This window comes from Nesoenas mayeri, assembly GCF_963082525.1.
Source record: "Nesoenas mayeri genome assembly, chromosome: 19".
Lineage (NCBI taxonomy): Eukaryota > Metazoa > Chordata > Aves > Columbiformes > Columbidae > Nesoenas > Nesoenas mayeri.
The window spans coordinates 9271062-9387761 of record NC_137568.1 but is presented as its reverse complement, the minus strand read 5'-3'; the positions used below and the strand labels follow the sequence as shown (position 1 = coordinate 9387761).

Here is a 116700-nt window from a genome sequence, read left to right as displayed (position 1 = left end):
GGCTTTCCCGGGAGTCCCAGCCATGTCCCATCAGCACCTCCCAGCATCACTCCAGGGCTTTCTCCAGAGCCCCAGCATCACCACGGGGTACCCCAGCCTGATGTCCCCAGCATCACCCCAGGGTGTCACAGCATCGCTGTGGGGTTCTCTGATCCTGCCACCTCGGGATGCTCTTAGCTGGGACAGTGGCACAGTGGCCACCTCTGCACCCACCACACTGAGGTTTTGAGACCTAATGAAGCTCCCTCCACAAAGAGCCACAAAACAAGGGTGGCCACCCCAGCGCTGGCACAGCCCGGAGGCTTTGGCTGCTTCCTGCCCACCCCACACCAGCTGGCGCCATGTGTGGGTGCTCGTTTGGGGTCCGGCAGAGCTTGGCTGAGGAGGGACAGTGTCACCTTCCCCCCGCTGCAGGGATCAGCCCCTGAGCCTTCCCTATGTGGCCAGGGGGGACACAGGATGGCTGAGGCCACTGGGTCAGCTCCTCCTCCCCACCTGCAGCGCCGCCAGCAGAGGAAACCCACTCTGGTTTTGACAAGCAGTTTTCAACCGGATCAGTCCCATGGTCCAGCTGGATCTGTCCCACAGCATCACGCATGTGGCACCAGCTGTTTCTGCAGCAACTCGCCCTGGACTGCGACCCGGTGGCAACATGTGGTTCTTCGCACAGCTCTGAGAGACTCGCAGCCCCAACCAAGTCCAGCCATGTGAGGCTGGGACCCACCTGTCTGTGCCAACAACCTGGAGATGAACCCTGGCCTGGGTTGCTTTGACAGCTCCCAGCACTGCTGAGACAACAGCCCCAGCGCTGCCCTGTGCCCAGGAGCCTGGGCACATCTCGGGCAGAGCTGTCCTTAACCAGGGCCAAGGGGCTGGCAAGGGATGGAGTGGGAAGGAGGTCCCTGTGCCAGGCATGGGTGTCACTGAGGGGCTGAGCTGGGGAGAACCGGTGGGGCTGGAAGACTGGGCACAGTCCAGCTCAGCCTGTGTGCTGCCTGTGCGCTGCCTGTGCGCTGCCTGTGCTCTGCCTGTGCTCTGCCTGTGTGCTGCCTGTGCTCTGCCTGTGCTCTGCCTGTGCTCTGCCTGTGTGCTGCCTGTGCTCTGCCTGTGCTCTGCCTGTGCGCTGCCTGTGCTCTGCCTGTACGCTGCCTGTGCTCTGCCTGTGCGCTGCCTGCACCGCTGCCTGTGCTCTGCCTGTGCGCTGCCTGTGCGCTGCCTGTGCTCTGCCTGTGTGCTGCCTGTGCTCTGCCTGTGTGCTGCCCGTGTGCTGCCTGTACGCTGCCTGTGCTCTGCCTGTGCGCTGCCTGCACCGCTGCCTGTGTGCTGCCTGTGCGCTGCCTGTGCTCTGCCTGTGCTCTGCCTGTGCGCTGCCTGTGCTCTGCCTGTGCTTTGCCTGTGTGCTGCCTGTGCTCTGCCTGTGCGCTGCCTGTGCTCTGCCTGTGTGCTGCCTGTGCTCTGCCTGTATGCTGCCTGTGTGCTGCCTGTACGCTGCCTGTGCTCTGCCTGTGCGCTGCCTGCACCGCTGCCTGTGTGCTGCCTGTGCGCTGCCTGTGCTCTGCCTGTGCGCTGCCTGTGCGCTGCCTGTGCTCTGCCTGTGCTCTGCCTGTGCGCTGCCTGTGCGCTGCCTGTGCGCTGCCTACACTGCTGCCTGTGCGCTGTTTGCACCGCTGCCTGTGCACTGCCTGCACCACTGTCTGCACCACTGCCTGCACTACTGTCTGCACTGGCTGGATCGGGCAGCGATGTCGTCTCCAGGGCTCTCCAGACTCATGCAACAAGTGCTTTCTGGGTGCAAGTGAGATTGAAGCCTGTGGTGATTTTTAGGAGATTGGTCAATGCCCAAGGAAATCTGTAATGCTGGTCTGCTGGTAAAACACGGCTGAGAATGTGACCGCATCATTATTGGGGGTGATTATACAATCGCCAGCAACCCCCCACCCACCGGTGACCTCTGATTTTATGGCTCAAGGCAGAAGGAGAAAGCTTCCCCCTGCAGAAGACGCCTCCTTCTTCACCCTCTGCAACTACAATTAAATTATAGATGGCAAGCTAAGTTATTCAGCACCCCTATTAAAGATGCATGGGCCTGCCTGCTCTTGGAGTGTGTTGGAGGAGGAACAGCATCGAGAAGGCAAACGCTGCTTTCCCGAGGATCCCGCATTGTGCTGATGAATAGCGGTGAACATGCTCCGTCAGTTCGGAACACGAGGGCCGGCAGAAAACCCTGAGCTGCGGGAACTGCTGCACTTTGTTTGCAGCAATTTTGCTCTGGTTTTAATGCATATGTCTGGTCCCTGGCTGCCTCGCTGAGCAGGTATCTCCGGGCTATTTTCGCCCATTATCCCCTGTGATTGAAGCAGATGTGATCTCTGCAGCAGGCACTGAAACTGGGGGTGGGAAGGGAGAGCCCAATACAGCAGCGGCGAGCGGGGTTTGTGCTGTGCAAACCACTCGGGTCTCTGCTGGGTGTCACAGCCGGACCAGGGGAGTGCAGTGGGAACAGCCTCACACCTTGGGTGTCTCCACCAGGAGACAAGGAGGCTGTAGCTGCTTGAGGTTAGAATCACGGAATTGTTTTGGTTGGAAAAGACCCTCAAGATCATCGGAGGGCCCTTCCCAGCTCCCCTAGTGCCCCCCTGCCATGAGCAGGGACATCTGCACCAGCTCAGGTTGCTCAGAGCCCCGTCCAGCCTGGCCTGGGATGTCTCCAGGGATGGTTCATCCACCAACTCCCTGGGCAACCTGGGCCAGGCTCTCACCACCCTCAGGGCCAACAGTTCCTTCCTCATGTCCAGCCTGAATCTCCCTCCTTTAGTTTAAAACCATCAGCCCTTGTCCTATCCCAACAGGCCTGCTCACAAGTCTGTCCCCATCTTTCTTATCAGCCCCTTTTAAGTCCAGAAAGGCCACAATAAGGTCTCCTTGGAGCTTCTCCAGCTGAACACCCCAGCTCTCTCAGCCTTAGTGCAGCTGATTCCCTGTACCGGTGCTGCAAATCTCCATTATTGATAGGGCTGTTCCTCATGACTAATGACAGTGTAATGAGTACATTCGCGCCGCAAAATACAACGTGCCTGCCGTCAGGCAAATGCATAATGGAGACATTGGTGAGTGCAGCTCGTGTTATCCAAACACGAGCTGACTTGTGGAGGAAGAGCAGCACAGGTTGCTCTGCTCATCTGCCTCTCGGTGTTATTCATGTAGGTCACGTCCATTTGTAAAGCTGCGGGGGCTCCCTGGCCCCGCCGTGCTGGTGAGGAGCGTGTGTGGCTCCCAGCGCTGGGTGGCTGTGCGGGAGGGGACGATGTGCGGGGCAGGAGCTGCCCAGCTGCAATGGACCAGCCACCCCGGGCAGGGACCTGCAGCAGCTGGCTGTGCTGGAGCAAGTGAATTCACAGGATCACACAATCATTTTGCTTGGAAAAGACACTCAGGATCATGGAGTCCAACCATAACCCACCCCTGGCACTGCCCCGTGTCCTGAGAACCTCATGTCCGTCTGCCCAACCCTCCAGGGATGGTGACTCCAGCACTGCCCTGGGCAGCCTGTTCCAATGCCCAACAGCCCTTTGGGGAAGAAATTGTTCCCAGATCCAACCTCAACCTCCTCTGGCACAACTTGAGGCCGTTTCCTCTGGTCCTGGCGCTTGTTCCTGGGGAGCAGAGCCTGACCCCCCTGGCTCCAAGCTCCTTTCAGGCAGTTCAGAGATCAGAAGGTCTCCCCTCAGCTCCTGTTCTCCAGCTGAACCCCCCAGGTCCCTCAGCCGCTCCCATCACACTTGTGCTCCAGCCCCTCACCAGCTCCGTTCCCTTCTCTCCACTCGCTCCAGCACCTCAAGGCCTTTCTTGGCGTGAGGGGCCCAAATTGCCCCCAGGATTCACGGTTTGGCCTCCTCAGTGGGACAGTCGCTGCCCTGGGCCTGCTGGCCACACTAGTGCTGGTACCAGCCAGGATACTGGTGGCCTCTTGGCCACCTGGACACACAATTCAGCCTGTGCCCATGAAATTTGGGCTGGTTTTGATAAAGTGATGCTGCTTCCTACTGAAAAGAAAGCTGGGCAGGATGGGCCATCTCCACAGGCTCTGCTCCCGTTTTCAGAGCTGCCAGGTGACAGAGCTGGGGCTCGAGCCCCTGCCTGGCTGTCACAAACCCTGGGGCTCAGCAGCCTTTGCTCTCACCGTGCCAGCTCCTCCGGGCTGTGCAGAACCAGCTGGTGCAGGAGGAGCACACGGGGCTTTGGTCCTTACAGCCCAGAACAGCCACACTGAAACACGACGTGCGATCCCCCATGGTATGTGGATTCTCCTTCTGCCTGTAATGACAGGTCTGGTGGGATCTGGTGGGGATGGAATGCTTTCCAAGACTTTGTCAAATGCCGAAGCACAAATTTTTACGCTAACGCAATAAACAAACTTATTTCTTGTTGGCAAAAATGTGTTGATTGTAATGGTTCCTATATTGATTAATAAAGATGTATTTGAGCCTAGTTAGAATGAAGTTCATGGTCCAAAACCGCCATTACTTTTGCAGCGAGTGAACACTTTGCTGGCACGGGGGATCTGCATCTCCAGCCCGGAGCTGGTGCTGACACGAATCTGCAGGGCTGCTCAGCTCTCACAGGCTCCTCTGCTGTTTCCACCCCTGCACAAGCACAAACGTTGTGTCTGTCCCACATTCCAGGGTTTGCTCCTGCCTTCCAAACCACAGCCACTGCTGCTGCAGAGCTTGTGAAACCTGCCCGAGCGCTCATCGCCCACAGCATTGAGTCTGGACGGCAAAGAGACAGAGAACGGAATGACTTGATTCCTTTGCTCCAGACTCCGTTAATAACAGCAGAGATCTTTCAGTCAGAAGGAATGTGACTTGCTTAGTGCTTGGTGGACAGCGGATGTGCACAGATACTGTTTGAGCCGATCCAAAAGGATCCACTCCTATTGTGCTACGAGCAGTAAATATTTTTAGTGGTGTATAAGGAATAAAATCCAATCACACCTTTAAATTGCCATCCCCTGTTGCCTACCAGAACAGCTGATACTATCAAGACAGGTATGGCCCTGTCTAGCTGACACTGCCTTTAAATCACCATCTTCGTTCACTAAAATGTCTGTGAGCCCTCACACTAAGGAATGCCACATTTGCTACCATTTGAATTTGTGACAGAATTCTCACAGCCCTTCAATGCCCGCAAAAGCAATATTTCCTGCACTCGCATCACTTCACAGGCTGGCTGCCTACACTGATCTTTGAACAAACAGTATCTGCAGAGCGGTTTGTTTGAACAGCAGATACAATACTGGGTGCTCATTCTCAGACAAAATATGTATTTCATGCCAATCTGGAGCCTGGTTGAAAAATGAGGCCAATGACGAGGAGTTCGAGTGTGTCTGGCTGGAAACATCCAGGCATGTTCAGAAACGAGTGGAAACCAGGCTCCTCAAGAGAGCTGTAAATTGGACACCGCAACTGAAGCAGCCCCGACGTCCCTGTATTCCTCTGAGAGCACTGAGTTAAAAGTTGGACTCACAAGAGCTTCCCCGTTAAACGCCTGAGTTGGAGCTGAGAGCTTTTTCCTTCATCAGGACCAGACAAATTAAAATGAACACAGCAGACTGAATTTAAACAACAAGTTATTCATTAAATAAGAGACAGAAGAGTGAAGAGAAGAGAGAGACCATGTGAAAGCTAACAGAACAAACGATTTATAACAAACTCAGTGGAGAGAAAAGAGCATTTCCAGGGCTGGCCGGGGAAGCAGCAGCCCAGCAGCTCCGGCACCGGCTGTCAGCCCGAGCTGGGGTATTTCCAGATAAGGATGGCACCGTCTGTGCTCACGCTCACAATGTGCTTGTTCGCGGGGCAGATCTTGAGGCGGGTGATGCTGCCGCTGTGGCCCACTCCCACGTGAGTCACCGCACCCTCCTTATAGTCCCACAGCTTCACCAGATGGTCGTCACCACCTGCGTCAGGCACAGAGGAAGAACAAACGATTACACCGAGTTCTGCTGCTTTTTGTTCCCCGCTCCCAGGCAGGGGAACGCTTTGGTGTTCCTAGGAAGAGCAGGATATGTTTTCTTGGGCATTATGGCAAAAACTGCTTCTGTTCTACTGGGGTCAGTGTCCAGTGAAGGGCTCAGGACCTTCACCAGCAGATCCCAGTGAGCTACAGCAGCATCTTCCCAGTCCGAACTACAGCCTGAACCACAGTATTTTTCTTCGGTGATTCATGTTCTTTTCCCCTTTAGCTGACCCCTTTTTTCAGCTTTTTCGCACTGTACTGAGATCCTTGGTTCACTGCCTTGCTTTTCCTGGTCTTAATACGACCTCCTTTCTCCAGCTCCAACCACGCACTCACCTGTGACAAAGTACGCCCCGTCTGACGTGATGTCCATCCCGTTGATGGAACTCGACAGAGAGCCTTGCACTTCTCTGATTGCGGAGCCATCGACCACTTCCCAGTACACAATCTAGAGAGCAGAGCAGAGCGGGGCGCTCAGCTGGCCGTGAGCAGCACACGGGTTTCAGCACCGCCCTGGGACACAACCTTCTGTGCAGGGACAGCAGTTTCACCACAGAACCAGCGCCAGACTGTGTGTTGTGCACTGCAAACAGAGTTCCTGCAGCTTTGCTCACCTTTCTGTCTGTTCCACTGGTGATTAGCTGGTACTCTCCGGGATGGTAACACACGCATTTGAACAATGTGTTGCCTAGGATCATTTGTTTTCTTACGTAACGCCTGCAAAACACCCCAAAATGAGACAGAGCAACAGCGTCAAAACCCAAACTTTGCCTGCCTGGAATGTCTCTGCCTGTGCTGTACATCAGATCTCTCTCCTTGGATATTCTCAGGCACTGCTCTGAGTTCAGGGTTCCATGAAGCCCATTAGGCTATCAGTTCTGTTTCCATCACAGCTGCCCTGTAGGACTCTTGATCTGCTGTCATATGAAATGAAATGTTTAAACCCAGAATGCTTTCCAGGTGCTGTTCCCTATGCCAAGGTGTCCTTGGCCTTACCCCAGTGCAGAAAGTCTGCAGATCCGCAAGAGCTCGACTCGAGTAACAAAGTTCTGGAAAACAGAGCTAGTGGGAAACTTGGGAACTCACCCGCTCCACCTTGGCCAAGCAGGATCCCACACAAGAAAACAACTGCAGACAAAGGTTTGTCTGAGCTTTTCCGAAAAGTTTCTCGAATTGGAGGTTCTACATTCCCCCTGACTTGATTGTTCCTTCTAGAATTTTTTATCTCTTACTGTTCTTTTTCCCCTCCTCCTCACTATGTGCTGTCCCAAACCGGGCACAGTGACCCTACAGATATTACCAGCACTCTAAGTGCCTTCGCAATACTAATCTGTCGCCTTACACAAGATCCCAGATGATGCACGTTCCGTCCAGGCTGGCTGTAACACCCTCTTTGTCGTTCTTATTAATCTTGATGCAGGACACGGCACCTCTGTGCTCCTTCAGAACTTCCCGCAGCTTCTGGGTTTTCTCACCAATATTCCAGATCCTCACCTGAAAATCAGCAACACACATCTGCTCTGGTACCAGCTGGTCCTGCCGGAGCTCAGGAGGAGCTTTCCTGAACTCTGCCTTTCTCTGCCAACACGTACAGCAGCTCAGTCCCAACCGTCCCCATTGGCCTGTGGGTTATTGGTGCAGCTGACCTGTGAAGCTGAACTGAGTTCTCCACAGTGTAATCCACTTGCTTCAGGAATTCGTGACCATCAACCCCAGACCTTGGTTTTGCCAAGTGCCCGCTCTCCCATGCTTCATTTTACACAGCTCTTGATCAGGAAAAACCACCCAGTCCATGATCTATTGCCAGCGGTGCTTTAAAGATCAAAGCACAAAGCTGCTGCAATGGAATAGAAAGGAGCCACCTGCTATTTGTCCTACATAGAATGCCAGGAAGTAAATACAAAACAGCTCTTTAAAGCTTTGATGTGAAACACGTGCCTGAAAGCATCTATTTTCCCTGTGCTGGTAACAGCAAAAATCTTTCTGCTTTGAGGACTTGATCCTTCACACCTTGCACGTCCTGTCCCACTAGTGCCAAACATTGCAATGTCTGTTCACCTCGACATTCCACTAAGGCCAAATCTCAGTGAAAATTCAGACATTTAGACACAGGCATCAAAGGCAGAGAAGAGCTGACCTTCCACGCTTTCGAGGCTGATGCCGAGTTCCTGAAGGGATCTGGATGTCCAGTTGCCACTTGCTCAAAGCTCAGAGCATCCAGATCCCTTCAGCAACCCTGAAGTCACAGCTTCCTGAGGATTGATTCTGACAGAACCATTAGCATCGCAGAGCGGCTTTTTTGTGTTCCGAACGAGTACTGCAGGTGCGCCCCTGCAGTTCTCCTTTCTGCTTAACCAACCTTTAGCTGTAATTCTGTCTCAGCTGCCTTTTTAATCTAGAGATCAACTACCTAGAGCCCGGGCCCTTCTGTGTGTGTTGATACAGAATCCAGATCCTTGTCTTTGCATCCTCTGGCCCTGATCACCCAGGGTACTTAACTGCTCTTTTATTAGTGAAGGGCTGGAATTGCTTATCACCCCTGACGTCTCCGTGCAGCGAGACGAGGCAGCGCTGCCCTTATTGCTCTACAGCAGATTGTGTGGCCAGAAAAGAAGTTAATTGAACTGCACAGGTATGATGCCTACAACATGCTTTCTGATGTTTACTCTTATTTGTATCGGAATGTTTCCATAAGTGTATTAGGAACTGAGTTCTTATTAGAGCCTTTTATTAACACCATCACCTAAAGTAGATGGTACCATCCCAGAAAATTAGGAAGTTACCTCATAGAACCTCTGGAGACATAAAGTGAACTTTGTGCCACTAAATGAACTCATACAGGTCAATTTGGACAAGACTAGGACGTCCAAAGCAACGACAGAAAGGAACTCTGTGCTAGAGCATAGTTACACGGAGGCTTGCAAACAATGGCTAATGCAGATAAGCCAAATATAGGGGAGAGACAAATGAACAAAAGGGATTAAGAGCGTATTCTGCATTAGAAGGATTTCCAAAACTACGGTGCCAGAAGAAATCGGGGCATTGTTTTACATGATGCCCTCTGAGAGCAAGAGATTTGCACACCTCAAAAGCTGATATCTTTGAACTCAGTCCTTGGCTCAAGCGGCAGCTCAGAACAGCTCCCGTTCTGACTGAGCAGTTCCAGACAATTTGCAGGCCCTGTGATGAGCACACGAAGCTGCTCCAGGTTTTTAAGCACAAATTACCTGCCCGTCACCTCCTCCGCTAATGATCTGTTTGCAGTCGCTGGTCGCAGCAATTGCCGTCACTCCCAGGTTATGGGCATTGTTGATCTCATACATTGGCTGTCCCGTAGCTGGCACGAAGGCGCGGATTTTCCCGTCATTCCAAGCTGATGAACAGAAAGAAACAGACTGCCCGGGCGCACAGACTTTCCTCACATTGTTGTCGCTCTTTCCTTTCCAAACGAACCCGTTTTTGTAATTAAGTTCCCGCATTAGGCCCACGCTGTTAGATCACCAGCATACCCGTGAAAACCACTGTACTGCAGACGAGTCCGCAGAGCTACGGTCCCAAACACACTATTGAAATTTAATTGCTTTTGGATTCTGGCTATGGACAAAGTGGTTTGGTAACCATGGGGAGGCTGAACGGCTGCTCTAGGACTGCAGGAGTCCCTGTGTCAGCAACTTGCACATGGCAATGGACGGCGGCTTTATGCAAACGTGCTCTACATACATCACAGGTGAAGCTGCTGCACACAACAAGGTTGATATTTTAGAATTAGGTAATTTAAATAAGACTGAACCGCATTCTGGATTGCTGGAATTCACTGATCCAAAGCCAGGTCTCCAGCCCTTGCCTTCTACCCTCACCGCAACTGCAGCACCAGGACAGCGGGGCTGCCAGCAAAGTTCATCGGACCAGCTGCAAGCAAAGAGGCCTTTGGGTCACACCATGAACTCAATTTAAATGCTTTCCCAATTTAACCTTCTCTTCGTTTTAACATACTGATGTTTATTAAGTTGAGCAACCACGGCTCTGGACTGACCATTACCTGAAATGATGACCATGCCGTCCCTCGTCACCTCGACCGCGTGGCAGGTGACGTTGGGGACGGTGATTCGCAGCCGCTCCCAGCGTTCCGGCGTGTACCACACTCGAATGTCGTTTGTGGAGCAGGTAACAAACAAGTCTGAATGTCCCCTGGAGAGTTCAGAGAGGAGAGGTAATGAGGAGGGGCACACAGAAACGCTCCTTGCTTTGTCACAGCTTAAATCGTCCTCCAAAGCTTGGCTTTGCTAACCTGCAGCTGGGATCTGCCCCACAGGGATCCCCATGGCTAAGACAAAGGCCTTTTTTGGAGGATCACCTTTCTCACATGAAATTCCCCTGGTTTGGGTTCTCTTCAAAGACTCATTTTAAGGAACAGTTGAAGGGAAACTAAAAGAACTCTTTCTGCTGAAGTTGTGACATTTATTTCCCATATTCAGTCTCTAATTCATGTGTTATATAGAATAGACACAAAAGTGTGTGTAAAAGTGCTGACCGCCCAGATTTAACATCAGGGACTAAGAGCAGCCTCACATTGTAAAGATGTCATTTTTTATCTTGCTTACTGGATGATTCCCATTCAACAGCACTGAAGGCAATAGAAACGATGGCAAAAGTCTGTTCATAATATACTTGTTATAAATGTCGGAATAAAACAAGACCTGCAGCATTTCAAAAGCCATGGGACACAGTGCTTTGAAATAAGCTCTAAGCCACACATCCTAGGGATACAACAGAAAGTGACATCTAGAAAGGTACTGCGAGCTTTTGTTCAACAGCACCATCAATGCCCAGAAAGACGAACCAGGATAGAGAAAACCGGCACAACAAAAGTGTGGCCTCTTGCACGGGTGCTTTATCAACCAGGATAACGTCAGCAAGTGAAGGATTCTGAACTAAGCCAGAACAGAGAAATTTAGCCCGTATTTCCCAATCAGCAATAGGCTTTGTTCAAGAGCAGGTAACAGATAAGAAGTTTAAACATCTACGCAAGGATGTAGTCCTGTAGTCCTTACAGTCAGCACTAATGGCTGTGACACAGGTGTGTCAATCAGTGGTATCGGCATCAGATCACCCTAAAGCTCCACCTGATTTTCTCATTAAATGAGAAGATGTGGTTTTGAGGCTGGCGGCAGGCAGGGAGGAGCGCTTCCTGCACCCTGCACTCACTGCACCTCGGTGACATCTGATCCTTTGTGCTGTGTCGAGAAGCAAAGCAATAAAAATATGCCAAAAACGTTCATTGGATCAAAATCCCATTTTCTATCTGGAGAGATGATCCATTGTGGGTTTAAAAAAAATAAAATAAAGTGTCACGATGCTACTACCCAGGAATGGAACATTTGCTGTGTGTTCACAAGACAAATGCAGAGCGACCCTGGGACGAAAGGGGGAGGCTGCCATCCCTGCCGGTGCCCAAACATCAGTAATTCAGGTCTTTTTACTTATCATCCTTTCTGTAGATCAGTGATTTTTCCAGTTCTCCAACTGAACTGCTGCCTTCTGCTTTGAAGCAGCTGCTCACCGTCACCCCGGCGTTTTTTGGGCAGGTGACAGCATCGCCTGTATCAATCATCCCGTACAGATGGTACCAGGCTCTGGGTTCCTGTGGTAAAAGCTGTGCACACAGGCACCCTGACCTCAGCGGCAGCTCCTCAGGCTTCTGCACCAGCCAAATACAGCCCAGCCCGTTATACTCACGCAGGAAAAACAATGTCATTGACGGCTTTGGTGTGACAGACGGCGACCAACTCCTCTTTAAATGTAGTGTAGGCACTGCGATACATCTGGCATTTATTTGTCCCTATAAAGAACTGGTCGTCCCGACCTCTACACGTCAGGGAAGTGACACCACCTTCAACTTGCATTCTCCTGTGCAAAGAAAGCAGAGGTTTGGCCTGACATTGACCTCGAGGAACTTTCATTTTCCAGCTTCTAGAGAATTTGACTTTCGCTGTTTCCCCAAAAAGCTCCGCACTAGGCTGTGATATCAAGATGCAAGAGCATGGTCAGGACTAACATTTCATTCCCAGTCACGTTTACTACTTCCCATGATCTTGCCCATCCCACCTGCTGCTCTGCCAGGGCTGGCACAGGCAGCGCTTTGGAGACTTGATTTTCTGGACCAGGGCCTAAGGTAACAACAGCTTTGTTGATATTCTTGCCCAAGTGCACTTCAATATCCCACTTTCAAGGATATTTCCAGACAGTTTAGACCTTCTGCGAATAGTTTCAGTTGTACAAAGCTAAGCTTGCAGAACTGTACACTTGAATGGGATATTCAAGCAATGCCAAACGAGTAGGTGTGAGCCCAATTTTCAAATCACGTATGGGGAAATGACGCCTGCAGCTTTCTATTTGGTATGCAGAAAAAAGCCTTGCAAATACTCCAGCACTTCCAGACATGTGCCTATAAAATTAGCAGAGCCCTCCTTTACAATCCCATGTCCCCCAACAAAGCCTTTTGGAGATGGCAACTACTACTCTTTCTCACCCAGCGTAAATAAGCATCGTTCTATTGACTTCAACAAATCTGTCTGGCTTTGCGTCAATTTAGGATCTGACTCCTACTGCTCCAAAGGAAACAACAGTCATTTACAAGGAAGGATCAGAGGGCACTTCCGTGTAAATGCACGCAGTGATTTTCAGTTTGCTCCAACCTCGTGACGCTGGAACCATCCTGTGTATTGTGTCTGCAGGACTGAAAAACTGAGATTGACTTGGATTATGCCTTTCCATAGAAATGATTGGTTCTTATACCGTGACCCTTTTGGAGGAATTGTCACCTCTCCCCTCCTGATTCTTCCATCTACAAACTCACTTCTTTACTTGGAAGTCTGAGCCTGTACAGAGAGCTACAGCCCCTTCTCCGGTGCCGACTATTAAACCTCCTGTCTTCAGCAAAAGCAAAGCTGTGACTCCCTAGGAGAAAACAGGATTAAAACACAATCGGATGGGAGCAGAGGCTCCTTGCTGCTGCAGCCACGCTGAACAGCACAACGGAGTCTCTACTGGGCTCCCGACGGCGGTGCTTATCTCACTCCAATATGGCTTTGTCAGTATTTTGTCACTGACCTGGGCTAAAGAGTGGCTCTCTAGAGGGGGAAGGGAGAAAAGAGTTATTAATTGCAGGACAACAAAATCAACAAAAACCACCCAAAAAAATGAAAACAGTCCTCAGCCTTCCACAAAATACAAGTGTAAGAAGAGTCAGATCTGCTTCCCTTCTGCTACCTGTGAAGAAGTATTACTGCTCCCTATACAACAGATTAACTCTTGAAAATCACCAAGAAACTCCAAGATAGGCTGCCAGAGGAGTGAAATGACTTCTGTGGGCTTAAATCCTGATATTCTAACTTGGGAAAATAGCCCTACGAGCTTGGGGGAACTTCTGCACGAGTGAAATGGAAAGGACAAAACAATGAACTAAAGGAGCTTTATGCCACCAAACTGGAATTGAAAACGAAGTTCCCGTCCCAGAGGCGCCTGCAGAACCTGTGGCCGGTGGCTGTTCCGCCCAGACAGACCCGCAGGGACGGGCAGGAGCTGTTGGACTGACACCGTAAGTCACAGTCCAGACTCGAGCAGCATTTGCCGCTCCCAGGTTCATAAGCACTATTGCCAGCCCTTGGGATCCCAACAGCAGGTTCGCAATGTTCAGATTGTTTTTCTTTTAAGCCCGAGCCATTATGTGAAACCAACAATTTCTGTTTGGTGGTGGCTCTTCTGGGATAAACAATGCCCAGCTCCAGCATTTAGTGTTGTGAAAGCACCAAGAAGTCATTTCTCAAAGAGCAACGAAGAGGCGACTCAGAGTAATTCTGTATTTATTTCCCAGGAAGAAACCCCTGTTGTGGGCTTGACTTGTGACTGGGGAACACACACAGATGTCGCTGGTTAGGATTCAAAGTTTGACATCTAAGCAGCACTCCCAGCCTTCCTGTGCTTCTCAAGTATTAATCTTACCTAAGCCCAGGAAATGTTCAGCATTTAACACTTTCAGAGGGTTTAGAAAAACGAAAGCCACAAAGTGTTGGTCTTCTGCGCGGAAAGGACTGAAGGTCTAAGGAAGGAGAGAGAAGAAGCGAAGAAAGAAGAGAAAACAAAATGGACATCTGAGCTGTTTAGACCCAGAAAGGACGTTGCAAAAGCCACAGGCGAGGTCTGATGAATCTGGGAAAATTACTTTGCTTCGATTATCCACGCAAATAGAAGAAATCGGTTGTTTTTAAAGGCTTGCTTATACGTTTTAAAGGAAAAAACCTCAAATCACCGTCAGCGTAACTGTGCATTCCAGCGCTGGCAATGCAGGCAGCCTCACACCCACCTACGCACAAGCAAATAAAGGGATTCTTTTTCATTAGAAAGACGTTCCACAAGCAGAGCGGTTTCTGAGCAATGCTTCTGGAAACTTCCTCCGAGGTGCTGGCAGTGTTTGGCGAGTCCCCTGTTATCACGGGCCCATCACCTGGCTGTTGAGCTCCTGGTGTGCGGTTTTGCCTGTAAAATCTTCCACCTCAGATGCCCTTTGGGTTCAGTGTTATGGCAGGTGGCAGCATTACAAATCCAACCTATAACTATGGAGTTTATCTGATTACAGCTCCTTGCTAATAAATTAAAGCTTTGGCGGCGCTGCCAACACTGCTCTGATTGTTCCAAGCTGTTCTCTTCAGTTCTTCAATTGGAGAGGGAAGCAGGTGTTATTAAGATAGAAAAAAACCCCAAACACCCCAAACCTTAGAACGGCCAGGATTCATTGCCAGGCTCTCAAAATCATCAGAGTTCCACTTCAACCTTAATTTGACAATTGTGCTTCTTTCTTGTCCAGCCTGTTCTTTGATTTACCATTAGTAAACAGCTTTATAAGCTTTAAAAGCTGCACTTGTTATTCATAGAGTCAAGTAGTCCACATTAATGATGCGATGAATACTCTATTTCATACCCTGCCAGTCCTCTTGTAGGTGAAATGCAGAGTCTAACGTAGGAGGTTAAAAATATCACCATTCATTATTGACTTCTTACCCAAAGAAACCAGCGCTTTCAAGTACAACTATAAATAAAAACACCATCAAAACTGCAGCCTGCCCGGTCCCTTCCTGCAGGGATTCCTGCTCTTTGTCCCACTCGGATCTCTTGCAAAGTTCTTGAGCGCTCTGTGAACTCTTCCAGTGCATCTCCTGTCAATATTTATTTCTTTTTACATCCAGGTAGATGGAAAACAAGTAGCTTCATCATAACAAACTATTTTGCCACTCCTCTTCAAAACAGAAACAAAGAAATCCTCAGATCGTGTTTATACAATAAACACATTCTTATGTATCTAAAGGCAAAGTTCCTTTAAGGTTGCCCCAACTTGTTTTCAATAGGATCTCCTCCTCACCCCGCAGTATCTAAAACCTTTACAGATGTTCTCGGTGTGGGGCGGCTGTGGATTCCAGGTTTGCAGTTTCATGCTTTGTCACCGGATCGTAATTCCCCGGTGAACATGGTTTGCAGAGGTTTGTTCACAAACACAGACAGAATTGCAATGCGTGGCTCCAGAGGGGAGAAGTTTTGGTACAAGTGCTAATGCAAGGGACATTTTCAAGAAAGATACACAAGATGTCTTGGTTAGCAACGGGATGGACTAAATTGTGTGGAAACAAGGATGCAAATAGTTTTGTTTTGATAAATGCTGTGGTTTCGACTTGAAAAAACATCTGCAAAATACCTCTTTCGGCACTGGAGGTGAGGCTACAACTGGAAATTTCTGCCACAAAGCACGAGATCCTACATGTGTTCAGCGAGCACTGGTTGACAGTCTAGTGACAAGGTATGATTTGTGTGCAGAGATGTACAGTGGGTGGGCGGAAAGGGAATCACAGCACGGAGCTGGGAAAGAGAGCTGCAAAGCATGAGAGGGGATCAGTGGCCGAGGCACTGACAGTAACTGCAGAGAAAAGCACACCAGCATCTTCCCAGTGACGGCAACAACACGGGTTTGCCCTGGTGAATTCCCCACCTCGGGCACAAGGGAAGCGCATTGGGAAGAGCGAGGGAAGAGAGCAAGAGGAGAAGGGGTGACGGGGCTGCGCGCGTCTGACCAAAAAGCCTGTGAACAGCAATGCCTGTTTGAAGCGGGAGGGGAAAGGAGGAGACTGGGAGGACTCCTCGCTATTTCCATCCAATGTGAATGTCTCCTTTTCTCTCCCGGCTCCCCCAACGACCAGTGCCACATCCTAAGAAGCTGCCACGACGTTACACGAATAAACCCAAGTTGAAGCCAGATCAGCACCTACCAGCTCAGGGCTTGTCCACAAGGCTGGCAGGTGGCTGTGATGAGACCCACTTCTGGATCTTCCCTTCTCCTCAACACCTTGTCAGCTGAAGCTCATGATGCTCCAAGGGTCTCTGCCACAAACTGCGGTTCCTATGGATTTGCCTTACGATAAAACCCCTCACAGTACGGACTGGACTGTGGTCTGGCTTTGAGCCTTGGCTTTTTCTTTTGGACCCCCAAACGGCACAGCATCTTGCTCGTGACCCTGCGTGACGGCTTCTTTAGCAGTGCTCTCAGAAGCGTATTTTTGGTGAAGTTTTGTTTCAAGTGCATTTGGCACCTTTCCCTCAGCCCTGAGGACAAGGGAGTTCAGGCCCTCGGGTGGCTTCAACCAGGGGCTCTGGGCGAGGTGCACGTGCTGCGAGATGGAGAAGGACTCAAAGCACGCAGGCATTGAAAGGGGAGGTGACAGTCACCAAGGCCTTGGCCTAAGAGACAGCACAGAGCAGCCACGGGTCCTGCGTGGACGCAAAGCCCTGCAGGGGGGCAGCCGGACAAGGGGCTCAACCCTGGCCAGTGCAGGTGTCCCCACACGGGGACACACCTGCAGCGAACTTAACATTGCCAGCAGGAAAACAAAACACATCCATTCGTGTCCTTTAAGATGTACACAGAAAAAAACTACTTGCATTCCTACAATATAAGTGGGAAAAACAAGTAATAACTTCTCCACCCTTCTGGAATAGATAAACATTGAACTGTATTTCAAAGGATTCAGTGGGTCCAAGTTATCCCAGAGACATGGGCCTGCATTTGTAACGCAATAAATATTTCAGCTGGAACGGGCACGTACATGGTTTGGATGCACCTGTCCAAGCAAAGTTCAGGAGGTTGAGAGAAACAAGCCCAGAGGAGCTTTTTCTTTGGGGCTGACTGCTGAACTGCTCTTACAGCCCCTGTGGGGCTTGTGCTGCTCTCAGAGCAGATCTGCTGCCCCTGCTGCTCGCTGCTGGGCATGTTGCTAACATAGTCGCAAAACACATCCCAGCTTGGGCAAGGTATAAACCGAGAAGCTACAAGAAGCCTTTTATAGCACCAAATAACGAGAAATCAACAACAAGTGTACTAGCTGGTGCCAATTGTTTTATCATTACAGCTCCCTGCATGCAGAATTCTTGTACAACCACAGGTCAAAAGATCCTTATTCAGGAGATAACTCCTGTTTGAGGATGCTCATACCCACGAGTCCCAATTAAAGAAAAAAAACCTAAGTTAATAAAACCCTTGGGGTTATGAAGTCAAGAACTCAGAAGTTAAAAAGCAACAGAATCAATGTACCCTGTGCAACCTTGTTTTGTCCAAATTGTACATATGCATTACAATAAACTCTTGAATTATATTATTTATACTGCCTTTTTCAGTAAGATCTCTGCCTCATCAGTGGCAGAATCAGAACTGCAAAAAGACGAAGGGAAGCGGGGGAATGGGATGGGGAACAAACACAAAAAGAAAAGTTCAGTCCAGACAATTTAACACATTTGTGAGATCTGACTATAGGACCTTACAGCAGTAAGTGCGGGAAAGCCTCTCAAATAAGCGCTTCTACCAGCCTTCCCAGAAATGTCCTCTGTCTCACTCCAGCTCGTATCTTCTTAAAAGAAGCAAAAAAGTCAGGAACTACTCCATTTTTATTACTGCTTTTCACTTTCTATGACGTTTACTAGATTAATTGTACAAGAGTTTGTGGGATGACACACGAGATTCAAGTAAAACCCAAATTCTGAGCCAAATGAAGCTCAACAAAGCCGGGACAGCGGTTTCAGCCTTCAGCATCAAGACCGAGACACAAGGAACTGACAGCGCAGGAAAAGGGTTAGTCTGAGAATCTGCTTTGTGATGCTTCTCCCACAGGTTGCTCTACTTTCAGTCACTAACAAAGAGCAGGAGAAGGACAGAATTGGAGTCACAGAGCTGCTACTCACCATGCTAAACTTCTTCTTCTGGGGCCCACAGGCAGTCACCACCTTGCTGCTTGTATTCATTTTCAGGACATCTCCACTCGTTGTGCCAAGATAAAAATCATCATCATCATCTGTAATCTATAAGAAAGCATAAAAATAAAAAGGGATCACGGTCTGGATACTGAGACCCGTGTCCCACGCCTGACACTGGGCTGCATCAACAGCTTTAGTTCAGTGGATTGCCAAGATTTCACCTGGGGGAATCCAGCCAATGTTCCTGTTCCATCACACGCACAGATCCAGAACACTGCTGAACGCCAGACATTTTCTAACCAAATCTAGATCATAGTTTGAAGCATAAAAATCTGGGTGCTGGAGCCCGTGACCGTAATACGTGCTGCTTCTCTTCAGGAGCATCCAGAACACTCTTTCCCAGAGGCCATGGGAGATCATCTGCCATGGCCAATGCTGAGGAACTTCACTGCCGTCACGCGCTTGGGACCAAAATTTCTAGCATTATTAGAGAAACTCGTGGTTTTTCTCTAGTCTGCACAGAGTTTCTTAGTTTAGCAAAGTCATCGTGGCTGAAACGTACCTGAACACACACGGCGATTCTTTTCAGCTGCCCCATGTAGCATTCAGATGGATGGATTTTTTTAGTTGCTGTATCGAGTTCCCACACTCGAATGGTGAAACTATAAGAACAAATAGAGTGGGATCAATTCCATATATGCAGAAACCTCCACGTTTTTTCAGTACTACAAGAAGTAAAAAGCCTTCACAAGGCTCCATTATTCTGATCTTTTAATAAGGAGAAAAAGAACAATATCAGAGAAGTCTCTTATGGAAACTTTTTCCAGGTAAATCAAAAATCTTAAGGGTTCAGCAAAAACATATGTGAGGATATGTGAGGACACTTTCAACTCTTTTCTAGTGCAATTTAATTGACGATGTCAGAGATGATGTAATATCTTTAAGCAGAGTCACCCTTACATTTAACAAAGTGCTAAAATTGCAAAGACGAGCACTCATAAGTGCAAGTGCAGCCAAGAGCATCCAAAGCCGTCCCTGACGTACAGGGAGGTGCAGGCCCTCAACACGTTTAAACGTCAGCCTGGATATATGGGCGCTGCTGCAAATCCTTGCAAAACGTGACATTTTGTACAACTTTTGTTACAAGCCAGTGACCAACTGTACATCACATCTGGTGAGGACAGGAGATCATCCAACGACTGGCAAGACATCATTGTTTCAACATTAATTAACCATTGTTCAGGGGCACTCATTGACTGCTTTTCTTGTGTAAACACTGGCAACTAAATATTTTAAACACTGCATGGGGAATGCTGAGTACAAAATCCTGCTATCAGGAGCAGAAGTGACGCATGTGGGTCCCTGTGTGCTGCTCTGAAAACATATTGTTACATGGAGAACAAGCAGAAATGCCTTAAAGGTACAAGCTGACGGATATTCATGAGTCCATTCAGAGTATAAAGAAACAACACAAGCACACAGTTGCTTAAGTTTCCTTGTAGTTAAATAAAGACTCTTTGTAAAAGGAAATAGGGCCAGGGGTTCTCTCGCTCTGTTCGTTCCTCTCAATAAACCCTTACTTTCCAGCAGTGACAAACATCTCGTCTCTGCAGCTGGAGCACATGATGACGTTGGCATTGCCGGCGCTGCGCGGCGAGGCCGGGCTCCCGCACACAGCCTCTCTCTTACTGACGTCCCACACCGTCACCCTGCAGGAGAAGAAAGCCTTGAAACAGCTTTGCTTTTTGACATTACTTGAAAGTCAATTACTGAAAAACAAAAGCAAGACAAAATCTATTGTCCTGCAGTCTGTTCCTACCAGGACACACAACAGAAGTAACTTTGTAGAGATTCTACCCAAGAAAAAGCTGACCATCAAAGTGTGGAATTGCAGTTTACATCTCCTGCTCCTGAAGCAAGGCTACATGGATTTATCAGATTCCTTCTGTGGAGCACGACTCAAATCATATAGAATCACAGAACAGTTTGGGTTGGAGGGATCTTCCCAGCTTCCCAGTGCCCCCCTGCCATGAGCAGGGACATCTTCACCAGCTCAGGTTGCTCAGAGCCCTGTCCAGCCTGGCCTGGGATGTCTCCAGGGATGGTTCATCCACCACCTCTCTGGCCAACCTGGGACAGGCTCTCACCACCCTCACTGGAAAAACGTCTCAGGCCGCTCATAGAATCTGATTCTTGTCAAAAATCTTGTGCCAAGAAGTGGAAATCCTTACCTGCCGTCGTCCTGGCCTCCCAGGGACACAAGATAAATGCCTCTGGGCGAGAACGAGAGTCCCTCAACTTTGCCCTCATGCAGCGAGAGCCGAGCAAGTAACTCCTGCTTTGGGAAATCCCAGAGGATGATGTCTGCCTGTGGGGCAAAGCAGAAGAGGGGGACGGCAGAGCATGAGATGTAACACGCAGGATCAGGGAGAACAACGTTCTCTGGCAGGAAAGTTGTTAGAAGGAGCCCAGCCCAAGCTTCTCTGCAGCCCTGGGCACCACTGACACAAAGAGGCTTCAGACTGGGTGCTGTAAGAAGCATTATTCCAGTTGAGCACTTCAGTAGCTCTGCTTCATTTTAGCACCTAAATTTACCCTGAGACACTGAGTATTTGACTTAGATTGTAAAATACTGAAAATACTAAAACCTGATTCCTTCCAAGTGTCTTGGGGTCTTTCAAATAGGCAAAAAATAAAACATAAAGAACTTCAGAGGTCTAAAAATGCAGGTAGGTACCTGTCAAGGGCTTTTGAAAGTCCTAAGCAGCTCTGGAACTCAGGTCTCACTTGAAATAGAACAGCATTTATTAATTAATAAGATTTAGGCTGCCACACGCCCACAACACTTTGGATAGGAAGGACTGGAACTAAAAATCCCTCAATCCTAGAGAGACTGCTTAATGTTTTACAAAAACATAAAGGCATATCCAGCAATGGAGTAACTACAATTTCCCATTCCCTTCAACATCTTCCCATTGCAGATATTTGTTTTCCAACAAAAAACCACTGGCAAGCCAACTCCAATTTCTTTGGTCAATACTAAGCGGTTAAAATCAGAGCATTATCCACCTTGAATCCAATGCAGGTGACTTGTCCTGAAGCGACGTACATCCCATCCCCGGACACGACAACGCAGGACACGTTATCGGTGTGGCCATGCAAGAAACTCTGTTTCTTAGTGTCCAGGTGCTGAATCACCACAGTACAGCCCAGGGGGTACAGGATGTGCTCCGTGTCGGGGTGGCAGATGAGGCCACAGGGAACATGTCCTGCAAGAGAAACGGTTGAAAGATCCGCTGGCTGCCAGCAGTTCAGGGGCTGCAGAAATCACCGGCTCCCCACGGTTTACCTCACAAGGCGAGGTGGCGGGGGGTGGGTGGAAGGAAAAGAACCTTCCAGTTCTCCCCAAAGCTGTTCAGCAGAACAACCCCGTGCTGAAGAGCAGGGTCACCCTGACAAGGTTTGGACCACGCTGTGGCTCCTGCAGCTCTGTGGATTCACACGGCGCAGAGGCCCCAGCGCTCCAGCACACAGGGCTCTGAGGACACCGCACCCAGCCCTGGTTGCCATGACCTCAAAAGAGCGGCAAGGCCGCGCATTCCCTTGGCGCCCAGCCCCATCCCCAGTGCCCACAACAGTGTCTGTGCAACCTGAGCTGGTTTCATGTGGAAATGAAACTCTTCTCATTCTGGGAAGCTGCGTAATTAGAAAACAAACAAAAAAACCCTGCAATTCAGTCAAACTTTTCCTGTTCTTCACTTGGCATCGGTCCCTGGCAGCGCTGCCCCTGCGGCGCCGGGCACGGGGAGGGGGCGAGGGCGGCGGGAGCGCCCAGGACCCCCCTGCTCACCCCACGGTGCCCCACGCCGGCCCCACGGTGCCCCCCGCCCGGCCCGCGGTACCGTTGAAGCCGATGGCCGCCTGCAGCTCCAGCGCCCCCACCGCCCCGTCTCCCTTGGCCGTCGCCATCGCCAACGGGCCCGGACGCGCGCCAGCGCAACGGCGCCTGCGCACCAGCCCTGCGCGCCCCGGCCACCAGGGGGCGCTGTTGGGCGGCGGGCGTCCCCCGGCGCCAGGCGGGAGGTCCCGGCGCGTGTCCGCGCGGCCGAGGCGGGAACGCGCGGAGCGGCCGCGCGCGTGGGTGCCGCTGCAGCCCGGGGCGGGCGGGACGCGGATGAGCGAGCTCTGCGCGTCCCCTCACGCGTCCCCTGCGCGGTTTCAGGATTGTGTTTCGTTCTCCAAGAGTTCTGAACTGGATGCGAAGCGGGGGGGCGGTAGCTGGGCTGGCACCTGTGGGGCTGCACTCCAGAGTGGATGAGGCCCGGGAGGCCGCCCATCCCCCTGGGTGAAATGGGTGCGCTCAGCTCGCTCTCTGAAATGCCTGCACACCAAGGCACAGCGTGGGGAGCAAGCAGGAGGAGGCAGAAACCTGTGTTCAGACAGGAGATCATGACCTGGTGGCAGTCAGAGGGACACGGTGGGACAGCTCACACGGCGGGACTGGGCTCATGGATGGCTCCTCAGGAAAGACAGGCCAGCCAGTGCTGGTGGAGTTGCTCCTCATGTGAGAGAGCAACTACATACATTGAGTGTTGTCCAGGCACGGATGAGGAGCGAGCTGAGCGTCTATGGGCGAAAGTTAAGGGGCAGGCTGGCAAGGGGGATACTGGTGTGGGGGTCTGTTACAGGCCACCAGATCAGGGTGAGGAGGTTGGCGAGGCCTCCTGCCCTCGTCCTCCTGCAGTCGCTGGCAGCTGGCACTGAGGCAGCGACAGCTCCTGCTCGGAATAGCTCGAGCAGTGGAATATATGAAAGAGAAAACCACAAGTGCACAGTCTATTTGGACATGGGAGACATTTTCCTCCTGCAGCCAGAATGATGCCTCTACATCAGTGACCGTCCTGCGAGGGCTGCCTTTGCTGGCCGAGCTGCACCTGCACTCTCCTGTTTGGGTTTTCAAACGGCACTCGGGGCGTTGGTCAAAGCTCGTGTGTATTCACTGCTCACAGTCTCACATCAGCCCTTTGTGGCGAATATAGATCTTCAGTTTAATACAAAATGACACAGTTGGGGGTTCTTGTTGGGTGCAGGTGTCTAAATACCAGATTGGTCTTTGCTAGTTGCGGATGAGCAATTTGACCCGTGAACAAGGAATCTTTTGCCCTGTGCTGGATGGTGATCAGCAAGTGATCCCAGGGGACTCCTGGTATTCTGCAGAGGCTACAAAATTCTGCATATGACCTGAAGTGTGTTGCTGGGCTTGGGACCACGGGGAAGCAGGGACTGAGAGTGTTTCTGCTGAGCTTTATACGGCTGCAGACCCTGCCCAAGGACGTCTAGGAGCCACAGGGCTGCCCTAGCCCCAGGGTTTGGGGATGGGCACTGCAGCTGAGCTCTCCCATGGGGACAGAGCCCAGGCGAGGCTGGGGTACGGGCAGGGGCTGCCCGTGGGGTCCCTGGCCCCCGCCCCTCAGCCACAGCCACCGTGCCCCACGCTGGGGACACGGAGCACAAAGATGGTCCCAGGAGCCCTGTGCCCCCGGTGGGCATCACCCCCAAAACGGGGACAGCACTGCCGAGCACAACCACCCCCAGCACAAACCCATCCGCTGCAACAGGTGATGCCGTGCACGCAGATGGATGGCTGGCAGCAGCTGCTCAGAGCCAACAGAGAAAGCACTAAGAACCAGCTTTCTTTGGGATGTGAGGTTCACTCTCAGAGGAATCATGGCAGCCCTGCTTTCTGTGTTGGGGTCTCCCTTTCAGCTATGGAGCAACTTCAGTTCTCGGTGCAAAAGGATCTTGCAATGGCTGTGTAGATAGCAGCACCGTTTCTGAAGCATCAGAGGAGATGTCAGAGCCATCAGGCTGAGGGACGGGAATCCCAGCACGAGATTGCCCGTGTTTCAAAAGGGAGGCAGCCGTGCCAGCTGCAGAACCTCTCTCACAGCTCCGTCCCCATCAAAGAGCTGTCTCTAGAGCAGTTTGTGCTGCTTACAGGCAAGATCAGCCTTTGCATTTGAACCACCTTCTTGCACAGGTGACAGGAAACATACTCTGGTTTATGTCTTTATAGCTGCAAAGCCTGGGACAGTGTTCATGAGGGAGCAAGCGATGAGCACATTTCCCGGTCAGCAGCCGCTGGCTCACGCCAACGGTCAAGAGAGGCAGAAGAAATCCCTTCAGAACAGCTCCCTCTCAAAGACATCCTTCTGCTTGATGAACCGCAGGGAAAGGCATCCTAAACCAGGCACTTTGACCTTGTTTTCAGCCCAGGTTCCCAGGTGCTGGTGCACTCGTGAGCCAGTCACTGCACATCTGCCACCAAGGGGAATCGCATCCAAGGCCAACTGTGCCACGGGGAAAGGAAAGGGTGGAACGTCGGGAGAGTTTGATTTAGTGCACAACACGGATAAAGCCATTCTCTCTGCAGTTAAAACTGAGGGTATTTAATTCAGCGAAATGAGATTTCATTCCCCATGACCTGTCCAATTGTATTTTGAATCTGGGCACGGGCTGCAGTGACCTGCCACAACATTTGAGGTGTCACCAGCTGCATTGTAGGTGGTAAAGTGGGAAAGGCAGGAGGGAGCCTCAGCATCTCCCATCCCGTGGACAACTTCATCACAAAGGACCAGGGCGGCGCCCGCTGGCTCCTGAGACGGCTGTTGCCGGGCAACAGAGACACTATATTGTCCCCTGTCACCTGTGTCCCTCGCCCATTTGGTCACTGGCCGTGGTGGGATCACTTGCCGTGGTGGGATCACTGTGGTGGTGGACTCATTTGGCAGTTGGATCGCTTTTGGTGGTTGGATCGCTATTGGTGGTTGAACCACTTCTGGTGGTGGGATCGCTATTGGTGATTGAACCACTTTTGTTGGTGGGATCGCTATTGGTGGTTGAACCGCTTCTGGTGGTTGAACCGCTTTCGGTGGTTTGATCACTTTCGGAACTTGGATCTGTTTGGCAATTGGATCACTTTCATCACTTGGATCGCTTTTGGCACTTGGATCAGTTTGGTGACTGGATCACTTTCTGTGGCAAGAAGGAGGAGGAGAAAGGCTGCTGGCTGCCCATCCCTCCAAGATCATCTCCGGACAGAGCAGCTCCCATCTTCCCACATCCAGTTCAGTGTTTTCCGTCAGAGCAGCAGCAATGGCCACACGCGGACTGCTGGAGTTGCTGAAAGCCGCCATCGGCACACCCCATTTGGCGGCTGTCGACTTGGTGGCGCTGCACAACTTGCTTGAGGCCATAATCGGGCAGCTGGGCCAGCTGCAGCTGTCTGTCCTGGAGCCAGGGCAGAGCCCGACCCCCGGCCTGGCAAAGGACCAGGACAGCGAGGACCAGCCTGGCCAGGAGAAGGAGGAGGACGGAGCCCTGGGCACAGGGCAGCAGCTCTGGAAACCAGAGGAGCAGCTGGTTGAGAAGGACACGCTGGAGGGGACCGGGAGCAACGCCGAGGTCTCCTCCATGGCCAAGGAGGCCATGCCAAAAACAACCGGAGAGGAGAGAGCCGTCTCCAAGGTAGATGCTCTTGCTGGTCCCTGGGTGCTCCCCCACGAGACGCCCCCTCCTCCGGGCTCCGCGCTGCCGTCGTGCCGCCCTCAGCCCAAGGGCTGGGTTAAGCCCGAGCTCCCGCAGCAGAGCACAGCGGGGTCCAGGTCCCCAGGGACCCTCCCCTGGGCTCACCCCCCACCCGCTCTCCCAGAAAAGGCCTTCGCTCCAGGACCTGTGGCAGGAGATGAATAAGTTTAAGGAGGCGCAGTCCGGCCTGGCACAGGACATGCGGGAGATGAAGGAGGCGCATTCCGGCCTGGCAGAAGACATGCAGGAGATGAAGGAGGCGCATTCTGGCCTGGCAGAAGACATGCAGGAGATGAAGGAGGCGCATGTCGGCCTGGCACAGGACATGCAGGAGATGAAGGAGGCGCATTCCGGCCTGGCACAGGACATGCAGGAGATGAAGGAGGCGCATGTCGGCCTGGCACAGGACGTGCGGGAGATGAAGGAGGCGCATGTCGGCCTGGCACAGGACGTGCGGGAGATGAAGGAGGCGCATGTCGGCCTGGCACAGGACATGCAGGAGATGAAGGAGGCGCATGTCGGCCTGGCACAGGACATGCATGCCCTGCAGGAGGCGCATTCCGGCCTCGCGGAGGACATGCAGGAGATCCAGGAGAAACTTGGACTGGTGAGCGTCCCCTGGTTCCGGGGGAGGGAGCTGGGCCCTCGTCCCTCCCTGCTCCTGCTGCCCTGTCACACTGTGCCCCTGCCCCACGGCCATGGGTGTCAGCAGCGTGAAGGGCAGCAGGAGGGAAGAGTGGGAAGGGTGTCCCAGGGGTTGCTAAGGCAATTTTGAACTAGAGAGCCCTCAAAACAGAACCATGGGAGGGGGAGGAGGGGAGATAAAGCTCTGCCCGTGCAATTCAGCCGCGGCCCCCGGGCACAGCCCTGCCCAGCGTCCCTCTGCCTCGTGCCCCAGCTCGCTCGGGGATACTCTTTAAATCTCGCTCCCACATCTGAACGAGTGTCCCTCTCCTCGCCCAGCTCCAGGGGAAGCCCCAGGACGCTGCCGGGCTGCGCAGGGACAGGAGGCGGCTGCGTCCCCCGCTCCCTCGGGGACACCAGCCCTCCTGCCTTGGGGCACAGCCTGTGGGTTGGGGTGCTGGGCAGTGATGCTGGGGGTCCCATTCCTGGGGGTCCCATCCCTCTTGTTCCATGGCCAGGCTGACCCCGTGATCCCTTTGCATTTGGGCTCTCGGGTTCAACACAAGTTTGGCCCCATGAGATGGTGGTTTGGGGACAGGGACTGGGGACATGGCGGAGGGTTCTGGGGTCTGTCCTCACGGCTGCCCAGCTGCCAGTAAACCTGCTGCCCTTTGCCTCTTCTTCCCAGGAGGGCAGTGGGGGCCAGTCTGCCCCCGCTGAGCCCACCCAGGTGCCCATGGACAGCCAGGCCAGGAGGAGCTCAGCACTGGGGCCGAAGGGACGTGGGACACAGCCTGGGATGGAGACCAGCAAGGGGCCTGCAGGGTTTGGCTCCCCCGGGATGCAAGCAGGGACACAGGGGGAACCAGCGACCCCTGCGAAGTTGTCAGGCGCTCCCTCTGATCACATGAGGTCTATTGATGCCAGCGCCACCACCCCGGGGACACAGCCAGGATCCCCGGGCACCCAGGCCACCACCCACCTGGGGACACAGCCAAGGGCCCCTGATGCCCAGGCCAGCACCTCGGGGATGCAGGCAGGATCCCCTGGGACCCACACCACCACCCCTGGGGTGCAGGCTGGGTCCTCCAGCTCCAAAGCCACCATCCCAGGGGATGCCCAAGAGCCGGCCAAGCCCTGGGGCTCCACCAGCACCTCAAGCTACGAGTCAGAGATGCGGGAGGTTCTGGCACAGATTGGGCAGCTCGGCCAGCTCTGCGCTGGTCTGAAGGAGCAGGTGGAGCAGCTCAAATCTACAAAAGCAGAAAGCGCAGATCTTGAGAACGTGCGCCGGCTCTTCCCGAAGGGAGGTGAGAGCACGGCGGGGCTGGCGGGGGTTGTTTGGTGTGGGGTCACCCTGTGCCAGGGGCTCGTCATGCTCAGAGCCTGGCCCCAAGGGTGAGAACCCCTCACCGACAGCACATCCCCTTGCACCATGTCCCTCTAGGCCGGGAGAGCATCACCAGCATCCTGGCCGACCTCAAGTGCCAGATGTCCTTCCTGCAGGACATGGCCAGGGCTCTCCACGGGGAGGAGGAGAAGGTGAGCCGGCAGCAGTCCCCGAGGGGCTGCGGGGATGCTATTTTGACCAGGGAGGGGGCAGCCGAAGGGTCCCCATGCCAGAAAGACACAGGGGGCTGTGCCCTCACTGCCCCCACTGCCGTTCCCAGATCAGCAAGGTGGAGGATGCTCCCAGAAAGACGAGGGGGTCTGGAGCCGACAGAAAAGCGGACGGCAGCGGCCAGATGACCCAACAGCCGCGGTAAAAGGATGGAAGAGGGTTTCCTACCTGCAGGGCTGCGAGGGAGCCTGGGGTCTGGGAGCATCCCAGTTTAGGGGCCGAGGGACACCCCCAGAAAGGCTAAGCCGCCCCATCTCGCTGGCCAGGCCCAAGGGACAGAAGGTCAAGGCCGAGCGGAAGGAGTTGGGGAAGCAGCAGGAGCCGACCCAGGCCGAGCTGGAGCAGTTTGCGGCTGAGAACGTGAAGAAGTTGGTGATGGAGGCAGCACAGCAGGTGCAGGCAGAGGTGAGGCCCGGGGCAGCGCTCCCAGCCCCCGCTGGCTCGGGGGGAGTCCTGGCGGGGTCCCGGCCACGTCCCCTGGCTGGACGGGGCCACGGAGCCTCCACGGCACCTGGGCTTGTGGGCGGCATCCAGCCCGGCTCAGAGCTGATTCCTCCTCCCCTGGAAGCAGGTGGACGAGCCGAGGGCGACGGCGCGGAGCGGGAGACACGAGCACGCAGGGTGCCCCATCTGCAACACGGACGCCGGGGTGCTGCTGGGGAAGATCCTCCAGCGCTGTGAGAAGCTCGAGGAGCAGGTGGAGTCCCTGGCCCAGAAGGGGGGCGGCAAGGTGGAGAGTTATCGGAAATGGAGGAGACAGGTAAGGAGATGCGGTGTAGGGGGCTTGAGCTGCCAGGACCCCCCAGGCATTTCTGCTTTGCTGTAACGTGGGGGAGCCCCTCACTGCCCCCCTAATTGGCTTGTGAGAGTCAGCAGCACAGAAGGGAATTAAAGCCTTGGAGCAAATGTCCAAATGTCCTACTTGCACTGAGAGCCTGTGGCCACCAGCCAAAATACCCTGGGTCTGTCCCCACGGGGCAGCCACCCCCTTGCTCAGCACCACCTTGTCCTCTTAGTCCCTGCAGCAGGACGAACAGCTCAGGTGCCTCCAGGCCAGCATCATGCAGCTCCAAAAGGACTGTGAGAAGTTGAGCTCGGCCCTTGCAAAGCTCCAGCAGGATCACCAGCAGGAGCAGGATGACATCAAGGTGGGTGGCTGTAACCCACAGGCAGAGCCCAGGCTGGGACCCCAAGGGGTCTGTCCCCCTGCCACCCTGCTTGCAGCCCTGCACAGCTTCCCAATGCCTTTCCTGGAGGTTTCTGACGGGGTGGGGAGGCAGGGGGTGCTCGGCTGGCCGGGGGGCAGCTCCGACCCTGCCGTGGCATCACGGGCTGCTGTCTGCCTTGGAAGGCTCTGTCCCAGGCCCTGGGGAGGCTGGAGAAGAAGAAAGCAGACAAGGAGCAGCTGCTGGTGCTGGGAATTGATGAGGTACAGGCTCAAGGGGCCCTGGTGCCAACCAAGGGTGTCCCGGGCAGGGTGACAAACACCCCTTGTCCCTTGGGTGCCAGCTGGCAGAACCAGCCAGGGGGAGGGAGGATTTCCAGCCCGGCTGCGGGTCCCTTGCCAGGTCCCTCTGTGAGCCCGAGTCCCTTCGGCTGTGGGACCAACCCCACGGGGGTGATGGAGTGAACAGGGCCACATAGCCACTTCTCCCTCTCCCGTTGTCCCTGCATCCTGTCCCCACCGCTCTCCTGCCTTTCCCCGTTGCTAGAAAGCAGACAAAGCCGCCCTGGCTGACAAAGTCAGTCGCAGCCAGCTTGAGGCGTGCGAGGAGCGGCTGAACGAGAGGATGGAGGAGGTGACGAGCCAGGTGACGAGCCAGGTGACGGGCCAGGAGAAGGGCTGGCACCAGTTCCAGCAAGAGCTCCAGAGACAGATGGACTGCAAGGTGAGGGCTCGTCCCCTCCACGCAGAACTGGCACCTTGGGGGCCTGGCAGCCTAAGGCAGCATCCTTGCGAGGGTCCCCCCTCCCGGCTGTGCCCCCGGGGACCGCCATGTCCCATCCTGGGGTAGATGGCTGAGGGTGTCACCCGTCCACAGCTGGACCGCCGGGAGCTGGGGGCGTTCCGGCAGCAGCAGGAGGAGCGGTGGGAGAGCCTCAGGGAGCAGCTCCAGGAGAAGGCGCTGCAGCCAGAGCGTGACGATGCCGCTGGGATTAGGAAGTGAGTGCGATGGGGACAGTGGTGGCTTTGGCAGTGCTGGCCCCGTTCCTGCTGGCTGTCCCAGCTCGTGCCAGTGTGGTACCCTGGCGTGGGAGCCATGTGGGCAGCGCCCCTGGGGATGCTGAGCAAGCGGCTGTGCCTTGTGCTCCTGCCAGCTGCAGCTTCCCAGCGATAGAGGCGGCACAATGAGGGGGCACGTGTGGGAGGAGCCCTCCTGAACCAATCTTGGGGGGTGGGTGCAGAGGCTTTTTGTGGCAGGTGTGCAGGTGGGGCTGTGCCCCCCAGGAGCTCCCCAGCCCTTTTCTCCCTGTTCCAGGCAGCTGCTGCCTGATCTCCATTGCCTGTCCTGCGACCGGCCCCTCAAAATGCTGGCACCTGGACCGTGAGTAACTGCCCCCCGAACAGGGAGCACCCCCTGACCCCTCCCTGGCGTCGAGTGACACATGGGGTGCCACCTGCCGGGCACTGAGCACCCCCATGTCCTGTCCCACAGGGAGCGGACGGGCGAGTGCAGATACCCCACTGTTCAGCGGAGTTGCGGGGGCCCACACACCCTCACGCCCCCGCGCTTCCAGCCCCAACCGCCCAGCACCCCACGGCCATCCCAACCCAGCGCCCGCAGCCGCAACAAGGTAGGGATGACGGAGGTGGGGAGGGGGATGCTGAGCCTGTGGGGAGATCTGTGCCTCAGTTTCCCCGGGGAGAGCTGGCTGGGGGAGGGTTGCTGAGGGGTGCGGAACGGGGCCCCGTGTTTGGGTCACACGCTCTCCCCTTCCCAGAAGGCCGTGATGCAGCTGTCGGGCCAGGACGGCACTGATGGGAAACAGCAGGATGAGCAGCTCTCCATGATGGGGGCTTCTCAGCTGCCCACAACACCAACGGCCACCCCAGACACCTCGACCTCCAGGAGCCGGCCAAGTATGGCCCTGTCAGGGCACCGGGGGGCAGAGGACACCCTGCTGTCTGGGGGGACGGGTCTGTGCCCACAGCTGGGCAGGGTGGGACAGGGGTCTGGGGTCTGGGCTGGGCTGTGGGGGCAGCACTGGCTGCTGGGGCAGCCGGTCCCTGTGGTGGAGCTGGAGGGAGCTGGGGGGACATGAGGGGTGGTGCTGGGCGGTGTGGGACAACAGCCTGTGTGCTTCAGGGTGGGGGCAGGACCCTGTTTGTGTGTGTCTGTGGCTGACCCTGCCCCTCGCCCCCAGGAACCATCTCCTCGCTGCTGTTAGCTGTGCTGAAGAAGCAACCAGTCCCGTCTCCCAGACGCTTCACCCTGGCACCGAATCAGCTGCCGCCCATCCAGCCCCCTGCAGGGAATCAACCTCCTGACAGCCGGGCAGGACGGGGGTCCCGGCCCCAGTCCCACCGCCCCGGGCGCTGAGCTGGCAGCGGCTGCAATAAATGGCGATGGGCAACCAAGCACCGGTGTGGTCTGAGTGGGGGTCCCTGGGGCAGGATGGCAGAAAGCCCCACTGTGTTTGCTTTTTCAGGAGAAAATTAAGTGCTAAAAAGGTGCTTTGGGGGTGCCTAGGTGGATCCAGTGGTATCCAGGGCCCCCCCAGAGGGACCACCGGGTGCAAACCAGTGGGCACCAGGGCAGAGCCAGCAAAGGCCCATCCTGCACCCCAGGTGGGGCTGAGGTGTCCATGGGCTTCAGAAACACCCCTGGTACTAACTGGGGGGACGGGGCGAGGGGGGAACCAGGGGGCTGTGCAAGAAGCCGGGCTGGCTGTCGGCAGCCGGAGGAGGGGAGCGCTTTGCTCTGGGTCGGGGGATCTAGAACTGGGGGGACGCAGCAGCTTCGCGCCCCCCCCGGGGTGCCCACGGTGCCATGTCGCAGCACTTTGCAGTCGCAGGAAAGCACCGGGCAGTTCTGGCTGGTGGGCGCTCTGGTCATGCCCACACCCCCCGGCTGACAGACGGGGCCCTCGTTTAATGAAATGCCTCGGACCACAGAAGCTTCTAGAGCACTGACCGTATACGGGTCCAGCTCGGATTCCCTTGGGCTTTAAAAGGAGCCTGTGGGAGCTCCTGGCAGTTTGTGTGCGGGGCTGTGGGGCAGAGCGTTGTCCTCAAACAATAGGGAACAGAGAACATTCAAATCACTTCCCCCACTAATTTACTCGCATGTGTACAGACGCATCTGAAGGGGGAGCAAGGTGTAACGGAACCGGTTCTCATTTTATACTTACCTTCCCAAACAAATTCTTTTGATACCAAATATAAATATACAAACTAAAATACTGAGCTCAGACACGCAAATCAAATACCAAGTTCAAATATGCGAACAGATCACAGTTACCCTAATTCAAGACAATATCTCGATGTGTGCGTCGCACCTTTGAACCGCTCACTGCTCAGCAGGTGGAGGCACCGCTGGGTCTCTGACAAAACAGGTCAGTGTGGCTGGAGCCCCATCGGCACCCGCCCCCCCCGCCGCTGCAAGCTGGGCCGGGCAAGGCTTTTATCAGTGCCCCTCTGGGGTCACCCCAAAACCAGGATTCTTCATCCGGTGCACATACAAAAGAGCCGAATTTAGTACACCGAGACGAGACACAGCCTGTCGCAGAGCTGCGCAAGTCTGGATGCTGGATAAAGCCAGCGTGCTAGAAAGAAAAGTAACAGCTACTGCACACAAAGTTTTATCACCACATTAATGTAGTAAAGAACTAAATTACTCGTGGTCTTCTGTATTATCACAAAGTGCACATTTTGAGTCAACAGATTCTCATGATTTAACAGTTTGTGAACTTATCATACCATATAACAGGCAAAGACTTATTTAAACTATAATATGCTTAAACAGATACCTACAAAGAAAACAGGTTAATGAGGAAAACATCTTCGTGTTGTTTAAAGTGCCAGATGGACCTGGCAGCCCCTCCCCAGCTCCTACTGGTTTATAATGAGCGAGGGGTGACGTCTGCCTGAAAACAATTTCCCTGATGAAAGTCAGGGCTTAACAGACAGGAAGATTTCTGCCCCAGTCATACACCCTTTTGCACCAAGGCGGGCGTTTCAGCTTCAGTAGCTCACAGAAACTCTTGTATGTTAAGCCAGAGACTGACAGAGGGAGCATCAAGGGTCAAATGTCCTGTGGAAGGAGCCGAAAGTTACCACCCTCTGTAGGGTTTTCCCCACCTGGCCCATGAACACCTCCGCTTTATTTTGGGCAATGGACCTTGTTCAAATGCCTCGTTCTGGGGAAAAAATAAAATGAGTCGATTTAAAAAGAGTTGTTGTTTTTTAGTGAATGACAGACCTCAGTGCCACACAGGGAACCACGGGCAGTACAGTGACCAGACATCCCTGAGGACGTACCTCAGTCTCAGTGTCTTTCCATCCGGTGGTTTGGGAGAGAAGGAGCAGCCTCAGGCCCTGAGCTCTGAGACCGTGGGACGTGGATGGGGGGAGTGCAGGAACACCTACCCAAGGCAGCAGAGACCACAGGGCACGGGGGCTGGTTTTTAGCAGAGGAAAAATGGGGAAAAATGAGAGGAAGGGAAAGAAATCTGAGTTTGTTTAGATTTCCTTCAGTGCGGAAGGGTCCTGGCGCTGGACGCAGTGGTCAGGCCCCCTCGCTGGTGAGTGGGCATCACCCGCTTCGGTTGCCAAGGAGCCGTTAGCCGAGCGTAATCCAGCTGCTCCTGGCAAACGTTCCGCACCAACTGGGCACCAGCAGCTGGTGGCCACAGGCAGGACCGAGGCGAGGAAGGTCCTGGGAAAGCAGAGGGAAGAGGCACCCAGGGGCTCATCCCCTGCCCGGCTGCCGCTCCCGGGCTCGCAGAGCAGTTCCTGGGTGACCCGCTCGAGCAGCGGTGCCAGGAGGGCCTGGGCTTCCTGGGCCCTGCTGGTGGCTGAAGCGATGGCCGCCAAAGATGAGGAGGACCTGCCAGCCTATTTCCTCAAGCAGTACAGGCAGAACCTCCTGCCCTTGCTCAGGTGAGGGGCTCCTCCACCCACCTCCATGCCCTCCATCCTCTTCTCCTGTTTCCTCCATCCCTCCTTCCCCCACGGCGGCAAACTCCCCGATCTCCAGCACTTCAGCCTCCTCTCCTCCCTCCCTTCCCCACCCTGTTCGTCCCTGTGCCCCCCTTGCTCTGTCAGAGGGTTCCCTGCTGGGGGTGCCATGCTGCCAGACGGGATCTGAGATGGTGCTGGGTTGCTCTGGCCCGTCGTCCCACCCTGGACACAGCCCAGCACCCTGCCCAGGCACCAGACCCAACGTGTGACCTGGATGGAAACTTCTGTGGCAGGAAACACAGGCTGACAGAGGAGGGCTCCCTGTCTCCATTTATTCGCCTCCAGGAGAAGAGGAAAGAGGCCGAGCAGGTGCAAAAGGCTCTGGAGGAGAAGCGAGAGGTGAGAAAGATGGGAGGGTGTCGTGGTTGAGACGGACAAACGACATGGACCAAGTTCTTTCAAGATGAAAGTAATAGATGCCATTTATTGCTACAAGTGCATTTTTATACAATTCTACCAGTTCATGTGTCTTTTCACTATTGGTTACAAGTTACAGCACTAATATCTCATTGGTTAATTTTTCTATCATCCATGTTATTCTTCTATCCCCTCCTCTCTCACGGGTACATCTCTCCTCTCTCCGGATACTCCTTTACTCCCATCCTTCTCAAGGGTAAATCTTAATATCTCAAGGCTGATCTCTACTCTCATATTTTCTGTCAAGGATTCCACAGACCCGCTGCAGTTTCCCACAGGGGGGTGCTGGGGCATGGTGGGGGTTGGGTGGTTTTTTGGGGGGCAGCAACGGGCAGGTGAGTGGCTCCAGGTGCGGGCGGCCACGTCACGCCCGCTCTGGTGCTGCCAGGCCTTCAAGGAGAAGATGGCCAACATAGCCCGCCGGTGGAGGGAACTCCATGCCAAGGAGGACCAGCTGAAAACCTACATGGAGAAATCTATGAGGAGGTTAAAGGTACGCCTGCTCCTGATCAGCTCCTCTGGCGTGACCCTAAGCCACAGCGCCACCCTCTCCCCTTCCCTGGGAGACAGTCTTGGGCCAGCACTTGTGTCCAAGCCTCCCTTGAGCCTGGAGCGGTGAGGAACAGGACTGGCCGGGCATGGGGGTTTGTACTACAGATGCGGAAAGCCCTGATAGCGTTTGGGCAGCAGAGAGCTTGTCCAGTACCAGTGTGATCTCCTGAGGGCCCCAAACATCCCCCAAGAAGGATCTCAGCCTGTCCCCACTGTTGGCACGCAGGTGACTCCCAAGGGCAGATCCTCGTAGGTCTGAAAATTAGAGTTCTGCCCCAGGTGCCTGTCTCCAAGAGCAAAGGGTCAGTGCAAGAGGGGTGGCCGTGTGTCATGGGGGAGTAATTTAGGGTTCTGCTTACTGCAGAACAACGCTTAGATTTCTCAAAGAGAAGTGCGACTTGAAAGAGTTCGGTGGCAGGTTCACTCTGTTATTTACTGCCTGGGGGAAATATGTCAAGCCAAATGCTGCTGACCTTCTCTCCAGGAGCCTGTACCCTGATAACCGTTCACTGCGGAGTCTGTGTCTTGAGCTCCAGAGGTGAACTTTGAGGCGAGGCCGTATCCGTCACAGTGCAAACTCTCAGGATTCTTCTCTCCCTGATAACAGTTTGCTTCAGAGTCTGCATTTTGGAGCTCTGGAAGCAAAGTTTCAGGGCGGGCCTGTACCACACCATGTTAAACAGGGAGTGAGGATGTTCCCAGGGGTGCTGCAGCACTGGTCTGTCCCCTGTCAATGTATCTGCTCCCAGTGCTGCTGGCTGACCCAGCTCCATCTTCCCTTGCCTTCCTTTCCTTCTCTGTGTGTGTATTGGTGGGGGAAACATCACTAGGAAGATGATAAGCTGCGAGTCCAGGCTCTGAAGAAAGCCATGAGAGAAAGAGACCAGAGAACACAAAAGGAGATGGAGCTTTTGACGGCTAAGAAGAAACTCGAAGCTCTGAAAAAGGAACACCAGAAGCTGAGCAACCAAGTGCAGAAGTACTCCATCTTCAAAAAATACCTGGAGGATGTGGTGAAGATCTCACCACAGGTGAGTCTGGACATGAGAGAGACAGATCGTGGCCTCAGGGAGGGCTTTATGTGGATGTTAAACCTGGAGGAGATAAGGCAAGTCCAGGGAAATCATGACACTTGGTCAAACCCAGAGACCTCAGGTGGGATGGGAGGAGGTTCCCTGCAAGCAAGGTGAGCCAAGGGGACTGGAGTGAGGGGAGGAAAACCAGAGAAGGAGATGAAGGCTTGAGAAAACCAAAGAAAAAGTGTTAGAAGGGGGAAAGGCACAGAGTTGAGGGGAATGGGGACCCCTTTGTGTCACTGTTTCATGTGACATGGATGGTTTGGGAGAAGTGCAAAGCTGCCCAAGAATGGGAGCCCAGGCAGCTGTCAGAAAAGCTGTGCCCTCTCTCAAGGGTGTCCGGGCGTCCCTCCCTGCATCGCTCACACTCCTGCGCTCCGGCTGCCCCACTCCCATGGCTGGGTGACTTGGCACTGGCAGCTGCAGTTGTGCTTTGTTTCCTATCAGAGCACTTCTCACCTGGGGAGTGGTACAACATCTCCCCTTGCTGCTGGCAGTGGCAGCTCTGGGACCGGCACAATGGGGTGTCATCAAACAGGGAATGTGGCTGCTCACAAAGCAGCTGGGGCAACAGGCTCCTCAAGAGGGGAAGACCTTTCAGCTGGGGGAGGTGTTGTCCCTGGTCAGGACAGGGTGCCAAACAGCATGAGACTTGCAGTCATGAGGGGAGGGCAGGGGGATAACTAAACCCAAGATCCTTGTGCTGCAGTTTGAGGACATCCAGGACATCCTTTCCCGCTACAAGCTGTTGGTGAGGATGCGCAAGGACCTGCAGCAGTCTCAAGAGAAGGACAAGGAAATGATTAAGCAAACCAAGGTGCTCCTGGATCGGTACGAGGCAGAGAAAGCAGCTGAGACCCTGCAGTACCAAAATGAGCTGGAGCAGCTCCAACAACGTTTTGCGCAGGCTCAAAGTGATGTCCGCTTCTGGGTGAGGAACTGCGGGATGGGCAGGGGAAGATCTCCCAAGGCCTGGCTGCGTTAAGCCACAGGGTCATGGCAAGGCACAGTGGCAGACTTTGTAATTGGAGGCGATGCCTCATTTCATCCCTGCAGGGGGCTGCAGAAGGACAAATGACAGACAGGTCTGGAGCAGGTTATGTCAGGGGTTAAAACAAGGCCCTCACAAAACTGCCGGGATCTTTCCCTTCTTGTTTGAACTCACAGTCAAAAGAGATCTGCTACCCAGGCTATGGGGAGGTTTGCCTTGGCACAAAACCCAAGCATGCTCCATCACATGCCTGTTGGGTTTGTGTAGCCTGGTCAGACTCATTTCCATTCACCATTCCTTGCAGCATCATCCCTGTAATGGGGCTTCAGTGTGGAACATCTCGTGGTCTCCACTGTTCATGGCTCGGGCCTCAGAGTGAAGCTGGTTTTGCTGATTTTTTATTTGTTTTCATCCTTTGCACAGCATCTGCACGCCAGGGCTCAGCCCTTCTCCTCCCTCCTTACCAGTCCAAAAATGACCAAACTGGTGGTCATCTGGGCTGTAACAAGGCACATCAATGTCTAGAAATGCCCGCAGCCCCACTGGCCTCTGTTCCCTTTGCATCACTCTGAGGAGGCCTTGCCAAATTCCCTTCCTGGAGACTCCCAGCTGCAGGAGTCGAGTCCCACCAGGCAAAGCTGGAAAGCGCCTGGTCCGGGCGGATGGTGGTGGGATGTGCTGCCCCCAGGGTGTCAACCACCTCCAGCACAGCCCTGGGCAAGGGCAGGTTCTTCCTAGCAAAACAAAGGAGTGTGGAAGCCAAGGTCTCCAGCACTGAAGCAGCATCTTTGCTGGGACATATCACCATGCTGTGTGTCTCTCCTCCTTCTTTCTCCTTCTCCTTCTCCTTCTCCTTCTCCTTCTCCTTCTCCTTCTCCTTCTCCTTCTCCTCCCCTCCTCAGACTGCTCGCTGGGCCGACATGCAGAACAGGAATGCCAAGAATGCCCTGATGCTGACGACTATGAAGATGGCCATCCACAACCTCTTCCAGTGCGTGAACACGCAGCTGAAAGCAAAAGTGCATGTGCCGGAGGATGACAGCCTCAGACAGCTGGACATGGTAGAGCCAAGCCAGAACCCCCTCCCTGCCCAGAAAGAGCAGCAGTAATGACCCTCAGCTGCCCAAAGGGAGGGGAAAGCCCAGAGAAATCAAGGTGCCCAACAGACACTTTCTGTTCCACCTGGGCTGTCTCTTGGGCACGGGGAATGGGCGGAGGACACCAGGCAAACCTGTCTCGTCCCAGGAGGCAGAGCAGGGGGTGGGTGCCTGTTGGGAGCTGGGCAGGCTGGGGCAGGGGGTGCAGATCCACCCATGGCTACAGTCTGGCTTCATTCACCCCTCTGACTCACCTGTGAAAGCCCATTCTGGTGGTGCAGATCCAGCAGGGCAATTGCCTTTATCCTCCCGCTCACTTTGGTTGGCGAAATTCGCACTCCAGAAGGGCCAATGGGCTCCTCTCTGCCTCCTGTTCCCACCCCTGCTCTGACCTCTACCATTTCTCTTCCCTACCTTAGATTCAGCAGTCTATCCTAGACCTCAAAGACATCGCTATGGAGGTTGAAACGAAGGACATGGAGAGCCACCGGCGAGCAGCTAAGCACAAGCATTAAGGGCAAGAGGAGGACAGAGAGCCCTATGGATGTTGTGTTACGTCTGTGAAGTTTCAAAACCTTTCTAGCTCTTTTGTCCTGCCCAGCTGATGAGTCCCTTTCATACTATTAAAATAACCAAAGATTTTGAAGTGTCTCTCTGTTTCCTGGGAGGGTTGGAAGCATCAGAGCATCTTCACCCCAGAGGCCATGGAGTGCCTTTTCTGGTAGGTGGGATTCTGGTTGCAGGAGACAATATCCCAGCAAAGCAGGCAAAATAGGGAGAGCAGGCCAGGACAGGAGTAGAGTTTCAAATCAGGATTAGTACTGGTGTTCACATTCGGACCTTCCACCCAGACTAAGCTCTGAGATGTTTAAGAGGGACGTCACAGCAGGGTGGGGGATGGTGCTTTGGAAGAGCTTCAGAGATCTTCCACCACCACACCCAGCACATCTACAGATGTGGATTTTGCTGCACAGCCATGCGCTGCGTACTGAAACTCACCTTCCCCCTCAAGATGTTGGGAAAGTGTGGAGAATGGATATAGGTGAAGGATGAACCACTCAGGTGGTTACACCAAGCATTTGGCTGTTCATGGTGAGTGCTGACCTGACGAATGCAGAACAAGAGGCCTAAAAATGGCTCTGGAGTCCCACTGTGGAGTTCAGGCTGGGCTCAGAGTCTGTTAGGGAGGACATTCGAATGGACCAAAGACCCAATGACATAAGCTTACAGATTTGTGCATCAAAGAGACCATTGATCACATACCTGCTCCCTTCTCTCCAGTGGTTTTTCCTGTCCTGAGCCCAGAGAAGTGGATTCAGCTAATGCATCCTCCAGGAAAGTCTGAGTGCAGTTGGTCTGTGTTTATAATGCCTAGAGGCTGCTCAGGCACCTGATCCCTTTGAGAGTGAGGAAGACACGGATTAATCCCCTCCCTTCCCCAAATCTGCGCTTCCGTGAGCGACAAGGAAAAGAGATGTACTGCAGGGCTGGTGCTGCTGCTCGTTGGGGCAGCAGAGGAAGGGGGAGCTCAGGGTGGGAGCACTGGATGCAGAGTCAGCTGAGGACATTCCCTCTGTGTCTTTGCTGTCACTTTCTCTACAGGCTCAAATTGATAGGAATAAAGTCAATTAGAAACACGGTACTTTGGTTCAGGTCTCAGCAAGAACTCATCCCGGAAACCCAATTTCCCTCGAGCCTCTTGAGCTCAGCCCCATGTTGGGCCACTGAAGCTCAGTGAGTTACCACCCATCAGCAGAAAAATGACCCTGTGCAGTGTGATGCTCGTGCAGAAGAAAACAATAGCGAAAACCTTTGTTGCAGAGGCAAGGGCAGTAATTGTTTCTCAGCTGTGGAAGCGGAGCTCATTTCTTTCTGAAACCTTGACATGTAAGTGCAGTGTGGGCCACGACATGTCTCGTGTTCTTCTGAATAGATCCCCGGCGCAGTGGGAGATGAGTGACAGTTTGCAGTTCAGCTGGCAAGGAAAAGTAAAAGCTGATGCAACTTTCTGCAGCCACCATGTGCCTACACTTTAATGATTACATTGAATTCAGTCTGTAAAGCGGGGATAATAACTGCCAGGGAGGGGCAGAGTGGGCTGCTCCTCAAGGGAAGGCGCTAAGGTGCCAGCAAAGCAGGCAGGAGGATGTCCCCACCGATGGGATGCAGCCCCATGGTACACGAGCAAGAGCAGAGAGGTTCAGCTGATCTCTCTAGTGACCAGTGACAGAGCCCAGGGAACGGCAGAAGATGGAAGGTCAGGTTGGACATGAGGAAAAGGTTCTTCACCCAGAGGTGCTGGACACTGAACAGGCTCCCCAGGGAGGGGTCACGGCCCCAAGAGTGAAAATATTCAAGAAGCGACTGGACAACGTCCTCAGACACGTGGCGTGAATTCTGGAGTTGTCCTGTGCAGGGACAGGAGCTGGACTCAGTGACCCCTGTGGGTCCCTTCCAACTCAGGGCATTCTATGGTTCTATGATTCTCTGTTTCTATGGCTGCGTCCAGTGATTTCCACGCTGATTTCTCAAGGGACCGGCCTCATGAGGAGCATGTCACCTCCTTGGGGACAGCAGCTCTCTGTGCCAGGGCTGGATCTGAAAGCCTTCGCTCCCCAGCCAGCAGCATCCTCAGATGCCTTCCTTGCTGTTCTGTCAGACTCAACGCACAGCAGCAGCAAAGAGAAACCAAACAAGCAGGAGAGAGCGAACTTTGCTGTGGCCCTCAGGGGTCCCAGAGGTTGGTAAATGTCTCATAGAAGCACCGGTGATGAAACCAAGAGCTGCTGCCTGTGCTGGAAAAGTCAACTCATGACTCATCCAGCAGAAAAAATGTGCGTTTGTGCCCTTGCATCTCGTCTCAGCACTGACATATTCAAAGGGACCGGGAGCGTTTATACCCGTCCTGAGAGGTGACTCAGCTGCCCCTGCTCCTTCCACCCACAGCTGCCCCTCATTTTGATGCATCTCACTGGTGGCAGCTGGTGGGAGCTGATGGGAGCTACTGGGAGAGGAGCAGCTCTTCCCAGTCCCTGAGGAAGACAGGGGCTGCAGCTCTGAGCCTGACGCTCGGTGGGTGAAGGCCTGAGGACATGGCTGTCTTCAGGCTGGGCTTATGGAGAGGACAGACCGATGGCTCAGGTTTCCTGAAGTCCTTTGGACACTGAGCACTGGCCATTTTGGAGACTTGCCTCTTATCTGGATGCCTGAGCTGAGCTCTTGAGGAACCTTCAGCATGGGACAGAAAGACAATGAGATGCATTGGTCCAACCAGGCAGGAGCTGTGCTGGTCCTGAAGTCCTGCTCCAGAGACGGGACTAGCACAGTTGCCAGGGTTTCCCGGACCATCCACCATGCACCCTTCTCCTGCCTGCTGGAGCCATCCTGCTGGCCCAGGGTCCCAGCACCAGCAGAGGAGAGGGCAGGACCTGCTGCTGAGCACGGGGTGCTGAGCACCGCAAAGGTGCAGCTCCTACCAGCTCTATTCGCTTTCTTGGGCAAAGAGAAACCGTATGACTCATGATGCCACTGGATATGGAGAAAAAGACTGAAATTACCTAATCAGGCACCGGGGTTTCAGTTCTGTGATGCTGTGTATAATAATTGGTTTCTGTTAATAGCCTGCCTTCTCCTTGGGGAGTTGCAGAGTTTGAATTTGTTTGCGTGATGTTTTTTGGGCTTGGACGAGGGGTTTTTTGCAAGATTTCTTCTTCTTGGCACAGAGAAGAGATGATTAAAGCATTGGCTAAATCTGCAGCCTGTTTTGCCTGTTGTTGATGGAAAATCCCCAGCACATTGAGAGGTTGTTATTGGTTTAGTCTGGACGCTGTCAGCGTTTCCCGTGAGCAGCCTGCTCTGCCATGGGTGCGGACACAAGGCAGCAAGGCCGGTGCTCGCTGCTGCGCGCTGCCCTGCCCAGCACCGACCGTGGGATTCCCACTGCAGGGGCTTGTGCCCAGAGCAGCCCGAGGGACAGGGACGCGCTCTGCCCCGGCACGGCGGGCACTGCAGCTCCAGATCCTGTAGGATGGTCCCACCTGCAGACCTGCCAGTTCCGCTCTTGGGCACGTTGCAAGGAGGCCCGGGGACAACCCTGGGCCAGCACCGACCGCTGCCTTCTGCAGTGACTTGAGGAGACATGGCTGGCTTGTTCACACCATGATCAGCACTTATCCAGGGCTCAGCATGCCAAGAACTATCGGCTGCCAGATGGCAGAGACACAGAAGTCATTAAACTCAAATTAGAGCATTGTTTTTGTACATGCAGCTTCCAGACACCTGATCCAAGGGAGGATGGGGGTGCCAGAGCTGCCTGGTCCCTCTCAGCAGTGGCTGGCGTGGCAGCATGTTGCATCTGAGAGCGACTGCAAGTTTCCCTGGTCCTGCACAGCCAACGAGACCCAGCAGAGCACAAACTCCATCCTACTTCTCTGCTCTTAGCCCATTTCCCTCCTCTTTGTCTTCTCCAGCACGTCCACCACAAGGTGCTTCTCCTATGTTCCCACCCTAAGGACAGGAAACACCAAAACCCACCAGACCCAGCAGTTTGCAGGCCTGGCTGTCCTGCTGCTCCACCTGAGAGCACCTGGGGTGGGACACAGGTGGGGGAGAGTCAAGGAGGCAAGATAAGAGATGGTACAGTCCCCTTCAGTGCCCCTTTAAGCAAAGTGCTACATGTAGAAGACACTGGATGTTCCACAACTCCTCTATAAACGGCAGCGTTGAGGCTTGGTGAGGACAGAAGGCTGCCATCAGTGAACAAATACATCAAGATTTCAGGGCTTCAAGCATTAAGGGAGATTAACCCAGGGAGGCAGTTTCTTGCCTTTCTGAAGATTTTTCAGCCGGGCCCAAAAGAGAAACATCAGTTCAAGAGCCAGAATGGAAGGGCTGGATATCTCGCTGCTCTGTGCTCTTGCAATGCCAGGGAACCCCAAAGGATCTTGTTTCTGTTCCGCGTCACCCGCCCTGCTGTGACACAGCCTGAGACATCTCTCTGCAAAGGTCAGAGGTGCAGAAACCATCCACGGACCAAGCTTCCAACAGACATTTATTTGTTTGGGTTGAAATCAATGTACATGAACAGTGTCGCTCCTGTGTGCTGCGCACCTTTGCCATCAGTTCAAACAGGGGCCAAATAGCATCGTATGAGCAGGACAGCAGCCTGACTCCTTCTGCACAACCAGCCACACAAACACAGCCAGGAAACAGAACAGAACAGCCAGGACGTGCCCATCTCCCCTGGCCATCCCCCCTGCCTGCCCAAGCACTAGAGAGAAGGAGACTTAGACCTTATCACTCTCTACCTGAAAGGAGGTTGTAGCATGGAGGGTGTTGGTCTCTTCTCCCAAGTAACAAGTGACGGGATGAGAGGAAACGGCCTCAAGTTGCATCAGGGGAGGTTGAGGTTGGATCTGGGGAACAATTTCTTCCCCAAAGGGCTGTAGGGCATTGGAACAGGCTGCCCAGGGCAGTGCTGGAGTCGCCATCCCTGGAGGGTTGGACAGACGGACATGAGGTTCTCAGGACATGGGGCAGTGCCAGGGTGGGTTATGGTTGGGCCCAATGATCTTGAGGGTTTCTTCCAACTAAAATGATTCCATGATTCCAAGTCTGGCTCTTAGGGCTTTGTGGGGTGGAGGTAGGGATGAATTAGAGGAGCAGGTTTTGAAACATGGGCCCTTCCTTGCCTTTGGCTCCCTCTCAGTCCAACCATATAAACTATTTCAGTCGAGCATCCCTCCCAAGGCCCTGGGGAAGGCAGGGACAGTGAGGGGGGGGCTTGTAGATCTCAAGCCTTTGGTCTCTGTGAATCGAAGCAAACACCTGCACTGCACCATGTGTGTGGCTGCAGACACCAGGCACAGGAGACACCGGACAGTTTCTGGAAGAGCAAGGAGTGAGTGGCCCTCCAGGATGGATGGTACTGATGACAGCGTGTCACCCCTGCGTGGACAACAGCCTCAACTGTGTACTGCACCTCACCCCGTTACACAGGGTGGGCAAAGCAGAGAGGAGCTTTATTTGCCTCTGTGATCTACAGGGTGCCTCCAGCCCACACTGAAGCCTCTCCCAAGCACGGAGAGCACCAGGAACCGGCAGGTGGTCGTTGTAGGATGCTGTAGGACATTAACAATAAGCAGCACAAATTCGGCTTCAGATTGAGACCATTGAAGTCAACTCAGAGCTGACGAGAACCAAAGCATGGTCTGTTTTGCTAGAGATGACCCTTTGAGCCCTGCACCCTGGTCTGTGAGCGCAGAGGGACTGGTTTAGTTTGTGGACCTTTCTGGCTGCTGGTAAGAGCCACATGGGAGGAGATTGCTCAGGAGGGATGAGTGAAAACCCCTTTGCAAAGGTTAGAGAACAGGTTCCCACACATTGGGTTGCTGTGCTGGTAAAGAAATGCAGGAGGGACTTGGATCTGCTTATGATATGGCACTAGGAAGGATCCCACCTGCATTGTGTTTTATAAGGATGAATGTGCTATTAGGTACAGTGGAAAGAGTCAAATGGGTTGTGACCATCTCACTGACATGTGCATGTTGGACAGTGACCCGGGCAGGAACACCATCTTAAGACCCCACAGCAACTGCAGCAACTGAGCTGGAGGAGTCAGGGTTTTGGCCAGAAGGCAGCCAGAGCTCTTGAGCAGCCACCCAGATGGGAGACCACCCCAGGCCACCAGTGAAGCTGTAGCAGCCTACAGGGCAGAAGATATGAGAGGGCTTCACACCCAGCGAGAGAGTCCCTGTCCTGTCGTGGTGGCCTGGCTGTGCCACCTCGGCACGCTCAGAAGGGACAACAGGAACCGAGACAGTGGGTGACGTCAGGGTGCCATGAGTCTTTGCACAGGACTTTATCTCCAGCTCATGGCACCAAGCCCAGCAGCACTGGCTGAGGCACTGCAGGGCAGCACCGAGTGCCCTCTTGGCAGTGAGAGTGTCTCTCACCCGCTGTCTCCAGCTTCCCCTGCCACTTTTTGAGTCTCCTGTTCAGTTTTCATTTCCTTCTGCATGTTATCTTGTTCTTCTGAATTTTTTTCCTTTTCTCTTTTGGTCTAATTTCCTCCTTTGTCTTGGAGCTGAAAACTAAACCCAGTGAGGTGAGGACAGCAGCTCGTCTGTCTGTAGTAAACCACACCAGGTCTGTGTTCAGGTGGCAACTTCACAAGCATTAGCCCTTCACTCAGCCGGCTCTGGGCACTGCCCTGCACGCCTTGCTCAGCTCCCCCAGTGCCACAGAGCACCTCGCAATAAAACTGATGCAAACACAGCGAAACCCAGACCAGAGACATTCCCCACCAAGAATCCTCTGGAATTATCCCACAGAGACTCACAAGGTGGTACAAGGCTAAGGATGAGACATCGTCTGTGGCCTCAGCATGTCTTGGATGGTGGAGCACAATGTTCTCCAAACATCAGCTCCCTGTGCTTTTTTTATTACTCTGTCCAGGTGAAGGACCGCACTGCTCCTCTTTGTCACGGACTCGCTTGCTGCTGCTGCACACACCTCTTCCAAGCTGAGCTCAGGTGGAATTCGGTGTTCGTTGATGTCATGGGGGAGATGACTGTTGATGTGGCACAAGGACACATGCCATCATTCAAGCTCGCACCAGCCTTCTTGGGAAGTCTCTTTGACGGTGGTGCTGCAGTGGGAAGCATGAACAATGACGGGAAGTTGAACCTCTCGGAGAAGAGCAGATCGTGGACTCTGGCTGGAGACCTGGGAGGAAAGGCAAGAGATAGGAAACCATGGGTTGCAACCAAGGGATCGCCTTGAGACCTCCCTCCTGCAATGGCTGGAGAGCCAGCCCTGCTTTATGGAGCGCCCAATGCCAATGAGACTAACTCGTGTCTGTCAGGCCGCCTGCCACAGTGGAAGTCTCCAGTAATATTACAGATGAGATGTATCTTCCCACAGAGATTACAACCCACCAGACCTCCATTACCATCATCTTCCTCTTCCGCAGTGCTTGTCGCACGTGCTGTCAGCCGGGACCTGGCGCTCGGGTCTGGCCGTGCTCATCACCTGCTGGGTGAAGCCCAGGCATGGAGGAAGGTGGCAGCTCAGTGGCAGGGTGGTTTCACCTCCTTGCCAGCTGCCCTATGATGAGCCGTGAGGTCTGGACTCACATTTGTGGTGCTGGAAAGCAGAATTTCCCTTCAACTGTATGGAAGCACATCCTTATAGACATAACTTACTCTCAACTGGGACTTGCTTCACCTGTGTCACCACACTCTGGCAGGATTGAGCTCTTCTCACAAGGTCAATCTTTGCTACCTCCCACACCAAGCTGCTTAGGCCTTGCTTGACTTGTCTACACCCCACAGACACCCACTTTGGCATGTGGGCATAAGCTTGGGCCAAGCAGAGCTGGTCCAGTGAGGATCCATCCATCCATCCACCTCTGTGAGCCCGGTCACTTCAGCCTCCACCTGGGACAACGTGGGTGTTAGTGGGGAGATCCACACTGGCAAGAAGCACCTCTCTATGGGTCTGCTGCTCCCTGAGACTTCTACAAAGTGACAACCTTTAGAATGAGTTTATGTCCTGAACCACTGGCAAACGGACGGGGATGTCTGATTGCCCAGAGGATAGTCCTGTACAACTGACACTGCCTGGGTCAAACCCTGTTTTAAAAGTAACCACTTTATGGTTGGGCATCTGAGGCTGCAGCAGGTGCCAGTGATTTAACTGCAACCTGCTGAAGAGGAGCAGGCAGGAGAAGGCGTGTGAGGAGGCACATGAAGACCCTCAAGGACAGAAAGGCCGGATGCTTTCTTAGGTTTTCAGAGAAGATATTACACGAAGACAAAGTCATCGGTGGTGTAACTCCATGAGTACCAGGTGTGCACAGCAGTGGTGCCTTTGACCAACAGCTCCCTCCTGTACGTGCCTGCACCAGATGTCTTGGTCCCTGGGGGATGCTGCTCGCAGTGTGCCTGGCCCCGCTCCTCCCTGCTCCACCCAACTCCAGCCCCTCGTCCTCCTCCCTGCTGCCGTTTCCCGCCCAGCCCCGCTCCCAGGACCCAGCGCTGCTCCAGCATGCAGGGCTGCAGCCTGGTGGTCCCTCGCGCCCCACGCCTGCAGCACCAGGAGCTGTGCATGTCCCAGGCGCTGATGCTCACACACCGTGCACCGGCACTTGGCCGCTCCAGCACAGCGAGGAAGCCCCTCTTGCCCAGCCCAGCTTCCCAGGACATGCACCCTACCATGGTCATGTCCTGTGCAGAGGAGCTGGGCTGGCCTACATGATGGAGCAGGTGAAGCCACAGCACTCCTTGAGCAAGGTGAGGCCTGTCTTGGTCATGTAAGGTGCAGAGGTTTGCTGCCCCCTGGAAGTCATTTTCTTCTCTTTGACAGGAGCTACGGAAAGAGGAATCGGTGTCTGCCTGGTGACAAGAGCACAAGCCCATCACTCGTACTTAGAGCTCCTTTCAGGGATAAGATGCTGACCCTTCTTGGACCAACAGCTGGGCAGGAGCTCCTGCATCCAGGAGGCACCTCACCACGTACAGACACAGGGACCCTGGGCTGGAAACGCCTCCCACTGCACTGGCAGGTGTTTCTCCAGCAATGACGGAGGCACAGGAAGGGGGTAGCCACCAGAGGTCATGGATGGATACCACAACTTGTGACCTTAGCTAATGGTGTGATGAAATGTAAGGAGCTGGTTGGACAGGGTCAGATGAAGTACATCAGCCATAAAAGGACACCTACCCGTCCCCATTCTCATAGGACTTGATGGCTGGGAAATACCGATTTGGGATATTTTCACAACGTTATCTCAAGAACCAGCACCCTCCAGCTGCTATTTCCCCACACCTGCCTCCAGCAGCAGATGGCCTGCAGGTAAGCTAGTCCCATGTAGAGCAATGAAATCTTGAAGAGTGCTTAGGGAAGGGGAGAAAGTGCCAGGGAGGCTGATTACAAGGAATAAAACTCATCAGCAACTTACTTGCTTTCTGGAGGTAGCTTTTGGAGAGCTTACTTTGCAGGAACTCTGCCATTTCCTTGTCTTCTTCCCTTTCCCTGTGATAAAGAGATCTGTTAGCGCTCAGGAAAGGAGCGGCGAGACATCCAGGACCGTCTGGCAAGGCATGATACAGATCTGAGGACACCCAGCACTGTCCTCAGCACAAGGGATGAACTGAAGGCGGCTACCTGAGCCTCTCAAACTCCACATCGTCCACCAGGAAATCCCGCGTTTCCACCAGCTTGTGTATCTGCTGCACCAGCTCCTCTTCCCTCTGCTTCTCCTCGTTGGACTTCTCATTCTCTGCAGCACAGGGAACATGTTTCACACATCAACAGGGGCCATCCCTCCCATGCCAAGGCCAAGCTTACTCTGTTTCTGCTCAATCCAGATGTGAGAGTGGAGGTAACAGCCAGTAATCCACATACAGGCTGCTAAATAAGCAACAGCCCCATCCCCAGTCTCCCTGACTGGAAGGAAACAGGTTTGCTGTCATCAAACTTTGAATATTTCACTTCTCCCCAGGATTTTCATGGTGCTGAGCTCTGCCAGATGCACCTGCGAGCTTTGCAGAGCAGAGGAAGAGCCCCTCGATGAGGTGACCACTCTGGTGCGAGACAACCATGAGTACCCTGGGGTCTTCACCCTGCTCTGCTGAAGGGGCTGGGTACCAGATCTCAACAGGTCCGAACTGTCAGACAGATGTCACCCCTCAGCCCGGCCGTGCTGAACCTTGCTGTCCCAGGCCAGCACAGCCCACCCGTCAGCTCAGCCTTGAGCTGCGTCGTGCTCCAGAGAGACCTCCGAGCCAGGTCCTCCACGCGGTGAGAAACCAGCCGGGACCTCAGGTGTACCGGGAATTATCAACAACACCCAGGAGCCTTGGAAACACCTCACACCACCATACGTATCCCATGCACACAGAGACACAAAACCCAATACCATCCACTGGTTTCAAATCCTTATTCCCTGCTGAACATGGTCGCAAGGATCTCAAGCTCTACCTCTGACCTTCCAAACCACTGTCAGCCACATTCCCATCCCAGGGACAAGCATGACCACAAGTTTCTGACAGGTTATTTTGAATGCCCTTGGTTGCCACTTGAAGCTCCAGAAGGACCCACCCTGAGCACGGTGGGACTCGCTTGTGCCACATATCTTTGGGCAGTGAGTGAGTGAGTGAAGACCTGGAAAACTCTCACATCACTACAAAGTCATGTCCTATATAAAATGGTACATAAGGGTAAGCGGGACACATGAAGATGATCGAGACAGGGCTGAGAAGTGTTAAATATAAATGGAAAGCTGCCTTAGGAGGAGACTGTGACTGTCTGTGCTACAGCCATTTAACACTGTTTCTGAATTCAGCAGCCAGCTCCAAAATCAATCCAGCACAGGGTGGATCAATCTCCTGTCTTCCTCAAGCCAAATAAAAATGCAGCAAAATTCATAGTACGGAGCAAACCCTGTAGGCTGGATCGCGGCAGTTACCTAAACTATGTATTGATTTGTAGTTTAAAGTCTGCTACATATTGATCGGAGGTGCTGCTGCACGGTCTGAGTAGGAAGAACTTCTCATAATCACCATGTTGTTAGAAACATCCACAGCAAGCAAAGGTTTCTCCTGCAATTGCGGTCTCGTACAAGGCCTGAGCTCAAGCTTCTTGGTAGAGAAAGCTGATCTGGACTGAGCCCTGGACCACAGCTGCTGCTTTTCTACCATGAAGAGGCAATGCAAAGCCATCTGGCCATGGGCACTGTCTCCATGCAGCAGCTCCCACCTGCCTGGTGGGAACAGGAGCACGTCACAGTGTCATTTGAATGCCACACAAGTTGGAAACATCAGGCTGCACGCACACACAACAGCTATTTGGAGTTAATTAACAATCTGCATTCCTGAGTTGGAGCATGTCAGAGTCAACGTACCCACACGGCACCTTTTTTTCCGACTTGCTGATGTCAGAGTCCATCCTGACCACGGCACCTCTCTGAACTGGTAAAGGCGCCTTGGTCTGGTGAGGTTTCAAGCCACAGCTCTGGCTGAGCTCTGAGTAAGCACTGACACGTTTCAATTTTTATCCAAACTACAGTTCAATGCCCATTTTTACAGATTATCTGCCGTGACAGTCTCACAAGACCAGCAATTTGCAGGGTTTTTCCAGTACAATCTGATTCGAGCCAAGTTCTAAGAAGACCTTTCTGCTAACTGCAGCAGCAGGGTGCAGCTCTCCAAACCTCTCCAAAGCCTTACCTGGAAGGGCTATGAGTTTTTGAAGCTCTTTTTTCAGCCGGCTGATTTCTTTGCAAAGCTGAATGTCGTCCATCCTGTAGAGACACAAATGACAGCACTGAGGGAAAGACTGGGAGAGGAAAGGTTCAGAACCTCCAGAGCAACACTGCAAGGCGATGTGCTCGGTGTCTGCAGCGGGGAGCACAGATTTACCCGCCCGTCCATGGGAAAACTGCAGCCGCTTCATCTCAGAGCTTCTGTTGGCACTACATGGACTGTGTTACCGGTTGTTGGCAAAGCAGAAGTTTCATTGCTCTAATGACAGTGAAGCCTTGTTAGAACCTGGCACATCCACCATGCAGCAGCATCTGTGTTTCTTCTTCTCCCTCAAAATAATCCCCAAACAGCAAAATCCGAAAACAAATGGAAGTTGCTGCCACAGGAAAAGATCTGACATTTTTACGCTGACTTTCTACAGAAATAAAAAAGGTAGAAAAGCGAAACACAACAGAGGGGGAAAATGTGCAAACTTTGCAGGTGTCCACTGAGAAACAAGGTCATTTTCACAGGAGAAAAGGTGCCTGCCGAAGCTGCAGGCAACAAAGTCATCTCTGGATCGAACCACACAAGAGCAGCAAGATACCAATGGGGACACTCTCAGCTCCGGGGTCAGAGGCGGCTGCTGATGGTGCAGATGGGGACGCGCAGCCCGGTCTGTGCTGGAGGCAGCTGGATGGTCTCTCAGAAGCACCACAGACACTCAGCCCCTCCATGGGTGTCCCAGCTCCAGCGCTGCTCGCTGCTCACTAGGGCTGACAGGGAAGACGTAACCCAGTTTATTGATTGATTTATTTCAAAAATGCACATGCCTATGGCCTCTCTAAAGCCCTGCTTAGACAAGACTGAGGTACGACAGTGTGTGGCTATGATGAGCATTGGTGCTTCAGTGTGAAGAGCTTTACGCACTGACCTGTGGTGAGGGAAACCCCCCGAGCAGACAGAACTCATGGCTGAGCCCTCTCTCCAGCACGAATCCAGCCACCCCTGCGGATCTCCCGTGGGCAGGTGACACCACAGCAGACAAGTCACATCTCCAGTGACCCCCAGAGCTGCCTCTGCTCCGCAGGCCGTGCTCCCCACCTCTCAACCGCCCCCATCAGCAGCCTCTGGCTTTGGACACCTCCTTGCTTTGCCCTTTACAGTTCAACCTGGAAGAGCACAGGTGCAATTTCTAGCAAGCTCCACGGCCGTAAGTGATGAGAAACCCTAATACACCATCTGTGTCTACAGATAAAACATGACTGACTCATCAGCGGGCACCACCTCCAACAGATGTGCCTCCGGTTCCTTTTGAAGTGTGCGTTACTAAAAGCCCTGTCTGCATCTTCAATAATCCTGCTGGCCCCTCCACTGACTCACGCTGTCCACCCCTTCTGGGATGAGTCATATTTGCTGGAGCTACTCGAAGATGCAGCTTCATCAGCTGCACCGAGGACACCAGAAATATTAATAAGGGAAAGGAAAATAAACAGACTGACAAAGAGGAACCCTGTGAGAAATTACTGTAGGATGAGAAGACTTCCTCTTGGCTCTGCCAGGTTTTTGCTCCATCTGACAGTGTCTTCTGTTGTTTGCAGACCACTCTGGGCAGGTCTGCTGATGCAGATCTGGGAGCTGCATGCGGAGAACAGGGAGGTCTGTTTGTCCTTTTATTGCAGTTCATGGTCCTGTGGTGAGTGAGCCCTGAGCTGCTACAAAGAGCATCAGTGGGGGGGTCGGCGTGGGACACGTGGGCAACAGGGCAATTGCTAGTGATACGCTTCTTAAAATTAAAATAAGCAGTCCAATGATAACTGAAATATTCAAATTAAATTGGAATTTAATTGAAGCTGATAGTGAGAATAATAAATGGCCAATCATAAACATTTTCATTTCAACAAATCTTGGGAGAGATGGCAAAGACAAGCACCCAGAAGGCTGTTGCTGGGGCTGAGATGACTTCTACCACCAGTAATAAAGCTTATTTCAGCATCAGGCAGAGCTGCGCTCCCCTGTGTGGCCCCAGGAGCAGATCAGAGCACTGAGCTGTAGGTGTGGAGCTGAATGTCTCAAAGGAATTTCAGACCTTTCTTTTTTCCCTATAAAAAGACAAATATTGCGAGCTTCATTGTTTTCCAGAGCACAGACATCTCAGAAACATTGGAATGTTTTAGTTGGACATTTCCAACGAGAAGAAAACACTGATCGCTGTCGCCTGACCAGACGGGTCACTCCTCCATTTGGTAAGACATCAACATCCATCTCCCCGAGCCTCATAGTCCAACCATCCTAAATATCACATTATTTTCCTAATTGGGGAAAAAAAGGCCATTACAACCCCGGATCCCCATCCTTTTCAACCCTGTCCCACAGAACCCATGTCTCAGATCTCTCTTCTCCAGCTGTGATGCTCACAGAAGCCCTGAGCCTTCCCTGCCCTGCCGAGCTGATGCTCCTGCTGCTGCGCCCCACAGAATCACAGAATGGTTTGGATTGCAAGGGACCCTCAAAGCTCAGCCCCTGCCATGAGCAGGGACATCTGCACCAGCTCAGGTTGTTCAGAGCCCCGTCCAGCCTGGCCTGGGATGTCTCCAGGGATGGTTCATCCACCACCTCTCTGGCCAACCTGGGCCAGGCTCTCACCACCCTCAGGGACAACAGTTCCTTCCTCACGTCCAGCCTGAATCTCCCTCCTTTAGTTTAAAACCATCACCCCTTGTGCTATCCCAACAGGCCCTGCCCAAAAGTCTGTCCCCATCTTTCTTATTGGCCCCTTTTAAGTACAGAAAGGAACTTGATGCCCGAGGTCCCCATAGCTCCTCCAAACCACTCAGATATGTAACCCTGGCATTTCCAAACTTCCAAATGATCGCTTTTGCAGCCATGCCCACCCCGGTATGCGGTTTCTGTAGATAATTTCCTTTTGTTTTCCAAGTGCAAGCCAAGGAAGAAAACAAATAAAGAAAAAAAAATAAGAAAAAGCAAGAGATGTTGAGTTTTGACAGCACCTGTGAGATTTAGGTACTGGTTGCCATGGAAAGCATTTAAGAACTACACTGTTTATGACTTCCAAAAATCCTTTTCAACAATTTATTCAGGGTGAACTCTGCCTCAAAGAAGGTGTGGCTCCAAACCTGAGCCTCTAAACCACAGTCCAGCTCCCAGCTGGTGCCATGAGGGCGACAAGGCTGGTGAGGGGCTGGAGCACAAGTGTGACGGGAACGGCTGAGGGACCTGGGGGGTTCAGCTGGAGAACAGGAGCTGAGGGGAGACCTTCTGATCTCTGAACTGCCTGAAAGGAGCTTGGAGCCAGGGGGGGTCGGGCTCTGCTCCCAAGCAGCAGTGACACTTCAGGTCACAGCATCAGCGGCAGGTTGGTAACAGGGACCTGTTCAAGGCCAGAGCGGTGGGAGAGGCTGCGCTTCCAGGTGGAGAACAAGGTGGAAAGTGGCCTCAGCTCTGCCCATCCCTGGGACGATCTGTGTTTGATCAGGCAAGCGGAGATGCTGGGGGGACTGTGGGAAGGGGGGACAGTTCAGGGGTGGACAGGTACTCACATGTACCGCAGCTCGGACTCCCTCCTCACCAGGATCTCCCTGATCCTCTCGATTTTGAAGAGTTCTCCTTCGATGTCATCAATGGTGGTGGTTGAATCAGCCATGGAAACAATCTCATCCTCTGCAGGTGAAACAGGAGCCACGTTAGCCAGTGGGAGATGTCAAATGGGTGCTGGGGACAACAGGGACCATGGGGCTGTCATGGGGACCTCCTACAAACACCAGACCATAAAAATCAGAGAATCATAGAACAGTTTGGGTTGGAGGACCTTCCCAGTTCTCCCAGTGCCCCCCTGCCATGAGCAGGGACATCTTCACCAGCTCAGGTTGCTCAGAGCCCCATCCAGCCTGGACTGGGATGTCTCCAGGGATGGTTCATCCACCACCTCTCTGGCCAACCTGGGACAGTATTTTACAGCATAACCACTAAGCACATGCACAGTTTTAAATTCATTTCCAGACTTCTTGCTGCTCTGCTGGGTGCTGCGAGAAGACACAGCCCAACAGACACACAGAAAGTCACCCATGTGCAAGGGCATTGAGCTGCCAGCGACTGTTTTGCCTCTGTTTCTGCTTTCTGTGAGTCCGGGCGCTGGAACAGCTCTGCTCATCGCTGCCTCAGCACCAGAGCCAGCCCGTCTTGCTGAGCGCAGCTCCCAACACCCATGCAATATGCATGAAGTGTCTGCAGGAGAGGCCCTGGGAGGCCAGCGGGACACCTCGCCTGAACTCGCAGCTCTCTGAGCCTTTGGAACACGCAGCATTTCGCCTGCTTGTGCGTCTCTGCAGCACACCCTGCTCACATCAGTGCTGTGCTGGGTTCTGCGCTGCTGAGAAAGCCCCAAATTTCCAGGGTTCTCCCCTTTGCTGAACAGCAGAAGCTAAAAACTGCTGGAAGGAAGGACAGGAACGTCTCTCTCTTTTCCAGAGCCATGTAACCTTCAGGCATCTCTAGCACAGAGACATGAGCCTGTGTGTGCATCCTCCTGCCGTACCTGCCAGGAACAAATGCCGGGCTGACATAGCACAGACCTGAGTCATGGAGGTGAAGTTCCTACAGCTGCTGCCCTTCCAGCACAAACTGGATCCTTCCCCGTCCTTCCCAGTGCACTGGAGGGAGAAGCCCCCATGGTACCCAGCAGACCAGCTGGGCATCCTCATCCTCATCCTCCGGTGTGCTGAGCATCACGTCTATAACCCACTTGGGGAAACTGAGGCAGGGAAAGGGGATATCTCCTGCTCAGGGCAAGAAGCAAGAGCCTCACAGCAAAATACATGAAAAGAAGAGCTGTAACTGATATTTTAGAAGCGCGCAGTGGCCAACCCAGGGACGGATGAGGACCCAGCAACCTTGATCCATCGCACTGACCACCAGCTCCATCCCCAAACCCTGACCGATTTACACACAGATGTCCATGTGATCTCCCATGGGTTTGCAGTATCACACCAATTTACACGAGGATGATGTGCACGGAGCCTGCCAGCCCGCACAGCCCACAGCAGCTCCCATCCCTTTACCGGGAGCTGAGGTTTTGCCCCCGGGTCCAGCTCTCAGACACATTATCGAGCTCGTTATCAGCGACACGCAGCAGCACATTTATCACCCCTGGGCTCACCTGCTCTGTGGTGATGTACACTCAGCACAGGCTGGGGAGAGGGGGCTTAGGAGCTACCGCAAAGCCACGCTATGAGAAAACATGAAAAATCACGAGCATCGTGGCAAATTTTCCTTCCTTTGAATCTTCCAAGGGCACATCTCTGCCTTCCCACAGCCCTGGGGCTGTCCCCATGCAGTGAGAGGGGAAAGCACAGCTGGGGAACACCAGCTCCGGGAGCAGGATTTGCTGGCAACTGGAGATGTTGGAGCTGGAACGTATGTCCTGGGGATCCCAAAGGTGGCCCAGGCCAGTGCGGATGGGGACAGGGCAGGAACACACCAGCACTAAGGCACAAGGGAAACCACTCTGCACCCTCTGGTCCTCTACCCATCACATAACCTGCTGAGACATCATTTCCAGAGAAAGGCACATTACCAGCATAAAATTCGGAGGCCCCTCCATCCGCTGATCCACTTTCATAGATTCTTTATCACTATGCTGTATTCATAGTAAGAGAAGAGCATTACAAAAAATATAACCCCCAGCTTAATCCCTGGATTAGGATCGTACTGTTAGCATGAAGTCCCTATTAGTCTCCTGTCTTTTACTAATTTCTTTATTTCCAACTTGAATGTGGATGGATGTATTAGTTTCACCTATGCTGAAGTTCATATTCATGAGTATATTTGTTTCGACGTGTTCTTGGCATCATGAAGTTAACAGCAATTTAAATATTCTGCATAACAGGGGCTCTAAAATTTCATAGTAGTGGACATGCTAGCATTGAACTTAAACATGTGTGGAATGTTATTAAAAGCTTTCCACACAAAAGCCGCCATTTTCTGTTGAGATCCTAGCAGCTGGATATCGAGATTGCTAACAGTTGGAGTGATGATCTTGAAGGTCTTTTCCAGCTAAAATGATTCTAGGGTTCTAAGGTTTATTAGCAAAAGTATGAGTGGTTTGGGTTAGTGTGACTGGTTTGGATAACAGTTTTATGCTGTTTCTGGCTTAGAAGCTCCTGAGGACAACTTGGTGATTATCTCCCTCTCCCCGCAGCCACGTCCAGCCAATGCCAGCATGCTGAATCCTCCATCATTCCCCATTATAAACTATCAGGATGCTCCCAGGAGCCAGGGCCTGCTCAGGACAGACTGACGGATCCAGAGGCTGGACAAAGCGTGGGGCTGGATGCGCTGCCCTCCCTCAGCTCTTGCTCATTGGCTTTACTACAAATTTGCACAGAACCCCTCCCTGAGCCTTGTTTCTACGGGCCTGACAGGGGTTGCTAGGGGACCGGACTGTGGTTGCTACAGGACCAGGATGCGGTTGCTAGGGGACCAGAGCATGGTTGCTAGGGGACCGGGATGCTGAGGTCTGTTGTCCCAAGCATCCCACTGCTCTGCCACCCCAGAGCTCCTCTAGCCCCAGGTATTTTACTGCACTCACACCCAGCATTGCTGGCAGCTGGGGACAGGCAGGACCTGCCCGCAGGTGACAGCAGGCGCACAGGTAACAACACACATGAAGGTACAGCCGGTGCGTGGTTGCAGCAGCTGCTCCCCAGGGTTCGGCTGTACTTCAGTGCAGCTCTAGACCCCTCAGGAAAAAGCTGCATTGCTCCAAGTGTCACTTCTGTGACCAGGCTGAAGTGACAAGGCTGATTATTTTACAGATGCGCCAATAAACAAAGATATGAGCTCACCGCAGCTTTCATTAGCTGGACAATGCTAATCACAGGGGTGGGTTTGGGGGATGGGGACTGTCACTCCTGGCCTGGGTGAGTGAATTACCCAGAATATCTTTGATCGCTGGTGGCAGGAGTGTTTGGCTGAGGTTACCAGCCAGCTGCTTCCCAGTGGGTGAGTGCAAAGGTTTGAAACAGATGCTGGCATCGTTGCTTCTCCCTCCTCATGCCAGAAACTCATTAGCAGAAGCCACCTCAGACAGGAGAGGTGAATCTTTGCCTGTGTACACCAAGAGAGGAGGTGGCGGTGCTGGGTTCCTCTCCCCTGTCTGCGGCAGGAGGCTGGGATTGATTTCAGCCCACAAGAGCGAGAAAGCTCCTGGCTCAACTGTGGGTGGGTTCCCATCAGAGATGGGGAATCCAGCATGGCTGGGACCACCCTGCTCAGATAGAGGCTTCCCTTATGCACCCTCCTCCTTGGGCACAGTCACAGAGTCCCAGGCTGGTGTGGGCTGAAGGGACCTCTGCAGATCCCCCAGTGCAACCCCTGCTCACGCAGGGTCACAGAGCAGATCACACAGGTGGGGCCAGGGAGTTTGAATGTCTCAGAGAAGGAGACTCCACACCCGCTCTGGGCAGCCTGGGCCAGGCTCTGGCACCTCCCAGCAAACAAGTTTCTGCTCATGTTCAGATGGAGCCTCCTGTGTTTCAGTTTGTGCCCGTTGCCCCTCACCCTGGCGTTGGGCACCACTGAACAGAGTCTGATCCATCCTCTGACACCCACCCTGAGATACTGATCCCATTGATCAGATCCCTCTCAGCTTCTCTTCTCCAGCTCAACAGCCCCAGCTCTCTCAGCCTCTCCTCACAAGAAAGATGCTCCAGACCCCTCAGCATCTTCGTAGCCCAGCGCTGGACTCTCCCCAGTAATTCCTTGTCCTTCTTAAACTGGGGTGCCCAGAACTGGACACACAACTTCAGATGTGGCCTCACCAGAGCAGAGGGGGAGGAACAATCTCCCTGACCTGTGTGTATGACACTTCCAGCAGCCTTTGACTGCAGGTCAGGAGCATCCTGTGAGGTGGGGACAGCGCCAGGTCTGCAGCACGCAGCAGAGTGATGGCTGCAGGACCGGAGCTGGAAGCTCCTCAGCTGTGGCTTCAGGGTGGTGGGGTCAGGGTCACTGTGCACCCCTCAGGCAAGGTACAGCCTCAGCCATGCCAGGGATCTGCTCGCCACAGCAGTCAGGCCTGGACAAGAAGCTCTAAGAGGACAGTTGTCCCTGGAGCTGCTTGACTCAGGGCAGAAACAGAGGGAGGGCAGGCCCGGGCTGGTGCTCCTGCAAAATGAAGCCCAAGACCCCTGGGAGGGAGCAGCTGGACAAGGGGGCCCAGAGCTAAGCCTCTGCACCAAAATCAGACACTACACTTCTCAAGAAACCAGGTGACTAATTTGCAGCTGAGAGGATAAGATGGACTTGCCGATGGAGACTCCTTCCATCTGCCAGCATCTGCCCAGGCCCACAGCCCATCATGCCGAGACCTGAACATCTGAGTGAGGGCAAGGGCAGCAGCATGGGATGGATGAGGAGAGGCTGAGAGAAGGAGGCTGAAGGGTTGTTCAGATGCCGAAGCAGGGATCAGAGAGATTGTGGGATCTCCATCTTTGGTCCAAGATACCTCCTGAACAAGGTTGTGAGCAACCTGATTTAACTACTAAGCCTGTCTTGAGCAAGGAGTTGGACTTGATATCTCCAGAGGTCCCTCCTGATCCAAATTCCTCTGTGATTCTATGTAATGAGATCAGTCTGACTGACTGGGCTGTGCATGGATCTTCCCTGCTAGCTCAGGAGATGCTTTCTCCAGGCAGATACAGGTGACACAGAGTTCCCAAACCCCAGCACTCACAGATGTGGGCCAGATCACAGCTTCCCTGAGACAGCGGTGAAACCAAAGGGCGCTGTGCACCCACAAACCTGCACGATGGCAGCGACACCATACAGCAGCGCAAATGGCAAGTGCAGACTCTCGGAGTTCACAACGGATTAAAACCCAGCACGTCCTGCAAAAGATTTCCCTGGAGGTGGTTTTGCCAAAGCTGAGATGGGTTTCTTACACCCTTCCTAAGTGCTTGGCACCAGCGGGGGCCTAGGGAAGGAATGTAAACGTTATTAAAGCTCTGGTCAAGCTCAGAGTCCTGAGTCTCCCTTCCAGGATGGAGAGGGATGACGCCCATGTGAAACCACACTGCCACCGGGTCCCTTTGCTCCCGCAGCTGCGCACACACTAGCAGAGCCAGACACAGAAACCAGCCCAAGCAAAAGGACCCCTGACTGGCACCATTTCAACCCAGCAAACTAAGGAAGGGCAGAAAGCTTCAGTTTAAACTTAGCAATGCTTTAATCACCACACATGGCCCAGGGGAAGCGAGTATCGTTAATGAGGAGTGTAATAGCCAGAGACTTCCACTCCATACGGCTTTGGCGAAAACATTTAGACAGCCAGCAGCAAGCCTGAGATGAGTCACGGCAGCAACCAGCATGGGGTTGAGTTCCAAGTGATTTAGTTCATGATTGAAAGTGGGCAATTGATTGAGAGCTCCCTGGGGATGGAGTCGGAGCTCTTTCCTTGGGCTCCATCCCAAGAGGCCTATTTAACTCAGACACGTGCTGTTCTCTGCCATGGAAAGCAGCACGGGCAGGGGCACTGAGCCCGTCAAAATCAGCCCTTGCTCCACAAGCTCCATAAGTGACAGTAACCGGCTACCTGACTGTGGGGCAACCTTGTCAGTGGTGACATGGTCCCCACCACCTGGCAGGAGGGACACAAGCCTCCAGGACCGCCAACATACGGCCAAGCACGCTGGTCCCTGAGGACAGCATTGTGCTCAGATGGGAAAATCACAGCTACTGGCAGCCTGCAAACCAAGGTAGGTACCATTTCCCTGCAAACCATGACACCGTTTCCCTGCCAGTGCCCCAGCTGCCCCTCCAGTAAACCAGGGACAAACGTGCAGCCTTTGCCCGTCGCAGCCAGGGGGATCACTCTGGCTGTGTTTGTGCAGCCCCCCGCACAGCCAGCACCACTAGGACTACGTTAGACAGATCGAAAAAGGACCAGAGTTGACAGGTGAGGTAGCCGAGGATGATTTACGGGGTATGAGCAGGGGTGTAGCCCCTGTGTGCCACCTGCTGCTGTGTGCGCTCCCCGGGGTCACCTGAGCTCGCGCAGGGCAGGAGGCTGCATGTGCTCAGCACTGTGCAGGGTTGCCCTGAGATTTCCTTGGTGGTAGCAAACAGCAGAGCAGCGTTCGGAAAACAGACACCGACTGTTGCCACGTTCTCGCCCATCCTGAGGGTCCCCCAGGATTCGGGAATATACAGAACTGCATTGAATCAGCAAACACAGCAGGCACCACAATCCCGGTCACAGGCGTGTGAGGAGGGGTGGCAAGGCCATACCCAGCACCCCGAGCCCAGTGAGTGTTTGACCTGTCCCTGGAGCACCCTGATGTCACCCGGCAGCTGGGAGCAGAGGATCCAGGCGATGGACGTGCCCAGACCAACCTCAAGGACAGGGTCACTCTTCCCAGGCAGGGAAGCCGGGGGAAGGATACATGTTGCTGTATTGGAAGGCACAAAGGAGAAGGACTAAAACTTTGGGCAGCTCACCAGGGAGCTGAGCAGCGTTGCAGGCAGCACCCCACACAGTAGTACCAAGCGGGATGCTTGTGTTTGCTCCATCCTTCCTTCCCTGCCTTTCCAGCTGCCTGTCCCTGCCCTGCTGGGGGCCAGGGGCTCAGGGGGAGCAGAAAGGGCTGAGGAAGGGGAGAGGTCATAGGGATGTCACGGCAGAGGGGCTGCAGGACCTTTCCCTCCTCAGGGTGCTGCCCACAGCCCAGCATTGGGCCCCCTCCACCCCACAGCTGGGGACTCTGCCCTGGACAATCCCTCTGGTCGTGTCCCCCTCCTCTGTCCCCCACCCTGTTTCGTGCTGGAGGAACTGGTCAGTGAGGGGAAAAGGCAGCCAAGGACAGGGTGGGCACCTCGGTCTCCGGGTCACAGCCATGACCACAGCCAGGTATGACAGCACCGCGGCCCCGCGTCTCTCTGGGCAGCACCAGCCTCCATCCCTCCTTCCACCGGTTCGTTCCCTCCAGCCATCCCTCCTCACAGCCGCTCCCTTCCCTCCGTCCTTTCTCTCCTCCATCCACCCCTCCTCTCCTTCCATTCACTCCTCTCCTCCATCCAGCCCTTCCCTCCCTCCCTCCATCCCCTCCCGTTCATCTCTCCCCTCCATCCACCCCTTCCTTCCCCTCCCCGCCCGACTCCCGGTGTCCGCGGCGCGGGGGCTCCGGCGATGCCGGTACCGGGAGCACCCCCTGGGCTCCGCTTGGTGGATGAAGGTGCCCGGGGAGTCCCGGAACCACCGCTAATCGGGGAGAAGTGGCGGGGGGGGCGGGGAAAGTTTGGGTCCAGCGGTGCCGCTGCCCGTCCCGGTCCCGCCGCGCTCACCTGGCCCCGCGCCGGCGGGCGGCCAGCGAGTGGACTCCAGCGATCCGTATCGGGGAGGGGTCCGGGTGTCCTCCATGCTGCAGGGCGCTCCCGCCGCTCCCGCCGCTCCCGCCGCTCCCGCCGCTCCCGCCGCTCCCGCCGCTCCCGCCGCTCCCGCCGCTCCCGCCGCTCCCGCCGCTCCTCGCCCTCTGCCGGCCGCCGCTCGGAGAACACGGGGCCGGACACGGTCACTGGAAGCTCCTTAAAGCCACAGCCCGAGCAGGGAACAGCGAACAGCAGATCTCGCCGAGGCACGTTCAGCAGATTCAGAGTCAAAAAGCGCTTCCAGGGCGATGTTCGAAGGGCTTTCGCCGCCCGCTCAACCAGGCGCATCCTCATGGCAGGAGGGAGCTGAGCGTTTGAATTTGTCACTTGCTGAGAAAGGATCGTGGTCCCTATTCCTGCAGAGGGATGTGCGTCAGAGTAAATGGTTTGGAAGTTTATTTTCCTTAGGTTTTATCAAAAAAACAGGTTCACATTTCACAGAATCACAGAATCATTAGGGTTGAAGGGACCTCTGCAGATCCCCCAGTGCAACCCCTGCTCATGCAGGGTCACAGAGCAGATCACACAGGTGGGTCCAGGGGGTTTGAATGTCTCAAAGAAGGAGACTCCACACCCGCTCTGGGCAGCCTGGGCCAGGCTCTGGCACCTCCCAGCAAACAAGTTTCTGTTCGTGTTCAGATGGAGCCTCCTGTGTTTCAGTCTGTGCCCGTTGCCCCTCACCCTGGCGTTGGGCACCGCTGAACAGAGTCTGGTCCATCCTCTGACACTCACCCTGGAGATATTTATCACCATTTATAAGATCCAACAGCTTCTCTTCTCCAGGCTGAACAGCCCCAGCTCTCTCAGTTTCTCCAGTCATGCTTTGACTACTGTAGTTCAGCATGTGATTGTGCTTCCTGGCTCAAAATTCCTTTTACTAACAAAAACCCACAAGTTAACACAAGCCTACTATTTTCAGTGTTGTAACTACCTCCGGAGTTCTGATCTTTCAACCTGATTAGAGGCAGAAATGTTCTCAAAGTTTCAAAAATGAAGCCACGTTACCAACAACTTCCCTCGCTGCTGCACTGGTGAGGCCGAGCTAAGGTAACTCTGTTTTCTATTCCTTGATTTCTTCAGGCAAGATTTCTAAATATTGAAGGTGAAGTAAAGGTTAATTTTAAAATTGCCTCACACTCACCTCTACATTTGCATTTACAGCTTTATGGTCTCGACACACTCAATTTAAACTAAAAAATGGCCCTTGGCCAGGAAAGTCATTAATATTACACCAAAAACAGGCCACGGGGAGAAAAAAATGCATCTCTTCCCAGAGAAATGCAGAGTTTAAATTAGCAGAGATTCCTTTACATTGGCTCCCTCTTGAGAAATACAGCAATAGTGATGGGAGTCAGGATATTTCAAGACAGACTTTTTTTCCCCTGCTTTAGCACTGCTTAGTGCTCATGCCGGTAACGGTCAGGACCTGCCTAATACTTTTAAGAAGTCTATATGGGTCTCATATTGTAAAGGTACAGAATTTTGGTATCATGCTGTCATAATTCAGCGAAGAGCTCAAACCAGACTGGTAATGCCTTGTGTGGACTCTGAAGATGAACAAAACAAGTGACACTTTTACCCACGGCACCCAAGACAGGACGGACCGTGCCCTGGAGGCATCACACCCACCACGGAACAACAGGCAATTCAGGAGCTCTTGCTTTTAGTATTTAGAACATGCAGAATAACCCCACAGCTCTCAAAACCATCACTGCCCCCTTGTGAAACCACAGCTAAACGGACTCACCTTCAATGGACCATATCTATGATTTTGGGAAACAACTCTACAAAAATACAAAGAAGCTCTCGGTGAATTAATCTGGGCAGATTTCACTCGGTCCACAAAGAAACGTGCTGTGGTTTCTTGCCGAATTATAGAAATCTTTGGAGAACACTGGAAAGGATCTTACTATGCTGATCAGATCCACGACAAAAATAAGTGTTTAGAGATCAGCGCCTACTGAGTTTTACCCAATTCTGTATTCTGAACGTGCTACACTATTTAAGTCAGACGCAGATGTGAGGTGCACATTGAGAAGAGCTGAAAGAAACACCTGCAATATCCCACCATAAAATAACTGACAGAAAGCCAGATAAGGCATCTGATGCAACGAGTGACTCAGATTCCAGTTCAGCTGCATCAGCCGTGTATTGAACCTACCTGCAGGGCCTGGGAGTTGTTTCCTGATAAGCAAAGAGGCCTTTGTCATTTTTCGGCAAATGATGTCCCATCTAATAAAACCGATTTACTTAGATCCTTTGAAACCTCTTGCAAAGTATGCACACATGGAGACATGTGAAATTTAAAATCCAAGAGCTACAAAGACCTTCACTGTGCAGAACACGTTCCTCAGCGCTAACTATGGTTTGCCTCCCGAGCTCTATTAAATCAAATTGTATTTAGAGGACACAGCTTGACTTAAGACCCTGGACTGAAGTGTTTCTACATAGAAGCCTCTGAAATTTGCTTGGAGTTCACCATAAAGAAGGCAAACAGTAAAATCTTCTGTGATTTTATAATAATGTTTAACCTTACAATTGTCGCTTAAGTATAAAAACTTACGGAAACAGAACTTTTGACATCAATTTATTGGAAAACGGTTGCAAAGTAGTGCAAAAATAACCACTGATGTGGCTGGGAGTACATCATGAGAAACTCTTTTCCCCACAGGCAGTTTGGTTCTTCTCACTTACATCTCGTTCCCAATGGCATTCAATTCCTTCGCGTGTTCTGACTTCTGCGAGAACAATAAAGCCGCGCAGTCTCACATACGACAACATAAATGCACCTCCCGCCTCACCCGTTCAGTATGCAGGGTCTGTGACCATCAGAGAACTTGAGTCACTGATGCTGTAGGGTTACACCGTTCCCAGAGGAAAATGATTTAACCAAATCAGTGCAATTTCTTCAGCACATGAGCTCTCTGCCACGTCCGCTTCCACAGCAGTTCGTAATTCAGAATATATTTCAAACTGTATAAATATGATTCTCCCTCAAATCAGCACCAAATGTATTTATTGGATTAATAACTTGAACACCCCCCCATTTTTATGCAAGATTATTACACTGAAGTTAAGCTTTGGGCCATACCTTAAATCCTCCCTGTTCTTAGCGGCAGTGGCTGAGCCACCCAAAACCAACCCCGGAGGCTGTCACCTCTCCCTCCCGGTCACAGGACGGATCACACACACACATTTGAAGGCTCCTCTTTGCAAAACTGGAACTACAACAGCTGATTTGGTGCTGAAGCAGATAAAAAGAGCAGATAAGACCCATTTAATTGGCTTCAAATGAGGGCAGTCACTTCCAGCTAAAGAAGCAACCGCATTTTAAACCATTTCGGCTGTTCCTGCAGCGTTCACTTCACAAAAGCACGAACGGCTCCAGGATGTGCTGCTTGCAGTTCTGTTACTCAAGACTCAAGTCTCTATTAACAAGTGATTAGAGCTCCTGAGGTATTGTATGATAATAAGGCTGGGATAAATTCTTGACAATAAAATTGTTCTCAACTTGAGTTTGAATTCCTGGGAGAAAGTAACATCTTAATAAAAAGCCCCAGCTATTCTTGGCATGAGGACAATTCTATAGATAGAGTCATTCTAGTAGAGTATTCTGCACGGCGCAGTGATTTGTGCCAGGAAAACAGTGAGCTAATTGCCCTGAAAGCATCTGATATACAGATAATCTGGAATCGATGCATACAGAGAAAAAAATTACCTTAAACGGCATTTCTCTGTCTTGTCTCCAACCGCTTGCTACCGAGCCCAGAATGCAGCAGGGTGACAGACTGCAACGCCACTTACATATGACATATTAAATATGCATTTCAATAAATATTCTGCTTTTTGCAGCTGTCGCATGGCTTCTATGAAATTAGGAAGGTGTTATTAAAATCTATCCCTCTGCAAATGAGTGATGTCGGCACTTGACCGAGGAAGCACCTAACAAACCACCAGCAGATTTTGATGGCAGCTGAAAGGACTGCGAGGCTCGAAGCTTCTCCGCCCGCCCTGTTTGAGGTCTGACACATCCTTTAATGAGATCAGACCGCTAATTCTTCACTTGTAAGCAAAATCTTACCTACTGCAGAGGTGTTGAAATCTGAGTGCTTTTGAGGTTAAGGCAAGGTAGATAAGGCAGCTCCAGGATCCTCCAGGATCAGGATGTGGAGTTAGTTCTAAATAGGAACTGTGAGAAGAGGGCTGCCCAGCGAGGATCAGTCTGATCAACTCAGCCCATGCCAAGTTCCTTCCGGGTGAATATTGCCCTACGTCACTCCAAGCAGGAGGGCAGGCTGTGTCCTGGTCACCCCAGGCACACAACAGGCTGCTCTGCTGAATCTGGGCAGCCAGCAGCACCGGCTGGTTTCTTCCAATAGATGCCAGTGCAGAAGCCTATTTAAATCCCAAAACACAAAAAGACAATCTGCAGCAAAACCTGATTTTACAAATCAAAGCAAAAGTGAATAAACCATTTTTTTAATTCACATCCCCTATTCAGAGAAAGGAGTTCACAGACACAGCACCTGGAAAACGTTTTGTGTGCTGTTAGCATTACAATATTTTTCATTCGGTTGTGTACAGGTCGCAGCTTTCGCTCACTGTTTCCACAGCATCAGCTCTGGTGAGCAAGAATTCAATCTAGGTTTGCTTTTTCACTAAAAACTTAGCTACATTCATTTCAGCAAATGTATATCTGAAATACCTTGTGATGATTTTGGAAACAAAATCATTAAGTTAAAAAGGAAAAGTTACTGCAAGAGTGCTATAAATTAAGAAAATAAAAAGATCTATAAAATTTTTTTACATAAAAATCTGTCCTGTCAGATATACACCATATATATTCAGCACTTTAGAATTAATGGTCATTTCCGGGCATCATCATCCGACCACATGACCATTCCAACCCCTGCATCCAAGTACAGATCACTTGATCCCATGCTGTTGTGACCAATTCCTAGTAAAACTTTCATCCTTCATCGCTTTTACCAGCCAGTCCCTCTCGTTCTCCTCATCAGAGTCGCTCATATCACTGGAATCCGCAGCCAGGAGACGAGAATAATTAATTTTTTTCTGCCGTGGCAATTTAGATTGGACAATTAAGAACAAGAAGAGCCACAGCACCAGGCACACGCAGCACGCCCTGTACAGAACTGCCAGGCTGAAGTATTTCACAACGAATCCCCCCACGGAACTGCCCAAACTCGCTCCTCCGCCATAGCAGAGGCCCTGGAGAGCAGCGCGCAGGGACCTCTCCATACCAGGAGTGGCCACGTCATCCACCCTCATGTTAACCACCCACCACAAAGCACCACTACTGAAGGCGGATAAAACCTGGATGAGAAGAACAGACCACGCAGCCCACAGGAAGGAGTAGCACAGAAGCTGCACTGCCAGGAGGCTCAGGCTGACTGCAACAATATTGCTGCTCGAGAAAGTCCTCAGCAACTTCCCTTTGAAGACATAAAGCAACATTTCGGCAAGTAGCCCAACAGCCACAGAGAGCCCCATGTACAGCTCGCTGCTGCCTTGGTCCTGCATCTGCCAGAAGAGAAAGTTGTGCACGGCAGAGCCAGCCGCGCCGGCCAGGAAGACGGTGATGGCGTACAGGATCGCTTGGCCGTCGCTCCACAGCAGGGCCAGGGCTTTGGCAGTTTTGTTAACGTGGTCATTCTTCTTGGGAACGTGGATGGGAAAAAAGACAGTGACAAGCAAGGAGAGCGTTATCAGGAGCGCATAGCCATAGAAGTGGACAGCGAGGCGGGCGACTGCACTGCTGAGGAAGCAATTCAGTTGATCCACAAATACGGCGATGCTGCAGGCGCCTGCAGATGCACCCACGTAACTCCAAATCCACAGCTTGCCGTACCTGTCGGTCGCGTCAACGAAGTCGAGATATTCATAGAGACTCTCATCCACTGTCCGTTCGAGAGAAGTAGCCAACAGCTCCCAAAGCACAACGGCACCCAGCACCATAAGAAAAATCTGATGCTCTCTGTCCTGAAAGATGTTCTGCATGGCCTCGAAGCTGACATCCTGAGCATCTTTCTGGTGGTCTGAAAGGCTTCCAGACACATAAGCATCTCCAGCAGTTGGAAGAGTTGTTTTAAACACAGAAAGCTCATTATTTTTAGTAGTATAAAGGCTTTCTTCAGCATTATCAACAAGATCTATTGCAGAAGAACCCTGGCTGCTTGTTTCCCTCTTGAGTCCATGAGAGGGAGGTCTGTAGGAACCCAGCATTTCTGGTTCTCGTGTCCCCTGGTTAACTGCTTTCACAGCTGTCCAGCCGGAGGGACCATCGGAGAAGTCATTTGCCTTTGTACCAACCCCACTGCCTTTCTTCTCAAGTGTATCTATCAGGCCAGACAACCCCTGGAAGGCCGAACTGGTTAGCGCTGGCCTTACGCTCGTTGTCAAAGCATCAGCAGTTGTCTTCACCGCTTCTCCGGACGCAGCTTTCACGTTGGGAACAGCACTCACGCTCAGAGCGCGGTAGCTGCTCGTGGCTGGACTGGGCACCGCGGTGGCGGCCGCCGGGTCACCCGGCTGCTGGCTGGCGTTACAGTACCGGTCCCCCGGGTGCCCCGCGTCCCCGCAGGCGGGCGGGATGAGGGTGAGCAGCAGGCTGGCCCCCGCCGAGCCCAGCAGGGAGCCGGCGATCAGGAGGCGCCTTCTCCTGCGGCCCTTGGGCCAGCGGGGGCAGAGGGGCGCCCAGAGCGCTGCCGCCAGGTGCTTGGCTCCGGCCACCAGCCCCACGAGCGGGGCGGGCAGCCCCAGGTGCCGCAGGTACAGCGTGAGGAACGGGGCCGCGCAGGCCCGGCCCGCGCCCTGCAGCAGGCGGAACAGGCCGGACAGCGCCAGGGCCCGCCCGACGTCCCACTGCTCGCCCATGGCGCCGCCGCATGCTCCTCGGGAGGCGGCCACGTACCTCCGGGGATCCTCCCACCCCTCCGGGCCGCGGGGACCGTACCTGCACGGCTCGGGGCTCCGCCCGCCCGGCCTGCACCTGCCGCACCGCCGGGCCGCGCCGTTGCCAGGAGACGGCGGGCGGGGGGGACAGCGCCGCCTGCCGGCCGGGAGGGGAACAGCCGCGGCCGCCCCGTTCCCGCGCTGCGGGCTCCTCAGGGCGGCCGCCTCAGCCCCGGCCCCTTCAGCCTCCTCGGCCCCACCAACCCCGGCCCCTTCAGCCTCCTCGGCCCCACCAACCCCGGCCCCTTCAGCCCCGACCCCTTCAGCCCCCTCAGTCCCAGCCCCTTCAGCCCCCTCAGCCTCATCTATCCCGGCCTCTTCAGCCCCCAGCCACATGCAAACATAAAAAACCCAAAACCAACCAAAACACACCCACCCACACACAAAGCACAAAACGTCCAAACAACCAAAAAAATCTGACAATTTCTGCCTTTTTTTTTTTTTTTCCCTATTTTTGTTTTAATTGGCATTAAAAGGACTGCACCTTCTGATGCAGAGCATCTCTGGCGCCTGTACAAATAACTTACAATCCATCTACATCATGTACAACTGTACAGAGGGAACTCTGGACTCCGCAGACCACGCTCCGACCCAGCGCAGTCTCTTGGCTGTGTGTTTGCCTTGTGTGCCGGGGGACACGCCAAGGGACGTGCCAGGGACATGTCAGGGGACACAACCCCCCAGGGAAGCCCCAAGCAGGCAGAGGTGTGAGGAGCTGCTGGTCACCCAGTGTCACCCTACGCAGCGGCTCACAGAGGAAACCAACTGGTGCAAGTCGGCGTTTAGTGACTTGTTTCTGAGCATCCTGGCAAACTTCAGCCTCCTTCAGGGCCCAAATGTTTGCTGCCCAAGTCTGGCATTGAAGGCATCAATGATTTGTTGTTTGTGAGCAAATGGAGGTGAAAAACAGCATGGAAGAACTGAACGATGTTGCCGCTTTGTGACTCCTGTGGGGTGATGTTAAAGCTCAAGGACTGTGCTTGGCTCAGCCAAGAGCAAAAGGCTATGCCAGAATTTCCAGGCAGCCTCCTTAGGAAAGGGTTGCGTTGCTGTTGCCCAACGTGATCTTTCAACTGTTGATGCTGGTATGGGACGAAATATTTCTTTGGAACCTGGAGGCCTTAAACACTGTTAAATAACCTATCACCCACCGACAGCCCTAGAGCCGCTGTGCCCCAGTAGTGTAATGCAGTGGCTGGTCTGGACTGCATGGTACGTTCACAGGGAGAGTGAATGAACCTTGAGCTTGGGAACAGAAAGCAAAAGTGCCACCTGTGCCAGGTGACAGTGTGGGACAAGAGCAGGAATACAGCAGCCCGTGCTGGTTGGAAAAGAGGGAGACCCTGGAAATCTGAGAGTTGAACCAGACTGCTGTGGGCTGAAGGGACCTCTGCAGATCCCCCAGTGCAGCCCCTGCTCACGCAGGGTCACAGGGCAGATCACACAGGTGGGTCCGGGGGGTTTGAATGTCTCAGAGAAGGAGACTCCACACCCGCTCTGGGCAGCCTGGGCCAGGCTCTGGCACCTCCCAGCAAACAAGTTTCTCCTCCTGTTCAGATGGAACCTCCTGTGTTTCAGTCTGTGCCCATTGCTCCTCACCCTGGCGTTGGGCACCGCTGAACAGAGTCTGGTCCATCCTCTGACACCCACCCTGGAGATATTTATCACCATTTATAAGATCCAACAGCTTCTCTTCTTCAGGCTGAACAGCCCCAGCTCTCTCAGCCTTTCCTCATAAGAAAGATGCTCCAGACCCCTCAGCATCTTTGTAGCTTTCCCTGAACTCCCTCCAGTAATTCCTTATCCTAAAGCCTTGTGCATGTGGCAAGATATGCAAAGATTTCCATGGGGCCTGAGCAGCCAGGAGGAGCCACAAGCTCAGGGCAGTTCTGCAGAAGGGACACTCCTCCACAGTACCCCAGACTGAAACACCTGGAGGTGGCCTCCTTGTCCCAGGTGTGGGGGTTAAACAGGGGTGACTCTCCAGAGGTTGCAGCTCCCCAGGGCTGGGCAGAGCTGGCACGGACAGGACAGAGAGGTGGATTTGTCCCCAGCCGTCTGGGCTAGCACAAGGGTCTGGCAGTGCCACCGCAGCTGGGTCAGCATCCCCCTGTAGCAGAGAGCTGGCTCCAGGGACTCCCCATCGGTGACAGCCAGAGATGACTGGGTACAGCTGCTATGCACATAGACAGAGCTAAAGGACACTTTCTTTTGGCTCCTGATCCTGAGTAAAGGCAACCCAGGTAACAAGTTATCTGGGAGCTGAGAGAATAAAAAAAAAGTGATAGTGTCGTAGAAGGAATGCCCCCAGATCCTCTCCAATGTGAATTTAGGGAAGACTCCCCAGAGACACCCCAGATCACATTCAGTCAATAAATACACACTGTGTTTCTTCCATTCTTTCAGTCAGCCACAAGCTGGGATGAAACCAGGGACCTTCTACGTGATCATCCTTAACACCAGGTTAGTCTGAGCCTGGCTGGAGGCAGGAGCTGTGCGGCTGCTGCTCACCTGGCCCATCTGCAAACAGGGGAGGGTTTCTACACTGTGGTGGCAGCAGAGGCGAGGAACAGAGAAGTCTTGCAGGCATCCTGCCCAACCACCATTCCCAGGAGCACCACTCTGCTCTTCTGCATCTCTTACCTCCACAGCACAGACCAAAGCAGGGCTGCAAGGAGGAGATCCACCTATCCTGGGCTTGTAGGTGTTTGCTCGCAGGACATACAGCTGGAGGAGCACAACCAGTGCTTGTGAGGCTCCAAACCAGACGCAAAGAGGTTGCAGGGTGAAACAACAGTGAAATCCCAGGTAAGCTCAAATGCACGACTCAGATGTCAACGAGCTGTTGTGCAGCCTCCGTTGTCCACTCAAAGGTTTCTTCTTCAAACAGATCTACAGCATTCAGAGCTGAGCATACCCCACATCACTGCCCAGGCAGCCCGAGCTGTTTTTGCCCTGTTGATCATCACCAAATACTGCACTGGATTTCCTGTGTCCCTGTTTCCCACCATTCGTCATTACTTTGTGTGGTCTCTTCGAAACAACAGTGAGTTTTCACCCGTGTAAAACAATGTGCTCTCCCAGCTGTGGTCAGGCTTACAATGAGGTTTCCCAACTCAGCCAGGGGAATAATTGCTGGTTTGCCCAAAAAACATCACCCTGTGTCAGAATTAAGAGTTTGTTGTGCAGAACCCTGCCAGACTCTGAGACATCACCATAACAAATGATACCGGTAGCGGCTGCTCTGTGATCCACAAGCACAGCAAGCACCATCACCACAGCTGTGTTTTCCTCAGTCTTCCTGAAATTAAGACACTGAAAGGTTTTCCCTGACTCGTGCAAAAGGCTGAAACTCAGATCTCCAGCAACACTACATCCCTTGGCAGGAGCTGTTGCTGTGTTCATCACTGGCATTCAGCAGGGCACGGCTGTCCTCCCTGAGCCCTATCAGCCTCTGCCCTTGCAGCTTTTTACGCCATTACCATTGTAAAATCACTGTTGCCAGCTTTTAGTGTGTTTTCTTTTTCCATCTCCTCTGCGATGACCCAGTGTCACATCTCTCACACCAGCTTTTTCTTGTTTTCTTCATTGTATGACACCTGCAAATGTGTTGATGGGCAACAGCAGAGACTTGGGCATGTATTTCACAAACCCCACATCTTCTGTTTCATGCACACTGAATTTCATTGTCCTTGTCTTTTGTAAACAGTAGCTGGGCTCTAGGCAAGGAGACACTTCCACGCTGCAAAAGCACAAGAATATGTTTAGTGCCTGTGCAAATCTGCCCTTGAGGTCCCGAGTTTGATCTTAAACTAAACATCAGCTCTCTGCACTGACTGCTGAGGAGAGCAGTTATACTGAGATGTGCAGCTGTTTTTGTGCTTTTTCAACCAGTTTTGGCTGGAAAGATGAGCTGATGTGTATTAGTGCTTGACCACAAACCCAGTGTCCTAAGCCTGGCTCAGTTTGATTCTCACAAATTCACAATTCACATATGTTCAATGCAGACCACAAACCACCTGTCTGTTTGCTTCCAACACATCGTATGCCACTGCAACTACTACAAGCACACTGATCCCTGCTATTTTCACAGGGCTGAATTCCTTCTCTCTGCCTTCATATGCTTGAGATACCATGGTGAGGGACGCAGTCAGTGATAAAGCATCAGCTCTGTGATGTAATTAAGGAGATCGAAGGTCTCAGTTTGTCCCTGGAGGTACTTATCCTCCTGCTGTCCTAACGACAGCACCTTACTCAAAATGGAAGAACCATTTTGGTTTTCACACCATCAACCAAACCCACGAAGGCAGGAGAGCACCGCTCTGCTCTGCTTTCCCTGGAAATGCAAAGTATTTGCCCATGGGTTTTTTGTCACATCTGAGGGTCAGGACTAGGACTCCCTGGGAAACAGCTCAGCACTGTGCTGGTTTTGGCTGCGAGAGAGTTAATTTCTTCGTCATAGCTAGTATGGGGCTACGTTTTGGATTTGTGCTGAAAACAGTGTTGATAGCACAGAGAGTTTTTAATTACTGCTGAGCAGCGCTTAGGCAGCGTCAAGGCCTTTTCTGCTCCTCATACCGACAAATGGGTTGGGAGTGCACGAGAAATTGGGAGGGGGCACAGATGCAACAGCTGACCTCAAGTGACCCAAACAATGTCCCATATCATATGACATCATGCTCAGTATATATTTTGGGGAGAAGAAGGAAGAAGGGGATGTTTGGAGTGATGGTGTTTGTCTTCCTACGCCACCATCACACGTGACAGAGCCCTGCTGTCCTGGGGATGGCTGAACCCCTGCTTGCGATGGGAAGCAGTGAATGGATCCCTTGGTTTGCTTTGCTTGCACATGTGGCTTTTGCTTTACCTGTTAAACTGCCTTTATCTCAACCCACGTGTTTTCTTCATTTTACCCTTCCGATTCTCTCCCCCATCCCACCACGGGGAGCAATCGAGCGGCTGTGTGGTACTTGGTTGCTGTTCGGGGTTAAACCACAACAGCCACCTCGCAGCCCTTCCAGGGAGGGATGCAAGGTCACCGGCAAGAAGCACAGAGCCCGGCACATGTGACATTCTCACCTGATCACGTTCCTGTAGGTTCTTCTGCTGTCCTTGTCCAGACACACCGTGAAGGGCCTCTGCTCTGTGCTCCTGATCTGGATATTGCGTGTTTTCAACCTGTTTGCCACAGCCTGGAGTGAGAGAGGAGGAAGAGCCCAGTGAAACTGTGTCTCACTTCCCTTTCCTGGGCTCCGCGGTGCTGGGTGGTGTGTGCATAGTGGGTGTGAAAGGGATAGATGATGACATTTCCCTCTTTTTTTAATCTCAGATGTGACACAAGGTGACATCTTTAAGGAGGGAATTGTCTGTCTTGTCCTTTTTCTATAATCACAACCTGGTCAAATTTTGCAAGGGCAAACGTTCCAAACTGGCAATGCTTGCACAGGTTGCAAGGTTTAGGATGTCTGATGTGGGGCATGGTCTGTTCTTCAAGGTCGTGGTGTATCTTGGTGGGCAGCATGGCCTGAAATACCTTGTTTTTCCAAAATCCAGGTGAAAATAAGCAAAAGTGTGCTGGCTAGCTAAAAATACCAGCTGAGAGCCTGGGGGCTCCAGGACCCAAATGACCAAGGTACAGTAATACTTAATGCTACCCAAACTGCAGTGACACATTTGCACGGGGCAGCGTGTCCTCTGGGGTCTACTTGAACTCTCATATAAAACATAAAGCACAGGAGCCCAAATTTTCAGTCCCATTTCTTTTGTATCCTTCTTTCTGAGTTGGTAAGTAGTTTCATTGAAGTTCCTGCTTCTTGTTTATGCTTCATTAAAATATTTCTCCAATCACCTCTATTCTCATGGCCTCTGTGGGGATCAACACGTGGGGCCTGGGGAGGTGTGGAGCTAACAGAGTTGTTGATCGCAAAATTATAGCCCCTCCCCAGCACCCAGGTGGAGCCACAATGGCCAGGGCAAAGCCTTATTTCTCCAGTTCATCCCTGGGCTCACAGAACCATCCCAGCAGCAGCTCAGTCCTTCATGGTCTCCTGAGATAGGATTCAATGTGTCATTGAGCAGCAAGTTGGTGTTTGGGGCTTTGGCTCAAAAATCTAGACTAGAAGTAATTGCAAAACACCCCAAGCAGGGTGGCCCCAGAACTTTCTTCTCCCCACAGTATTTCCCCTTTCACTGTTGTTAAGAGATTTCCACGCACCAGGGCTGTGAGCACCCACGGCTACTTACTGAGAATGATCGTCCTGACAAGTTGTTGATCTTAATGATTTCCGTGATGTTCACATTCAGACACACCAAGTCTGCAACAGAAGCACCGCGTTAGCCATAGGCCATGGCAGGATCTCAGCTCAGCTTCATGTGGGTACACTGCCAGGTCCCACACTTGGGGGCACAGCCAGAGCTCCATGAGGTGGGCAGAAGAGGACTCTAGCAAGCTCCACGGGGTAAGGGTTTGCGTGGGATCATGTCAGCGTGGAAACCTCAGAGGCGATGCTAAGGGCAAGGCGAAAGAGGAAGGCTGCAGCAAGAGGAAGGTGCTGCCAAGCCTAGATTATGGTTAAGCTGAATCCCGCCTTGCAGGCAGCCCCAGGCACGTCATTCACAAGAAAACACACAACCACAGCCTGTGGTAACACCCATAAATGCACGTCACTGATTCACCTCCACAGCCCAGGCACAATTGGCATTAAGGACTGTGGCCAGATTTACTCTATCGAGCACCAGAAAACTTATCAAACCCTCTTCCAAGCAGGAGGAACTCACCTTCAGCCTCATCGGCAGGGATGGCTTTCATCACCAGGCCTGTGGAGCGCAGGGACATTGCCAGCTCCTTTGCCCGCTCACTCACCACGACCTGCAGGAAAGGCTCTGTTAATTCACCCTGCAGAAAGGTTGGACATGGAGAGGTTTGGGGCAGTTTTTCACAAAAGCTGGATTAGTTGCCAGGCTTTTAAAGTTCACCATGACCTCTCTGGCCTCTCCTGGAGTGCAGTTCCAGAGGAAAGGAGGGCCAGTGCATTCCTTTTGGGAGATCTGTGTTATGCTAGGGATCCCTGTGAGCAGAGACATTGCAGGCTGCCAAGAGCCTCCTTTACTTACCTTTCTGTACGTTACTGTGAGATCTATGCCAGGGCCATCCAGGGTCGTTTTCTTCTTGGTTGTGCTTAACTCTGCAAGGAGGGAACAGGGTAGGACTGAGATTCACCCATCCTGCCTGTCTGTGGTCAGCAGGGAGGGGTCCTCTCATGGGACAAGCCATTCCCTCTGTCATGCAGCAGTCGTGGTCTGGCACATCAGCCCTCCTCTCCTCGCCTATGGGAGCTGAGGCTCTGTGAACTTAACAGGTCCAGTGAGATGCATGCATTTGAGGGTCTGTCCACAACCACAATGGCAAACATGCGTTGTATCGACAGCGGGGTGCACTGATGGAAGGGCTGGCTGTGACCTCTGTAACGGTCCAGCCTTCAAGCACCCTTGTCCCATCACTGGCAGCTTAAGGAAGCCAAATACCTAACAGGGAAACCACCTGGGAAAGGAATGGCTGTAAAGCCCAGCGTGTTTCCTTGACAAAAATATGATGTTGGTTCAACTCCAGGGAGTCATGGAGCCAAACAAAGGCACAGTCTACAAAACCTGGTTGAGACCAGGAACCAGTGACCACAAGGTCTCTCATCTAGCCTGGTGTCATGTGCCCGAGAGGGAGATGGAGATATTTAGGGAGGCCTTCAGCTCATCAGGAACAAGGCACAGTGCCCCATGGCATGGCCTTGTTGGCTGCAGGCTGAGGGACAGGACGAGTGGGAGCTGGGGACAGAGGACCCTGTGCAGGATGGCAGCCCCTGTTGCAGGGACACTGTGGGGACACACACACACCTCTGGGGGAGATGCTCTCCTGCACCTGGGTGCACAGCTCCGTGAGGAACACGTCCTCGGCCGGCTCCTGTGTTGGGTCATTGAAGAAAATCTGAAAGAGAGGAAAAAATCTTGAATCACCCTGTGACGTCACACTGGGCTGGTGACATCAAAAGGTTCTCCAGAGCACCCAGCTGTGACACCATCAAAGGGCACCTATGACCTCCTCATGGCAGCCAGGAGGCCCATGGGATGGGGAGAACTGCTGTTGCTTTGCTCCCTGCAGCCCAGGAGCACGGCTGGTCCTGCAGGAGGGCACAGCACCCGGCCAGCAGAGCCACGGGCAGTGTCCCCTGTCATGGGGTGTCACTGCAGGCTCACAGATCAGTCTGCTCCCAGCCACTCACCCAGAGACAGCTCAGGGCATGGGCAGCAGCATCCCAGGCTTGACTGCAGATGCTGGCTTAGCTTCAAGGTTTCTCTCTGATACACCTAAATCAACTGGTCACTTCAGACTTAGTTTTATTTCCATGGGCTTGTTTTGGGCGAAATATAAAGATGAGGTCCTGGAGAACCTCTCCTAACCACTCCTAGCCCTACATCCAGCTCCTGTAGGATCTGACCCTCACTTCCAGGAAAACCCTCTGCAACCAAAGAGGAACAACACGGTTCTTAGCCAAAAAAGCCAAACAGGTTTGGTGTTTCCAGATGAAGTGGCATCACAGCCTGTGTGACAGCAGGATAGGTTAGGTGCCTCTATCTGAAAACCACATCTGGACTCAGTTCCTCTTCCCCTGCTTGAGTCACCCACTCTCTCACTTGCTTTTGATGTCTGTCTGGGAGGAGAAATGAGTGAAATAAAAACTCACCAAAAAACCCAAATTCCCAGTCAGACAAGCTGAGGACTAGGTGCTCCAAGTGTTTATGAGCTACATGTTACTAGTTCAAGCCCTGGTGATGCTCTACCACTAATTAACAAAGTTTTCCCAGCTCTTTGCAAGCCACACGACAGTTTGCTCAGTGGCTGCTCCTTTGCTGCAATGAGTTACCACAGTGGCCACGGGTAGATTAAGAGGAGAGATGTGCATCAGTGCCACTCTGAGCTTTGAAGGGAGAGAACTGCCAGAGAAGCGGATGAGGGGGTTGATGTTACATGACCAAATACAGCAGTTCTTTGCTTTTGTATCAAGTGCCAGGTCTCACTCTGATACCATTTCAGAGAAAAGCTCTCAGGAAATAAATAAAATGGTGCTTCAGGAAGCCCTGCAAAGCCCCTGCAAGGTACAGGGTCGTTTTGCAAAGCCACTCAGTAAACTCCTGTTTGCTCACAGCATCCAAAGCAGCAGGAGGTGCCAGAGCTCCTGCGAAACCTGAGACCAGCAGAGCAGGAAATATGTGTCCTTATGGGGTAATTCCAAAGTTCATTTTGCTGACCTGTGTCATGATGAAATCTAGAATCACAGAATGGTTTGGGTTGAAGGGCCCTCCCCAGCTCCCCCAGTGCCCCCCCTGCCATGAGCAGGGACATCTTCACCAGCTCAGGTTGCTCAGAGCCCCGTCCAGCCTGGCCTGGGATGTCTCCAGGGATGGTTCATCCACCACCTCTCTGGCCAACCTGGGCCAGGCTCTCACCACCCTCAGGGCCAACAATTCCTTCCTCATGTCCAGCCTGAATCTCCCTCCTTTAGTTTAAACCATCACCCCTTGTCCTATCACCACAGGCCCAGCTACATAGTCTGTCCCCATCTTTCCTATTGGCCCCTTTAAGTATGGAAAGGCTGCACTAAGGTCTCCCCGGAGCTTCTCTTCTCCAGCTGAACCCCCCAGCTCTCTCAGCCTGTCCTCCAGCAGAGCTGTTCCACCCTCGGGTCATTTCTGGGGCTCCTCTGGCCCCTCTCCAGCAGGTCTGTGCCTTCCTGGATCACTGATGCTGGCTGAGCTGTGCTACAGGGGTCACTGGATCCAGGAGACTGGCAAAGAGGGGGTGGCTGTGGGGCACAGAGATCCCGGCTCAGATCTGCTGAAAGCCCCCAGACCCTGTTGATTTTATGCAGCTCTGCAGACCCTTGCAGGGCCGTGTCATGGCACAAGAGACGTGGCACGAACCTTCACAGCGTAGACCTGGAAGCAGACGGGCTGGATGCCCATGCGGACGTAGTACGCGATCACATCAGTGATGAACAGATCAGTCACAAGATGTTTGCTTGGAGAGGAAGGCTGGGGGGCAAATCACATTATGATCAGCCACAGTCACTTCTCAAAAACACGGCCACTAACCCTCACGCCTTTCCAGATAAATAATGAGCAATGAGCTGTTGCTCAGGGCAGTGCTGAGCTGCTCTGCCACAACTAGTCAAAGTGAATGGCAGAAGTGAAGGCTTGCACCCACCTACCAGCCTTTTCTGTACCTTATTGATGGTGGCTCAAACTGCCGGGAAATAAGAGCTCAGGGTATTTCAGCAAATGCTTCATTTACATTTTCGCTCTTGAAATCTGCCATTTCCTGTCCCTTGGCCAAAAAAACCCATTGCAGAAAATGGGTCTTGTGGGCTGGGGCAGCGTCAGCCACAAGCACCTTCCTGGCTGTGGGCCCCAGGGTGGGTTTGCAGGGAGAAAGCCCCTGTCTGGGTCACGGAGGAGCCTTGCAGGGCATGAGCTTATGCTCAGGTACCACAGATGCGTTTGGGAAACGGGCCAGGTGGGGAGGTGGACGTTTTCTCTCGTACCATGGTGGCCAGCTTGGGAATCATGTGGCACAGCGTGTTGATGTTGCTCTCATACCACGGGTCAGCCCTGCCCAGGTACGCGGCCACCTCACAGAGCTCCTCTTGGCCGGTGGCAGCTTGGTCCTGAGGGAGAAACACACAGCTCAGAGTGCGATCATGGCTGAAAATACCAGGAGCCATAGAGCAGGCAGAGGGAGCTGGGGTGCAAATGCCCCGTGAGCAGCTCCTCTGTCCCTCTCCTTTCCCTGTGTGGTCCAGAGAAGGTGGCAAAACATTTCTTGCAACATTCACTTAGCAGGTGCTCAAGAACAGGTGAAGAATGAAAAGAAATACCCATTTTCCTACTGTCACGTTTGTCAGGACGCACAGCCAGCTCTGGGCCAGCTTAAAATATTGTGAGAAGTGTGACTGTTTATTTATCGCTGTCTCTAGGACGCCAAAGAGGAAGAGATTTGCCCAAGATAAACTGCAAGGTAGTGACTTGCAGAACTAAAACTGGGCCCATGACCAAGCAAGGCAAAGGTCTCAGTAAGGGGTGACCAGTTTCCCTAAGCATTTGGGAGGTAAGAAAAGCATTAATCCTTTGCTAAAGCTCCCTTGATCCTCCTACAGCTGGGGCATAGCAGCAAAACTGAACACCAGTTCTAGGCTGTGGGTTATCATCTGTCAGGGTGGCTGAAGCAACGCGAACATCTCTGGAGCTGACAGATCCCCAAAGTCAGCCTGCAAACTGAGCCCAGCTGCCCTGTCTCGGCCCCCATCCTCCTTGTTCTAGGAACAAGGAACTAACCACTGTGAGCTTCTGTAAAGCTCCCGGCTCTGTCTCTGAAATCACTGTCAGCCCCTTGCAGCTGGCGGCAGCACCCAGAGATGACAAATCCAGACTCACCACAGTGGCCAAGGTGTTCGTCTGCTCAGTCACGACCGGGATGTAGTAGAACTGCAGGTTCAACCTGGGAGTCAGGAAAACTCGCCGTGTTTCTCGTTTCCTTGAAATGGAAAAATAAATAGTTGTGTCACAAGGGGAAGGTGGAGAAAAATGGCTCTTGGCCAAGACTGGGCAATGCTAGGAGTCACGGCTGCTCTGCAACAGCAGATCATGCTCTCCTCGCATGCCTCCTTTGCCCAGTGTGACAGGATGGCATTAATGTCGCCGGGTTCCCAAATGCATCAAGGGGAGCTGATGGGGTACGGGGTGTCCACAGACAGGTTCCCAGCTGGGACTAGTGGTCCCCTCTGCACCAGCTCTGCTCCCCAAGCTGCTGCTTGCACCACAACCCCCCCCACGTTGGTGTCCTGGCCCGTGTGAGCTGCTGGGAAAGCTGGAAAACAGCTTTTCTTTAGGATTTTTCCCTTTTACATAAGAAAACTTCTTGCCTCATCTATTGTTCATTTAACCCATTCCATGGACAGAAGAGGAAAACTCCCTGTGTGCAGCATTTGGGCCAAAAGAGCCAAACGCTGCCATGCAGCTGGTGAAGTCAGACACATTTGGGTGCAAAACACCTACATCCCATAGAATCACAGAATCATTTTGGTTGGAAGAGACCAACAGTTAACCCACCCCTGGCACTGCCCCATGTCCCTGAGAACCTCGTCTCCACATCTGTTAAACCCCTCCAGGGATGGTGACTCCAGCACTGCCCTGGGCAGCCTGTTCCAATGCCCAACAGCCCTTTGGGGAAGAAATTGTTCCAAGATCCAACCTCAACCTCCCCTGGTACAACTTGAGGCCGTTTCCTCTGCTCCTGGTGCTTGTTCCTGGGGAGCAGAGCCCGACCCCCCCTGGCTCCAAGCTCCTTTCAGGCAGTTCAGAGATCAGAAGGTCTCCCCTCAGCTCCTGTTCTCCAGCTGAACCCCCCAGGTCCCTCAGCCGCTCCCATCACACTTGTGCTCCAGCCCCTCACCAGCTCCGTTCCCTTCTCTCCACTCGCTCCAGCACCTCAAGGGTTTTCCTATAGTGAGCCTCATCCTGTCTCAGGTGACACTGGAACCCAACCCCATCCCCAGCCGTCTCAGCCCCTTCAAGAGGCTGAAGAGCAAAGCCCCCGCTCTGTCCTCCCTGTCCCCAAGCCCCCGGAGCCAAACCAGCTGTGGGTACCTCAGGGAGCGGTAGGCTTGGGCCAGGCGCCCCAGGATCCGATCGTCCCCCAGCAGCACGATGCGGGCAGTGTGCAGCCTCTGCGGGGGGGCTGCAGGCTCCGGGGGGGTCCCCGGTCTCCTCTGTGGCCTCACCGGGGACTTTGCCCCAGGACCGTTGCAGCCAGCCTGCAGGAAAGCCACGCTCTCCAGTGGCGATGGCTTTTTTTTGATGCCACCCTTCCTCTGCAGCCGGGATTGCTCCGTCTCAGTGCCAAAAGGGGCAAACGGCTCCTCGGCTGCCGCGGGCAGGTCCCGCTCGATGCCGCTGTCGGTGGAGAGCACGGAGAAGCGGGTCTGCTCGCAGCACTCGCAGTCCGAGATAATGTCCTGGATCTCGAAGTTGTCCAGGTCCTGGCTTAGGCAGCTGGGCTCGCAGCTCTGTGACAGCGGGCGGATGAACAGCACCAATTCCTTCCCTGCGAGCAGAAGGGAGCTTGAGCAGGGAAATACAACTAAACCCAGGTTGAGCCCAAATCCTGCCCCAGCTCCCTCTTCTCATGCAAGCCGAAGAGCAAATATCTCCACCAGCGAGTCCAAGAGGAGTCAGTCTTTCAGTCCAATTTCACATTGCACCATGGAAAAAGCTCAATATCACTCAGATCAGATACTTTGGATACGTCCCCTGCAGCCTGTCCCACAGGGATCCTCCTCTGATCTCCTTCACCCCTCTTTCCCCCTAATGCCCTGACCTGACCCCAGCACCCCACAGAATGAAGGCTGGTGCAGTCAGGACGAGCCTCCCCAAGCTCAGCCCTTGGGCGATGGTTGTGAAACTCACTGCCCAAGGACCAGGGCTAAACAACACGTTCTGCAAAGGCTCCCCAGGCTCAGGCACTGTTCGAACTCGCTGCAGCCCCAGGGCACTCACAGAGCTGGTCCTCTTCTGTCCAGAGGTGAAAGCTGATGTTGGGGTTGGGCAGAGGGGTGCCCTGCAGCCCTCCCAGGGGAGCATCACCTGGAGGAAACAAGGATGCTTGTAATGCACAGGAGAAGACAGTTTTCCCCCGCAGGTGTATGATCCCCACCGGTGCTGTGCTCCTGAGAGAGACTCTGCCACCCTGGTCACCTGCTGGGCTGACCTGAGACTGTAATCACAGACCTCTGGTCTCACAAAGTGAGCCAGAATCATAGAACCACAGGATGGTTTGTGTTGAAGGGCCCTTCCCAGCTCTCCCAGTGCCCCCCTGCCATGAGCAGGGACATCTTCACCAGCTCAGGTTGCTCAGAGCCCCGTCCAGCCTGGCCTGGGATGTCTCCAGGGATGGTTCATCCACCATCTCTCTGGCCAACCTGGGCCAGGCTCTCACCACCCTCAGGGCCAACAATTTCTCCCACATGTCCAGCCTGAATCTCCCCTCCTAAGAAGGCACCTACACCATCAGTGAAAGCAAGAATGAAGATGGGGAAACAGGCACAGGCAAGAGAAGGACCTGGCTTCACTGCAGCAAGCACCGAGCTGGAACACAGCACTGCCAGCAATGGAAGGGGATGGAGCACCACTGTCCACCACATCAATTCCAGGAGGTTTCTGGGAATGGTGACAGTGTCTCCACAGCCCAGGCCATGGCAAGATGTATCTTACACCAACAGAGCACTGGAGAGTCTGTCCAGCCTCCCCTTGTTGATATCTATATCACTCTTTGCAAATGATGGAGACATATGGAACATGTGGAACAGGCTGCCTAGGGCAGTGGTGGAATCATCATCCCTGGAGGGGTTGAACAGACACGGAGATGAGGTTCTCAGGGACACGGGTTAGTGCCAGAGTTAGATTATGGTTGGACTCGATGATCTTAAAGGTCTCTTCCAACTAAAATGATTCTATGATTCTATGTCTCTGGGCCTTGAGGCAGCTGAATTAGCAGCAGAGATTGCCACAGTCCCTTGCCTGAGGTGATATATCTGCCTCCCAGTGCCACACGCAGTTTGCCACCCTGGACATCAGGTCACTGCAAAGAGCCAGGCTGCAAGGACCTGATCCTGGTGGCAGATGTTGCTACTGGGGAGGCAGACGGGAGGTGGGGATGGATGGACAGCTGAGAGAGTGCAACAGAAAGGGCATCTTCACCACTCCCTCACCCCACCATGCACGCCTGGCTTGGAGCTCACCCGCTTGCCAGGAGCTGAGGATGGCGCAGTAGATCTTCTCCAGCCTGGCTGCGTGCTGGCTGCGGTCTGCGCTTGCCTCGGCTCCTGGACACTCCACTGCCGACACCACTTGCTGGAACCAGTGCTCAAGGTCACTTGTGGGCATGTCCTGTCGTGAGGAGCAGATATTAACACCCGGCAGTGTGAAAAGAGGTGATGCTCCACTGGAGAAGGAGAGCAAATGAGTCCTGCAGTAATGTTTTGTCACAACAGAGGACACAAACGTCCTCCTCTCCCCAGGGAAGGCTGGAGTAGGAGAGATGCTGGCTGTGCTGTCTGCTTAAAGACTTTCACGGGCCGGTTTGCAGTGGATGGGCACTGTGCTCCAGCTGCCATGAGCTCAAGGAGTCAGTAGCAGAGCCGGCAGCTCAAGTGACCCTCGGGAGATGGGCACAGCAGACACACAAAGGTGTCCTTGGAGTGGAAATCACTGAGAGCCCCTGCAGGCTTGCCTTTCTGAACCAGACTTTTGTCTTACTGTGGCCTCATGGCTCCTTGAAGGAGATTTTTGAGAAAACTGGTGGAAACATTTCCACCGTGATGTTTTTGCAATGACCAGTGGCTCACAGAGGAGCCCGTATTTCAGCCGCAGAGCCCAGCTCTGCTGTGCCAAACTGAAGACTCAAACTGAAGATTCTAAACCTATGGGTCCTGCTGTAGTAACTCTTAATATTTGAAGAATTCTTTAGTTTAACACCAGCTCTGCGTGCAGCCCAGGCTTGCAAGTATCACCAGGGCTACTGGGGATGGAGACCAGCGGTGAGGAGCCGTGGGGGTGAGTCTCTCCACTTGCTAAATACCTTCCCCTGCTTTAAGATGCTCAGCAAGAACAAGACCATTGCAAAACCCTATGTGGTGCTGCAGAAGTGGCGCCACTTACCTGGAGGCTCCTCTTCAAGCCGCTGATGTCACAGCCCTCGCCCAGGGCCGCCTGCATAGCGTGGACGATCACATAGGACATGCATGCCCGGGGGCTCTGCGAGACCCGAGCTGCCTCCGTGTCGGTGACCAGCGCGTTGCAGATGGCTTCAGAGAGCAGCTCGGGATCAGCAAAGATGAAAATCCTGCATGGGGTGGGAAAATGGGTAGAAAAAGGGAATGATGAGATGAGATGAGATGAGATGACTGTTACTGACACCCATACAGAGAAAAAAGGTTGTTGCTGATATTCCGCCTCTCTGCTCTGTCTCCCTGCCAAGGGAAGCTCCCTCACTCCCAGGACCACAGAAATAAATTGGAACACATCAGAGGAATGTGCTCCCCCCAGTGCAAAACATATTTTAATGAGGCACTGGATGCCACCAAATCGCATCCCTCAAGACCACGTGCTGCCATGTGGTTTCCATCCGAATTGTCCATTCCATCCCACATTAAATCAGAGCACAGGACAAGGACAGATTTCACTATGAGACTTAGAGTTTCTGAAATAAATGAAAGTAACACCACATTCAAGAGGCACTACTCACTTTTCCTGATAAGGGTACGGGTCGCTTTTAAGACTTTGTTCGGAAATGACCATTCTTTGGTACAACATACCTAACAAATGCAAGAAGATAAACAAAGAAGATTCAGAGCGTGAGAAATAACAACACAGCTCACAGGAGCAGCTCAGCATGGCTCCCGGTTGTGGAGGCTGGCAGCGGGTCTGCAAACTCAGAGAACATGCATTGCTGGAGAAATGATGTCAAAGAGCCAAGAACTGGGCCTAGAGCTAAAAATAGTCAAGGACAAAGATAGGCCATGCTACATAAAAAGAAACCCCCTTCTATTCAAGGATTATTTCCTGTATTTCACTTCCTTTGTTTAGTGGATTATGAGCTTGGGAGCGCAGTCGGAAGCAGGAGGAAGAGCCTTACTCCTGGCCTCTGCTCCTGGGGCCACATCAGGGACAGTGCTTGGGTGGGTATGAAGAGCACAAGATGTTTCTGAATTGGGAGAGATGTACTTCACCCTCACCCAGCCATGGTCTTGGTTCATGGATCCAACCTAAGACCCTGAGACCCCCAAGCACTTGGCCAGCTCCATGCAGAAATCCCTGCCATGGCTCAGTGCATTAGGCAAAGGTCAGCTCAGGGATGGAACTCCCCAAAGTCCCCATGATCATAATCTTGAGGACCAAAGCCATTCACCGAGCCCTGCACGGGCAGAGTGGAGAAGCCTCACACCTGGTGCTGTCCTTTCCATCTTCAGCCTGGTGGCATAGTCCAAACCGATGGTGCAGAAAGGCTTGGGCAGGGTAAGCAGCTTCTTACAGAAATCGTACACTCTGCTGCAGAGCTCGTCGGAGATGCCGGGAGCCTGGGGCAAGAAAAGGGCAGATCAGGAGATGCCACAACCAGTGGTTCCTAAGGGTGTTCGCCCCACCACAGACCCCAGGGTGAGAGAGCACAGAGCTATACCAAATTCAGTATGGATGTCAATGCAATATCTGAAAAAGAACCAGGCCCTAGAATGGTTTGGAAACCTCCAGTAATACCCACTGTAGGGCTGTGGGCATATATTATTGCTGGGTTGTGGCTTCCTGCACCATCTGGCACCTCAGCATCTCCAGAAAAGGGGCCAGCTGGAAGGACTCATGTGTGTCACCGGTGCCAGTGTCTCAGCCAAAAAACACCACACTGGGAAACACACAGTAGCATCCACCCATGGTTGTCCCAGGTGTTTACTGGGCAGCTACTGGGATATTTTGGCACAGGAAGAGGTGCTGAGCAGCTTCAGGTCTGTGGCTTCCAATTTCCCTGGCTCTTGCCCCGACGAAACCAGCGGTAGGTTACCTTTATCAAGGTGTACATCAGCGTGTGCAGCAAGGGAATGATGTAATGCCTGAAGTCACCTCGTTCCGCCTGTGGGACCAAAAGGCACAGTCAGCATTGGGTGCTGGGATGGGCAGCAGCAGAGACCAGAGCTGGGGAAGCCACCGCGGCCCCCGGGATCACAGAATCATGGAATGGTTGTGGTTGGAAGGGACCTCTGGTGACCACCCTAGTGCAACCCCTGCTCACGCAGGGTCACAGAGCAGATCACACAGGTCGGTCCAGGCGGGTTTGAATGTCTCAGAGAAGGAGACTCCACACCAGGTGCCGTTTGCCTTCTTGGCCAAGGATGTGCTGGGTCCCAGCTGCTCCGCGGCTCAGACACACAGGGAGAGCACAGGAACTCGCCCTGGCCTGGGGGTGATGCTCCCCAGGTCAAGGTGGGGCTTGGGGTCCCTCCACAGGCCATCAGGGTGGGCAGGACATCACTGGACAGACAGGTCCTGCCTGGTGGGCATCTCCTGCAAGCCAGGCCGTGGGGAAGAGGTTGGGGGTGGACCACACTGCTGTGTCCACCACCACATCGCAGGGCTGGAGATGGCTGTGGAGCTGCTGCGGGAGCGTGGGCTGCACACCGAGAGCTGTGATGCGCATACGCAGTAGTCGTGGTGGGAGAGAGCAAGTGAAAGTTTCTAACAGCTTATTAACGAGCTCCTTTCTGTCACAAAAATTCATGTGAAAATAGAAAACCACTGGGAACCCTCTGAAAAAAGCGTTTTTTACGTTGGGTGGGTGTGGGACCAGAGAGGACATAGAGGAGAGATGCTCCCGCAGCCAGATGGATGCTCAAGCCCACACAGCCCTGGCCCCTGCCTGCAGCCTGGCTCTGACAGCTCCAGCAACAGGAATGCCCCTGGATAGACCTGGGAAAGGTGTTTCCATCCCAAAGATATTCCTAGCACCTTTCTTCAGGGCTGCTGTGCTGACAGATCTGAGTTAAATGGAACCAATGGCAGCAAAGCTTTACAAATGATCAATGAAATCAGTAGCACTGAATTGCTGAGACCAGCTGATATTTGCCCAGAGCTCCAGAGGACCTCAAGCATGAAATCACTAAATTGTTATCTGTGGTTGGCACTGACTGAATTACAGACCAGGAGGCCTGACATCCCTCCTGGGCAAGGAAAGAGCAGAGTGGTAATAGGGAGGGACTGACACGAATTTTGCAGAGGGAAGCAGAGCTCCAGCCCTCTGGGGAACCCCTGCATCCACAGCCAGGGGGATGTGGGTGTTCCTGTCTGTCTGGATTTGCAAAAGGTGCTTGATCAGATCCCTACTGAGGTGCTGGTGGAAGCTGAACTGCTATAGCACAAGGGAGACAAAATAGCATCTGAGCTCCTAAAAAGGCAGGAAAAAAGATAAGGAATAATTGGTTAATGTTCACAGTGTTGGGATTTGTGCACAGGGATCCAAACTGGACTGATACAGCCCAAGGGTGTGATACAGGAGTGATGATGGAGGGAGGTGACAAACTCTGCAGAGGGTGTTTGTCCCCTTTGGGGCTGAGCAGCAGCCAGCAGGAGACATAGGAGCTGAGCAATGCTGAGCAAGGCGGTTCCATCCTGCCAGAGAAATGGCAAAGATGCAGAGAAAAAGGTACAGGGAGGTTTTTGCACAAAGGATGACAAGCAGGGGCTCTTCACCAGGGTGGGGAGAAGGAGGACACGGGCTCTTCTTCCCCGCATCGGAATGAGAGGGCGCTGCATAAAACGAGGCAGACTCATCGGAAAGAAAAGGTGCTACTTCTACACATGACATCAAACCACAAACCATGCCACACCAGGATGCTGAGGGTGCTAGAGATTCACATAGGACCAGAAAATGACATGACACATCAATGAAACAAAAAATCCATCAGGTTTGAGTTAGATGCTCTCAGGACAGGATGTTTCTGCTCTGACACGCCCTGCAGCAGAAATGAGTGACATGGAGGAGAGATTTCCACCGTACCTGTGACTACAGCTGGCTGGGGTGGGATTTGGGGGATGTGAGGGTGACCAGAAGTGTTTTGCACTCTGCTATTTGTGAGCTGCAAGGGCCAGCTGCGTTTGGCTGCTGTGGCACAGAGGAGCCCGGAGAAGTTCCCTGCTCTGCTCGTGCCCCGCTGCCACTCCTGGGCAAACCTTGGTCCCTGCAGCCACCAGCTGGGGACGAGCTGCAGCTCTGCCATGGTGTCCCATGGAGTTTTCCACACCTTGCTATGAGCCACAGGCCCCAGCCAGGCTAAAGGTCCCTAAAACATCCAGAGGGTGGAACAGCTCTGCTGGAGGACAGGCTGAGAGAGCTGGGGTGCTCAGCTGGAGAAGAAAAGCTCCAGGGAGACCTTAGTGCAGCTTTCAGTGCTTAAAAGGGGCCGATAAGAAAGATGGAGACAGACTTTTGAGTGGGGCTTGTTGCAATAGGACAAGGGGTGATGGTTTTAAACTAAAGGAGGGAGATTCAGGCTGGACATGAGGGAGGAATTGTTGCCCTGAGGGTGGTGAGAGCCTGGCCCAGGTTGGCCAGAGAGGTGGTGAATGAACCATCCCTGGGACATCCCAGGCCAGGCTGGACGGGGCTCTGAGCAACCTGAGCTGGTGAAGATGTCCCTGCTCATGGCAGGGGGGCACTGGGGAGCTGGGAAGGGCCCTTCAACACAAACCATTTATGTTTCTATGAAAACCAGCTCAGCCATCTGGAGCGATGCCCCAGGGGGAGGCAGAGCCCTGGGCTCCCCCTCCCTCTGCTCCCCCCAGCCCCACAGCAGGGCCCACACCACAGAGGGGCCCATCTCAGTGTTCTGGGGGTGTCTCCAGGGCAGCACTCACCCTTTCCAGCTCCTTCACCAGGATCCTGACCAGGACAGAGCTGTTACTGGGATTCTGGTCGATTTTTTTATGAAGGGTCCATCGCAGCATCCCTGAGAAATTAAAGCCGAGAAAGAGGTCGGGTCACAGAGCAGCGATGGGTCAGGGACAGCATTTGACAGAGGAATCAGGAGACCTGGGAACCGTTGCTGCAAAAATCACTCAGTGGGATGCTACATTGATACCACTGTCAGAGCTAAACCGGGTTTCTCTGCCCTCTGCAAGGAACAACTTGCCCTGCTGCCCTGATTCCACATTCAGCATTGGTGTATTATACCTCTAACACTGGGAAACGCTTGGAAAAAGGTCCCAGAGATCCTAGAAAAGGGACTGAAGAAAAACATGGCAGGGCAACGGACACGAAGTTTGTTTCCTGCTCCCTCTCTTGCTCTGTTTATGACCGTCTGCTCTCACCACCTGCACCCAGGGGTTTGGGCTCCTGCTTGTCCCAGCACGCAGCACCCGCCCCCTGGCTGCCCATCGCTCACAGAGCAAGGACCACAAAGCACCTCAGTCCTGCAGACGTGAAGGCTCATTCCAGACAAAATCGAACATGATTAACTGTAAAATAATCTGCGCACTCCAAGTAAAATCAATTTTTCAGAATTAAATAAGTTTCCTAAGGATGTAGCCGTCCAGTTGCTGGGTCAGCTAGAGTTTCACTCTCCAACACGTAACACAGGGATTTCAAGTGCCTCTATAGCCGGGAGCTGAGCGGTGCGTGGCAAAGTGATGTCCCCAATATCCCCAAAGTGATGTCCCCGCGGGACAGACGGGCAGACTCCGGCTCAGAGGTGTGAAGCGGGTTGTCCGGGGCTGCGCGGTGACTCAGTGTCAGCGCTGGGAGCAGCAGCACCAGCTCTGGCATTTGCTGGCTGAGCGAAGGGCGTGAAGGACGGAGCAGCTGCGCAGAGGAGGGACGAAAGCTGCTGAGGTCGTGCACGGCAGACACCAGGAGCTTGCCAAAGATCAACCACCTCCAGAGTGGGATAGAAAGGGCAGAGCAGCGCCAGGGGCCACCCCGTGTCCCCCCACCCTGTCATCCACCGAGAGTTGGGAGTGGTGGGGGTTTGGGGCCAAGCGATACCGCAGGGGGAAAATCGGGGTCCGTCTCACCTCGGTCACACTGGCAGGCAGGGTGGTGCCCGTCCAGCTCTCGCAGCAGCGTGCGGACGCGGCGCAGGATGTCCGACTCCACCTCTGCGGGGACAAAGAGGACGTGAGCGGCCAGGCCAGCAGCCCTGGGACACCGGCTGTGAGAGACGGTGCCTCTCAGCGCACGGGTTGAGCGTGTGTGAAGGTGTGTCCTTAACACACGGCTGAGACACTGTGAATTGTTTGTCTCAAAGCTTGCCTGTTAAAATAATATGCTTAAGGCCTGCTTGTTACAGAAAAATGCTTGCTCACACTACTTGCTTAATTGGGCCTGCTGTAAAAGCCTAAATACAGTGGATTAAAGTGCAAAATGCATGATCACTGTGGATTGCTAAAGCTCAAAGTCTACTTGAAGCTTACGTAAGCTCAAGTGAGGCCCCAGCGATATCAGCCACCAGCATCTGTGCCTGGGCCTGCGGTGTGATCAGGCAGCGCCTGCCGCCAACTGCCATCAAATCGCCAAGTTATGACTTGCAAGTGTGGCCACGCACCACCAGGACCAAAACCTGTCCCCTGGGACCGGCGGACCTGAGACCTGAGTGCTGCCAGCACCTGTCGGGACCTGGACTCTGATGCCGCACAACCCAAGACCTGCAAACTGCCGGTATTACCAGGACCTGAGACCTGCAAACTGCCAGCATTAATGAGGTCCAAAACCTGAGAGCTGCCCCTGATGGTGACTATCTCTTGCTTATCTCTTGCTTATCTTCTTGCATGCTTTCCTCCTAATTTCTCCCCCTTTGTCTCTGTTGCTCCAGCTTTATGTGTGAAGATGAAATAGATTTACTTTGTCTTTAGGCATAAAAGTAAGATAAGATTGTTAAGCAGCATCTGACCTCATCTGTGTCTTAATCTCACTCTTGGAATAATTTTTGAACCTTCCTAAGTCCAAAATTGGGTGGGGACCCCACACTGGCACCCAGGGCCAAGCCCAGGGGTGCAGGCACTGGTTTGGGTGAGCACGGGGACTGCACCCTGGGGATGGCTCTCTCAGCGGGTTTCAAGCCTGGATGAGCTTTAATGCAAACAGGGTAGAGCTCTCCCCGGGGCCACTGGAGCTGGGGACAAATGCTGCCCCTAGACTGGTGGCCCCTGGGGCCAAAGTGGAGAGCAAAGTGCTCCTGCAGGGACGTGGTGGTAGACAAGCTCTGCAGAGGACTTGCTCATGCATGAGCTCTGCAGAGCCCCTCTCTTCCCTCCTCCAATAAAAAATATCACACATTAAATATAGAATCTAACAAAATTAAACCACAGCTTGGCATCATGAAAGAGCAGAAACACCTCTGCATTTTGGCACCGTGTGGATTCAGCCTCAACCTCACACCTGGCACAAGGAACGCTCTTGCAACAAGGTCTGCTGGACACCGGCAGCTCAAACCTCGCGGGAAACCCCGGCAGAGCCACCAGGCTGGCATGTCACCTCCTGCCTCCACCATGACCCTTGCAGCCACCCACTCGTGGCCCCGAGCACCTTCTGCTCCCCACGCAGGGACCCAAGGTCAGTGCTTCTGCTCAGTAACCACCACACATGCCTTGTATGCATCAAAACCAAACTGCATCCTGCTCTCAGCCAAAAATAAGTCAGACGACCTCAGACCCAGTTTGGGGTATGACTCGTACATGGGGTGAGGGCTCGTGATCACGAGCTCGCCCGCAGGACAGCTGGCTGGCCACGTGCACCAACACATCGCAGATGTGAAATAAAAGTCAGTCCTGAAAGCATGTGGGGTGTAAGCCAGGAACGCTGCAACGTTCCTCTTCTCCACCGTGGCCTGTGTTCCTCCTTACACTGGGTTACTCTGCTGGTAAAATGATTCTTGCTCCTTTGTAATTAAAAAAGAAAGCATTGTGAAGTTGGGTATGATGTTCTTGTGTAGGAAGCTGTAGGCTGGAGAAGCCAGAACATGGCTTGATCCAGGGGAACATCTCAGATGTTTGTGGTGTCCCATGGCCCTTCCTGGGGCCTCTGTGGTGACTGGTGGGGTCTGGACATCGCCAGCAGTGGTGGAGCACATCTCACCTGCAGGGCAAGGAGCAGTTCATGCAGGTCCCGTGGGAGCTCCAGACATGTACTGCCCGGTCGGAGTTGTCTCATGCACGCGAGATTGCCTTTTGGGATCGGTGTCACTACCACCACATTTCCTGCCCAGTTTTGCTCCTGCATTTTCTCATTCCCTCCACACCCTCTTCTGCCACAGCTCCATCTTCCTAAAGGGGCGACAGCAGGACAGTGCTGGGCACGCACCTGTACCCGCAGCGAACAGGAGGCAGCCAGGGTGACGCTATTTTAGAGCTGTGCTCAACAGCCAAAACAGTTGTATTTACTGACACCAGGGAAGAGCCTCGTACGGAGGATTCATCCCATTCAGGCTTCCTCCGCAGAAAAGCACTTACTGCTGGGGTTGCAGTGGAAACTGTGTCAGAAAACAACACACACTGGGGTTCACAATTATTCACATGTGTACACCCGTGCACAGGGCAAGTCCCATCGCTGCCAGCACAGTTCACACCATCATACCCACACAGGGAGAAACTACTGTGCAAAAATGTCATTCCAAATGGGATTTTTCCTCATTTTGAAACTGTCATTTGGGGAAATGTCTTGGAAATTTGTATTTTCTCTCCCTTTGTATTTTTTTTTTCTCTCCAGTGATTTTGCAAAGCTCCTCAATTTCACTATCATGTATATTGGTTTTACACTAGGGAATTATGCAATAATGGACTATTTGAAATTTCCTATTCTTTTCATTTGTGTATGTTTTTAATTACCAAGGTAAGTCTTTCCTGAGCACTGATAAAAATACCGTCCTCTTTCTAAATCAAAACAACTACAGTCATGATACACTGAGGTTTCTTCATGGGGAGCAGAGTGCTGAAGCATTAGATCTAACACAAACACGAGGCACTTTGATCTAAAAACAGTCTCAGCCTACCAGGGACAAACAGCAGTGGCTTAGAAATGAAATAAAACATCTCAGCATTCATATCCTGACCTCAGGGTGCCGGGAGAACAACACCACCTCGTGCAACAGCGTGAAAATAAAACACAGATGGGGAAAAGATGGATATACAAAAATACAATAAAACGTAAAACTGCCTTAGAACTCAAATGGGAACTGGGAGACATTATTGTGGCCTTTCAGTGCTTAAAATTGAAAGGGGCTGATAAGAAAGATGGGGACAGACTTTTGAGTGGGGCCTGTTGGGATAGGTCAAGGGGTGATGGTTTTAAACTAAAGGAGGGAGATTCAGGCTGGACATGAGGAAGAAATTGTTGTCCCTGAGGGTGGTGAGAGCCTGGCCCAGGTTGCCCAGAGAGGTGGTGGATGAACCATCCCTGGAGACATCCCAGGCCAGGCTGGACGGGGCTCTGAGCAACCTGAGCTGGTGAAGATGTCCCTGCTCATGGCAGGGGGGGCACTGGGAGAGCTGGGAAGGTCCCTTCAACCCAAACCACCTGTGATTCTATGATTCTATGGTTGACAGACCTGGTGCTTTCACAATGCTTCTCTACAGCAAATCTTTTGGCCACCCCTCAGTTGCTTTGTGCCTCATTTCCCACCTCTCCACCCACACCTTGCGAAGAGTAAGATCTGCCCAGCAGCAGGGAATTCTCCTTAGATATCCATCTAAATTATCAGAGGGTAATCAAGGCACAAGAAGGTGGATTAATTAGGCTGGGAACCCTCATGCCAGCACTCCAAGGGCTCAGCATCACCCACCTGTGCTCTCCATGGCTGGGCCGAGGCTGCAGCGCGGGGCAGGCAGGGCGGGCAGTGACGGGGTCTGTAGTGACGGGGTCTGCGGTGACAGGGTCTGCAGTGATGGGCTGAGTGCGCAGCTGCTCCTCACGCCCCACACACATGGCCTTGGGTCCAGGGTCTTGCCTGCAAAAAAATAGGGCACACCCAGCTCAGGCTGGCGGTGGAGATGAGGATCAGCCTGAACCCCAGTGGGGACACAAAGCCACCAAGACACTGTGGGACGCCAGCGTGAAGGATGTCTAGCAAGGAGCCAGAGCCCTAAGGATGAGCACAGTGTATCTCAGGGGCTGTGTTTTGCTGGAGAGAGCTTCAGCTCAAAGCTGAACTCGTCTGAGCACTCAGCTCCCAAAGCCTCATGCAGCAACGAGGTCCCCAGGGATGAGCATCAGCATCACCAAGGAGGGCAGAATTGACAACATCATCCTCCCCAAGATTTAAGACGAAATCTTCAAGTTAAAGCGAACTGAGTCTGAAATGCAAAGTTCAACCAGCAAATGGAAAGGAAAAATAAAGCTCAAATTTCCATGAGGTTTCTCTGCTTGTGCTGATCCGCTGCCATCCTGATCCAGCATCCCAGCGAAACAAATCCTGAGGAAAACTCAAGAGCTGGTTACACTGCAGAGAGAAGCCAGGCTGGAGCCGGACAGCTTCCCTTGCCCTCGAGCATTGTTCTCTCCAAAGAAAGAGGAAAATAATAATCCAGATAGCTGAGGAGGAAGGAAGGGAGATTTGCCGGTGACACGAGCATGGGCAGGCTGAGGGGCTGACATGAGGCAGCCACGGGGGAGAAGAGGAGACACCGGCACGTTCTATATGAAATATCACCGCTGAGATGCTCAGCTGTAGCCATCTGCCCCACAGCTGGGTCCCACACAGCCCACAGCTCTGTTTCCTCGTGGTCCTGCCCCCCTGGTGCCCACAGAAAGGCAGTATCTCCTTGCTCCCGTCTCCCCATCCACGGGCACAGCAGCACTGTAGGACTGTGCTGCCTGTATTTACAGCCTGAGTGAGCCGTGACACCTCTTTCAGCTTTTCTAGATGGAGGCTTTTCCCACCTGCAGGTTTTGTTCTCTCTTCTTGCCTTTAGGGATGGAAAAAAACCCCAGCCCACAGCTCTGAATTCTGTGATTTCCCTGAAACACCCACATTTGTGGCTGATAAGAGGGAGCCCACATCCAGCGGTCCCCAAACCAGCAAAGGCAGTGATAACAACGCGGCCCATCAGTCCTCCGCATCCCGCCCAGCACAGTCAGACCATCAGCCCACGCTTGTGCTCGTGTCTTTGCTCTATTGAGGATTCACTCTGTTTAGGATTCACTCTATTTAATTTGTAGATTTAGGACCTAACTCTACTCACCTAAGTCCTAAACCTGTAAATATCCATCGCCAAACCCAACAGCTCTGCAGCTGCACGGGGAGACGGACGGACACGCGTGGGAACACCCCGCCACACACCGCTCCAGCCCCGCGAGCATCCTGCTCCCAGCAGCTTTCAGAAGCTCATTAAAGGTTTCCTGCAGCATGCAAAGTTTTCAAAACCCACCCCAGACCCGTGTGGCATTTATTTCTGGTCCCGGGGCTGGATAACAAGGTCTGGCACCCAGCCACCACGGCGGATTTCCACCGCCTGCTGAGCATCAGCTCTGCTGGAAGTGGAGAGGACAAGAGAGGGGAACACACGGGTCCTTCTGCAGGCCAGGGGCTTAACAGAGCAAACACCCTGTCTCTGCTTGCACAGTGCGCAGGCAGCTGGGTCCAGGGCTGCGAGTGGGGAGGAGCTGCCCACCCTCCTCTGGATGCCTGCTACCAACCTCAGAATCACATCTCTGCGGCACGTGGACATGCCCTTTCCTCCAAGGTGACCGCCCTGGGGTGCACCAGGGGTTCACAGCAGGGCAGAAACTGTCTGCTAAGGTCAGTAAACCATTTCCCACTCTACACCCCACGCTGACGGCACCGGCGCTGCCCGTGGGTGAGTTGCGGTGATACCCATGGGTTGTTCCTGCCTATGGCACACACACCTGCCTCCCCCCACAGCCACGCTGCCTGCCCCGCTGGGACACGGGTGACCCTCTGGGGACACTCAGCACCCTGGGTGCAGGGTGACGAGTGAGGGCAGGATGCTCTCACATTCCAGGCAGAGCCAAGCGCTGTGCTGAGCCTGCACTGAGCATCAGCATGTCTACAACAGACGGGGCTCTGTGTCTGCAGGAGGCAATGGGATGTGCCTCCTGGAATGATGGGATCTGGTCTGGAGAACATCAATTAATCTTCCTAGATTCAAAAATCAGAGATCGCCCTCTTGAATCACTGGCTACAGAAGGAAAGTGAATGATTCTCCTAATCCTTTGCATGCATAAGAGCACCAAATGGAGACTGAGGGCAGAGCTCATGGGCTGCAGGTTCCTCAGCAGGAGCAGAAGGGGCAGGGTGAGCTCTGGTGACAGTGACAGAGCCCAGGGAATGGCAGAAGATGTGCCAGGGAGGGTCAGTGGGACGTGAGGAAAAGGTTCTTCACCCAGGGGTGCTGGACACTGAACAGGCTCCCCAGGGAGGTGTCACGGCCCCAACCTGACAGTGTTCAAGGAGAGACTGGACAACATCCTCAGACACACGGTGTGACCTGTGGCGTGTCCTGTGCAGGGACAGGAGCTGGACTCCATGATACGGCACAGCAGCGTTACACAGCCAGTGAGCTGGCTGGCACCACAGGTCTCAAATCATGTTTCCTGCTGGGAAAAGCACTGGGGTTTCCAACGCCACGGCAGACCCGCGGTGCCTGCACCGAGCAGCGGAGCTGGGCTGGATGCCGAGCTGCTCTGACACGCCTGCACACAAACAGCCCGCTGCTAATTGCGTCCGTGGTTTTCCACATCCGCATCCTACCTGCCCGTGCGTGGGAGGGGAGCTACCGACCAAACCTGGCACCCGCTCACCAGCGCTCCGTTTCCAGATTTAGAACAGGGCTCAGCAGAGCAATGTGAGCTCCTCCTGCCTGAGGAACTTTGGTTCTCAGTTCTCCTGCCTGCTTAGAGAGCGCTGGCTTTCCTCACTGTCGGCAAGGAGGAGCCGAGATTGAATCCATAGTCCCCCTGCCTGCTGGGGTCTCCCAAGAAAATTCAATATAAAATGTCAAAAACTAGCTTCCAGCATGCTCCAAGTCCAGTCACACCGTCTGTAGGAGGACAGGTAAATGTTGTACGAGAAGAGGCATGAAAGGACGTACACGGATCCAGGCTGGTGAGGAAGACTGGGGTCAGTCTCATTCCAGGCACCAGCTGCTGGTTCTCGCTTGGCCATAACCAGCACAGGAACCTAAATTAGGAAAAAATCACCCATTTTCAGTGGGGACGTCTGCTGCTTGCTTTGCTGCCCAAGGGTGAGGGTAGCAGGGCTATCAAAGGAGGAGGAGGGATGCAGGGCTGAGGATGTGGAGGGCTGGTGCATTCCTTGCACACTGCTGGTGTCTCATGCAGGGACACTCAGTCAAGGGGGCTTTACCAAGTGTCCAGCACCTTCAGCATTAACTGTGCCACATCCCAGCGCAGCAGAGGTTGCTGCTGACAGCACGTGTCAGTGCAGTCCCCAGAGAAGGGGAGCACAAGGCACAAGAGCCCCTCAGTATAGACAGCCCTCTCTGCCTGCCTCGCCTGACCCCTGGCACAAGCAGGGGGATATTGTCACCATTTCTGAGGATAGTCCTAGTACCTGGTGGACTAACTCAGACCTGCAAGAGAGGAGGTCACAAGCTTTCACCTGGGACCCTCTGCCCTGTCCCCCAAGGCTGAGGACAGGTTCCCCCCCAACATCCTGACCCTGCACTGTCCCTGCTGGGACCAGGAGCAGAGGGACCATGCAAGGAGGACCTGTCCCAAACCTGCCCCGCTCCAGGCTGCACTCACCTTCCCTTATGTCATTCCAGCGCCCAGGATCACAGCTCCCGTCGGGGCACAGGACCGTCCCAGCGGGAACAGTGCGAGGAGGAGGAGGTGGATCAGGTGCAGCCGAAGGGCACCGGCCCCTTGGCCAAGGTGCCGCGGGTGGGAGCCCGATGGCGCAGCAGCGATGTCTGCGGGATCTGCGCCAGAGCTGAGCACCAACGGGGCTCGCGACTGCTCTGCATCCGCGTGTCTGAGCTCACCGTGACCACGAACCTTCCACCCAGGAACAGGAAAGGCTCATGGGTCCCAGTCAACACACACGACTGTGGGGAGATGATAGATGAGCCAAGGGGAAATGTGACGGTGCGGGGTGGGAAAGCAAGTCCTGCAGAAGCGGCTCCATTCCCTGATCCACACCGGTGAGGGCTCTTCTGCTTTCTGTCCCCCTCCTCCCCCCTTGGATCTCTTCCCTCCTCTGCAGCAGACACAAGACACATTTCATCCCCTAACTGGTTATTTTGCTGTCTGCCAGCTCAGCAAGACCAGAGTCTTCTCTGCATTCATCCCACTTCTTTGCAGAGCTGCAAATCCCCACTTCCTCTCTGCAATTCTTAAAATACCCACCACATCAGCTGTATTTTATTTCATTTGCAAGAAGAAAATAAAAAGGAAGGGTGAGAAGGGAATTCACATTTCTCCCTTCAGTTTTCAATAACTCGGAGGTTTTTTAGTGACTCCTAAGCCACCTCTCCCAACAGTTGGGAGTAGTTAAGGTTATATTTTTAAAAATTCAGAACTTTGTATTAAAAGCACAGTTCACCCCAGAAACTGGCAGATAAGACCATGGGTTAAATGGCTTTGCAGCCTCATCCTCCTTCCCCAAATTACCAGGGTGACGGAGAGAGCGTGAGCAGGGCCTAGCTGAGCATCAGGTGCTGGGCACCCCATAACCCACCCTCAGTGTCCCCCTTCTGCAGGGCAGCAGGTAATGGGGACCCAGAGGTGGGAACAGTTGGTGACAGCTGCTCTGTTTCAGCCCAGCTAACACACAAGGAAGCACAGTCCCACGTGGAGGCGACGCCACTGCTGCCGGGACCCTCCAGTCCACCTCCCTCCCCACTTCTCCATCCTCCCAGTGCTCACCCCATGGAACCACCTCCTTCCAGAGCAGAGGTTCCCCATTTTTGCCATGCTCTGGCTCAGGCCTGTGCAAGGAAATGGTCACCTTCCTCCGGGGATGTCCCCTCCCCGGTGCTCACCGGCATGGTGGGGAGACCACAGCTATGCCCTCTCCTTTCTCTGAGGACATGACCAGGGCACAGAGCAAAGACACTGCGACGAGGAAGCTTTCAGCAGATCACGCACTACCCTGTTTGCTTTTTGGATGTGCCTGGAGCATCCCAGCTGCGGCTGGGTGTGCACCACCACCTTGTACAGGCAGAAGGTCTTTGGTCACCTGTAGGGTCACCTGTATGGTCACCTGTATGGCACACAGAGACCAGGCTGGGCCACATCAGCTGCTCTTGTCCTCCATGAAGAAGGAGCCGGGCTCGCTCTGCCCTTGTTAGCCCTGCTAGATTATTTTAATTGCAACATGGGCTAGCATCCTTAGGGTTGTCGGGATCCATCACCCGCAGTCCCAAAGGGCCCTGGGTCAGGCTCAGAGGTATGTTTGGGACAGACTTTTGGGCTGGGCCTGTTACAACAGGAGTGATGGTTTAAAACTAAAGGAGGGAGATTCAGGCTGGACATGAGGGAGGAATTGCTGCCCCTGAGGGTGGTGAGAGCCTGGCCCAGGTTGGCCAGAGAGGTGGTGGATGAACCATCCCTGGAGACATCCCAGGCCAGGCTGGACAGGGCTCTGAGCAACCTGAGCTGGTGCAGATGTCCCTGCTCATGGCAGGGGGACACTGGGGAGCTGGGAAGGGCCCTATGAAATTCCAACCCAAACCATTCTGTAATTCTATGTGGTGCCACCAGCTCCCACACAGCCCTGAGCTGTGTGTCAGAGCAGGGCATGGCACAGCCACAGCCTCAGCACCAGGACAGCCGGGGGATTTTGTATGTGATACCAACACACTGCCAGCAAACACCCAAGAGCTTCTATGAGTTGCAGGGGAATCTGGTCTGACCAAGACTAGCACTTGGTCCCAGGAGGACACCCAGGCCCACCCCACAGCAGCCCAGCTTCCCCAGCCTGGTCCATTCTGCTGACCATTAGGACAAAGTCAAGCCAGGAGAACTTCCCCATGAGCACATGGCACAGCAATGGGACTGTCTCCCGCTGGAGTAACAGTCCAGCTCTGCAGGAAAGCATGTCCCGTCCCAAGGAACGAATGTTTCCCTTTCGATCCACAGCAGGAATTCTATCTCATTCATTTTTAAGCCCTCAGTATGTGAGGATACAGGGGTGGGATTGAAAATCCCTTGGCAGAAGGATGGAGATGTGTCCATCCACTTGAGTCATGTCGACCTCATCATACTTAATGGAGACAAGTGACTCTGGCTGTCTCCTGGAGCCGTTCAACATGGGGACGCACAGAGTCCCCAGAAGACCCCCTGCTCTGTCTCACAGGTCACCAAAAGCTGGCGGAAATCACTAAAACCCAGAACCTCTAGACTAGGTGAAACACGTGAGACACAGACCGAGCAACACAGAAATACCTGAAGCTGTGAAAGAAAACCTAAAGCCAAACCCTTTGGCGGTGGGAGCTGGACTGGCAGTGGATGGTCGGGCTCCTCGGGAACCTTGGTCACACCGTCCTGCCCCAGGTCCCCAAGATGCCCGAGCAGCCCCCGCTGCCCAGCACACCCTGGCTGTGTCTCCACCACCACTGCCTGGAGCCATGGTGGCCATGGCCAGCGCTGGGGATGTCCCCTGTCCCACCTCCCCGCTTTGCCCAGGACAGCAGTGACACCGAGGGCAAGCACGGCCTGTGGCGCGCACACGCTCACTTTCCCCAAGTTATATTTAGTGCTGCTCCAAAGCCGGTCTCTCCATGCCTTCTGCAGCCCTGTATTTAGTTACAAATTCACTACATGGGGAAGTCTGAGGTTTCCTGTGGTTGTTTATCAGCTCAACTACAGGCACTCACAAATTAAAACCCGCGTATTGCACAGGAACGAAGCGTGGAAAGCTGCTCCCCCCGGCCGCACTCCTCCTCTCCCCTCTCTCCCATCCCACCACCAGTTATCACCCTGATCCCAACTCTTCCCATTCCCGCAGCAGAAACCCCGGCTTGCTCCCGGTGCAAGGAAGGATCATACAAATACCATCAGCAGCGGCGAGCGAGCTGTTCAGCGCTGGAGTGTCCTGAAGGGAGAGACGGCAAGTGCTGAGCTGTAGGGGAGACACACGAGCACACGTACTTGCGGCTTTTCGTCATGAGATGACAGATGTCCTGTCAAGCAGACCAGAATTCACCACCCCCTTGCGCTGCCCTCCCCCTTCTCCCTGCAGTTGCCTCTGAGCGAGATCAGTTATGAAAGTAGCACATCAAAGGCTTCATCTAACATTACAAAGCTCCGCGGCAGCTGCCCAGCCCGCGTTTCCTTTTAGCTCTGGCAAAGAGTGACCAGAGAACAAGTATCGAATATGAGCCAAAGGGGGAATTTCTTCACCGCATGAGCTGAGGGCAGCTTTGAGCATGCCAGTTCCCCTACGCCAATCTGAGTATCTGACGTTGCATCCTCTGGGCTGTAGCCAACAGCCCCCAAAACCACTCCACTGGATGCAGGGTCACCACTTACACCAGGACAAGGTAACTGATGCTACAGCAACATCACCATGGGGAGACCATCAGCATAAGTTTGACATCCTGCTTGCATTCTCCTCTTAAACCATGTCCATCTGCCAGTGGAGCAGAGGCTGGTTTTGGCCCTAATCCTGATCTCCAGCCCAGCTGCACAGCCCAGGTTAGGATATGGGGAAAAATGCAGCTTTCCAGCCTCCAGCCCTGCTCACTGTCCCACTGACAGCAGCTCCAGGCTCCGTGAGGACCCGAACCATGGCCAGGGACAAACGCACAGGGCAGGCTCTGGCTCCAACTCACATCAGCCACCCTGGAGCAAGGTGTCTCAGTTAAAATAAAAACTAAGCAAAACTTTCATCGTGAAATTCAAAACCCACATAAAAGTCATCTGCCAGGTTGCGATTAAAAGCCTCATTTCTGGCCCCAGGGCGGAGGAGACCTGCAGAAGATGCAGGGGGACGGTGCGTGCTGCAGACCAGCCTGGAGCTCCCCTTCTGGACTGATTTTTACTGTCAGCTCCAAACCTGGCAGGGCTTGCAGCTCTGATAGCAAACCAGATGCTCTCCCTCAGGCTCTCCCTGCCAAGGAAAAGCATCTTGAGCTCAGACTCCGCTTTCCAGCAACACTTTGCCGCGCCGCCTGCCTGCTGGCTGCTCCGCAAGGCACGTCCCTGACAGCAGCCTCATGCCCATGGAGGGAGAAGGCAAGAACTTCTTTTACAGCCACGACACTAATGAAACACGTTTGCAGCTCACGCTGTGGCGGACGTTCATCTGCCCGGGACTGAACGAGCCCTGGAGCCCTTTGCTAAAGCTGGCGTGGAAGTCGAGCGGCTTCCTGGACACTAACGACTCTTTGGAGACTTCCTCGCCAACGTCACTTTTCATTCTTTCTAAGGAAAGGAACGAGTTTTCCGGAAGCATCAGCTTTTTAGATTTAGCATCTTTCTTTCCATTCCCAGTGCTGGCTTTGGAAAAAACAATCGTAGGGAAAAAATAAGTGCATTTTGGAAACTGCTGCCAGGTTTTCTTGCACAAACAGGCCAAGTGCCGTTCACATGAGGGCAAAATACAAGCGGGAAGAGCTCAGGCTCCCAAATGTGGCCAGCCCGGGGAGGCCAGGTGGGGAGCTGGCTTCTTTTTACGGGTGGAAGGGGCTGTAGGTTGGCACAACTGCCCCCTGCATCCATGCAGTCCCATCCCTGATGGGACTAACAATACTCCTTTGCACAGCACCTTCACCAGCACAGCCCCTTCGCTCTACAGACACACTCCATGTCACCATCTGGGAGAGAAGAGTTGTATGCTGACAGCAAATCCTTTACTCCTCACAATAAAAACTGGGGTTTAAGCAGCAGTTTCAGAGTGTGTTCAGCGTCTCGTGCTGCAGAGCCAGCAGCTCGCACCGGGCTGCAGCGGGATGTGCGCAGGCAGGAGCTCAGGAACTCGGCTGAGCTGATGCCACCATGTCACACTGCTGTTCCTGGCAGTGTCCCATCAGTGCAGCTGGTGGTGGCACATCGGTACCCATCTATCCACCTCGCCTCCCTCCAGCCACGATCTGCAGACCAGAGGATGAAGGATCACCATGGGTGGACTTATATCTAGAAGACTCGGTGGTAAATCCAGCACTGGTTATCACTTATCCTTTTCTGCTCCAGGCGAAGCAGCAGTGTCTCAGTGCACAGCTCTGCGCAGGGACACAGTGCTGCTCCTCTCCATTGCGGAGAAGGTTTCACCTGGCCTGTGCTGGACGCTGCGGTCGGGTGGCCACATCTGTCCAACAGCGTACAGGAGGTCACTGGGGCTCAGGAAGGGCACAGAGCGATGGACCATGGGCTTGGGAGGTGATCAGGAGGGTGACCAGACCCAGAGTGACCCCGGCATGTTGTGCATGGCACCTCCCCCCGGTGTCAGCAGATGACAAGAGGCAAAGAGGAAATGGCCTTAAGTTGCATCAGGGGAGGTTGAGGTTGGATGTGGGAACAATTTCTTCCCCAAAGGGCTGTGGGGCATGGGAACAGGCTGCCCAGAGCAGTGCTGGAGTCACCAGCCCTGGAGGGGTTTAAAAGACATCTAGATGAGGTTCTCGGGGACATGGTTTAGTGCTAGAGTTAGGTTAGGTTGTGGTTGGACTTTATGATCCTGAGGGTCTCTTCCAACCAAAATGATTCTATGATTCCATGACCAGGCTGGTGTTCTCCTGGCATTGGCCTGGAAGTGGGGAACTAACAACGCGGCAGCTGCTGGCAGGGCTAACACAGAGAGGGAAGAGAAGCAGATTAGCAAGGAAGGGGTGAGTATATAATGTTGTATCAAGCAGACAAGGTCAATAACAAGATTTAATTACACAGGACGAGCAATAACAGAAACCACTGCTTTCAGTAGGACCACAAACACTCCCCAGTAACGCCAGTCTGGACTGAAGAATCACACTAGAGACTCACCAGCAGAACCTGTCTCAGCACAGATCACTCACAACAGCAGCTCCCTTGGAGAGCTCCTGCCCAAACCATGTTTGATGGACGGCGCTGTCTTCAAGGCATGTCACACCTCAAAATAGAAAGACATGACTCAGCCAACACAGCATCTGCCTTCAGAACAGCCATTAACACCAGCAAAGCTCACAAAAGCAAGAAAGCAACTGGGAAAGCAACTCCTGAGAGCCCTCACCTCCAGGTAGGAGATGTGGTCAGCATTAGGATGGCTGGACACAAGGAAACCAAGAGTCCTCTCAGGTCAACTCCTTCCCAAACGCTTGGAGCAGAGGAATTCCCATTTCTTGGGAAAATCAGAGCTTCCCTCTGTTAAATCCCCACCAAGGCTGGGCACTTGGGGATGCTGGGGGGGATACTGGGCACTCGGGGACACTGCAGGGGGATACTGGAGAGCAGGGTTGCAGCTGCCCACATCCAACAGTGGCTGCAAACCCCTACAATGGTGACTGATATAAGGTCATATTGGTCCTGACACCACAATAACCATGCTCACCCCACGTATCAGAGGGGAGGTGGGAGTTCAGCATATCCCAGTGAGATGGCACACAGAGCATCCCCTGCCAAAGTAGCCACAAATAGGTTTTGCATCAAGGTCTCTGTCACCTGTGGAGTGAGGTGGTGTCCAACAAGAGCACGACTGCCCTGAGACAGCATTCACAGGAACCCTGGGGGAAACCATCTGAACAGGAAAGACAAAATGGCAACCGCTGCAATGGGAATGTGCAAGTCGGTGTCTGGCAATGGGGAACAGTGGCCAGTCATCTTCCCCAAAGCCCCTCCATGAATCAGAGATTATCTTCTTGTAGCAAATAAGAAAGCAATGTTTCTCTCATCCAACAGTCTGAGCATGTTGTCTCATAAGGAAACCCAAATAAAACCATGGCCAGCTACCCTGTGCTACCGCGTTCTGTGCCAAGAAGTCTGCTCCTGTCAGATTTGGGGCCATCCAGGGGGGATGTGGGCTGTCCCCAACAGACTGACCAACAGGCAACAGACAGTGCGGTCTCATCGCTCTGCCTCTTTAAGAAACAGGACTAAAAGCACCAAAGCCTCAGAGTCATGTCCTCACTCTACAAGGAAAGTACCAAACAAGTACACACCTAAAAAGTTTGTGTAATACTCAGAGTTAATAAATCAGTCCTTGAGTGCAGAGGAATTTGTTTCTGCGTTCAGACTTAGTCAAAAGGCAGAGAAGAAAAACACAGCCATTGCACGGACAGGCGGCTCTCATGGGAGGGCAGCAGCACCCCAGGGAGGTGAGCGGTCACGGGGCGGCTGCCAGAGGAAAATACTCGGGAGGGGAGGAGGACTGAAACGCCTGCTGCAGAGAGTTGGCTCATCCACATGTTTTTTTCAAGATCTGCCCCCAAGCACTCTCCTTTTTGTTTCCCTTTTGGACGGGGCTGCTGCACTCTCCTCATTATCGCTGCTGCCATCGCTGTGTATTGCCATGTGGCTGCTGCCGCGTTCAGGGTCCCCAAGGGACACGTCGGGCCCTGGGCCAAGGGGAGGGGAAGCCGGGCGGCCGCACGACTGCAGGAACGGCCAGCGCTGGAGCGTGCGCCAGCCCGGCACCCCGGCTGCGGCAAAACCGGGGCACCCCTGGGGCTCGGCAATGGATGCACGAGCACTGCCCGCCCCATGGGGCAAGGAGCTGGAACGGGGGAGCCCCAGCAATGCCAGCGCTGGCCGGGAGCAGCTCTGGGCAGGTGACTCTGTTCCGTGCAACTGGGAGTTGTTTCACACAGAGCAAAATGAATAAGCATGAGCTAGTGCTGAAACAGCCCCAAATCAGTGATGCAATTCACTCACCCATCTGGGCTGTTGCCGGCTGCCTGTGGGGTGTGCACGGCGGACGTGTGTGCAACGAGCGGCCGGGGGCCTTGAACGAGTGCCAGGGCGTAACAACACCTAACTACCCGTGTCCTCCCCGGGGCACAGGCAGCAAAGTCCCCACGCTCCGCCCTGGGACAGGCTCCAAGGCAAACCCTGTGTGTCCCACCACGATCCCGCTTGCTGGTGGGGTGCAGCAGGGGAAGTTCGCATAAATATTCCCTTCCTGCACAGAAGCAGCACGTTCCTCTTCTCCAGCACCACCAGCAGCTCTCCTCTAGTTCACCCAGGAAAGAAAACCGCACCGACACTGTTCAAGTGCTTTCCAGGGTCTTTCGCCCACAGGGATGCAGCACTAAGACCAAGCTCTCTCCAGCAAAAGCCCAGCACTGGGGACCCACAGAGCAGCCGATTCCCCCGAAGGAGCATGGAAAGGATGCAGCAGAGGACGAGCACCGCATTTCCCCACGCACGGACCCAGGAGCAACGCGCCCTCCAGGACTCTTACCTGCTTCTTCAGGGCAGGCACCAGGGAGCCTGGTGAGTCACACGTGTGCCCGAGGTCCTGTCCAGCACGGGGGGACAGAGCGGGGTCCTGGAGGAGTCATCGTGGGTCTGCTCTGCTTGGCAAGGAGGTTGGGGGTGCCGGGAGAGCACCAGGGCGGCTGCCGGGCTCCGCAGCACACTTCAAAGTCTGCAAAGCGAAAAGGGAAGCACCGGAGTTATTTTGAGTCGACTTCCTCTTTCACAGAGAAGTCCCCGAAGGAGAAAGCTGTCCCTGCGCGAGTCGTGCTCGGCCGGTGATCTCCGGACATGCAGGAGCAGGAGAAAGAGGGCTCAGCCGTGCCCTGCCCCTAATCCCCAAAAACCAGCCGCGCCGGTCAGGCTGCTCTGGGACGAGCCTGTAGCCTGTCCGGGGGCAGACATGACAAGCCCGACGCTGGCACAGCCTCCGCTGTGTCACCCACCACCCAGCGTGGGGACAACTGCTCCAGTGCTGCCGCCTCCCAGCCCAGCAGAGAGTGCCTGAAGCTGCACTCCCAGCACCTCAAAATAAACAGTGTTGCTACGAGAGACAAGGAGAAGTCTGTCCAAGGAGACACTTTTCCAGCTCCCCGTTCCAAGCACGGCATTTTGTGCCTCTGCCAGCGCCTCCCGCCCGCAGCATCTCGCTCACATCTGCCTTTGCTCAATGCCAGCGCTGTCCCCGCAGCTGCCCAGAGCAGCCCTGCCCGCTGCCAGGGGATGCCCGGCCCCTTCTGGAACGTGTTCACGGAAAAAATTGCCATTGCCCTGACGAAGGTGTTGGCTGCGCATTGGTTGGAGCAGGTCTGGCTTTGCTCAGCAGGGCATCACATTGTCACCACCCATGACAGGAGCGCAGCTCCCGGGATGAGCTCGAACGGCCCCAGGTGAGGCTGCTGAGGGCTGCCGGGGTCTGTCCCTGCATCAGTGCTCAGGGCTGAGATGCATTTGCACGTTGGCACAAACCCAGGTTGGCACATGGGAGGGACACGTGGATCCATCCAGCCCACCCAGGAGATGAAGGCTCATCTCTGCGGGATGTGGGTGCAGGGTTAGGGTGAACCTGCCAGCTCTGTCAGCCCAGACAGCTGAGGGGGTGACACAATTCACTGCGCTCAGGAAAGCTCAATAGCATTGGCCAGCCCCTCCAGCGAGGGACTGCCACAAGCTGTGACATCCCCGCTCATGGCCAGGGCCCTGCTAGACCAGCTCAACACCCCACAGGTTATCTAGAGCAGTGCTAGAGGCGCTGAGCTTTTCTGGAGTAAGTGGGTTGCAGGGAGAAAGTACTTCTAGACGGAGCGTGGGAACTGCAGCTGATACCGTATCACTTCCCATCTTCTTTTACACAAGAAACAGCATTAGGTATAGTTACATACCTGGGCCCCAGACTTAAAAATAACCGACTTCCTTCCTGACTAGGAGAGAAAGGCAGGAGGAGGCAGTTTAACTGGCTGTCAGCGTTACTCGCATTCAATTCCCACCCGCTGCACTGGTGCCAAGCTGCTGCACTGAGCATCCCTTCCCCGGCGCGCTGCGCCGGGAGCAGCCGTCCCCGGGCAGGAAGGCTCCGGGGAAACGGCAGCAGCACACAACAGTGGATGATAACATCCTCATTTCCCCTGTCCTGTTTTCATTCATAGTTGCTCCCATTCACGAAGGACACACAGACACACGTGTCCTGGCGCCGGTGCAGAATCGCTGCAGAGCACAGCAGTGCCAGTGGACCTCAGGCCAGCCCTGTGGAAAGCATGGTTATGGCATATACACAAGCGATCCTGTTTGCAAAAGCTTTGTCCCCCCTAGCATCGGGATTAGCTTCATCAGCACGCCTTAGCTAAGGTTTTGGGTGGCACTGTTCAAAAGCTTGTTGTCCTGTGTCAATCTCTCAGTCTTGATAATAGAATCATAAAATAGTTTGTGTTGAAGAGCCCTCCCCAGCTCCCCCAGTGCCCCCCCTGCCATGAGCAGGGACATCTTCACCAGCTCAGGTTGCTCAGAGCCCCATCCAGCCTGGCCTGGGATGTCTCCAGGGATGGTTCATCCACCACCTCTCTGGCCAACCTGGGCCAGGCTCTCACCACCCTCAGTTCCCTCCTCACATCTAGCCTGAATCTCCCTCCTTTAGTTTAAAACCATCACCCCTTGTCCTATCCCAACAGGCCCTGCTCAAAAGTCTGTCCCCATCTTTCTTATCGGTCCCTTTTAAGTACGGAAAGGCTGCACTAAGGTCTCCCCAGAGCTTCTCTTCTCCAGCTGAGCACCCCAGCTCTCTCAGTCGGTTGGTTCTCCATGTTTTCTGTAATGAGCTGCCCGCTAGCAGCTACTATCATTAGATACCAAAACACAGAGACCAATGTCACCCTGGGAACAAGATGAGAAACTGTCATATCACCCCAGATGACATCACACCTCTGACAACCTGTGCTGGCAACAGCAAGAGGAAGAGCCAGGTATGACCCTGACCCTGCTCAAACAAAGGCTTCAGTCAGAAGACTCAAAAAAATAGGAAAGAACCAAAACCGAGTAGAGAGAGAACCTCTTGTGCAGCAAGAAGTGTGGACCAGGTACTAAGCTGTCCTCTGTGATTTACAGGTATTGCAGGAGACCTGTACACTTCTGTGCATCAATGGAATACACAACAGTTCTAAACCGGTCTGAATCCCCCTGACATGGAAGGAGTTTGTCTCCTGAATTACAGAAAAGGAGCTGTTTGAGCTCCGCTCCTTCTAAACCAGCCTTCCCGCAGGAAACCTCCTCGTGGCCCGTGTCCAAACCCCCAGCGCGTCAGTCAATGGATGATTTCTTTTCCAGTTTATAAGGGAACAGGTCACAAACCAAGCAATATTTTGATGTCACAACTCTATTTTCCACCCTGAAATTCAACCAAATTCTAGTCTTACTCCACCTTTAGCAAACAGAGAAAAGGGAGGGATCTGGGGGAAAGCCAAAGCAAACAGCCAGTTTGATAAGTCTTCAACTTCCCTTTCTCATTTCTCCAAACTAAGTCATCTCCAACATTTATTTTTTTTTGTCTTGAAAAAAAATCATAATAAGGAGCTAAAAGTAAGCAGAAGATAATAGTAATAAATCCTGGATTGTTCAAGTCTGAGCAGCATTTCAGTATGTCCTGCAAGGGTGGAAAATGTCATTTTATCTGATAAAAACTGTACAGGTACCAGCACCAGGAGACACGACTGCCCATCAACAGGTTAATTACAGGCTTGGAAATTCAAGAGAATTGATTGCGACAAGCATGAGCAAACCAGCAAGCTCTGTCCTTTCACCCCACATAGAGACCAGCTCCCTCCATCTGCAATTGCACAGCTGGTATCACGGAACCAATTGCCCAGCAGTGCAACGAAAAACCCGCTGCGAGTCGAGGTCACACACTCGTGAGCAGGAAACTTTTGAGGTCCCCGTAGGAAGCGCGTCCGGCGCGGCCGGTGGTGCTGCGGCCGCCTCGCGCCGATGAGCGCGCCGGCGCTGGCATGGGGTGCTGGTGACATGCCGGTGCTGAGAATAGATCGGCTGCTTCAAGCGGTGAGAGATTGTTTTTGGTTTAAATTTGAAGCGCTACATGTATGCCAAGGGCTATAGGTTTCTGTGGACACCTCCCAGGATATTTTTCCCAGAATTTACATCTCTTCTGTGGGTACCGAGGTGACAGTTTTGGAACAAGATCAAATCCTCAAGCTTATCGGTTCTGCCAGAGATAACGCGCAGCAGGAAACAGCTCTTTTTAATCACAGTCACTCTGATTCACTTGTTGAGCTGATAAGCTGAGTGGAGAAGCTGTTTCCACACTTGTTTTTCAGGATCCCTTTTTCCAGGTCCCTTCCAACCCCTGACATTCTGGGATTCTGTGATGCTGTGGACCCAGGTGCTCCCTGCCCTCCTCGTGGAGACACAAACCCTCTTGTGCCTCCCACCTGCTCAGGAATTACTTGACTCAAACGCTGTACTTGAAATAAATCAACATTTAATATTTTACAATTACCTTAAAAGTTCTTTGAACAGTATTTTACAGATCAGCACAGACTTTACACGGCTGCACATATGTACAAGGATGACCTGAAAGAACCTCGGACTTCTTTCATTTCCAGAAAGCATCAGAGGTCAAAACCTTAATCAGGATTATGAGTCCCCAGAGTTTGCGCTTGTTTTTCTCTATGAGACGGAAATTCTCTTCTCTAGTATTTCTATAAGGCCGGCTGAAACCAAGGAGGTTTATATCATTAACGGTAGCAGGCATATATTTAGCCATGGATATCACAATCACAAATAGCAATGTTTTGACAGGATAAGGTGCTATTTTGAAGTATTGAACAAAAAAACCCACCACCAGCTGTCAAACTTCAGCCCCATTTGAGAAGACGCACACAAACCTGTTTGGGAAATGAAAAGTCAGTGAAGAAACTTTTTCCAAGTGCATGGAAAGAGCTATTAAAATGCGTTTCTGATCCCTTGAGCCTATTTGACTTAAAATACCGATGTGCAGGAGTGCACGGCAGCGACCTCAGCGTGTGCTGTCCCCCTGCGAGAGCAGGGACGGCCCAGAAGCACCCAGCAGGGGCTCCGTGTCCCCGCTGCCCGCAAGGACAGGCGCTGCTCCACGCACACAGGAGACGATGGGAGCTCCTGGAGCTGCTCTGTGGCCAGGGAAGGTGGGTCCTTGCTGGGTGTCCAAGCTGTGTTTGCATCACGGTGGAGCCAGAGCACCCGCTTACGTTCAAGTGATGCTTCACCCCACTCTAAAGTCTTTTCTCGGAGTCCACAATGCAACACCATCCTTGGGATGGTTTATTCAAGTAGAAAGATGAAGCGCAGAGGCCCCAGGACCATGTTCACATCCCATTTTGCTTATTTCTGGCCATTGGCAGAAGCTGCACCCAGAGCTGCTGAGGCCACCAAGGAGCCAGCTGGCACCTTCTCAACCCACGATGGTCACCACTAGGCCCAGACCAAGCTGTCCCCAAACGACAAAGGCAGCAGGGACGGAAAGCAGGTTCCGTGTGGCCAGGATCAGAGTGGACAGCACAGCAGGGATCCCCAGACACTTCAACCTCAAATGACACCAGCCCTCGGGGACAGGACCCAACCTTGTTCTAACTAGTGCTAAGAGCTGATCAGGTCCTGTTCTCAGGAGGATCAGGGGACCCGTGCTGAACTGATCATACTGTGGCTGAGCCCTGCAGACCCCAGCAGCATCGAGGGTCCCTTCCAGACTTTTCCAGGGATCTGATGTCCTCAGTGTTAAGCTCCTTTTAGCCTGTAGCAGGCAGCATGTGCTTCTGCCTGTTACCATTAGTGCAACCACCAAAAACAACTGAGAAACAGCTTGAGAGCTATGAAACCAGGCAAGGGTCAGAATACCTCTAAAACCTCTCAAATATTGCACCTTTCTGTACCTACAGCCTTGCAGAGGAGGATGGAAAGCCTCTTTGCAGGGGATGGGGGGATCTCAAATCCTATTGTCACTTACAAGTGTCACTAGTGTTTTTGGTGCTGGGTCCTTCTCTAGCAAAGCTGCCTCTTTGGGTGAGCTTAAGGCAATCCCAGTCATTTCCCCGGTATTTCCCTCCCTCTTGTGAGTGCGAGCATGGTTCCTGTCATATTTCAAGCAACTATTGCGGATTCAGGCTCTGGGATATCTCTAGGGTACAGTGCTGGTGAGCAGGACACAAGAACGTGAGCTGATCAGGGAGTACATCTCATAGGTGAATTCTGCAGAAATTGGAAGTTCATCTCCTGCAGGTCCTGGATTTACAGTAAACACACATATATACGGGACAAGCTGTCCATGCCCTGGTATGTCTTATTGCACTGGATTCACTGGAATGCAAACAGTCTACAACCCACGCCAAGGTCTTCCTGGATTCAACTAGGTCACTCTGTTCTGCAAGATACCCAACCTTCAGAATTTAAATGAAATGTTAAGAAACTCTGTCCCTGTCCTTCAAGAAGTGCCCTGAGCATCCGTGACCTGTTACGGGTGACATGCCATCAGGACTTCAGTTGGGTGGCCTGCACCTCCGTGTGCATTGAAGGCCACCTACCACCACTCAGCCAAGGACATTCATTTTCCAAAATTTCCCTCCACGAGCCCCCCAAGATCACGCTGGTCTTGCAGCTGCTGTCACATACAGCCACAGAACCCTTTGCTGGCAGGAAAATCTCACTGCCCTCGCCTTGCCCTCCCAATCAGGTGTTGGCAGTCCGCTGAACCAGGTGAAGATCTCAAGGAAACCACTTTCCTCCCATTGCTGAGGAACCCTGAGAGATACCAGAGCACAAGAGCAACGCTCCCATTCCCCAAGCATGGGCTAAGCCCAACCCAGGAGCAGCTCAGTCACCGCTCTAACGCTTTGGGCTGCAGGATGTCTTGGACAAGAACAGATGGGTCTCCAACCCAAAGGAGGACGGTCAGCTTTCTTTTCCTGAGGCTATATTGCTGTTGGACATGAGTCTGTCCTGAGAGGACACAGGGTGCTTCTACGGCAGTGCTCCACTGAAGGTGGCAATGGGTAAACACAGGAGAGAATGAAACTCGGAGTGGTCCTGGGGAGGCAATGAGGACCTTCTCAGTGCAAAGAGATCGCTGTCCCTGGGTTTGTAGCACACAGAGATCTCACACCTGCAGGGAAACAAAAAGAAACCAAATTATAAGTAAGGTGTGTGGTTGAGAACCACGGCCCTTGGGTGCAGCAGAAATATCTGCAAACAAACAGGAACCAGTGCATTCTTTAGTAGGTCTGGAGTTAGAGAGCTGAGAGTTCAGGTCTTTAATCTGGCTCAGATTAGGATCCAGAGCAGAAGCATCCATAACGAGTAATTTTTGATATTCATTAGAGAAAATGAGAACTTTTGCATCCCCCATGTTTTGGGGACAGGGAAGCAGCTCTTTTTCCATCTCGTCTCATGAACTCTCCCACTAGTCCCCTGAGTTACACAACAAACAAGTTAAGTAAAACACTTATCTTTAGGGTTATTTAAAAAAAGAGAAACCTCCTGTGTTTCAGTCTGTGCCCGTTGTCCCTCACCCTGGCGATGGGCACCACTGAACAGAGTCTGGTCCGTCCTCTGACACCCACCCTGAGATATTGATCCCATTGATCAGACCCCTCTCAGCTTCTCTTCTCCAGCTCAACAGCCCCAGCTCTCTCAGTCTCTCCTCACAAGAAAACTGCTCCAGACCCCTCAACAACTTTGTAGCCCGTTGTTCTTACCGTGTTACACTCTGCAGGATCTTCTGCTCATCCTGGTCTAGGCACACAGCGAAGGAGGACTGGAGACCGATAATCTGGACCTTGTCTACTTTGATCTGGGACACACTGATCTGCTGATAGAAAAAGAGTCCGAGTGAGGGAGCTGCCAGGCTCGGTGCGTTGTCCCTGTGCAGGAATGGGGAGCTGGGCACCCCTAGGCCAGGCCTGGTGGCCAACAGAAAGTTTTCCCAAGGAGCTGCTCTCCTGCCCTGCTCCCCTCCCAGCTGAGTCAGGCTGACGTCCTGTTTCCAAAAGCAAAAGCACCATGATTTGAGTTACCTGGTTGAAGCTTTTTTTGGATTTGGAGTTTTGCCTTTTGACCACCTCTGTCATGGTCAGGTTGAGACACTCTGTCTTTGAGGCTGTAACAAAAGAAAACAGTTATCACTCGGGGCTTCTGGGGCACTGGTGACAACCCAAGTGGTCCCTCCACCCCTCAGAGCATCCCAGAGCGCGCGGCTCTCAGCAAGACCCCACTGCTGGGGAATGTGCAATTCCAGCTTTCCTCTCCTCGTGCTGACCCAGACGGAAGGAAAACCACCAAAGACACCGAGGTAAACGTCCTCTGTAATTTCCAAATGCTTTCTAAACATAGCAGAAAAGGACATTTAACTGTCTTAGGACCTAGACAGGAAAAAAAGCGTTGTCCCATCACCAGGAGAAAATTCTAGCTCTCCCAGCGTGGCCTGTCCTGCAATCCACCCAGGGAACGCTTTTTTGTGTCTGGAATTACAGTGACATCCTGTGGTCAAACTGCTGGATGGGAAAACCAGAGACGACCAAAGGGACCTGTTTTCTCTTAAAAGGATGGAGATTGATGAAGTTTCTCCACAGTGTGAACCTGAGGACACCCCCTGAAGCAAACCCAGAGTACTGGCAGCACAAGTGAAGCTCCTGAACTAGCACAGAAACACCCAACACAAGTGTATAGAGGAGGTAAAAAACTAATTCCTGCCGATTTTGTTTGCTTGTTTTCATTTTTCAGGATTGTCTGTTGGGCTTCATGGACAGGGCAGCAACAGTAGGGACAGAGGTTTAGGTTGAGCTCCATGGGGCATGTAGGAGCTGTCTTGTATTGGTACATCACTCACTTGCCCCAACTACTCCTCTCACAAACCACACAGCTGCCAGACACAAAGCACACGAGGACAGAAGAGCTAAAGAAAACTCACTTTACTCAGAACTAGATGTCTGATTGCCAAACCAGCAATTATCAAGCAACAATGAACAGACATTGTTCTGAAACACACAGACACAAAATAAAAGTCTTGCTGCTTTTAAAAGGCCCAAAGCCTTATAAATACCCCATCGGAAACCTGATTAGAAAAGAAGTTATGAAGCAAAACCAGATATCTCCGAGCTGCAGGAAGGAAACCGGGCTGAAGTTTGTCTGCAAGGCACAGCTGCTGGGTGGCAGGACACGCACCCCCTCCCTGGGTCCTGCTTCACTTCAGAACAGTTTTACCCGTCTCTCCTCCCCAAACAAGTGTTATCCTGGAAACTGCCGCCCTCCAGTGATCATCCTGCTGTTTGGACAGCACTGTCCCTGCCAGACATTGCATTTCCCCAGCTGGAAGCTTGGGAAATCAAACTCTCTCCATCCTGGACATGGTTCTAAGCACAGCCAAGGACTACAGGATGCCCCAGGGATCACCAGGCACCTCCCACGTGTCTTCTCCTGAAGTCGCACATCCCCGCTTTGCTCCATCCAGAAGATCCACATGCTCCACCGGTTCCTCCTGTTGCTCCCTACACAAAGCCTCCGAGACCGCCTCTACCCACCTAGTTCTTCATACTTCTTGCAGGCTTTGCTAAGGTTGACGGATGTGCAGACCTTCTCCACGTCATGCCAGTGACTTCTCCCACTGATGGCTGTCTGCAGAGACCAACCAAAGCCCGTGAGATGCCACGCTCCAGCTTGATATCACCCTCCCTCCCACCCCAACCGCCTGGCTGGACTAGCTTGGATATGGATTTACCTGGATCTGCACAGACAGTAGGCAATAAAATTCATTTAATCTCGGATTACTGAGAGTACAGACTGACTAAAAGTATGAGAGCATATGATAAATGATGCAAAGTTAATAACTTTGGAATTAAATACATAGCAAGATTATTACCACCTTCATGCTCAGTCTATAACCTAAGTAGGTTTCCATTACATGCAGGAATTGTGCTGCTAATTATAAGAAAAGTAAGCAGTACTTTAAGTTATACCTAACAATGTATGGTATGGGCAGTACCCATATTTTCTCACAGTGTTGTTTTTATCTAAAACAAGGGACATGAACAGCAGGCAAGGCACTTGTTGCTTCTATTCATATCAATATTTCAAAGGTGCTAACCTATTTTGAAGGTTACCAAGCAGCT

At 53.2% G+C, this 116700-nt stretch overlaps 6 protein-coding genes across 6 annotated transcripts in view; 1 reads left to right on the top strand and 5 right to left on the bottom strand.

The window, feature by feature from the left end:
- Positions 1-5783: 5783 nt before the first annotated feature.
- Positions 5784-22275, bottom strand: CFAP52 (cilia and flagella associated protein 52; the record flags this gene model as incomplete). The annotated part of the gene is made up of 15 exons (XM_080356768.1): positions 5784-5959; positions 6355-6466; positions 6633-6735; positions 7361-7512; positions 9246-9391; positions 10058-10206; positions 11755-11925; positions 12875-12975; positions 16500-16730; positions 18295-18411; positions 18869-18968; positions 19887-20015; positions 20538-20674; positions 21376-21575; positions 22209-22275. The coding sequence occupies 15 exons, from the start codon at positions 22273-22275 to the stop codon at positions 5784-5786; spliced, it is 2091 nt and encodes a 696-aa protein (XP_080212894.1).
- An 11889-nt stretch (positions 22276-34164) lies between these two features.
- CCDC42 (coiled-coil domain containing 42) lies at positions 34165-38970 on the top strand (the record flags this gene model as incomplete). The annotated part of the gene is made up of 7 exons (XM_080356767.1): positions 34165-34241; positions 34556-34661; positions 35128-35232; positions 36122-36322; positions 37077-37298; positions 38261-38419; positions 38875-38970. The coding sequence occupies 7 exons, from the start codon at positions 34165-34167 to the stop codon at positions 38968-38970; spliced, it is 966 nt and encodes a 321-aa protein (XP_080212893.1).
- Positions 38971-47705: 8735 nt separating this feature from the next.
- On the bottom strand, positions 47706-62134 carry LOC308047799 (bMERB domain-containing protein 1-like; the record flags this gene model as incomplete). The annotated part of the gene is made up of 6 exons (XM_080356531.1): positions 47706-47824; positions 48417-48490; positions 48623-48737; positions 50686-50759; positions 54261-54381; positions 62059-62134. The coding sequence occupies 6 exons, from the start codon at positions 62132-62134 to the stop codon at positions 47706-47708; spliced, it is 579 nt and encodes a 192-aa protein (XP_080212657.1).
- Positions 62135-64832: 2698 nt separating this feature from the next.
- MFSD6L (major facilitator superfamily domain containing 6 like) lies at positions 64833-69036 on the bottom strand (the record flags this gene model as incomplete). The annotated part of the gene is made up of 3 exons (XM_080356766.1): positions 64833-64880; positions 65335-65386; positions 67496-69036. The coding sequence occupies 3 exons, from the start codon at positions 69034-69036 to the stop codon at positions 64833-64835; spliced, it is 1641 nt and encodes a 546-aa protein (XP_080212892.1).
- Positions 69037-72699: 3663 nt separating this feature from the next.
- On the bottom strand, positions 72700-85530 carry PIK3R6 (phosphoinositide-3-kinase regulatory subunit 6; the record flags this gene model as incomplete). The annotated part of the gene is made up of 14 exons (XM_080356446.1): positions 72700-72856; positions 74194-74306; positions 75358-75428; positions 75892-75982; positions 76228-76298; positions 77002-77092; positions 79087-79197; positions 79707-79829; positions 80596-80695; positions 81808-82264; positions 82717-82803; positions 83958-84105; positions 84877-85060; positions 85463-85530. The coding sequence occupies 14 exons, from the start codon at positions 85528-85530 to the stop codon at positions 72700-72702; spliced, it is 1872 nt and encodes a 623-aa protein (XP_080212572.1).
- A 28027-nt stretch (positions 85531-113557) lies between these two features.
- The window catches only part of PIK3R5 (phosphoinositide-3-kinase regulatory subunit 5), a gene marked incomplete at both ends in the record, with an annotated part of 25809 nt that continues 22666 nt past the window's right edge, over positions 113558-116700 (bottom strand). Inside the window, 4 exons of the mRNA XM_080356305.1 lie at positions 113558-113699; positions 114292-114401; positions 114610-114692; positions 116113-116206. Of these exons, the coding sequence (XP_080212431.1) occupies positions 113558-113699; positions 114292-114401; positions 114610-114692; positions 116113-116206 (429 nt within the window). The remainder of the gene's footprint in view (positions 113700-114291; positions 114402-114609; positions 114693-116112; positions 116207-116700) is intronic.